General features: G+C 37.0%; 2 protein-coding genes across 8 annotated transcripts; one reads left to right on the top strand and one right to left on the bottom strand.

Moving 5' to 3' along the window:
• Positions 1 to 11,059: 11,059 nt before the first annotated feature.
• Positions 11,060 to 34,738, top strand: MPHOSPH8 (M-phase phosphoprotein 8). Its single transcript, XM_056492723.1, has 13 exons — positions 11,060 to 11,323; positions 14,538 to 14,684; positions 15,541 to 16,380; positions 19,259 to 19,355; positions 21,033 to 21,158; positions 21,245 to 21,333; positions 22,450 to 22,590; positions 23,343 to 23,429; positions 25,363 to 25,517; positions 29,249 to 29,403; positions 30,691 to 30,818; positions 31,451 to 31,534; positions 32,423 to 34,738. Exons 1-13 carry the CDS (start codon positions 11,075 to 11,077, stop codon positions 32,465 to 32,467), a joined length of 2,343 nt encoding a protein of 780 aa, XP_056348698.1. The 5' UTR covers positions 11,060 to 11,074; the 3' UTR covers positions 32,468 to 34,738.
• Positions 34,739 to 37,694: 2,956 nt separating this feature from the next.
• PSPC1 (paraspeckle component 1) lies at positions 37,695 to 94,076 on the bottom strand. 7 transcript variants are annotated; one of them, XR_008840620.1, is made up of 10 exons: positions 93,547 to 94,076; positions 91,635 to 91,936; positions 88,990 to 89,085; positions 87,750 to 87,946; positions 83,604 to 83,688; positions 82,597 to 82,705; positions 40,579 to 40,682; positions 39,574 to 39,781; positions 38,136 to 38,247; positions 37,695 to 37,896 (listed from the first exon to the last, which is right to left on the bottom strand). XR_008840620.1 is itself a non-coding variant. In XM_056492735.1 (9 exons), exons 1-9 carry the CDS (start codon positions 93,925 to 93,927, stop codon positions 58,841 to 58,843), a joined length of 1,584 nt encoding a protein of 527 aa, XP_056348710.1. In that variant the 5' UTR covers positions 93,928 to 94,039; the 3' UTR covers positions 58,555 to 58,840. The 7 variants fall into 7 exon arrangements, 2 of the variants coding, with proteins under 2 accessions (XP_056348710.1, XP_056348721.1); XR_008840619.1 differs by having other exon boundaries at positions 37,695 to 37,900; XR_008840615.1 differs by lacking the exons at positions 37,695 to 37,896; positions 38,136 to 38,247; positions 39,574 to 39,781 and adding exons at positions 43,586 to 43,837; positions 62,164 to 62,333; positions 66,410 to 66,467 and having other exon boundaries at positions 40,595 to 40,682.
• Positions 94,077 to 127,684: the final 33,608 nt, after the last annotated feature.

The raw sequence follows: 127,684 nt of genomic DNA on the forward strand, positions 1-127,684 counted from the left end.
GTACTTCAGCAAATCCACAGAATCATAGAATTGTTTAGGCTGGAGGAGACCTTTGAGCTCATTATGTCCAATCATCCTAACGCTGCAAGTCTACTGCTAAACCATGTCCCTAAGTGTCACATCTGCATGTCTTCTAAATACTTCCAGGGATGGTGACATGGTGACTCACCCACTTCCCATGCAGTCTGTTCCAATCCTTGCTTCAGACACTTTTATCTCAAATTTTGCTTTTGAGTCATAACACTGAAACCATGCTGTAGTTCCCTAGGGCAGATGACTTCTTTATTTTATAGCAATTTACACCATTCTTAGGATCCCTTTCATGAGATAAATCAAGTAATGTAAGAAGGTACTCACAGAAGGCAGTGGTTTCAACCTTCAGTCAGCCGTTCTCTTGTAATGGAAAAATAGTTTTAATTATAGTCCTTGTTACATTATCAGGTGACATGTAATTAATGCACAGCTACTGCTGAAGGCCTTTGGATATCACAGCTGTTATTAAGAGCAACTGCCTATCCACCCTTTTGTTAAACCTATGGCTCATTTAATCCTGCTTTCCCACATACCTCTCTTTTACTTTGCTATCTAAACATTGAAGAGGATAATCTTCATTCATGTAGTTTGAGTTCTTATGACCTAACAAACAACTATGACTTAAGAACAAGAAGAAATTCACTGTTTGAGGCAAGAATTTTGTTCATCTCTGTTATAACCAAAGGCAAAATTATGTCAAATTGTAAGAGCTTTGCCAGTAGAATGTTCCCCAATTCTGGAATGACTTTACTTAAATCTTACTACATGAAACTCACTTTTGATGCTCTTCCTCAATTTCTATATGGCAGAAAAGTATTCCTTTCACTTTTAGATGTGGAAATAATACATTTTTATATGACTTCTGGTGAGTAAGGAGGACATTAGCAATATTGTATAAATGTGCTAAGAAACTGTAATGACTACATTGCATAAATCAGCAAAGACACGAGGAAACGCTATTTGTGGTAAATGCTTTTTATGACAAGAAATTGTTTGGATATTTAGATTCCTGACATATTTCAGGTAGGTGAAATTTGATAAATATTTGGTAAATAATGTTCAATCATTGATAACCCTAACCCTAACCCTAACCCTAACCCTCCTCCTGGGGGGCGGGGCCTCTCCCCCTGTGGGGCGGGGCTGCTGATTAGGGTCCCTATATAGTATATATAAAAAGTAGAAAAAACTATATGTCTGGTGCAGCAGTAGAAAATTTCAGGCTCCCAGGGAGTAAATTTTTTTATTTGAATGTTTAAAAGTTTTTTAAATTTTTAAAATTTACTCCCCGGGAACCTGAAAGTTTCTACAGCTAGAAAAAAAAAAAAGCTAGAAAGGAAAAGAAAGTTTGAAAGAGAAAGAAACAGGAGAGAGAGAGAGAAAGAAAGGGAAATAGAGAAAGAGAGACAGAGAAAGAAAGAGTTAGAGAGCAAGAAATAGGGGAAATACAGTGAGAGGGAAGTAGAGTTAGAGGTAAACAGAGGGGGAGAGAAAGAAATAGAGGGAAAGAGAGTTAGAGGAACAGAGGGGGAGAGAGAGGGAAATAGAGAAACAGAGGGAGAGAGAAAGAGAGGGAAATAGAGGAAGAGAGGGAGAGAAAGAAATAGAGCAACAGAGAGGGAGAGAAAGAAATAGAGAAACAGAGGGGGAGAGAAAGAAATAGAGAAACAGAGAGAGAAATAAATAGAGGGAAATAGAGAAAGAGGGAGAGAGAAAGAGAGGGAAATAGAGTTACAGGAACTGAGGGAGGGAGAAAGAAATAGAGTTAGAGAAACAGAGAGAGAGGAATAAATAGAGAGAAATAGAGTTATAGAAATAGAGGGAGAGAGAAAGAAAGAGAGGGAAATAGAGAGTTAGAGAGAAACAGGGAAATAGAAACAGAATAAGAAAGAGAGAAGGAGACAAACAACATAAAGGGAGAGGGAAATAGAGAGTTAGAGAGAAAAAGAAAATAATTAGTATTTAGTTAAATAAAAATAAAAAAAAAAGGCGGGGGGACAATTCAATCTCTAAATGGAGGCAACTCCTGATACTGAGTAGAAACAGTTTTTATTCTTAGAGATCTATAGTCAAGCAAATACCTAAAACTCTTTAGTCAGTGAAAGGTTTGGCTCTATTTTTAAGTCTGTTTTCTGCCTATGTGTAATCAAGTGACTATTGGTCGAGAACCTTTCTGCAGTAGCATACACATTCTGTCCTTGGTAAAAGATTTCCTTGGCTGAACTGTAAACCATGAGGAATACCTGGGATGATAAAAGGTTTCTGGAAATGTATTCATGTTTGGGGTTTGACAAGCTAAGTTAGCTATTACAAGTAAAATATCAGTCACTTCAGAAGAAGTTGCTATTCTAACCTGAAAACAAGCTAATAAAAGTTAGCCAAGCAGGCACTCTTGGTCATGCTGGAGCTGTGGCTTCACCAACTCTGTCATGTGTCTCTGCACAAGAATCTGTATTCAAGGGGGATTTCAGTGCCAAAGCAGCCCCATAAAAGCATATACTTGTACACATTTTTGTACTATTGTAGACATACTGCAGTGGTGACTTCTTTTGTAGGCAATAGCTTGACATCTCCAGCTCTGCCATTGTTCATTTAACCTTTAGAAGGCCACGTTTTCCTCTTCTTCTAGAAGAGATTTGATTAATGATCTAGAGATTAAAATTCTATAGCTCCTTATGTATTTCTGGAGATGTCTATTTGTCGAGTACTGATGAATATTATGCCTTCATTTCTACAGTATAAATAGAAGTTCTAATTGTGCCATGTTGATTGACATTTTATAGTGAAAAGCAGTATTACACTGAAAGTGTTGATGTTTTAAACACAATTTAAATATTGCACAAAAAAATACTCATTTCAGGTAGTGATGTTACAGCCTTACACCAATTAAAACAGTAAATCAGTTGAAGCTAAGTATATCTTCCCTTTGGACAATAAAGCTGCTGTTTATGGATTTGAAGCTTTTATCAATGGAAAACTCATCACTGGAGAGATAAAATATTGTTGTACTTTGCCTTTGGTGTAGTTCCTTCAGTCTCAAGATCTGAAACCACTTAATTAGTAATGAAGATGTACAATGCTAATCTTAGTTTCTCTCATGTCTTTTGTTGTCACCACTTAGCAGTATTTCAATGTAGTAATATAATTTAAGAGAATATTGGCTAAGTTTTCTCTCTATGGAGATTAAATCACTTATTTTGGAAAAATCTTTCATAGGTTAAAGAAAAGAGTGGTGAATCAACAGAATAGGTAATATCAAAAATCTAGCAGTCAGAGTGATGGAGCTTAGCAAATGGACCAAGATGCATCAGTATGTTGAATGTCATGGCTTAGTGCCCACCAGAAAATTTACAATTGCCCAGTTACAGACTCCTTGCTAAGTCATGTCTTTGTTGGGAAACTTCTTTTTACTAGAACTTACTTAGATCATCATTTAGATCATACATTTGATACCATGAATCAGGTTTTGCCAGACATGAAGGAATTATGAAAAGTTTGACATTTCATATTATTATTATTTCATTATCAATTCAATGCTTCATCAAAAACAAATAGTAGTTTCTGTTTTAGCTTTTAGTTTCAGTGTCTCTAAATGCTAATTAAATTATTGTTTTGGAAAACATGGTCTTTGATGAGGTCATTAAATCTTGTTTCTGGTTTTTGTTTTGGGGTTTTCTTAGGATATTTTTGTAATAAGCATTGGAAATTAATCTTTATGTTTTACAATTGTGATCTAATCACCTATGTCACTGCACTGAGTTTTCAGAATGGCTGTAGCTCCTTTTATGTGCCAGCTTCTTTGTCACCATGGCAACAGGACAAAGCATTGAATGCAAACATGCAGGTTTGTTAAAACAGCATCTTGTTAAGAAAAGATCTTAAAATAACATCTTGTTAAGAAGCAAAAGTTCCATGCCTGGAGGAATGTAGTTACACAAGAGACTTAAATAAGCTTATGATTGTTTTCCTTTTAATTTCTCCTCTTTTGTTACAGGATAATTGTTTCTAATCATTCTTGTCACAAAGCAACTAAGCCTTAAACGTGGCTTGCTGTGATTGGTAGAATGCCTTGTAACTATCTCTGAGGATGTATTTGCTCCTGTAGGACTTGGAAAGTTGACTTGCATTGATACATCTCCTTTTTGAGTTATCTGCTGTGTCTGTGCTGCTGTTTCTCCTTTGGCCTGCACATATTGACCTCTGTCTGCAAAATGGGAGTGATTCTACAACATCATGTGGTGTCTTGGGTCTTTTTTGTATCTCGATGGTATTATTAGACCCATCAAACTGCTTTTCTAATGGTATTGCAGGAGTAAACTAAGAAGCAAGATCTGGAAACAAAAAGACATGCAGTTTTACTAGTGAGGTTTGGAACAGTTAGCCAGGGAAAATTATGAACTCACCTTCTCTGAAATCCAGCCTGGCTGGCTGTTATAAAGCTTTGCTATAGAAAATAAATGTAATGTGTTATAGAGGAGATCGTGCTAAATGACCTCTTGATCCTACCCTGAACCTTTCAAGCTATGAATACCCATCATGAATAAATGTGGTTATTCTTTGGGTAGCCTAGGAACAAAAATTTGTCTAACAAGTTTGGTGTTCCCCACTTTTGTCTAAAGAGTTAAAAAGGACAGAAAACATAGCTCCTTCTTATGGATATGTTATGGCATGCAGATTAAACATCAACTTCCCTGGAGTGCCCTTCATGGTCTTTTTCTTTTCTCTTTATTTAATGGATTTTCCATGGATATGGGTATTGAGATAATACCATCTAATATTAAACACATACATAGCTGTACAGATAAAGGTAAATGAATTTCACTGTAGCCATGGTTCTGCCTTGACCATTGTGTTGTGTATTTAAAATGGAAGTTTATCCTAGAAAACACTTGTGTCTCATCTCTTTGGCTTTACTGTTCATTCTGCAAGCTGCTTAGTTCTCTGTTCTTCTCAGCTGAAAATTTCTGTTGTGCTTGAAGCTTTCTTGTTTGTCTTCTTATGTAAAAATGCAGTGGGGGAAGCGAATGATATTTTAAAGAACATAAAATGTAAATAGAAACTGTACCTTGTAGACTTTCCTATAACCTCTTTGGGACTAGACCTTGGTACTACCTCTATTAAATCTACTGTTGTCATTCAATATTCACTATATTGTTATTAAATAAATATTTAAGCACTTTTTTCCCTCTTCCAGAAAACAAACTGCCAGTCTGTAATTAAATTAGTTAATGAGGCTTTGTTCTAAATATCTAGATTTCTCAGGTATACCTACCTCAAAAGTGGGTAGAAAAGCATCCCAACAAAATGAGAGACATAATGCATAACTTGTACTGTTCATGCTGTAATAATGAATATGCTGAAACTTCATAGACAGCTTAGTTTTGATGAGTATTTCACACTGAAAGGGAATGCATTTTGATGCATTTTCTTAAGCTCAGCATTCTCCAGAAATTAATTTTCTTGTCAGTCACACAGAATCTTTTGGAGTTTTTTATCCTTTTCCTCATACAAGTAAAACGTTTCGACACAGTGTCCAGTCATTTCTGTTAAATCACAGTTTTTTCCCAACTGTGGTGCTGCTGTTTATATTTCCTAGAAATGTGACTACAGTGTTTGATACAGATGTTGCATTTGGAGCAGTGGATGTGAACAAACAAGTCACAGCTGAGGCTGGAACTAAGTGGCATCTATGAGTCATGTAATTGCTACACTAATTAAATATAAACAAATTATTCAACCATTACATTTTTAGGACTGTATTTACAATTTACACACAAATATTTATAGAATCTGTCAGTATTTTATTCTAAGGCATCTGGCCTTCCTAGATTTTACATTCTGCTGTAGATGTTGCTGCTGCAGTGATTTTACTCAAAGGTATTTGAATCTTTTTCACTAAAAAGTGAAAAAGACAGCTGTCACTATGGCACTTCTAGCACTCTGAAGCACCCACAAAGAGCATCCAGGTATGGCTGTGTCACAGAAAAGCTCATTATCACCACTGGAAAATGTTAGTAAAAGGTTAGGTAGGAAAGCAAAGATCAATTCAACCCCTCTTACTTTTACTACAGAAACTACTTGCCTGGGAAATACACTTAAAACTCAAGAGATTATCTTACAATATGTGATTCCAGGTTACTATTTTCCCACACATTTTATGAAGTCCCTGGCACTTTTAATTATTTTCAGCTTCTTTTTATGATTTTTTTCCTTACATAAGATAAAATGCTGCAGAGGTAAAATGCAAAGTCTTCATATGACTAATCTGTCCATCCACTGTTGAAATTGATCAAAATAGATAAGATGACAGATAATGTTTTCTTTCCAACAATGATATCTTTTCTTATTCTTCCTTTTCATCAGTATTGCTTAGTTTAAATGTATTAGTTTTGGGATTTCTTTCTGATGACTGCAATAATACAGCAACTCTCTCAAGGAAAGGAGAAAGAAAGTGATTCCTATTTATGCAAACCTTTCCTTCCCTAGTCGAAACACTTCCACTTCTTCAGGCATTTCATTGTTCCATTTTTGAAAACCTTTGTTTTTTATAGCATCACTGTCCTTACCAGGGAAAGTATGCACTTATGGTCTACATATTCTTTTTAATTCTAGTACTTCTTACAAACTGATGGTGGCAGTGATGACTAAAAGATTATACTTGTCTTTTTTTTTTTTTTTTTTAAAGATTTAGAATCAGTACTGTTTGCAGAAGAGTAAATTGGGTAAGAACATGAAATCACAAAATTCCTTTTTCAGTTTTTCATGTGATACCTGGGATATAGGGTAAAGGACAGGGAATTTTCACTTTTGAGGCATTAGAAGTAAATGACACATATATTTGTCAAAACTCTAAAATATGGCTGTATTCTGCTCTTATTCCAAAATAAGAATAATGAAGATGTTTGGGTACACTTGTAATGAAATAATATTTGTCCACTGCCCTGATGACTTTGCTTCTCCCTCTGTAAGCTTACCTGCTTCTGTTTCAACCAGAGTTTGAAACAGCATTTGAAGAGCAGCTGTCCAAAGAAATTATTATTTTAATATATTGCTCAACTTCTATGGCAGGCTTAGCTCTACACCAAGGAAAGCTAATTGCTTTACATGTTTTGGATTTTTTTTTTAAGAGAAAGAATAAATACAGTCAAATTTTGCACAGATGACTTCCTCTATTTCCTTTTTACCCAAGAGCCAGCTGTGATTTTCTTGTCATGGCTTAGTTTTATGCACATCATTATTATCAAGCCAGCAGAACACACTGAACCATGACCAGGAATATGTGGCAGTTTGTAATACTTCTGATATTCCAATCATGAATCTTAAGCATAATCTTAAGCAACAATCTCATATTGTTGCTCCATGTTTAATATTTTAATGATCTTAAAATCACTCTTTACAGATTTCACAGGATTTTCTTTATTTTCAATGAACATCATACATGATTTGGGATCACTGAAGGGGTTTACTACAGTAAGTAAATCACTTTGGTTGTATTCTAAAGAATGCTTTTTGTATGGAATGTTTAGCATTGCAAAACTCCAACATGCAACTTTTCATCTTTTTTTCTTTTTTTCCTTTAGGCCAGCTTTTAAGATTTTTCAGTAATTTAATCTATTGTCTAATAACAAGCACAGTCACATCTGAATATTATTCCCCCCAAATATATCTTTTGGAGTCTCATACTTCTCATTGCTTGCTCATAGTAGAAATTCCTTCCTTCCTTCCTTCTGGAAATCTGTAATTTGTAAGTGAAGGCTGCACTTGGACCAAAGAACATTCAGTGAAAGGGAAAATGCTTTTGCCACCAAAGGATCAGATGTAGACTGCTTGGGGCAGGAGGTTTTGGTTAGTGCTGTATTTCGTCAGTGCCAGAAGTAGACTAGAACCCAAGCAAACAAACTGCAAAATTCCCAACAACCCATTACCAAGTTTAAGTGTGAAACCCAGGAGCATGTTTGACAAACCACAAATGTGAATTCTCCCCCTAGTAGTGATTGCATGGTGAAACAATTAACTGGCACTAGGCAAATGCTGGCTTAAAGGCCTTTGCAGAAAGTACTGTTTTTGTTGTGAAGAAATAATAATGTTGCTTCCCTTTTCTTTTTCCTTGGTTCCAAATGGAAAAGAAAAGCTACTGCCATTGGTTGCTACTGGTCTTGTGCTACAGGTCATCCAATGCACAAAGGAACTGAAAGGGATAGTTTTCAAAACACTAATGGAATTGGAAGATTCATATAATTGAAGATGCACATTAAAAAATATATATAAATCTTCTTGACATACAAAGAGTAATATCATTACTGAGATAAAATGGCTATATTAAAGCATATTATAACCAATATATAATAGATTCCTTGTGCCAAAAGGGGAAGATCTACACACTTCATACTTTCCTGGACATGTAGGAAAAAGAATACAGAAAACAGTCAGGAGTGTCCTGAAAATCTTCCTTCCTCCTTTGAGGAATTATATTACTCATTCTGCAACAGATTGAATTTTATACATGCTGGATCATCATACTATAGGAAAATTTGTCTTTAAAGTAATTATCATTAGAAGAAATTTTTTTTTTCTGCTCCTTTGGTGGACTTACAAGATTTTATTATTTTATACTATTATATTTTCTACTCACAGTGGTGTTCATTGGGCTTTTGTGTTGATGAAGAAAGCAATAGAGTTGGTAAGAAAATAATTTCCATCTATTTGCTATTAAGTTGAACTTGGGAAAGACTGGGATTCTGCTACCAAAAAAATATTGGGTATCAAGTTTATCTAACATGAATTACCTTTCTGCATAAAATATTTAATGACATAAGGTAATAACAGAGTTAGCTTTCCTTGCAGTTTTACATACAATATTTAAGTTGAGGACGTTCACAGTCTTTAAGGTATGGAAACAAAGGGTCTTACAGTTAGCAAGTATTGTTTTTACATATATGTCATCTTTTACTTACCTGTAACTGTTTAAAATACCTTAATATTTAATTTTGATGCTAATTTCTGGTTTGCTGCACATTGTAAAATACCTTTATAATGTCTTTGTTTTGATTTCTGCTAAAATCTCACGTACTTCAATGGCACAGTAAAAAAAGCATAATGTAGCAATTCAGTTAAGTATGGCAGGAGATGTTTTGGCAGATACAAGAATGTGATTAACAAGGAACTAATAAATATCTTTATAACAAATCAGTGTTCTTAATTAGGTGGTTTTGTAATCCTACAGCATGCCTCAAAATACAAAGAGCAGAATAGATGTTTTTCTACTGCACTGTTTTTCTTACTGATCATAGGTTAATATGTGAATACATAGGTCAGTTTTGTCAGGAGGAAAGAATTCTCTTTTTTTCCTGCTGTTACTCTGTATTCTGATTTTATGATGATGAAAAACAAAGGAATTAATTTTATTTTATACCAGACCAAACACTGTAACCTAATAACAAAACCAGACTAACATTTATTTTAATTTAATGGGCTTTTCACAGGTGTTTAATGAACTACACTACATCTTCTAAATTAAGAAGCTGCACAGAACAACACTTTGGTACTTTGTGATCTGATGAAATGTAGTTGGAGACAGCACAACAGCTTGCACTGAGGGATCAAGTGGGTATGGGCCATACTCCACTCTTGCTTGTCCATCCTTTGAAAATATTCAGAAGCAGGAGATTCAAGAGTACCATAGGTAAAGCCTTATATTGCCCTTGCAAATGGAGAATGCTCCCTAGCAGTTACACAGAACTAAGAGGTTGCTAAGGAAAACTGTGGAACCTTTTTCATAGAGGTTTTCCCGAGAATTTAAGCAAACGTGCTCAGGGTCCACTTGATCGTGTAGAGGACATTGCCTGGAGGGATATCCCAATGTCCTTCTGTTTCTAAGGTGCCCTGAGTCCTTGTTCTCAAGATGGAAGAGACTGACTGTTTTTCAGTAAAAATACAAAGGAAATATTTGTACTACACCATGAGAAGAGTTAGGATATGGGTTTCTTAAGAGCTAAAAAGACTCTTGAATATAGACAATTATAAACTAGCTTCCAAATCTGCTGTTCAGTCTTTGCACGGCTAATTGCCCCGTTACTAGAGTTACCTTAGAAAGCAAGTGCTGGCAATAATAGGAATTTTTTTTTTCTTCATTCTGTCTGTCACTCTTGCAGCAATACATCCCACGTGGGTATGTGTGTGTGTAAGATACATATTCAAGCTAGAATCGAGTTTTGGTTCAGTGATGTGTGTTCCCTGAGGATCTGTAACACTCTGGCTCTAGCTAAAGGCAGAGGAATAAGCAAATAGGGCGTGGTTTATTTGCTTTTTCTTACAAGACTTTTCTTCCTCCTACATGTTACATAAAAAAAGCTACACTTGCCAAGTATGTTAACATCCAAAATACTATGAAATTAAAAGCAGTTCTTTTCCCTTAGTAAGAAACCCTATCAATGCCACAGCAGGACCTTGTCCTGAGACATCCGTGTACTTCTTGTGCATTTCTCCAAAACCTCATCCAGCTGAGGGCAAAGAATCCAACAAGTCGAAGTGAAGGATGCTGCATTTGGACTGGGGCAATCCCAAGCATGAATACAGACTGGAAGAAGAACTCTTTGAGAGCAGCCCTGCAGCCGTGGCTGCCCCATCCCTGGAAGTGTCCAAGGCCAGGTCGGACGGGCTCTGAGCACGCCGCTCCCGTGGGAGCTCTGGGAGCCCGCGGGAGCCCTATCCATGGCCGGGGCTGTCCTATCCATGGGGCTGAATCGTTCTCTATCCAAGGGCGGAATTGCTCCCTATCCGTGGCCGGGGCTGTCCTATCCATGGGGCTGAATCGTTCCCTATCCAAGGGCGGAATTGCTCCCTATCCGTGGGCGGGGCTGCCCCGGGACGGTCCCTGCGGTCCCTCACGAGCCCCGCCCAGCGGCGGCCGCGCGGAGGGCTCGCGGCCCGTGCGTCACGGGCTGCGTGCGCGGCCATTGGCTGTGGCGGGCGCCGCCCCGCCCCCCGCGCCCCGCCGCCGTGTCGCAGCCGCGGTGCGCCCTTGGCGTTTGAAACTCGGCCCAAGATGGCGGCGGCGGCCGGGAGCGGCGCCGAGGCGGCGGCGGCGGCGGCGGCGGCGGCCAGGCTGGAGGGGCCGGAGGGACGGGAGGAGACGGTGGCGGCGGCCGATGAGGAGGACGGGGAGGAAGACGGCGGCGGGGCGGGCAAAGCGGCGGGTGCTGCGGCTGGCGGCGGCGAGAGCGAGGAGGACGAGGAGGAGGACGGGGCGGACGTGTTCGAGGTGGAGAAGATCCTTGACGTGAAGACCGAGGGGGTGAGTGCGAGGGTCTCTTACATTGGGCGAGGAGCACGTGAAAAGAGTAATCCCGTTACAATTGCGACGTAAACCAGGCTGTGCGCAGCGGTGCAAGGAGGCTTTTTGTCCTTTGGTCCAGATTCAATCTCGTCAGCCAAAGATAAGTCTTTACTAAGTTGTTAGGTTTTTGTCTGCATTGTTAAATTGGTCTTGGTTCTTAGGGTGAAGTGCGGTACTCAATTGATGTGAATTGTTTTAGTGCAGAGATGGGCAGGGTTGAATATAACTGAGAGCTTAGAGGTGTTTTCAGGGTATGTTGCCAGGGTATGTTGCTCATGTTCACAAACTAAACGGGGGAAGAACTCCTAAAATAAGAGAGATTTGTCCTAATTAAAAGAATAAACTGTAGTGATCTTGCACTGTTTAAACTGAAATACCAGACCTTGAAAGCAACCTAGCCTGATTGAAGCTCTTGAAAAATTTTCCTAAACCTCAAATAGGAAAAATAATTAACACGGGGATTTTTTACGATTTTGTGCCTGGAAGGTTTTTATTTTAAATAATTTATGTTTTTTATTTTAAGCTTCAGGCAGGTACTTGACATTATACATGTCACTTCCATGTAAAAGACAGTCTTGAAACCCTTAGGCTGAACCCTTCAGATCTGCATTTTCTCCGATATTTGTGATGTTACTAATTGCACCTTAGCTGAAATATGTTGATGTCTTATGATTATGTTATGCTTTCAGGGTAATACCGTATTTATGTATATGTATGAAATGTTGAAACATAAGTCAGGCTTGAAAACAAGAGGATTCCTTTTTTTTTTTTCCTTTTTCCTTCCCACCCACCCCTAAGTGATGGGACCTGAAATCGATAGGTTTGGTAGGTTTAGGCAGTGGCAGCAGGATGAGAGACAGCACTGCTGGGTGGGCATTGGGCTGGGGAGTTAGACCTGTGGATAGATAAAAAAATAAAATATTAATGTGTTCTACATAAGAGAACAAGCAGTGAAAGTTTGGAAATGCAGTCTCTCAGTGTATCTATAAAACCTTTTGTACTGCACCTCAGGTACACTAAAACAACAGGCTGTGATGCAAATTGTGAAGTTCCCCAGTGGAAGTGGGAACTTCTGTCTCTTCTGTTTAATGACATAGTGGGTACCTCTTTCCATACAAGTTGTTTCTAGTTCATCACTAGTTATGACCAAAGCTAGAGCAGTATAAAAATGCTCTTTTCTAAGTGGTAACAGAGGGGGGGAAACTATTGAGTGAAAGAGTGTTGATAGGTTGGTGTAAAACTGTCTCTCTTAAGTGTAAGAATCAATCTTCTGCCTTCACTTAAGCTGAATTTTGTATCACTCTCCTAAGCTGCATTTTTAACTCTCCATGTATGGGATGTAGTCGTTTAACAGCCAAATGGTTTTCTGTTTGCATTAGACTTTATTTTATGCAGCTTTCTCAATTAATGAAAAAAGGACTTGCAGCTTATTTGGTGCCTGAGTTACAAGGATGTACCTAACTCTGCAGCTAGCTGAAGTCCTGCACCTGAAAGGGAATAAATGTCCCACCAGGCAGGTGGAAGTCCAGCTGGCTAGGATGCAGATTTGCAGGAAATGAGCTGGGAGTCCCCACAGGCAAGTAAGGTGAACATGAATCAGCAGTTCTTGCAGCAAAGAAGGCCAGCAGCATCCAAGAGTGTAGCCAGAAGGTCAGGAGATGCTTCATTCTTTCATTTCAGGCTGCTGAGAAGCATGCTGAGTATTGTGTGAAGTTCTGAGCTCCCCAGGACAGAAGAGACAGGTACATACCAGAGAGAAGGGTAATGAAAACAGTTAGGATGCTGAGAACTGGATTTGCTTTGCCATAAAAAGAAAAGAATCAGGCGAGATGAAAGTAATATCTGTATCTAACAGAGGATTTAGAGAGGACAGAATGAGATCTCCCTTGGGGGTGCGCAGGGAAAGGATGACACAGACAGTGGACACAAGCTGGAAGACAGGGAAACCTTCATAGACACACTGACTGGGCAGATATCTGAGCAGCCTGATGTAGGCAGTCCTGCTTTTAGAGGGAATTTTACTTGTTAGTTTGGGAGATCTCATAACCTCACACACTCTGTGACTAATGAGAAAGGTACTGGTTGCTTATTTTGTAAGTAACTCCAATAGAAGAAAGAGAAGAGAGGAATATGATTTTGAAAACTTAATTCCTAAATCAAGAGAGATGGGTTAAGCTAAATTTTAAGAGAAATGTTAAACTAAGGTGTTTGAATATGGGCTATTTATATATTTGGATGTCTGTGAAGCAGAATACAGAAGACTGTAAATAGAGTTGGTCAGATGGTTGCTGAAGTTCAGTGGCATGTATATACACTTGGTGAAAGGTTAATTATGCTCAGGCAAAAATTTATGCATAGACATTTAACAGTAAGTGCCAGATGGCAATTCTTCTTAAGTTTTCTTTCTCCAGGCTTGGTTAGCACTGTAAGGTCTTTCATAGCATTATCAGTCCGTGTTTGAAAGCAAGAGGTACTATTTTGCCTCTCCCAAGGTGCTTTCCTTAGTACATTTGCTAAAAAATAAATTTTTTAATGGTAAAGAACTTTGTAATTTAGTAGAAAAATCTAGATAGAGACTACAAGGTGCAGTTTTATCCCTTGGTGAAGTTCAATACTGTTGAAACAGTTGGTCTCAGTTTTTTGTATGTAATCTACCAAAATCTTTGTAACTAACTCCACTGAGATGCATGCGCTCAGATTTTTGTCTCTGTTTAACTATTCTCATTGTTGGGGTTTTTTTCCTAATTCTTGGTATTTCAGTTTATCAAAAATAGAATTGATCACAAATTTAGCATAAATTATAAATTCCATTGTGAAACTTGGTCAATGGTATTAATTCATTGGAAGTCTTAAGGGTTTATATCAAGTTAATCAGCAAAGAGAAAACAATCAAGCTTGAAATTTTTATGGAAGAAATATTACAACTTTTGAAAAGATAGTTTCATAAGTGTCAGAAAACCCATTTTGATAAACTGACTGGGAAATTATGATGTGTAGCTGTGGTTCTGTACAAATGTTATATACTGCAGGTATTTTGGATAAAACTATTCCAACTACAGAAATACTGATTTTTATATACACAAAATTGGATATCCACTGACATCCTCAAGAGCTGACTAGCTTATGCAATGCTCTGCCATATTGTATTAAATGTTGTGGGTTTTTCTTACAGGGTAAAACTCTCTATAAAGTCCGGTGGAAAGGATACACCTCTGATGATGATACCTGGGAACCTGAGGCTCACTTGGAAGACTGCAAAGAAGTGCTTCTTGAATTCAGAAAAAATAATAAGCCTAAACCTGTTAAAAAAGACATACAGGTGTGTTTCAGCTTTCAGTATCTTACACTAGAGATATAATCCCTATCTACACTCTACTAATGAGAGGAAGGGAGAAGGGAAGGCATTTGAAATGTGGAATTAAGGGGACTTATGGAATCTCATTTAAAACTGCTTTGTTTCTTGTGAAACAATATTGTTGCTGTTCTGTGATAGGGATTTTTTTGTTGACAAGTTTGCTTGTAGACTGAATCTATCTAAACTTTAGTTCCATTTCTAATGGGACTGTTTGACAATAGACATAACCCATTTTCCTACCCACATGCATATTGGCTTGTCACTGAAGCTGGGCACTCTGTTCCAATAACCCTCCTGCTTTCTGTAGGAGATCAATGAGTTTTAACATGCAATTGTGAAGTTTGGTAAGAGAGGAATACAGAAAGATTAGATGCCAGAAGGGAGAATATGGCTTTTTCTTTTCTCATTTTTACCACTCAGTTAGTTTGAAAAAGCAGTGTAAGGATATTTTTTTGAAAACTGGTACCCTGCTTCTGGGAAACCTGTAGGTAAATCCTCCAAAATCTGATCAATTATTTTTGGTATAAAATAGCTCAGATTAAGTTCTGTTCTGGAATCTGATTGTTGGATGTAGAATTGGTTTACTTGACTTGTTTGTTAATTGATGCTCATCCAAGCAGTTAGTTGTGTAATTTAGGTATAGAATTGTATTATCACATTTTGCAGTTTGGTAGTGAGGAATGATATTGGCAGGGATCAAAAGATTCAGTGCTTAAAAATTTACTTTTCCCACGCATGACCACTACCATATTTGTATACTTTGTACCAAAGTGATAGTTTATTGGGGAAGGAAAAACTTTGATTTTTCTTTATCTTTTAGAAACCATCTCTAAATGATGATATATTTGAAGCAGAGTCTGACAGTGACTGGCAGAGTGAAACAAAAGATGATGTTTCACCAAAGAAGAAAAAGAAGAAGTCAAAAGAGGGAGAGGATAAAAGTCCAGATGACCCAAAGAAGAAAAAGTCTAAGTCTGCAAAAGTCAAGGAAAAACCCAGAACAGAATGCGAAAATTCCTCAGATACTTTGTTTTTTGATTCAAAGCCAAAAAAAAGGACTTTAGAAACTAAGGAAGATTCAAAGGATCCAAAGAAGCAAAGGAAAGAAGATACTAAAGAAATCAAGAAAAAGAAGGGAGAAGTTAAAGATTTAAAAATAAAATCTAAAGAAGATTCTAAAGAAAATAAAAAATTACAGGAGAAGCATGGTGATGTTCAGTTTGACTCAGAATCATGCACTGTAGATGATTCAATTTATCAAGGAACCGATAATGAAAATTCAAACATAAATTCTGAAAATAAAGATGAGAAACAAAAGGCAGTAAGTGGAGAAGAGAGATTGGAACAAGAAGTTAATGAAAAAGGTGCCACTACTGATAGATACCTTGATGGATCAGCAAGTAATGAAGATGATAGTATTGATACTAGGGCTAAAAGAAGGAAGAAGAAAATTCAGAAAGCAGAAGACTGTAGAGAAGAAGATGGAAAAGCAGAAATTCAGGATACTCATTTAGAGAAGAAGAGCATGCACAAAAAGCAAACAGGTCAAGAAAAAGTACGGGGAGAGTTGGAGGTGTCACCTGTTCCTTCACCAGTGCAGAGGGGTTTGAAATTGAACACTGATGAGAGGGTGTGCAAGCCCACTGATTCCCCTGGGGAGGTAAGCACAGATAGGGTGAGGGCTGGGGGTAAAATCAGTCATCTTTGAGGTACAGATACCTCACACCATGACTGTTCACGGTGGCAAAGAGAAAAGTACAGATTGGAAAGGTACTGAGCTGCATGGACTTTAACACCCACTGCACAGTGTATAAGAGAGACTGGGAAATTTCTGGAGTCTGAACACTCTAAAGGGGGAAATGCTCCAGGGGAGGAGATCATACTTAAATGTGAAAGGATAAATTTGTCCCATTTACTGTGTCTTCTTAGAATGAAATTTCCAGTTCTTGCAAGGCATGCTGTTGTTTTTAGCTTTGTTTGTGCCCACCTTCAAGAGTTGCCTCATTTGACTTTTTTCCACTTGTGTAGTGAGACAGAGCAGCATTGAGCAACACTTGCTCTCTCAGACACTAGCCATTCCATTAGGCCTTACATGTAGTGACACCTGCCTGAGAACTGGAATGCTGAAATCACTTCTAAAGCCCAGATCTCCCAGATAATTGTATAGCAGGCTTGTCTTGTTTGAATGCCTGGAGTGCTTACAGCAAATGCTTAGTTTCTTATCATGGTTTCATATTAAATAGAAATAGAAATGCTGTACCTGTTGTAAGAAAAGAGCTAAGCAAATACCAGGAAATTTATTTTTTCTTATTTTAATACAGTAGTGTTTTAAGAAAAGCAGTGTTATAAAATCAAAAGAAAAAATTTATGACAAAAATAAATGGTTTTTGTAATGTTTCTGGGAATATAATTTTTTTCAGCTGCTTCAGCCTGTTCTAATACAGTTTGCAGTTCATAAAACATTGGCTTGCTCAGAGCAGCCATGTTCTGATTTAACAGGATTGCAGCCAAAACACCTTGATACTTACTTGACTATATCCCACTTCTGAGACCATAATTCTATGGTAGAAAGTTTCTTCTGCAGGTTCAGCAGTGGTCCTGTGCTTGTGATTGTTTTGTGTATGGAGTAGGTCACCTTAAGTTATTATGGGGATAGAGAATGACATGGCGTAATCTCAGAGTAGAGCTACACAGAAGAGTGTTTTTGTAGGATCTTAGTGGTGAAAGCTCTGGAAAACAAGGAATTACTCTGAGGCATAGGCTAGTTTCAGAAGGTTATTTAATTAGTTGAGGTGATATGGTCCTTTATTACCCCAATATTTGAGGCTATAGTGTTTGTGACAGAGAGAGACAAGAATAGGGGAAAATCTTTGGAATTCTGTTCTATTTACCAGTAGTATAAAAATCCTGTCACCTTGACCATGAATGAATCAGCAGCAGAGGAAAGTGGATCTGCTTGTGTCTCTTCAGTCAGCATTCTCAGTTAGTTGTCTCTATGCTTTTCTTGTGCTCCATGGAAGGTTATGCTCCAGGAAAGGTACCAGGAGAGTATGGAAGGTGCTCTGCTACTGTGCTTCTTCTGAGTGTAGAAGGTTTAAACAGTGTTTTCTGTAACTGATTTGTTATACTCTGGAGCAGATGTGGACTTGCTTGAGTGGGTTTGGTGGAGAGTTCTGCAGGAGATTTTTGTTCACTAAATTGTCAGCCCAAGCAGATGTTACCTTTCAAAGAAAGTCATCATGTATATTTCAGGTATATGTAACTCTGCTTATAGAGCACCAGTCATGTCAATTTCTAACACAGTATTTTCTGTTTGGGGTCAGTTTGCATGCTGAACCATTCCTTCCATTTCATTTGCCTCCAGAAATAAACATGTGTGTTGTGCATCTGATCAGCACTAGAAATCTGGATTAGAAATCTGGATTACAGATTTTAACAGCTCCATTGTAGCAAATATCTGGAAGTGCCTTTAGTAAGTTATTTCCTCTTAAATGCTGAGCATCTGGCAGGATTAACAGCTGCCTGTGTTAGCATTAGTCAGTGATCAAAAGCTGAGGTTTGTGGAGGGAAGGGAGGTGGTGCGGAAAGCAGTTAAATGTCTCTGCTCTGCTAATACATAATGATACACCAAATTAATCTGGTTTAATTAGGGTTGTCAGATGGTAGCCTATATATAAATCTTTGTGAGGACTTCTTTTGGGACAGTTTTTCAGAAAGACCATGCTACTCCCTGTGCCAGGTTAGTGTCAGAGACTGATACAAAGCTATGCCAAGGAGCCTTGTCCCACCTGCTCTGCAGTGAATTTGCTGAGTGGAGAGAGAAGATTACAGGAGGAGAAAGGCAAACTTTGGTAGAGACAGCTGAATTCCATTTTGGCAAATTTGATTATATATCTACATCTACAGTAAGTTTTTTTCTGAGATATTAATCTGGTAAGCTCAGACTTCTGCAGGGATATCATGAGTTTGGGTGGATTTTGCTGAGTGTCTGTTTTCACAAATAACTGTTGCCATAACGTTCTGTCTGTGTAAATTGGAAAGCTTGGAACCTTTTGTGTCCAAAACTGTCAAGTTTTCTCAGATGAGGTTCAAGTCAATGTTATCATAATGCTTTGAATACAGTGCTACAAAGTTGTTAAATACTCTGAAATAAGTACATTCTGTTCAGATTCAGTATTTGGAGCAAACGAAATGTTCATAATTTTGAATTTCCTTCAAAATGCTGGTTTGTCATATCTGCAGCTCTTCTATAAAGCAATTTGAATGGCTGGGATGCTGTAAAAATATGAATTGAGGTTACTGTTTTCAGGAAATAATACCTCTACTGTTAGGGAAGAAGCCTTCACAGACTTAACTCCTGACTCACCTTTTAATTTTTAGGAATTAATTATTTGAATTCTTAGGAATGTCTACAAGTCTGTTGCATACAGGTTTCAGTAGTATTAATTGTAAATACAGTTTATTGATGAAGTGGTGAAAGAAGTTTATTTTCCTTTTTTTCTCTACCACTGAAATTTGACTTTTGTTTTCAATTTCAGGAAAAAGAAGTAAAAAAACTTGAAATTAAAGAAAAATCTCAAAAAAAAGAGCCTGAAAAAGAAGAAAAAAACAGGAAAGAGCAGAAAGTCCTAAAAAGTAAGTGCTAACTTCTTGAAACAGAGAAGGGAATGACCCTTCAGGGCATTCTCTTCTTATTTTTCTACAAGGGCAGATGTTGTGTAGTTTTGTAACACATACACACTAGAAATAAGAAATCCTGGTTTTGTTTTTAGGAAGCAGAAATTTTCTGTTTAATAGCTTTGCTAATACATGCTTCATGAGAGTGTTAATATATGCTTCATGTATGAAGCATGGAAGTATGTAGAACATTTTTGTAGACGTGTTAAGATTTTGTCCTTTTAAGTTTAATACTGAAAACTGTGCTTCTCTGGCATGTAATAGTAATATTTTTTTTTTCCTAGGAGGAATTCATCCAACTATTGGCTATTTTCAGAAGTGCTCTGACCATATTATGCATGTATATGCTTTTTATATTTAGAAAAACTAGTAGGGGTTCCCATCAGACAAACATCTTGCCTCCTGCTTTAGCCACAGAGATAAGTTATATTATACAACCCTGGATGATGAGATACACAGTGAAAAATGTCTAGGTTCTACTTCTATTCCTAATAGTATAATGGATTATTGGTGTTACTGCTCTTGATCTCAGAACAATTCTGGATTACTTTTTTCAGGATCAGCTCCTTCACTAGAGAATCATCTTTTTTTGAAAGTGGCATAGATGCTTACAGTGCTTAAGAAAAGTAGTAAGAAGCAGAATGGTTAATGATTGTTTCTGTGCAGAACTTATCCTTTCTCTGGTCGTCATATATACTGAACCATATTTTAGAAACAGTAATTTGTGCATAATTCTAAACTTCATTTTTTAAAAGGAAGATGGCACCATGTAGAAGCAGTCAGAACTCAGACTTATCAGGGGAGGTGGAGGTGGACTCTCCCTGACTTTTGTCCTATGTTAAGATTGCTCCTGTGTCCAATACTTACAGAAAGAGAACAGATCTCTTCTAAATGGATGCTGGTCATTTACCTAAATTTTTTTATGTAATAGTCTTTAGTGGCTCAAGTAGTCACTCTTGGTAACTGTCTTTAATATTCTAGGCTTTAAGGTCATCAAAAGTTCATTTGAGTTGTTTAATGTAGTTTCAGAACAAAAAAAAAAGTGAATATTATGAGAATAACTGCAAGAGAGAAGACTCTTTGCTAAAATATAAATTCATAGAACAGTTAAAAGAGCAAGGTGTACAAGGAAAGGAGAAATTTAAGAGATGAAACAAACACATGGACTTGCGTTGCTGCAGAAGGTGATTAAGTACTGGATGTGTGTCAGATGGACAACAGTGGTAGTTGAGATTTTCTCCATTCCTGCTTTCATCTCTAGTGCTCCAGTTCTTGTCTCTGCAGGGGCTGAAATGAAGTTTTCTTTTGATACTCACTGATACCTTTTCAGTGTTTCCAATGCTTTTGCTACTACAGTGATGGATGTTCACCTTCCCATAATCACTTCAGCCTTATTTATTACAGCAAATTAACAGTTTCTTTCAAGTAAAAGCATTTTATGTTTGTTTGTAATGTAGCCTTTGCTGCTGAGAACCATTCCATGCTGACTGCCAGTGTTTATTTGCATGAAAAGTAGCAATAGTCATTTGCTAAGCTGCTGATCATTGAAGCAAGGACAAACATTTATTGGCTTGAAAAATTACAATTTTTTACTTATTTTACTTTTTTTTTTCTTCCACAAAATTAAAAACATAGATGGCAAGCAGCAAGTCCTGAGTTTGGGTATGGACATGCAGTTAGAGTGGCTGACACTAGAAGAATTCCAGAAGCATCTTGATGGAGAAGATGAGAATCATGTATCAAAAGAGCCAATATCAAGTAGTGAGTATTTTCTCGGAAGAATGGGTATTTCTCAGCTAACATTTCAAGGGGAAGTATCCTATAACAGCACTGAATTTATTTTCTAGGTCTCCTGAGAGATGCTGTTAAAAGTGGAGACTACATGACAGTGAAAATGGCACTTTCTTCAAATGAGGATTATAATTTGGATCAAGAGGTAATTTTTGTGCAGTAGAAGTATTGGAAGACAGTAGGAGGGAAGAAAACAAATTTTGATTTGTTTGAAAAGCTTTCCCCTCTTGTGTTGTAGCAGATTTTCATCTCACCTAGGTAAAAAATCACCAGGTGTCAAAAAAGAGTACAGACTTGGAAGTTTCAGTATTTGTTATCCATTTCTTCCAAGAAAAAATGAAGTTTGATAGAACCATCCCAGTAGCTTTCCAGCCAGCTTGTCCAGTGTATTTAGCTGACTAAATGGGGAACTTTGCATGCTATTAGGAATGATAACCATCAGTTCAAGTGGCTGAACCGTGCAAAACATTGTACATGGGAAGCAAAACCTGAAAGTTGTTTGACATACTGGGACCACTTAATTTCGTAATTAGTTTTCTGCCAGTTTGTCATCAGCTGTGTTCTTATTGGGGATCTGTTTTTCAGTTGGACAGTACTGTAAGTTCCATTTTTGTGTCTTAAAATTTTCACTGGCAATCTTGTGTAGTTGTATTATGCAGCATTTTGAGAACTCCACATTATGCTAAGACTTCTGAGATGTCGTAGGGAAGATGTGAAATTAGCAGATGTTCTGTGAGTTGTAAGGTCTGGTGAAAAATGCAGGTATAAGTGAGGAGAGCAAGTGGTCACAAAGTGTCTTTGTACTTGCACTCTGATAAAATCAAAAAGCAGTGTTATGGGAGCAGCTGACTTGAACCATGGAGGTTTTTCTCCAGGGGTGCTGATTTCTATTTCCCACAGTCTTGCTGTCGTCTCACTCTCAAATACCTTACAGCCTTTCTCGTAGTTCATTCTGGTTTTCCTGCTTCTTCTTCTGGTCCTCAGAATGTTACGGATTTTGCAGATTATGGAGCAGAGTGTGAGACCTGTTGACCAGAGAAGTGGGAGGTGATAGTTTGCTGGTATCTGGCAGCCATGTGTGTGTGAATTCTTCTGCCAGGGAGGGAAATCTTTGTGAAACATGTTGATGCACTTGAAATTTTTGTCTTGCAGCTTTGATTAATCTTGAAGTATGTATATATATATATATATATATATATATATATATTTTTTTTTTTTTTTTTTTTTTTTTTTTTTTTAATGGCCATGATTCTTGTTCCAGGATGCAAGTGGAATGACCCTGGTAATGCTTGCTGCTGCTGGAGGGCACGACGACCTTCTGCGGGTGCTGATCAGGAAAGGAGCTAAAGTTAATGGCAGACAGAAAAATGGGACAACTGCATTGATACATGCAGCTGAAAAGGTTGGCTTGATTATTGTATTTGTGGCTCTGGGCTCTTTTACTTATGTTTAAAGGTGGTACACAATTTTTTACCTTTGGATGATGCCTAAAAAGTAGTTAGAAAGGTGCAGCAGGATGATTAGTAATAATTTCAGCAGCTGTGGTTATTGTAGTATAAATAAGTTCTAATCACAAACCTGCCCTTAACAGAGAATATCTTAGGCAGAAAAGTGGAGGCAGAGGGTGTCTCTGAATTTCTTGTCTGAGAGTTGAAGTTCTTGTGCTAGAATTGCTTGTTATGATGTCTGGATACACAGGATCCAGATTGGATACACTTAGAGAATCTCTGATTAAACAGGATTTGGTATTTTAGACTAAGACCAGCTAAAGCAGTAAGTTAGAGCAAGTCAGGGTTTCATGAGTGCACTCTTCTGTTCAGGTTGGTCCATGTGCTTTCCCACCTACAGTAGATAGAAAGCCAGAAGGGAGCCTCATTCCAGGTTGGTGACAGTGCAAATACACTGCTTCCTTCCTGGGATGTTTATTATTGCAGGATTTTGAAAAAAAGTAAGAATTGTAAATAAATTAGGGTTATCCATTTGCCTGAGTCTGAACTGCTCTTCATTAGCCATAGGAGAGAACAATGTTAATTATGCCATGACTCATGTTTTCAATTCTATGGATATTAAGTAAATGCAATTTTATATTCTGAAGCAAAACCAGAATATTTTTTACATACTTGTGTTATGGGTTTGGTTTGGTTTTTTCCCCAGAATTTTCTAACAACAGTAGCTATTCTTCTGGAAGCTGGAGCACATGTAAACATGCAGCAGAGCAGTGGTGAGACTGCCTTAATGAAGGTAAATTCTGTGTTTGTCCTTACATGGTTTAATAGGAATACTTTTGTCAAACCAGTAAAACATAAAAATGTATTTGTAGAATTCGTTTCAGGATCACATCCCATATTTGAAATAAAAATATCATTCATAGTTACTCTAAGCAGAGTTTAATCCGTTTCTTTAATGTACTGTAACATCTAAACAAGAAACACAGATGTCTTCAGCATGTAGTACTAAATGTGGCTCATCATCCTCTTCTGTTGTTTGAACTCAAAGAAATGCAGATGTCATCTTCCAGCTGAGATAATCAGATTGACAGCAGGAAGAGAAAAATTCCAGAAAGGAAAATCTTTCACTTGGGTGTTGCTGTGATTGACACTTGTTTTATTGCAGACCAGAAATGAAATAGCTGATTTACAGTCTGATTCTCAGTGCCTGTTCTGTACCATTACTCCCCCAGTCACAAAGGAAATCTTGATTTTTTTTATTTTTTTTTTTTAATTCTGTTGTAATGGGAAAATTCTAATCCTCTTAAAACAGTATGTGCTTTTAATATTTTTTTCTTTATGTGGATGAATTTCACCAATGTTCCCCTTTGGATAAAGTTGCTGTGCTATTCATGTGTAGGCTGTTTGTGTAATTCATTTGCTGAAGAGGTTACAGAAGCTCTCCTGCCCAGACAATGTGGTATTGTTTCTGTTCTGCCCTCTATGAGGCTTAACAAGTGGGGATTTCAAATTTTCTCTGAAAACAACAACTCACTTGTAGTTTCCTCAGCCACTTCAATCCAGAATCTCTTCATAATTTGGTTACTTTCATGAACCTCAGTCTTGACCTTCTTTGTTTTTAAAGTTTTTATTAGTCTTTGATGCACAGCTATACAAACCAATTAGCAGCCTACAGTGACTTATTCCTGGTGTTTGTTTTGTGATGCAGATACAAAGAATAGAATCTTTATTTCCAGTAACTTACTGGGACAAGCTTAGCCCTCTGTGGATAAACCTAGTGATGTGTTGTTTATCAAGTCACTGTTGTTTAACCTTATGAGTTTAATCATACTTTTCTTAGGAGAGAAGAAAAATCTTAGAACTCAATTCCTTTCTGTCATGTGGTGTGAGATTTTTCTGGGTTTTTTGGTTTGAGGAAGGCAGGTGGGTTATTCTATTTACGGAAGATGATGGATTAAAGGCACAGATCAAAATTCAGGGATAAATTTCAGAACCTGTCTTCTGAAAGGTCTTAAAAAGATAAAAATGTTGTATCTCTTGTGCCTTTTCCTAATTTATCTGAGTGAAGTGTTTGAAAACAAGGGACCAAGAGCACATTTGCTTTCTTCAAAGTAAAACTTGTTTTAGATTTTCGTGTGCTTTTGTTAAGTCTCTGGTTGATGTGCCCTGAAATTCTTTCTGTAAGTAGCAGTGAACAGCCTGGAATATTAACGCAGAGGATAACTGGCTTTTTGACATAGCTAATTCTGGCAATTTACTGCATACCCAAAGTACCATTTTAAACAGATGCATAGAAAAACAGGCCCTTGGAAATGTTACTTTTATAATTTCTAAATAGTTTACAGAAACATATTTCTATGAGGTAAACAATTGTTAGAAAATTTACAGTTACTGACCTCCAGCAGATCAGATGTTTTCACATAACTTTTGGAATTTGCTTTATCTATTTTTTTTTTCTAATTATGACTTCTTGGTAATGCTGACTGTTGGTGCTTCTGTAGGATTGCATCTGTAATATTGCCTGGATAAAGATAAAATACTTTATGGAGTGTGTTCCTGAGTTTCAAGCTGTGTTATCATTCACAGAGGAAATAGTTGAAGTTCTGAATTGTAAATAATTTTGGATTTTAATTCACTTCTGCAGTTCTGCTTACTCTCATGTTATGCTCTGTTCTAATGGGTTTGTCATTGTTTTCTGTCCTTCCATCTTCTCCCTTCCCACCCAGGCTTGTAAAAGAGGGAATTCTGATATAGTGCGGCTCATGATTGAAAGCGGAGCCGACTGCAACATTTTGTCCAAGCATCAGAACAGCGCCATGCATTTTGCTAAGCAGTCCAATAATGTACTGGTGTATGAGCAGCTCAGGAGCCACTTGGACATGTGAGTAAACTGTATGGAAGTGGTTCTGCTGAGGTTTGTAATGCTGTGTGACAGTGGTCAACAAAGAGACAGGACCCCCACGTGCATAACAAAGAGACAAGACCTCGTTTGATGCAAGCATGAAACCCAGTTTACTGATTTCACACATATATATACAGCTTTTCAACTCTAGGTAAAAATAGCACAGTCACACGATTGGTGTTTCTGAGTAACATTACTTAATCAGAGCTCTGCACAGACCCTCTGCACAGAGCTGTACAGACCAGCATAGGCACGTACAGTCTTGAATGATTTATCTAAAACAAAGCACACCAAGCACAACTTCTGCTTCCCCATTCAGGGTTCTACCTCTGCTTGCAAGGGCTTGTGGCCTACCAAACCTAGTACATCCACTTCAGTCATGAGTTGAGCAGTGTTCTGAGCCCTGCTCTCCAGCTGTATTTCTACACTAGGTGTGTCATAATTCTGGTTTAAATCAAGGAGCATTTCAGGAAAGAAAATAGATCTGATTTTGTCAGAAAGCTAACTAATAAATCATGTGAAATCAAAATTATGTGAGCTAGCAGAATTGGCATACACTTGCTCAAACACTGAGTAAAAGCATGGAAAGGAGGGAAAGGTAATTCCTACAGGAGAAAGATTCCTTTAACTTAAGGTACAGCAATCATGAAAATTTAAAAGTGTATAAGCACTGGACCATTGAATGTAAGCTCTTAGTAGGGCATGACAAATAAAATACCTTGCTAATACATAGGAAAAAAAATCAAACAAAAGAACACCAAGCAGAAACACCATGAAAAGTCTATGCAGTAAGTTGTGATGTTGGATCTTTCAACGTCAGCTATGAGCTGGAAGTACCAGGGATGAAGCTTTCATGCCAGTAGGTGATGGAAATCATCATCATCATCATCATGCAGAATGACTGAAGAGCAGTGCAGTGTGACATCTAAAGTGTTGTCATATGATCATGTACAAATACACTGAGCTAAACTGAGACAAACATACAGAGTAGGAGCAAGCTCCTCAAATATCCATTTGGAGTAATACTGCAGTTAATGTATATGGGAAGAAAATTGTAACCAGCAATCTCTAAACTTGGGGAAAACTCAGAGTGGGTATCAGGGCTTCTGCAGCTGGTGAGATGTTGCCATGAGTGCATAGTCCTGGAAGAACACTGTCTCAGTGCAAGATTTTTTTTCTTGTTTCATGATTATTTAGTCCTAGTGATTTATCCATGTAATTTAAGACAATCCAGGAAGTAGCTTGTAATCCAAACTTACTCTCTTCCAGTGTATAGAAGGCCCTGGCTGTTTTCTGCCTCCTGTGTCTTGTGTTTCCCATCAACTGACTTCTTAAGTCTGTCTTTACAGAGACTGCCTTGTAATGGTCAATGTGTATCAAAAATCACCTGAAGTGACAGGGTAGAGGGAGTGGAATCAGGTTGTTTTTAGTGGTTCCCAGTGACTGGACAAGGGGCAGTGGGCACAAACTGGAACACAGGAGGCTACCTCCGAGCACCAGGAAATACATTTTTCCTGTTGATGGTAAAGCAGCACTGGCACAGGCTGCTTGGAGAGGTTGTCAGGTCCTTGGAAACTTTCTGAAGATATCTGTACATGGTGAGGTTTCTGTCAGCCCACTTGTCAAGCCTGCCAAGGTCTCTTGTGGATGACAGAAATACACCAGAGGCTATCAGTCACTCCTCCCAGTTTTGTCTCATCTGCCAAAGTCCTGAGGGTTTGCTGCACCAACCGTTGGGTCATTAATGATGTTAAACAGGACCAGACCCAGTATTGATGCCAGGGATGCACCAGCAGTGATTGGATTCCTGCTAGATTTTGTGCTACTGATTCTTGCTGAAGTAACATGTTTAGATCCAGTTTCATACCAGGAGGAAAGTATTGATGCCACTGTTTTTAGTGACCTGTAAAGTTTCTCTGAGATATTGTAGGTCACTGTATCAAACTTCTATTCTGAGTAGATGAACACTATAAGGAATGTTTTTCTCTTGTAGAATGCTAAAAGGAAAAGTGCTAAAAGCATAAAAGCTAGTAATTATTTTTCAGAAATTGGAAACCTGTTAAAGTGAGCAGGGGCAGCAAAAGTGAGTGAATGGATTCAGCTGATTCCTGCCTAGGGAAGCAAAAAACTAACTTGTTAGTTTGAAGGCAACAGCAAGCATGCAGATAAGTGATCTCATGTCTTTTGTTCAGTGTAGTGAGACTTTGTCACTCATTATTTGATGCCTGTCCAGTTTGTTTCCTATTTGGCATCTGCCACCTTCAGTTTTGGCTTATCTGAAATAATGAGTTTTGGAAGATGTTGACCGTGTAATTTTGCCAGTAAAGTGGCAGTTGAAATTAAATATTGATGATTGCAAAGTGATGTCAGGGGGTATCACTGCACTGTGTGAACTATGCAGGGAGTAAAACAGCTCTTGCTAATTCAGAAAGATTTTACTCACTGCCTGAAAATACCAGTTCAGTGCCTTTTTCCAGTTAGAAAGGAGGACAGTATAGTAGTAGTGAAGCTGAAAATAAAATGATTAAAAGGTCAAAATACAAAGTCGTGAAACAACAACAGAAAATAACCATGAGACAGGTTCTGCAGGCCATCCTACTAAATGATCTAGTGATAGGTTTGAACTGGAGGAATATTTTTGCACAGCAAAACTGAATCATGGATCTCGTTGCAGAATGCTGTGGTCACAAATATATAGGATTTTAGAAGGGATTAAGTAGAGCTAAGGAGATGTGATTTGGCTGCAGTTTCTAGTTTTGGATGGCTCTTAATCAGATTGCTGGAAAATAGGACAGTGCACCAAAAAAGGACCACTGTTTAATTTCTCAAATTTCATACGGCTTTGTCAAGGCTGCATGGGGCTTGGGGCTTGCTTAGGCATGGCAGTTCTTGTGATTTTCTTCCAGTGAAACATTGGAGATCCTGCAGACGATAGTCTCAATTAGCAGGGTGGGGAAATAGTAACTAAAAAAGATATAAAGCTGCCAGAGGCAGGACCTCTGCTGTGCTAAAGCATTTAAAACCCATTTCTGACATAACAGCTTTCTGAAGAGGCTTACTGAGTAATCTGCCTGCACAGGTGCCAGACACCAGTGGGGAATGTGGTCTCTCTTTGAAGGTTGGGCTGCCACTCCCCCTGCCTCCCTAACTCCCCTAAAAAACAAACAAAACATCCACTTTGCCTGTTTTAGTGGTAGAATGGCTCCTTTTTCACTGTTTTATTGACAGAGGAATAAAATCACTATTCACACTAGGAACTGCATTTTTCCAGTGGTATTGCCAGTAAAATTATACAGGGATGTACTTTTCAATTTCTACTTGCAGGGAGATTGATAATTCAGTCAGCCTTGGAAAGTGGGGATGTCTGTTTACCCAACAGGTATATATTGATGTTTCTGGGGTATCTTTTTGTGTATAAAGCCTTCAAAACTTGTTTACTTTTTTTTAATCTACTGTCGTGCATTTGTATTATTTTATTTTTTGGACCCAGTGGAATTTCATAAACAGATTGCTGATAAAATATTTTATTTACAAAGTATTGGGACCTGTGGTTCATCTATGCATAAATACTAGTGAGGAAGGCATTCACTCCTGAAAATCAGGAATCTAGAAAGGTGATCTGGAATCCTTTTTGTGTGTGTATGTGTGAGCTCTCATCAAGCCTATGTCTGGTAAAATAATTCACAGGCCTGCCTTGTTTGGTCTTTCAGGCTCTCCAGAGTAGCAGAAGATACCATCAGGAATTATTTTGAAACTCGTCTTGCTCTGCTGGAGCCAGTGTTCCCACTTGCGTGTCATTGTCTCTGCGAAGGGCCAGATTTTTCTTTGGATTTTTACTATAAACCTCCACAAAATGTGCCAGAAGGTAGGGAGGGATTTGTTGTGGTGGGGGGTTTATTTGTTTAGAAAAGGTAGAACAATATGTTTAAAGCATGTCCTAAATTATCCTCTATGCAAAATTATTTTTGTATGACTTTGCAGTACATTACATTAAGAATGCTCTGATTATGAAATAAAGGGAGAGCGATTATATTTGTATGTATTTTGGGTAGGGTTTGTATGTATTCTTTAAGGCTTTTTTTAATTGTCACATACAGTGTCAACTAATTTCTGTTCATGGGTTACATTAACTCAGTGACAGGCATTATAGGAAAGGAGTGGTTTACCTTTACCTTAGAATTAACGATTCAGGAAAATCTAGGTTTACTGGATTACTAGAGGAGATCTTGTAGTGGATCCTTTTGTTTCATGGACAGTAGGTCATGTGCTGAAGGCTTGGAATGTAATCCCAGCAGTGTCCTGAGACAAATGTAGTCTAGAAATACTAGGAAAAGGAAGCAGCTGCAGTCAACTTTGTTTTCCCCACAAACCCTTTGAAAAAGCTGGGAATCAAATTCCCAAGGTAAATGGGAATATTTCTTTATTCTTCTAGGAATTCAGATACTATTCTCTGCTGCTTGGCTTAGCTAAGTCATTTTTGATGAGTGTATCAGGGAAATATCTACTAGTAGTGATTTTTATTAAAGTGATAAATCAGCATGACTATTGGAATCCACTTAAACTGAGATTGAAAGTTGGTATGTCTGCTCAGTTTTTTGGTTATTCAGAGTCATTGAATAAGTCTTCCAGTTCTTGATTATAGATATCCTGTCTTATATAATTAAGAGCCTTTATGTAAGTTTATGAATTAAAATGAAGCATTTGTGGGTAGTTCAAATGGTTGCTTATTGAATTTCAATGCATTTCATAAAGATCTATAATTGATTGGGTTCAGTTGTCTGTTCTCTTGACTAGACCTAAGCCACACTAAACTCCATAACTTTTTGGGTGTGCTAAGGATTGCTGTTTCCATTTTGCATTCCTTTTTAATAGCCACTTAAAATTATTTCTGCTGTGAAAATTCCTTAACTTGGTGACCAAACACATTGTTTTCTGGATCCACTGGCTTGGGAAATGGGATTTTTGCATCTTGGTTTGTTGAGATAAATATATGGAGATATATATATATATATATATATATATGTATATGTACACACCATATAATGGTTTTTATTTATATGTATTTGCACATGTCTTCAAAGGTCTAGTGTTCACAGTTGGAGATAATGGATCTCATTTCAAATTCATGTAACCGAATTTCCTTCCCTTTCAGGATCTGGAATTCTTCTCTTTGTTTTCCATGCAAATTTCCTTGGTAAAGAAGTGATTGCTCGGCTCTGTGGAACATGCAGTGTACATGCTGTGGTTTTAAACGACAAATTCCAGCTCCCTGTATTTTTGGTAAATATTTCCATGTAACTGATTGACTGTAAAACTGCTTCACAAAGTCTTTATAGAGCAGCCTGGGAAATCTGAGTGCCATAATTTGATTTTACAGTATTGTGATGAAGTATACTTTTTATCATGATGAGGTTTTTCTAAAATGAAATTTTATTTTCTTTGGATTTGGAGAGAACTATTCAGTTTGCATGTCCTATATTCCATAAAAATTTAGGACTTAGAAGTCAGGGGCATAGTGCTGAACAACCTGATTTTAGGTGGCCCTGCTTGAGCAGGGGGTTGGGTTAGATGCCCTGGAGAGGTCTTCTTCAGCCTCCAAGCTTCTGTGATTCTGGGACTGAGGCTTCTCCTCTAATTGACCAATCCTCTCACATTTTCAACCCAAGTAAGTTCTTAAATATTTTCTTAACAACTTATCTCAAAGTTCTAATAATGAATTTCTGGGATTTTTTTAAAGTCTATTAAATGCATCACTCTGCACAGTTTTGAATTCTTGGTGGCTGCATAAAAGGTTCATACACAATGTTCTTTCAAAAAAAAAGCATAGTGAAAATGTGTTTTGTTAGTCCTCTTAGATAGCTCTTTCAGCTGCAGCCTACCATTAACTTTGTACATTTTCTTTTTCCTTATAGGATAGTCACTTTATTTATTCCTTCAACCCTACTGCAGGCCTTAACAAGCTTTTCATACGGTTGGCAGAATCTCCTGCTGCTAAGGTACAAAATGTTCTCAAAATTGAATGTGTGTGTTCTTTTGTTGTACAGTAACTCTAGTCTGAATACATCTGTATGTTACAAATGTAAAACTAAGGATTTTCCTCTGTCTCCTCATCTCAGTTTTCATCAGTTATAGTTACATCATGTGACATTGCCAGAACGTGGAAACATTGCCAAGGGTTAGTTCTGTTACAATAAAATGTATTTATGTTGCAGTCAGAATAATTCATACACTAGGATAAACTAACGTTCCAGCTAAACATCTTCTCCATCTGTATTGTGAATTTGATGACTGAAGGATACATGGAGTGGCCACCTTTTTTCTTTGCATACAGATGTTTTTGCTTGTATGTTGGAAATACTTGCTTGGGTATGCACTCTGCTTTTAAATAGTCTGTTGCATTTTACAGGTGCTTTGGGCAATATTCCCCACTACTGTTCTGGTAGCATCTATTTTATCCTAGAAAGACACACCAGATCTTTATTTTTATCTAACATATTTTTATCTTATATATTTTCTAGATCTTTAAAAGGTGCACTGAAGTTACACTCTTAAATGTTTTATAGCACTTTCTTTTAATTTTTTTTTTAAGTGGAAAAAAGTGTATTCAGATAGAAGTATCTGTTTGTCTGGTTCAGATTTAAGGTTAACTTGTTCAAACACCATCTGATACTGCAGTATTCTACTGGAGTCCTTTAACAAGCCATCTATATTTCAGTAGGCTGCTATAACCTGATTTTATTAAGGACTTTGTAATTCCTCTTTTTTCCTTTCTTAGTCAGTAGCAATTGTGTGCCTTTTCTTGTGCCATCCCTACATTAGGAGCATTTAACACATTTATCACCTGTGGCCCAAGTTAATATGGAAACCTTTGTTTGCGTTTACAGATAAAGCTGCTCATAGGAGCTTACAGAGTGCAGCAGCTGCCGTGACCTCTGGGCGTGCTGAGTGGACTGACACTTTTTTGGATATACTTCCGATTCCTCTGCTCAGAGACTGACAAAGCAGTTTGGAACTTTTTGGCACCACACTCTGAAGACTCAGTTCCCAGCTCGCTGCTTCTCGTTGGCAGTCACAGGAAGTGTGTGTTGGAGAGCAGCTGAGTACGCTGAACTGGTGGGACAGGGTTGTCAGCTTTTTTAACTTTGTACAGATGTAGATGTAAGTATTTGTGCCAATACATATAATTCTGTTTTTCTTTAACATGTGGAGTCCAGACTGCATATTTCAGCTTTTCCACAATGTGGAATGGTGCATATAAGAACTATTTAAGGTAATTACATGAAATGTCTTTTTTAAAGATCTTCTTTATTTGTAAACTAAAGTTTTGTACTTACTCTGACATTTCTATGTGAAATGCAGAACTGTCATATTATTCGAGCCATAGGCAGAAATTACACTTTAAAATGACTGCATTAGATTTAAGTTGCTGAGGTTCTGGTTTAAAACTGCTCCTGTTCCTGTGTCTCAGTGATAGACCAGTTACACTTAGAGTGATTCTCTTTGAACTAGAGATTTCAATTTGCAGGCATGAACAAAGACATTGAACAGGCTCAATTCACAGAAGGGTGGCAGTCAGGTTCCCAGTTATACCACTGGTTAAACCTGCTTTGGTATTAGAGAAGCAACTGGTAGTTTTACAAACATCTTAATTTTTGAGATCTTAGGTGACATGTGGAAAAACAACCACGAGGTGAAAATAGCAAATCAGAAAACTTGTAGCTACCTTCAGTGTCCAGGCAGTGCTTTTTGTAGATAAGAAAATAGAGAATTTCAGATGTCCTCTGCCTGATAGATGACAGAACATGTGTTGTCCTTTACTTCAGAAATTCAATTCCTCAGTGCAAAAAGCTGCTATCTTTTTTCAATTATTATTATTATTATTATTTTATTTAAATGACCCGTTTTATCAGATGACAGCAATTTTGTAATTGTCTTGTGCTGTAAAATATAAATGTAATACTTCTGCATGGAGTATAGAATACTTTTCTTTGTAAATTAACCAACATCTTGAAAGGTAGGAAAAACCAAACCAGATCGTGCCTTTGCTGTTCTAGTTGTTATGTGTAGTTTACATGCCACTATGTGCCTATATTATTAGCAGAACTATTGTGCATAAATTCTTGATGATTTTGACTGCTCACCATCAAAGTGGTGCAGCTGTATGAAGTATCCTTTTAAGAACTGTGACTTTTTAATATGAAGTTCAATTAACCGGTTTTTAATTTTTGGTTCTTGAAATTTCAGTCTTTCATATTTGAGATTCCAAGTGAGTAATAAAGAACACCAATTTCGTGGAACGTCACACTAAGCTATATAAAACTAGAACAGCAGCATGACTTACAAATACTCATTTCTGTTTTGATTTAGAATAGTTATTTGTGTTTCTGCACAGTATTGATAAAATCTGAACAAATCTGGGTTTTGAACAGACTCGATACCTCCACCTCTCTGAAATGTGTTAGATACCTCACTTTTTTAAGTGTGAACATCTGAGATGCATGAAAAGCACTGGCTGAGAATCAGGTACGTCACTGCCAGCACTTGGGACTTTGTGTAGCTGAGATTTTAGTCACTGCATAACCCTGGATGATGCATAAGGAAAGGAGACACTTGTGTTTCCTTATGCTGGAGTGCCAGGTTTCATTTATGTGGCTGCAGTTACTCCGGCACAGGACGTGTGGCAGCACAGTGCGTGTAGGACAAGCTCTCTGCAGCACCTGCCAGTGTGAAATGCTGGAGCTGCTCCAGGCAGGGATAAAAGGTGTTTTGAACAAATGTCCAAATGATAGAGATGCTATTTAGAAACTGTTGTACAGTCTAACCTAAAAATGTCTAGTAATGCTCCAAGAGTTGATACAGCAAGTAGTTTGTCAAAGGCTGTTGATTAAGCAGGTTTTGTTAATCTTGAGGCAATTGGGAGAGAGGGAGAAGTTCTACAGAACATGGGAATGAAATCTGGATTTCATGATGCTTTCAATAGCGATGGATATTTTGCAGCCATCTTTCTCTTTTAGTTGGCAATATAAATTCAGAATCCCTGTTGAGGATGCGTAAGAAGTGTATGAAAATATGTTTGAAGCTGGGTTTTGTCCATTTTTATTGTATGGTTTTTATCCAATTGCTGAAAAAGGTTTTGGTGGATAAAGGGTGAAGAGAAAGTAGCTACAATAAAAAACTATTCTTTAGGCACTGTGGAGAAATACTTGTCAAGTACTTGCTCAGTTTCTTTTTGCTGCCACCAGCAAGGGCTGCAGTGGTTGCAAATGGTTCTGAAGGCTCAGGGTCCTTACCTTCACTGCTCCAGCACCAGTCCCGCTGTTCCTGGCTTCTTTCACAGGTGCTGAAGGGTGGTAGGTGATGCAGCTGACCTGTCACAGGTCTTCTGTGCTTTCTACACCCATCAGCAAAAACAAGATGGTTTTGATCAGTCTGAATGTTAAAAAGCTGTTCCAATATGGGGAAAAGGCAGCACAGCGTTCTGCTGCCATCTTAGCCAGCCAGGATTGCTCCAAGTACACAAGCGCTGTCCCAAAGTGTTCTGCTTGTCTGTCCCTGCTGTAGTTCTATTACCACCATGTGCCTTTCCATACGGTAGTGGAAAACAGCCACTGTAACACGTCTTTCCTGAGGTCAGTCTGTTGAAGCGGTGGCTGCCCAGGATCATGGAGCAGTGAGAACACTGCAGGATGCATTCCTGTAGCTGTGTGTTTAGTTTTGCTGGAATCAATAATGGAGTCTTGTCTTTTAACAAGGCAAGAGAACTAAAAAGGTCATGTGTTTCTAAGCTACTATGGGCATGCACTGCAAGCCCATCACTGAATCCTGCCACGTTAGAATTCCTGGTTTTCTGTGACTCATGTAAACAATGAAATTTTTTTTCACCCTCTGAATGTGTCTTAAAATGTTTGAGTGAGGGACAAAGGCAAGTTTGGAAAAATCTACCTGAAAAAGATACCACACGCTACAAATTTGAGCAGAACTGAGGCAGCAGGAAAAACTAAACTGTAAAAGGGTTTCTCAAATCTCAGATACTTCAAGTATAGCAGCCAGCAGGAAGGGACCAGGTAGGAGCTGGTTCTTTTTGATTTCAAGTCACCTGTTTTTCCACAGCAGTTTCACCTGTCATGCATGGTAGCTACAAATGAATATTTTTTCAAAAATGTCTGTAATACACATCTGAAGGATAAGGAACTCCTCTGATCAGTTACTAGTGGCACTGGTGCAGTTATTGTAGAGGGGTCAGACCTTCCATTGTCTCCCTCCTCTGCTATGCCTGTTGCTCTTAAAGGAAGGCACAGCTCTGCTGCTGAGACAGCCCAAACCATGTGTATGGGAGCTGAAGATACTATCACATACCCAGGGAGATGAGAGCCTGCTACCAAAACTGGATTAATTGCAACTGTGTGGGCATGAGTCACCAGAGCTTGAGGGGGCAGGATTACCCATGAGGTGACATCTCAAGCTATAGCAGACTCCCACTTCATGATGAGAAGGCTTGCGCCCTGGAGCTGTTACTTGTATGGGCTTTCCCTGGCTAAGAACAGGGAGATGATTTTGGGAAGAAAGCCCTGTTTGGTCTGTTACAGCAGCTGTATTGTCTTACACTGACTACAATCCACCAGTGGGTGAGAGGGAAAGTGTCCTGGCCTCTCCCACCTGTAAAGGCTGTGCTGACAGTTTTTCTCAAAAAGGCTTTTACAAAGTTGGGTGAGACAACCCATATGAAAAAGCTTGCACAGGAGATTCAAAGGCTTTGGGAGTTTCTTCATCTTTCTACATCTGTCAGTTCTGTCAGCATCAGAATAGTTCTTTCTGTGAATAACAGGGTTAAGATCCTTAAAATCAAAAGTGAAGCCCCAGACCAGGTCCCTGCATCCACCCTTCCTCAAACCAAATTACCAGGAAGCCCCCAATGGTTCCACAATGCAGGGAGTCCAGGTAAGTACAGCCACACAGTTCTGCCTGGCACTGTTTTTATCAGTGGTATGGTGCAACACTTCCATGTGCTGGAACAATGATACATGACTGCCACCATACTGTGCACCACTACCGTGAGCCTGGCTCCATCTTCTCTACACGGTTCTCTTACACAGCCAGATTAACAGGAGCTCTTAACCACCCCCAGCTCCTGTCCTCCAGCTGGAAGGAACCCTGCTGCCTGGCCCTATGGCCCCTGTGCTTCAGCCTTCTGATTGCCCAGTGACTTCCATGGGACATGTCCCCACATCTTCTCATCTTCAAGAGCTCAGAACTGGGCACAGTGTTTCAGCAGCAGGCTCAGAAGTACGAACAGAGAGAATGCTCTTTTGGCCCCTGCTCAGCCATGATCTTCCAATGGAGCCCAGCATGTGGATGGACACCTTCATCATCACTTGGCCCTCAGGGCCCAGATCAGCCTCCACAACGCTGCTTCACCACCAGTCTGTGCCCAGGATCTACAACTGCATCAGCTTTGTTCAGTTCCCACTGCAGGGCTTAACTGCATGAAGTTCCTGTCAAGTCTTCAATTCTTCTCCACTGCCTTGCTGATTTCAGGAAATAGAAAATAAACATCCTGTTACTCACTTAATTTGAAGTAGTTTTGCAATAGCTATAGAAATTGAAAAAAACCCTGGTGATATGTTATAGGCCAATGTTCAAATCACATCCCATAAAATTAATTTTCCAGTCTTCATTCATGGTTTTTCATCTTTTTATTGGGCTACATTAAGACAGCAGGCAGTTGTAGCATAACTTCTTACTCAACAGTACAGAGAGCTTACTGCAGCTGTAATCTCCCCTATGATTAACATTTCCTTCCAGTTGTTTCCAGCTGTCACTGGCTCATACCATTTTTCTCTAGGTAGTTAATATTTTTGTGTTCTTCTAAACAGAATCCACATTATCACTTTTCTTTAAACCCTTCCACTTTCATTTTTTTTGTCATATATTGTAGGGCTTGAAAATATTTTCATACTTTAAAAAACCCTTTTTAAAGTCCAACAGCAATCATTTGAACCAAGGAGCAGTCATTTAATATATCATTTACTCTTACTATTCTTGTAGAATGTACAAACTTTAATCCTTTTACTGACCCTCATTTCCCTTAACACTGCTGTTTCTAGAAAGAAATCTACTTTGAGTAAAGTCTAGATGAAAAGAGCATCAATACTTCAGTTACACATCAGAGTAGGCCAACATCAGCTTTACTGTGAAATGCTGGACTGGCACCACCTTCTGTGCCAGAGGCTGAAGACAGTAACATCACAAAAGCTGTAACTTGTCTCCTCTTGTAGGAAGAGGTCTTGGACCTCACATGCGGATGTATTCACATTCTTCTAACAGCCCTTTTCCCTCGGGTAGGTCTCACAGGTCCAGCCTGGCTACAAGCAGAGAATATGATCAGTCCATCTTTCTCCTACCTTCAGCCAGGTGTGACAGATTTAGTTACTATTTTATTAGTTAACAGTATTATTTGTGTGCCCAAGAGCACAGAGAGATACAAAGAAAAAACCATACACATATTAAGCACAAAAATAGTACTAACAAACTGAAAACAGAGTACAAAATGTACCATTACAGGAGTTCTAACAGGTGACAATACAATTATATTCTCACCAGGATGGTCTTTGCAAGTTCAAGGTGCAGAACAGCATTTTGTACATCATCACAATGTAACAGCCATCTTCAGTTCTGAGGTTGGGCAGCCACAAGCAGCTTCCATTTAAACCTAATGCATTCAATGGAGAGGAACATTTCCAAGAAGTAAGCCTAATTCAGGCTGAGGAATTACAAGAGACACTTCAGTGATAACTTCCTTGCAAGTGTGATTTTGTCATCAAAGCACTTAAGAAGACTCTAATGACAAATAACAGAACAACACATCAGCAAATACAGTTGGATAAAGAGCTGAGAAATGCCAGCAATTTTTCAGACAGCCCTCCTCCCCAAGGTTACCCGGAGCTCCCTCTGCTCAGGAAGTCCAGGAGCAGCAGCCTGGCACAACACTTAACACAATTTCATTATGCCACTACGCTTTGTCAGCCAGGTTCATACTGCAGTCTGAGGTCCACACACAAGTGAGGAATGGGGAAAAGAGGAAGAAAGGTTTTTATTACTTCACTGAGACAAGTTGTTCTTTAGTCAGTAAAAGGAACACTTGTATCTCCAAGGAACCTTGACCATCCTTTTTTCCCTTCACAGGAAGGAAGTTGTAAGCTGACAGAAAAATTCTGAGATGCCTGGGAAACCTGCCAAACACTGAGGTTCCCAACTGGCTCTCATGGCACAGCAGCACTCTCATATGTAGTGACAAGCAAGACTGAATTCCAATGGATACCTGGTCAACACAAAATATCCTCTGGATAAAAAAAAAAAAAATTGAATCAAACTCTGAAAAAATTAGGCATTTTCTGTCTTGCTACTACTTTTCTAATGAAGAGCTTTAGCTGCATGTCTTTTTTAGATTTTGTGAGTAAATGCTTATAGCTTGCTTATTTCCATAGTCTGGTTAATATTACAAATTATTGTGTAATAATTTTTTATACTGTGATTTTACTACAGCTAGGAAATAATGGGATTCCTTAGTAAAGGGGAGAAGCAAAACCACAAAACAAGGTGTGCAACAACTTTCCCGCCTCTTCAGTGCCCCTTCCAGTACCAAGAACATGACAGGGTCCAGGTTAGGGAACACAAACTGGACAAGTCACACGTGCTGAGCCTGATGGATGCTCTCATGAGTGCTTGTAAGGCCACTCTCCATTGCTGAGAGTGTGGCAACTGGGAGAGGTGTGCAAAGGACATGGGGAAAGCAGAAGTCACTCTGGTCTTCAATGGCAGGAAAGAGGACCCGGGGAACTACAGGCCCTGGGAACGTGGTGGACCAACTACTCCAGAAAACCACTTCCAGACCACGAAGGGCAAGAAGGTAAGTGGCAGCACTCAGCATGGATTTACAAAGAGGTCATTTGCAAATTCTTAAGGATGCCAACAGGAGAGCTGCTCTGGTGAGGTGACCAGTTCAGTGGACACGGGCAGAGCAGTGGATATTGCCTACCTTGGCCTAGGAAATCTTTTGACAGCCTGGAGGCCAGATGGCTGGAAAGCCCCTTTGCAGGTAAGGACATAGTGGCCCTGGTGAACACCAAGTCCAAGAACCTCTCTGAGCGAAGATTGCAACCTGGCTCTAAAGGCAGCCAATGGCATTGTGCTTTACAAAGAAAGTTGCCAGCACATGGAGAGAGATGGTCATCTGGTCTGAACCCCTGCAATGGACATGGACACCTTTTACATATGATTACAAAACAGATAAATTGTTCTGGTCCTTTATATAGCCAGTTCTCTTATTTACTGTTAACCACAGAGACAGCTCTCAGTCCTTTTGCTAAGCCAAACAAACACAGGAGAATTAACACAAGTTTCTCTTGCTTTACCAGTAGAACTTGCATATCTTGGTCAAATCCCACCAGTGTTTAAATTTACTTTTTACTTTATAAAAATAACTGGTATCTTGCAATTTTGGAACTATCAGAACTACTGAACTTAGCTGCATAGAACTCACTTTAAAACCTTGCTGTCAGCCCCAGTGAGATGATGCCCACAGTCAGGGTAGATGGCACTACATACCTGTCTGCATGCAAATTAAACTGTGCCCCAGGCTTCCCAGGCTGCATGGACACCACCTTCCAGACCAGAGCTCTCTGATTAATGTCAAACTGTTCAGAATTAGTAACTACTGTATTGGTTGTACAAACAGGATTCTGAGTGCAATGTATCAGTAACATCCAGCAGCTCAGACATGGCATCATATTAATGTGGCACTACGGGGTTTGGATTGCTGGCCAGAGCTTGATCTGACTGCTAGAGGCTGTGTACATATGCTTCAAGTCCTTTAAAAACATAACACGTGGCAGGAATTATACCAGGAATTATATTATCTGAAATCATTAGTTGAAGTTAGTTGAAGTGTAGAAGCACAAAAACATCAAATCACAAATCTGAACCAAAAGTGGGGTACTGATTTCAGTAACTGCTAGATAAAGCCATATACCTTAATACGTACCTTGTACTAAAGCCTGCTTTAGGATTCCCTTTTGTCTGCACAAGACAGCAGAAGGATTCTGCACAAGCCAGTCTTCATTTGCATTTTAAGATTTTAATAGTAACCTAAAAAATAAAGAGACTGTAAATAACTGACATTTCAAGCAAAAGGGAAAACACCTTATTATGAAGTAATAAAACATAAAAAAACTTCCCATTACCAGAAAAAAAATCCATTTATTCTCTACCCATTCTTACCACTTAGTTGTTTCTCCAAAGATTTTATTTAAATTTTTAGTACCTCTGCAGTTAAACAACAGCTGTTCCAAGAACATTAGCAAGTTCCCAGATTTTCATATTTCTGCTCGGAGTAGATTAACTGCAGTTCTGCTCCAAAGAGCCCCAAGTCATTTATCTCTGGAGGTTTTCGAAAACATATGTACTTCATGGGACAGAAGACATTCTACATGTTGTCTTCTAGGCCTGCCAAGGCACAAGTGGAGCAAGTGGCATTTCATCCTTTTAATATTAGTGCCACTAAAATGATCAGGATCCCTGCACACACCACTGAGTCATCAGTGACACTTGAGAACTAATAGCTCTCACTGCAGTCTTTCTCTTTCTGCAGCATGTTGTACAGACACTATTAATTAGGGGAAAAGTTACCTATCAAAATAATATAAACTGAGCTGGAGTAAAATGTCCCACTCTGTAATAACATTTCACAACAGAACTGCATACAAGTATCATTAAAATACAGTTTAATACTACAAGCATTAGAAATTAATGCAAAAGTTTAAGACTTCCATGATTTTACAACTTCTGCAATAGATCTACTTGTATTTGCAGTAACTGCAGTTGGAAGAACAGCTAGTATATATTATTCCTACTACGTTTACTAATCAGTCATTAAATTATTGTCATTCTATTAAAAATGCCTAAATAGAAGTGTTAATAAAGGTATCCATCTTGCACAATGTGTGTCTTCTCACAGAGTACACATGTGAAACAACTGTCCAAAGTGTTTAAAATTTAACAGCTCTACACCCTAGCCATTCGGGCTTCAAAACAGTTGAAAACACATTCCCTCCTCCCTGAATTAAAATCACCTCTTCTCCACAAATGCCTCTGACTTGAAATAAGATGTGAGCACTGTGATGTTTGATAGGCTTGGCATAATCCCTTAGTCAGGCACTTAGATGCATTGCAGAGCCTGAGAGCCCTAATGAAATATCTATGGAGAAGACTGCCTGGAAATGTCCTGATTACAACAGCACGAAGGGGTGAAGAACTCCCCATACTCTCAAGTAAGGGCTTGTTAAAACAATTTGCCAACATCTTGAGGTCCTGTTTATCATAAAATTTAACACACCCTGCAAATATTTATTACAGAAACAATTCTTTTGGAAAGTGACATGCAGGCTGCACCTTTCAGGCTACCTTCACTTTAGGAACAGTCCCAAAAAGCAACTCAAAAAGTGACATACGTGTAAATTACAACACAACCACAAACATTTATTTACCTTATCAGACACAGCTGAAAACAGGCTGAGACTCATAGCTCACAATAAATACCGTTTTAAAGTTGGCATGATTTAATGTCAAAGTCCTATTAAATTCTCCCATTTGGTTCCTTTTTATCGCCCCTCCCACCCCATGGTGAAGCTTGCTATCAGATTTCAAAAGTTCAGTTATCTATTCTGTACCAGAAATTCAGCAAGATAGACACTTTCTTCCTAAAACAAAAATGATAAGAGCACAGCCCACTAACCCTTCCTAACCAGAGCTATAACTTCACAAGTGTTGATACCACAATAATTTAGCAAGTCAAATGCAGTTATAGCTGTAGTGATGAACTGTCAAGTTATATGCAGCTGGCTGGAACTGTCATCTGAACAAGTGTTAGTGTCCTGAGACATGGTAAAATTAATGTAGCTATTGATCGGTATGTACTCATTTAACAGGAGGGCTAAAATTAAAAACTGCGCACCTTTCAGTCTGTGTTTTAATATTAAAAAACACCAATAATTAGATTCTCCCTTTTTTCCCTCATTAAGAAAGCTAAAGCATCAGGGCCTAACACAGTCTCTCCAGTTTCTGTAACTCACAGTGTATATTACTTTCTCTTTCTCGGCCACCCAGATTTACTGAAGAGAAAGCAGTGAGCTATATCCTTGGCAACCAAGAGATATTAGTGACAAAGTTGTAGCCAAATAAATATGGTATATTTTTAATGACGGGCTCTAAAACCTCACAGTAAGACTGCTGGGAGTGTTAAAATGTGTACGATTTTTACTAGGAATGTGCCTCTGCAATATTTGTTCATGATTCTCTTCTAAGATCATTCCAACCTCTCTACAGTATATATAAACTCTACTGTTCATGTTAGCAGTAATTACTTTGTTAGAGCTGAATGTATTCAACCAGCCAGTGATGAAAAAAGTGATTTCTGAGAGTGTGCTGGAACACAACAGAAAGTTGTTTTCAAAGTAAGAGACTGAAATTTCATTCATATGATAACGCTTTTCATTAAATTAAAACTCAAAGTGGGAATGGTGCCAAGCAAAATTAATCTGAAATTATCTGAAAGGCTAACAGCATGATAAACATGTGTGTTCTGGACAGGAGGCATCACACACAAACTGAGTGATACTGTGCATTATTGTGCCATTATGAAGGAAGATTGAAAACCAGCCCTAAGTGCACCTATCTCAAGTAACACATACTCAGCATGGCAGGATCTCTCCAGCAGAGACCAACTGTGCAGGACAGGCTCCAGGCTGCCAGCACCAATTCAGAGCAGGAACAGCTGTGACACTACAACACCAAAGGACTATTCACATTTACCTTGCACACAGATGCACGGCAGCTTCACCAGCCTTGACTGACAGAACAGGTTTTGTGGTTTGGTTGAGGGTTTTTTTGTTTTGTTTTGTTTTAAATAGGATAATAGGATTTTTGGTGGCTACTGTGACAAACAGCTTCCCCCCTAAGTCTCCCCTTTATTTTTGATCTATTTTAAAAATTACCTAGCAACACACAGCAGCACAGGTAAATTTTGACTTCCACTGAAGTGACCATATGGCATTTTGCACCAGCAGGCATAGGTATGATTTTTAGAGTAGCAGAACCACTATCCAAGCACACAGAAAGAAGAACTCCAATGCCGAGCTGTTCTCAGGAAAACAGACAATCCCTTGTGGCCACTTATTTGGGGTTTCCAAAGGGAACCCGAGATGATCCGCAGAGCTGTGTTCATGTTAGCATTTGTTCAGGCTTACCTATCAAAAGGTAACAGATAACAATGTTGGCTGCTGACATACTAACAGAAGATACAGTGCTAGACATTCTTAAATGGTCAAGCAATCTTATCCTCCCCATTCTTCTCTTAGTTTTAACTTTAGTGTGGCCAACCCTCCTCATCTTAATTATGATTAGTCCCTGCTGAGGACAATAAATCATCAGAGACTAAATAAATTTTTCCCAATCTTGTGTTTGTCTAATTCTCTTAATATACTTGCAGAGAAGTAGAAGCAAGCAAGCATTTAAGAGAAAAAATATTACCAAATTAGGGCTCAAAAGAAGAATTAAGTTCCTAGAAACAAAAGGAAAAATACTACTTAAGCTAAGCCAATGAGGCATTCAATTTCCTTTGCAAGATTATTGAAAATATTTTGCATCCGTTTTACAATTTTCAAGTTACAAAGTGTAGGGTACCTAAAGTTAGCATCTTACACAGAATGAGGAATGCGAATGCAGTAATATTCCTCTTCTGGGATCAGATTTCAAAAAGGAAAAAATGGTGCCAGTTACTAGTGGCCAGGAAATGAACCAATGCCACTGACAATATGTGATCAAGGGACATTTGTTTCTATTTTGCTTGGATTGCAAATCTTTACCATATAGAAATTACATTATTTCTTCAGTATTTAGGGAATGATGAGCACATCTGAAAATATTTAAACAGAAGATACAAAAGTTTTCACCTGTACAGCTTCAGTAAGGTCTGAATTCAAAGACACTAAAATTTGCAAGCACCGTAAAATTAATAAAAATTCTTCATTTGCAAGTCATTACATTCCTAAATGCAAGACACAAAGTGGGGTTTACATATATATATATACACACACACATTATATTTTTTACAAAATTTTGTGAACTGTGAGGCAGTAGTCCAAGTCATTAAGATAATTCTGTATGAAACAGCCACTAAATCCTGTATTTTTTAACAGAGCCCCTTCCCCTATATGACACTCCCATTTCAAGTTGAGGAACCTGCAGCACCAGAATAACTGGCTCCTCAATGATTTTAATAATTAACCATTTTACAAATGTTGTCATTAAAGCAGCAAAAATGTCTTTCAGTGTTCAGATTTTTACTTCAATGACTGTGCTAATGCTAAACAACTTAGAAAAATGTCCAAGTAATGGTGTCATTTTCTCCATTCAGAACTCACAGGATATGTTACACAGATGTGAAGTTCTGTGATACTTCAGAATGAACAGCTAAAAAGTTTAAAAAAAAAAAGAAATAATAATGTCTAGATGTGACTTCACAAAGAAAACTTAAGAAACCTGACAGATGAAAAGTATCTGAAAATGCTGCACTTGGCACTGGAAGCTACAGTTAAAAGTTCATGAGATAGTTCTGCCAGGTTCTGGAAACTCTGAGCTCACCTATCACAGAAACAGATGTAGAGAAGTCTGCTGTAAACAAGATATCATTAAACCAGCACAGCTAGCACAGAGTTAAATAGGATCAGTACAGCTCTACTATTTTAACAGAAGTCAGGATACTGTTGGCCTACACACAATGTGAACAAACTTACACTTACGTAAGGAGTTAAGAGAACCACTAAGATTTCAGGATGTTTAAACAGGCATATTTCTATTAAGACTCATTTTCTATTTCAAAATAATTTTAAATTGTTTTAAAGTAGCAAAAATGCGCATATGCAAAGCCTAAGAGACAGTTTTATCTTAGTTTTAAGACTACAGAAAATCAGCATAAGTTTTGTATTATAGAAAAATTCTTACATAAAGTAGTGATGACCTCACTAGTTTGAAGATATTTCCAAAACCTAAAGAGGAATCTAGTTTCACACAAAACTTCCTATACTGTGCATAATCCAATTTTCTCTAATTAAAAAAAAAAAACAACAAAAAAAAAAAAACACCCCACCAAACAGTATTCCTAAGGAATTGTGAAACTCACTAATACACAGCTTTTGAAGTGCAATTCTGCTTTACAGAACTTCACACAGTGCTCCCCATTCCCTCCTGTAAGGTTCCTTACCTGTCATTTTTCCAGCAGGTGCCAAGTTAGGCCAGTGTCCTAACCTCCTCTTCCAAAATAATGACAGCAGAACTGATTATCTTTGTGGGGCTAAAATCTCTGAAGCCGTTAGACTGTGCTGGGGGAAGGGCAGGGCAAGATGTGGTCACACAGTCTTTATTAACAACAACTTGTTCACTCCGAGAGTTTTCATCTTTGACATGCTCCATTTGAAAATGTGAAATTTAACAACACTACCCAGCACATACATCTACATTGAAATGAAACCTACAATGGAAGGATTCAAATACCTAAGCATGTAATAGGGTTTAACTGTTAATTCATTCATATAAAGTTTAATAAATTCAAAGTTTTGCTTAGATGACAGAATCATGGATATGTTAATGTCTGAAGGGACCTCTAGAGATCATCTGGTCCAACTCCTCAGCTCAGGCAGGGCCACGTAGAGTCAGTGCCCAGGATCACATCCAGATGACTTGTGGCATCTCCATGAATGGAGACTCCATAACCTCTTTGGGCTGCTGTGCCAGTGCTTGGTCACCCCTCATAGTAAATATGTTTCCTGATGCTCAGAACTAACCCCCTGTGTTTCTGGGGGTACCTGTTGCCTCTGGTCCTCTGAAAAGATTTGTGATTCTTTGTGCAATTAAGTAATTTCCTTCCTGTATTTTACCAGGTGACAACTGCCATCTCAAATTACTGTGTAACAGACGCAGAATACCAACTTCTGGCTTCCACCATAATAAAACCATATTTGGTAGAAAACAGAAAATCTTACATTAGAGTTGAAATACACAGGAAATGGAATCTGTATTTCAAGACAAAGATAACAAACAGCATTAATAAACTGCAGGGTATCCTGCAAGTGTTCTACCCCATATTGGTACACTGACATAGACTTACCTGTTTTGAAAAAACCCACAAAGGAAGGCTGAATAAAAGAACCATTTCTCTATTTGCTACTCTTGTACTGACTGGCAAGCTGGGAATCAAACTTGGCTTTTTGTTCTTTCCTTGCACAAAGAGACATTTTGCTGATGCTGCACTATCAGGATTTACTTCAGTTTTATGGTACCACAGAATGCTGTAAATTCTATGTACAGCATTTCTTATTTTAGTAGAAGTCACTACTACCTGCAAGATATTCTTCCTACCCAAAGCGAAATAGCTAAGTTAATATCGAACATTTGAAAAAATAGATTTAAGCTCAGCTGTCATACATAGACCAAAGCAAACACCCACTAACATGTGGCAAAGAGGACTGAAAAACACTGTGTTAGAAACAAATTCAAGTCTGAATAACAGATCAGGCACCTTAGTGAGCATTCAGAATACTGTTAACCATTCCACCATATACCCCCCATAATGACACTCCAGTTGGTTACCATTTTCTTCACTTGAGAGCAAAGTACAGGCCTCAGTGATGACACTCGTTTGCACAGGACTAGGTCAAGAACACATTGTGAGAAGTGGGGAACTCCCTTTTGCTATCATCTTATATACAAAGGCAGTAATTTGGCATCATATCCAAAACTAAATATTTGTGATCAGAGACTGATGGTTAGTACTGTTTTTCATCATGGCTCACTAAGATTTCAAGATGCAAGCTCGCACTATAATTCTCACATTAAAAATACTAATTTACAAACAAGCTATCAAAATTATCTCGGGTGCCAAATTTGTCAACATCAACACATTAATTACACACACAGACTAAAACATAAAAGCTGTTACTTCAGTTACCTGTTTGTGACTTTTGATGTACTCAAGTAAAAACATCCATTCTAAAACACTAGAAACACTACTTGCAATGTCTTGAAAAAGAAACTCCACTTAAGCAAGCAGCAGCTTCTCCAAAGATGTCTGCATTTCAAACTGAAGTTCTGCATCCTGACAGCATCCATTTCTTTGAACAATTAACAGAACATATACTCGTTATCAGATTCTTTTTACAGACCACCTTCAGAGCTTTTTGCTCTCCTATTCTGCTCAATCTTGTTCTGGTCTTCTCCTAACTTTACTCCCATCTTATTTAACAACTTATTTTGGTCAGCTTACTTTCATTGTGGACTCTGCAAAATCTTGCATCTGATCAGCACCTGACTGATGGGTATGTTCTGACAGGGTATATTTATGCATAAAGTTTGAAGGACTCCAATTTACATCAAGCTGTGAAAGCCAAAATAAATGCAGAGGTCTGAACAGTTTGAAGATGAACCTCAGAAAACAAAGGTAGAACAAAATCCAAGTATCTTTATTACAAACTTAGAGAATTAGAACCGTCCAAAAGATTAATTTTCTGTAACATGCCTGGAATTATTAAAGGAATTTGTCTCACTGACAGTACAAATGTAACTAGTTTGTATTTTCTGTACTTTCCTAAGTCTCTACTCAAACTTGCTCAGATCAATATCTCATTGATAATACAACATTTATTAATGAAAAGTAGTATTTGGAAGTGCACTGTAATGACTGAACAGGTATGAACTAAAATGACTGCAGCTGATAGGAGCAAATGCTGATTTATGATGGCACCACTCTAAACCCACAACTGGCTGTCACTACCTAAGAGAATTCACTAAGCAGAAAAGATGCTGAAGAGACTTTGAAAAGTGTCTGTGCAGCCATAAATGAACTTCATTCACTGAGGCACATGAAGCAACTGCTGAAACAATCAAAGGCACTACTATATTTCAAGTCCTGGGAAGGCTGTGACAATCATGCAGATGTACACATACCAACCCAGCAGACAAACATTAAAGATGCTGACTCTTCAGCCACTCAGATTTATCACTGTGGCAAGATAACTATGTTCTTCATAAACTTAAATCCTGATAATCCTATTCTTGCTTTGTCACAATCAAGGCAAAGATGACATTTACCTGCCATAAGAGCAGGACCAGATTTGTGCAGCACCTTTTTCTAAGCAGGAGCTCCCTTAAACTCATGACAGAAGCTCTCTACGGGAAGCACCGGTACTAAAGTTATACATATTTGAACTTCAGTCCTTCAGCAGGAAATTTTATCCTGTATATTAAGTAGGCTTTCCCTGCATGTTATTAATTTGACCTCTGTTACTTTTAAGCTATGTAGTCAAAAAGTAAAAAAACACAAGAAAATACACTTAACTCCCCAATAACATTACTCTTCTCATCTTAATAAAACGCAGGCCTTCAGAATTACTTTTTCCATTAAAGCATGTATTTTATTTGAATGTTTACACTGAACTAGGTTATTTTATAGCAGAGCTCTGAAACAACATTTAAGAATTTTAGATGAAGTTTTTTAAGTCATGTTTGGGGGTCTTTAATTCTGTGGTAGCTCCCAAATTCTCAACAGCTGCAAAGTGAAAGATAAGATCAAGCCACATTTTCCTGGTTTTCCACAATAGTATCTCCCCCATCTGTAAATCCATGAAGAGCACTTATCTACTTTTACTTTTCTGTATTAGTATTCACACACATAAGTGAGTTCAGAAAGGGTAACTATCTGTTAAGTTCTCATGTACTCTTTCACTTAATTATAGCATAATTACACAAAAGAGAAAGTATGAAATTACTTTAATCCAGAACAGAACTTCTTTTGTCCCCCTTAGAAAGGACATAAATCCTTGTTAAAGGCACAACAGGTTAAGAATACATATATGATATATACTAACAAAACACATATGAAGAAGTACGTAACAACTTGTCAAATCATAGAAAGAACTGGTTTTTACTGTGCATCTGACATATTTCCCTTACTTTAAATCATTTCTGTCAAGTTTAGTGTTAGAACCCCCAAATAAAGTTTCATACAGCTCATGTCTTCCACATCATCAGGAAAACGTAAAGCCTTTTACAATAAAAGAAAATCTAGAGTACAGAAAAGGAAACAAAATCCTAGAAGGAATGGATTAGGATAACAGGAGCAGGCCAGCAACAAATATCCTATCTGAATGATTTGGCTCAATTCTACAGTCACTTTACATCTTCACATCACTTCTAAAGCTTGGCAGAAGTTTGCACAATTTCCAATAGAATTGTAGTGTAAGGTTAGAGTAAAGACACCCAGGTCCTCAGTGTCAAGCCAGTAAAAGATTTAGAGCTCAAGACCTCTAGTAAAATAGTTTTCCAACATTCTTTAAAAATACACCATTTGGCTTCCTTCACACTAGACAATTTCAAATATACAAGACAGATTTAAAAATCCCAGTAAATTTTTAAGCAATCATATAAAGTAGATTCTACAATACAAGTTTTCCCACACAAGATCTCAAGAACCAAGCAACATACAATAGTCAATACTTCACCCTCCCCCATATATCTAGATGAAGACTTTCAAACCTGTGAGGATTTCTTTGATTACCACAGCAATAAAGCAGAAATGCCAGTGCAGCATAAAGGTTCTGGGCACTGAGTTTTAAAACATCATTATGCTCAATATGTATCAGCTTTTATCCAACCAGGCTTAAAGGTATAACAACATATCATCAGTAACTATCAACACTTGAATTACCCTATTTCTGATAGGATTTATGCTACATGCCATGACGTCCAGTAAAGAATATGTGCCTAAACTAACCAATTCTATTTTTACAATGGAGCAGCGAACTAATACTGGATGAAATACGATAAATTATATTTCTTTTTAAATCTTTGTAATAAATGAGCCCAATGTAAGGAGTAAAATACGCATGCCGAGAAACATAATGCAACTGAAAACGAGTCTGATTTCTCCACAAATCTGTGCTTTCTCCACCCCCACCCCATCCTAAGGGGATTGGCTAATTTAGTACTTAGAAACTATGAAACTCAAATTATTTTTTTTATGTTTAATACAGCTTGTGGAGTTAAGAGTACTATTCAGAGCAAACACCAAGACATTTGTGTTTAATTTACTGTCTCGTAAACAACACTTAGGATTAAAACCAGACAGAAATTAAATGTTTTCTGTCATTATTCAAGGTTTTTAACCTTGAATAATGATTCTTACGTGTGCTGTAAGCAGGAAGAAGTCTAGAATAATCATGCAGAAAGTATACCAAGTGATTTCATTCTCCTGAGTCAACTATCATTTTAGAAACAGTAAGAAGAATCCAGGACTTCCATTTACTTTCCTAATAAACACTTTTTCATTACTTGTTACTTTTTCCCATATAAAATAGAAAGAAGTGTATTTTGCTAAGAGCATGCAGAGTAAACAGAAGACAGAAAACAAGTTAAAAACCCTCCTAAACAAGTTACATAATACTAAACAAATACTCTGGTACCCCCCATCTACAGACAGTTGCATTCATCAGTGTGAGCAATAAATGAAACAACTGTGATGCAAGAATGATGTCAAACATGCATTAAGTGGTACTACAAAAGCTACACAAAGTATAACATGGCAATAATAAACTGACACATATCCCAAAATAATTTTAGAAGTACAGCCATCCCTGCTGCCAAGTTGACAATTTTCACTTTTAAACCATCAATTCAATAGATGACAATTCTTTCATACACTTTCTTTTAAAACTCTGAACATTCACTTTTAAATTGCAGTAATTGCACTCTTCACACACTAAGGCAAAAACTTTATTTGTATGATTCGACACAGCTCTGGTCCTGAAAATGCCAGATGTGGAACTGCTACTGGTACAACACTGGAAGTTCTAGAAACACAATGCTCCAGACTGAAACAAATTGGAGATGAACTACTGGTTCACTATTACAGGTGTCTTCTGGGAAAAGCTTTTAATTTGAAGTTGATTAAAACTGGGGCTGTGGCTTACCTTTCACATGCTCTCTCCCTCAAAAGCGGAACATAATACATGGAACAACACAGCACTATCGTGTCAAAGAATGAAGAATATTAGCATTTTAAAAGACAGTATTTCCCATCTTTGTAATGGCAGTTTATATATTTTCTTCCAAGAAGTACATGTGCATAGTCTTGCATCTTTTTAAAGCAACTGTATATATCATCTCTACTGGAGAAATCACGAAGAACACTATTTTCCATTTTTTTACTGGCTTGCATATAACCTTCTTGGTAACTGCAGAAAGTGAACAGACAGATCAAGCTCACATAAAATTTGGTTCAACATTTCAGTGTATATTTTTGTCTTCACTGCTTGAAACACTCACACTCTCAGACCAACTATCACCAAGAATGTAAACCATAACCCCGTTATTCAGACATCTAAAGGCCTCAACACACTTCTTACCCATTTGTTCTAGGCTATGTATTTCTTCCAAACTCACTTAATGAGAATGTTTATTAAACTATGTTCTTTGTCTGCAGCATAAATTACCCTATGTATGCACAGGTATGAAGAGTCTTGCTCTACTGCCCCTCCTTGCTCTTCTTTCTCTCCAAACTGAAATGAGCAGAATCAATAATTTTCACTGGGTCTCCTTTACCCAGGTCTCCTGCTCACTGCTCACAGAGGAAGCAGGACCAAGCAGCAAGGAGGGCAAAAGGCTGTTCGTATCTACAGCAAGGCATGCACTGGATTATTTTAAATATGCAGACAAATATTTCAAATTCCCATTAGCATACAAATATTTAAAACATTTGTAAGCAGCCTGGAAGATCAATTCAGCTGGCAGTTCAAATACTGCATTCTACAGAACTGCAATAGCTGCTTTATGCAGTGGTTTTTTGTGCAATTTTACACTATATGAAAATACTTTAAACTTAGTAACAATAAATAAATTTAGTAGAATAAATCCTTTTACATCAAATTATGAACAGTAATGGAACTTTTTTTTTTTTTTTTTTTAAATGACCAGAACCATCAAGAGCTAACAGATGTAAAAAGAATTACAGTAAACCCTTGTGTTTTTTACATCTTTTTAGATTTATTTTCTCTTCCACCTTGCTTATATGTAGTTATTTAAAGTGGGGGAAACATGTTTTGCATGTGGTTGGGTTGTACACTGAGGTATTTAGGGTTTGGGCATTTCTTTGGGAGATGTGTTTTGTAGGGGATTTTTTCTTTCTAGCATTAACTGATAATAAAATTAGTTTCCCTGTCACATAAAAAAAAATTGATTACAGCAAAGGCAAAAAAATTAATGAAAATACCTTAATCCCATCCCATCATTACTAATTGATATGTACTACTTCATTTTCCTTTACCATGGTCTTCTGTTTGGTGCTTCTGCATCTATGATGAACTCATGTTTAAGACTAGATTCTCACTGGTTTGATGAGAGGCTAACAACCTTAAAAATAACTGTTACATACTTACATGGTGTGTGTACGCTGTATACAATTGCTGTATCCAGCCACAAAATCAAGTCCTACACAACAACTTCATAAAAACAACACAGAAGAGATATATCCAACTGCAGTGATCCCACCCTACAACCCAAGAATATAAAAAATTTTTAGAACATTAATTCATTTTAGATTTTCTGCTATTTCTTGGCCATCTGCACAAAACTAAATTCAGTTTAAAAATCCAAGACATGAATGTAACTGGTATTTCCACCCCTTCTATTAAAAATTAGTTTCTTTTTGGTTTTCATGTACAAGACTTTAAAGTTATTTTTGTAAAACTGCTGTAGATATAAAATTAAACCACACTTTTCTCACTTTTATTATGTTACTTTATTCCCTCTCTCCCATTTTTTGTTCAATTTACATACAGGACCCTCCAGGACTTATTCCTGTTGAAGGATCTAGGCAGTTTTTACTTAAAATCAAGAACAGTATCTTTATTCTCACTGCATTTCTTTCAAGTCAAGCACTTAACATCCTGCATACAATTAGCATTTAAATTCAATCAAATTATACAGCTGTGCTCTACAGAAATTGAGATATAAAAGCACACTAGTAAATCCAGGAATAATGGAAGCTCTAGACAAATAATTTACCCAAACAAATGAAAAAACTTTATCCACATGTGTATGTAGTAACACAGTCCAGTTCCTTTTGAATTTCATACCTCTTATTATGAGCATTTTATTCTCCACTCAAGGGATCACATACAAATTACTTGAGTTTTTACCCACATTTACAAAGTTGGGGTTTTTTCTCTCAATGTGATTTGCGTGTATAATAATCATTACATTAGAGCAGAGGGGTATTTTAATAGTTTTACCTGTAAGTATGCTGTGCTTATCTCTGAATGGTTTTCCAAATAGCTCCTTCCATTAGGAAAAATGGGCTGCTGTTCCAAACAGAAGAAATTTCTTGCACTGCTTTTAAAAGTCAGTCTGAGGTCATTAATAAGGATGTCTCCAATTTCAAATATATTTACTTTCAGATATATCTTAAGGAAGTTCATGATGGAAAAGACCTATTAAATCTATCCCACCGAAAATGAACACATTGAGGGTTTGTTTCCATGCATTTAAAACCATAAAAAGTACTGTTTTCATTAAAAATTCATTTCCGTTTATTTATTCTACAAGTAACATTTTAGACAATTTTATAACTAGCTACAATATTTCACGGATTACTGTAAAAACACACCTGAAATGCCTACAGTTATGGTTTTTAAAATACTTTATGGGAAAACGCCCAAAACTATTAACAAAATATGCTTAACTGGTGAGATTGCTAAAACTACTTCACAGTATATCTGGAAAGGTAACAAAAGATAACATAAAAACAATCCCATGGGAAAAAATATATCTAACATTAGGTATTCCAAGTTTTTAGTCAATCCCCTTATTGCTAGTAAGTTCTTACATTTCAGTAAGTGAATTTTTAAAAAACAAATGCTTTCAGTTACTACAGTTCAACATTTGCCACCAAACTAGCACTGAATAGCCAATTATCTAAAGCAGTAATGTCCAACCTCTGCATTTCCCATTGGCCATACTCACTCCCTCCTTACAACTCCCGAATCAGGAAAGTTTGGACTGATATTCCCTCATGCTTGGAGTGAGCTAGCAGCCCAAAGAAAGCACCAAACTCCAAAATGATCATCTTAGTAGCAGCAGAGTGCCCATATCAATAATTTGAGGGCTCCTGAGAAGACAATCAAATTGCATTGGACATATGAGCTCTCTGAAGTCGCCCATTCTTGGCCACAAGCACAAGCTAACAAAGACGTTGCATGCATAAAACTACCCATGGATATGCAACACTTCAAGTCTCAGGAATGGGATTTAGAACCCCTTCACATTTGTGGTCCAATATAAGCTGACTCTAGTTGCTACTTTGTATTCCATGCTATTTTAGTAGTTCGTTTACACTTTAGTTTGACTTGTGAAAGGAAAAATCATGATCCAACTTGTTATAAAAAAATAGATAAATTAGGAATTATGCAAAATAATTTGTTTCTGCAACATATTGAAGCAAAACGATCTTCATGCCACCAGAGCACACCAGTTAATTGCTGAACATCTCACCTCCAAGCATATTTTCTCTCTTCAAAAGGCCTACACAGGGTTTTGGTTTTCACTTAAGAATGTGCCTTTAGATTGGTTATTTCAAGATTTTTGTGCCCGCCAAGTTATCTCAAAGTAGATTGCAACTATTTAGCAATATGTAGTTCATAAATGCCACAGTGTTTGTGTTTAGCACTTTTCAAAGAATTTGTAATTACAAGTAATTCTATCTCTGATAAAATGTGGCAGCATACTTTAGATCAGAATGCTATGTATATTACATATTACGCTTAAAATTACATTAATGCAGTATTTAGTTCATACTGTCTTCTTGCCATCTATTTTACATTTAGTTCTAGTAAGAATCTCCAGGTTAGTATATTTTTATGTACAATTGCATAAAAAAACGTGGACAATAAATAATAACTGTATGTCAGGACTTTTCTTTCTAGATAATCCACAGTAGTTCATGATTTTCTTAGGAAATAAATACAGCAAAGTATATTAGGATCACCACAAAGTTTCCCAAGATATGTTTTATCTAATGAGCACATTAGATAAACAGGTCAGAACAGTGTTTAACTTAAACAGAATAGTAAAGCCTTGTTATCTTTAAATTGTAACTCACAGGAAAATCAGGCAGTTCAGGAATATGAAACTTCAGGAATAATGTAATAGCTCAGTAAGTACGCTACAAAAGTAAGTGCACTGCAGTTGATAGATTCACATATTTTCCAAGCCTATCTGTTTTAGCATAGCATACAGCAGTCAGGACTTCTCTGTGCTTTCCAGTTAACAGTGCAAATGTAGTTAAAATCTTGAGTACATGTGTATACAGAAAAAATGATAAACTGATCAACCAGATGAGGAACAATAAAAATTAATCACTTTAGCAGAAGTGAGGAACCTTCATGCAAAAACACTGCTTGGCCACATCTGAACACTTTTAGGAAAGAATTTGGGACCATTCCTTTTTTAACAAAATTAGGTGTTTATTGTATAGCTAGGATCAGTTACTGCCATATTTGGCAAAATGAGAAGCACTGCCTTTAGACATGAGTCAGGCAGCCCAAAGAAAACTTAACAGCTGAACTTATCATTGTGTCATCAGCTACAAAAGGCATTCTTCATTAACTCTTTACAGTCTGCCAAAAAATACATTTCATTATTTATTTGTTAGGACTTGGTTCACAGACATTTAAAAACAGGTTAAATTGTTTTCTGAAGTAAAAGGACAGCTGGCAAATCCACTGCTGCTATGCAGCAGAGCCATCAATCCAAGTCAGAAGTTTACAGGAAGGGCAGGTCACAACTGTGGAATGACAATCACTGATGTTAAATAAAATCTACAAAAACTTTCAAATACATGCATACCTCCACTAGCTACCAAAACCACAGTGCAACAAACATGCACTTAAAATAGTGTGCAACTGGCATGGGAAGTATGAACCACTTTTGCAGATTCTTCTGAAACTTACTCAGATATTACAAGACAGAGGGTTTATACAGCTAAACCAATATACAGGAGCTAGCTAAAAGGCCTGAAAAGGCCTTTTCCTTTGAAGAAAATGAACCAATCTCTTGAATCTAGTTTAATTTGTATTTAAAACATGTTCCCTGCACAGCTTCACAGTTGAGAACTACCAATTCACACCAGTACTTTCTCAATCCCCTAAAAAAAGTCATGTACAGAAAAAGAAAAGAAGTAAAAGAAAAGAAAAAAAGTAATCTTATATTTAGACACCTTACTAGAAACCAATGAAAACTGCATTTTCATCTGAATAAAGGGCCCTAGAGCAGAGAGCTTAAGTAGTTGCCATATGCAAACACTAGTTTACAGCAGTGAAAAAACAGTAACTTTCCCAAATCTTGAGGTTCAGGACCACTGTGCCAAGTAAAACCATTTGCAGTTTGGTTGAGGTTTATTTTAAGAATGAGTGCTATAATGTGATACATATACCATGGGGAAAGAGTAACTCATATTGTATTACAAAGCGCGCCATGTATCAAGTAATGCAAAAAAGACACTCTAAAGGAAAATGCTTAGCAGGTACCATGTCACGAGTGACAACCTACACACTTAGTTACACTAAGTGTATGAAAACACTACACTACACATACACTACTGTATGAAAACAGTACCTTAAGCCATATAACACTGGCAATTTAAGTAACAGCATATTTCCAAAATGCCAGCAATGATGCAATTTTCTTTTAAACCATTTGCTCAAAATTCAATCCACCAAGCCAATCACAGCTAGATTAACAAGTAACACACAAAAGCCCTCTCAGCGGCTTGCATCCCATGCTGAGTTATGTATATACCATTTGGATGTTATTGGGGCACCAGGTTATTTCAAATCAGTTTTTAACCAATTTAGTATCCCAATTCATGTAGGTAAAATTCTGAAAATGTGAATGAACCGATAAAAAAGAACACTACTAGTTTACAACTATTTTGCACAGAAAAGAAGAGTAGTAGTAACCAAAAAATATCCCTACTTATTTGCCATTATAAGAATAGAACCAATAGGTCTTTTCCATCATCTTCCAAGACTGACAAAGCAGAATCGTAATAAGCTTCCTAATAGCTTTACTATCAATTTTATCTTAAAACTCAATCAGCAAATCTACCCTGAGTTGTGCTGTAAATGGGCATTTTCCAAATTCCTTGTTCTGTAAAACATTTCAGAAGAATACTCATGTGCAATCCTTCTAAATGCTTATTACTCAACTATAAGTGAACACTTATTTTCACTGGAAAACATGTATTTGCTTCCTAATCAAACAGTTACTCACTGATAAGACATGTTTTTATTCAAACCAACCACAGGGGGGAAATGTATACTTATCAATAATAATGTGCAAACACAGCAGAAAGCTTTCCACCAGCGTGCAGAAATGTCTCCTTCCTTGCAATGGAAGATACTTTAACCATCAGCAGAACATACAGATGTCACAAGCAATTTTCTTCTCTATAGTTTAGGTAAATTCACTCACAGTTATGAATAAAGCATACATAGAGATACCTTTCCAAAGGGGTTTTTTTTCCCTCCCCAAGTTAAATTTTCTAATAGATTGTCTGACAGATAACCTCTGTTGGTAAGACTACTAAGTTTGCAATGGTGGATTGAGATGCAAGGACACAGTATCTTTGAGAACACTTTGTATAAAATTTTATGATCTTTGAAAGTAAAAAAAAAAAAGCAGGTGTGTTTTAAGTTTTTCAGAGTATGTACTGCACCATGCAGTCTAGCTAAACACTCACTATTAAGAATGGAACTTTCTTGACACATAAAAGAAACTACGCAAAAATGAAAAATATGCCACTTATAATTAAGCATAAAATTATTCTTACTCAGCATTAGTAATAACATTCCCAAAATCCTTTCCAGTGATTTTTGTTTTATTGTAATCAGATAACTGCACGTTTTACAGCATAGTCACACGTATTTTGCTAGAGTCACAAACACATTGCCTTACATAATGATCCGCATCATTTCTGCTCTATACTACAAAGCCTATGACTGAATACAAAAAAAGTTTTACAAAAGAAACTGTTTTAAAGACTACAATAACAATAGAACCGTTTCCAGATAACAGCTAAAATTATAAAGGCATATCACTGTATAATTCTACTGGAATTTCTAAAACAGTAAGGAATGAATTAAGATTTAGTATCTGCGACGCTTGTTAGGTCCTTCAAAGTTGCCCCCTGGGTTTCCTCTACCAAAGCCACCAGGTCCACCACTCACGGCACCTACACCACTCATTGGCGGCTGAGGAGTTTCAGAGCCCGTTCTACTAACCAGAGGTGAACCCATCTGGGATGGGCCTCCTTGAGGGAATCTCTCATTATGCTAATGCAAGTCCATTTGGAACATGCCAAATGTGAGTTACAACAAAAATCACAAGTGATGTTGTCATGGAGTTCAGCAGATAGTCCAGCAGAATCAGGATCACACATAGAAGGAAGAAAGGAGCAATTCAATTAGTTATTATGGAAAAAGAGCTGGAAATTAAAGAGTGCTAATGTTATGCTCCAACTTTGTAAAGTAAATTAAAAATTAAAAACAATACTTAAGACCGACTGATGCTGAATGTAACTTATCCTTACAAGTATATCTGAAGCAACACATTCTCTATGAAACAGAGGAGATAGCGAACAGTTTTATGTCTGAGCCCTACTATGCCTTAGATACCAACTACAATGCTTCTCCCTTAAACAAATTAGAGACACATTGTCAAACTAGGAGGGAAGGAAATCAGCTTTTGTATTTCTAGGCACTGCATATTTATTCTTTTAATAGCCTTAAGACTTCTAGGCACTGCATATTTATTTTTTTAATAGCCTTAAGACTTCTATACCCACATATTTATGGATATTTCAAGTCCATGCGACCTGGAGTTAGCCTTTTGTATTGGAACTTAAGAGATCTTTAGTTAAGACTTCTAAAATTCTGTATTAGTGACATAATGCATAATTTTGGACTACTCCCAGTTTATTAAAAAACTCCGTATGTAACTAAGGCTCACTCTGAAACATCAGTGTGAGATAATCCAATTAATATTCCATATTTACTTTCCTCAGCTCTATGCTTAATATTAATAAAGGTATATATCCTTACAGAGATTTATGTGCTTAATTTCTAAGCAAAAAAACATCCATATGAACACTTACAGTTCAGTATTTATGAAAGTGTTTAAAAACACACATGGAGAAATTACTCAACATAAACCATTAAAAGCATAGATACATAGTACAGTCAGATGTAGAAATAATTCATCATTCACCAGTTAAGGACAGTTACGCTTTCAGAAGAAATTTATTCTGTACAGAGATCTACATCAACTCCCCAGGTATTCAGAGTCCAATAAGGATATTTAAGACCAGCACTTTATTTATATGCCTGAATCAGGAAAGAATTCTTCTGAAAGCCTAAGTCCAGTAACAGTAGTAGAGCTCAGCAGTTCTGGAGCCCGCTAATTCATATATATATGTATACATAACTAAAACCCCAGCATTTTATCTATACAGATAAAAGTACATGCAACCTAGATCATGGCTGTATATATATATGCATCATTTCAAGTGCAACATTGCATATGAGAAATGTTACTTCAAGAGCTGCATAAAGATCTGCTACTGAATTAAAGCATCTTTGAATCTGTAGCACTGGGTAAAAACTGTTTTAAAATTATCTTAATGCATGCCAGCTTGTTAGCAATGGATATGAATTTCAACAAGTAACTTGTCACATACTCCTGACCCCTTTTAACATTTGAATTTTGGACAAAAAGTCAAGTCCTCTTTCCAATAAGGACTCCTCTTTCCAGCTAACAAGAAAACTGCTGTAATTAGCTACCTACATTAGTAAGTGCGGAAAACTACTTTTAAAATGTTCTGTTCAAAGACAACCCAGGTTTCAAAAGACTGCAGTGAAACAAAAGGGAAACTGCAACAACTTCAAGACTTCAGACAAACGTCCAATTAAAAACATTAAATCTGTATTTCTGGTCTATAAAGAATACTCTTCATTTCCCTCAGTGGAAAATAACTGTAACAGTGTTTTAGTAGATAGCCCTCCAAGTGTCTTTCTAGCAACAGCAATAATATGATAATGCTATGCCTTTCTGTAGGGGCCTGACCCCTCAAGTTAAAAACCTTCAAAGACCAAAATGAAGGGAAAACTAAATTCTAATTAATTGCGTCCTTCAGAAGCATGCATAAGAAAATGGAAGGAAAAATAATTTTTTTAAACATGCACTTTGAAGTGTCAGCATATTTCCTACATTTCCATACCTGGAATGACTTTTTGTAGAAAAACAACAGCTTAAGTTAGATATCGTGATTTATGATACCATGTTCTTTTCCAGACACTTCTTCTTCAGTGTCTATATACTCACAAGGGAAAGTTCTCAAGGTGACCAGTAACACAGTGGTCTCCAGCAAAAGCATTTCCAAATCCAGTATTTTATGAATAGCATCTTCCCCACTTTGTGAGAAATGACACAACTGATAAAATAAGCTGGCTCCTATGATGTGAAGATCCTCTACTTTTTATGTAGTAAAGACCAGACCCAAAATATATTTTGTGCAAATCAAAATCTCATTTTCATCATGAAACACAGGATTTTGTTCTTACTTCATTATACAGATTGCTCAATCACAGACAGATACTGTTGAAAAGGTATATCTAAAATAACATAGCTACAAAATCCTGCTGTGTTCCTATAAAACTGTTAATACTATATGTTCCTTTATATCACACCACCACTAATCCAGATATCCAGAAACGGAACAGCACTGAAAAAATATATAAAAATCAGATTCCAAATTATAGTTGTTTCTCTACAGAAGACATTACAGCTAGGAAAAGTAACTGGCTATGAGAACAAAGCAAGAATGGCTAGTGCTTTAACTGCATCTCAATGGCCTATATGCTTTCGATTAAAAATCCCAGACATATAAAAAACATTCTCTATTACCCATGGCAACTTGGCAATATTATTTTTGTTGTATTGATGTAACAGTTATCAATAGCTCTTGGCTACTGATTTTCTAAGTGGCATAATTACTGTCAATCTCATGCGCTTAACAGTGTTAGAAAAGAAATACAAAGAACACTAAAGTTGCTTTAAAAAATTAAATAGTTTACACAAAGATATCTTCACACTTTGCACCTTCCAACATTTAACTGTTCATCAAAAACCCCAACAAGCCAATTCACAGAATTTAATTTTACTAAAGAAAAGAACAGCAATAGTCTAAATTTACAGATTTTCATTCCTAAGGGAAGTAGGATTTTCACAGTAATATAAAAAAAAGTATTTCTCTTTCAGGTGGTAAATTCCTTGCATGAAAAGGTTTTATCAATTACTTATTACAGATCCGAAACATGGAAACATTCTTACTCAGCGTGAAAATACCTTTGGTAAGAAAAATGGCCATGAGACATGACAGCTATTCAAAGGAATTAAATTTGTGATACATTACCACTGTTCCATTATCTGGCATCATTGGTGTTCCCATATTTGCAGCTCCTTCTGGTCCCATGGAAGGACCAGGACCCATTGCAGGGCCAGGTAAAGTTCCTCTGTTGTTCATATTCATACCCATCATTGGAGGAGGGCCTTGGTTACCAGCAGGTGCTGGGCTAAACGCATCTATGCAAAACAATCTATACTTAGAGCTGTCCTATCTTAGTTTTACAAGAACAAACAAACAATTTACAATATTTAAAAAGCCAAATGTACAAGACTTCAAATACTTGAAAGAAAAATTCTTTGAGACTGTACATTTATCTCAATCATCTGCTTTTAAACAGATTTTAAATAATCTCTATTATTGTGCGTTTCATAATTTGCCTCATGTATTTGAAAATCCCAACCTTTACAGCTAAATATAGCTGTACAGTTTCTCTGCAAGAACTAAAGTGTTCATATTGCATCTATATGGAGTATGCACACCACAAATCAGCAAAAATTTCAAGTGATTTTACAGATATTGGCAGCTATATGGCAATTTGGCTCTTTAGGGATTTTAACAGATGAAATGGACGTTTGCAAGTAGCCTTCTACCAGTAGTATGTTAATTGATACAGTGTATGGTAGATTAGCCAAAGGTCTAAAAGCAATAACAGAGATGGTACTCAACTTCACAATAAATTATTTGTAATACAGAATAAATAAAATCTCACACTTATCTGTAATTTCTTATGCTATAAGTACCAGAAAACTAAGTGGTTTTGTTAGAACTTGAAATGACACAACAATCTCCTCCAGAAGTCTGAATCAAAGAGGCAGAAGAAGAAAATCTTGAAAACATATTCTGAGGAGACCACTTAGGAAGCATCACTCTGCCAGTACTCACTAACATACTGAACACATATGTAAAAATGCCTTTGCAGTATTTTTGCATGTTGCTGTAAGAAAAAAGTTTGATTATCTACCTCACACCTTACTATTATGAAATATCAACTTCAAGGCTGGTGGTGATGCATTCTTTCCATTCCACACAATCTGTCCTTTTCAGCCCAAAGTATGCACCCAAAATTTGATAATGGAAGAAAGCATACCTCTGGAATTTAAGTACACTTTAAGTATACACTTTCATAATATAAAGAAATCTGACACGTTGCTAGACTAATAAGCCTGCTGTTTTTATTTTAAAAATAAACCTTCTCACTTCTTGCTATAACTGCAGGTTTTTAGTAATAAATATATAAATATATATCATTCCAAGGAGGCCACTTTGCACAGACACAGTACCGTGACTAGCAGCAGGCACGCACAATTAAATCTTGATTACTTGCCTTGACAGCACCGTGCCACAGCAGCCAGTGAACCCACGGCATTCAAGACATTGCTGCTAAAATTGAAGACCTGGATTTGATCATATACATTAGGCCAACCACAAACTCCTCAGCAAAAACAATGCATGCTACACAATAGCACATGAGAAGTGCTAAATAAGTTTACTACAAGTGACAGAAATCCTGTACTTTGGAAAAGCAGAAGCCTTGGAGCTTAGTAATGAATAACTCCCAGACTTCTCCCTGTAACACTAAGTCAAAACAAATGTACACTCAGTTTGGATGTTTCTTACCTATCCATACACACCCTCAGTTCATGTAGCAGGTAGAAGACTAGGCTACAATTCAAGAAAATTACAGTAGCATATGCTCTAAAATGGTTTTTTACTGTCACCCATTCAATTAGATATAGAAGGAAAGGAAATCTAAACAGCCAATGTAAGGAGAAACCTTTATTCTCAGAGCCTAGAGGCACTTTGCAGGACTATCATGATGGTAGCAGCACTCAGAGCATGCAGTAGTGCCATTAACTAAATGCTAAATTACTTGCAATTGGTTTCCTTATCAGCCTAATTAAACTGAGCCAGGTGGCCACCCACAGGTACTGTCACTTATCTATCAAGAGCCACTAAGTTCTCATGCTCTGTATCACACAAATGCACCCAGGGTGGCAGACAGTAACTTACACTATCAAACCTCTAGAATACTGATCCTGTTTCAGGCAGTCAGATCTGACAGGAGCAGAACTACAGAGTATAATGCAAGGAGAGAGTGGGGCCCTGCATACTTTCAGTAAGAGGCCACTACAGTGTACTAGCTGTAAATCAGAGGTCCTTCAAAATCCTATTTCCAAAGCAGACCCTAAGAGCTCGATTGTTGTTTCTTTTTGGTGTAACACTTATATGAGGAGTTAATTTACAGGAGCATGCTCAGCAATAGATGGAAAGCAGTCCTTAGTGTTCATGCCAAAATGCAGACACTAAAAAAAAAGTCCTTTTCTGCAAAAGGAAGGGCTGAAAAAATCCACTCTAAATGTCTGAAATGCACCTAACAAGAAATAAGTCTTCATCAATGAAGCAACTGTTCCCCAAAAAAGCCCCTTTTTTCCATATTTAAGTTTATAATCTGCACTTAGCACTACAGATCTGACTAAATGCTCTGATGAGGTATACATATTCTCTCAGAACTTGTCACAGAAAGCTGTAAAAATTAGCAGTTCTGCACAAGTCAGCCAAACACTTATTAAATCTGTCACAAGATATTCTGCTTTCTAAGAAAATTATCATACAGGTATTTCAGTTATTGGAGATATTCCATCTCCCTCTGTCCCACATTATAAAAAAATCACAAATGGCACAGGTAAAGGACAGTTAAAAATAAAGTTACAATTCCAACAGAAATACGAAGAAAGGATGGTACTGTCAACAACTAAATATCTGCTATTTAAAGGTCTACTGTAAGGTTTTGGGGTCAACTATTTTGGTTGGACCAATGGAGTTAATACGCTGGAGAAAAAACCAAAATTTCTATTTAATGAGTGAACTTAAAATCCATCCTCTGCAGAAACAAACATTACACTCATTTGCTGTGGATAATTTTAAACAGCAGTTCAGTGTTACTATAACCTTTTTTAAAATGATACAATTTATTTCTGAAAGTATTGAGTTTAAAATCAAGTCACAACTTAAAACTGAGAAAGTAACACCAACATTACTGTAAAGAAATGCAGCAAATACACACTTTAAATCTGCATGTAAAAAGTGCATCTTCTGGATCTGGAAAACTGGCACAGAATCAATATTCACAAAGTCTTCTAATTAAATGAAATTTTCAAGCATGATGCAATCATATGCAAAAGTACAAATAGAAAATTTAAAAATTAAGCCTCAATTTATGCTTCAGTTTAATATTTGTAGATAATTTCACAATGTGTTTCTTCAGAATTCTTTATAAATAACTTTTATCATCCCTTGAAGCACAAGCCTCTTTCTATTTTTCAGCTACAAATGTGTCTCAATAAATGCAAGGAAATAGTGAATAATGTGTTTTAAAATCTGAAGCAGATTTATTACTCTATAAATTCACATTATTCAAAAGGACAAGAGAAATGTTTACTAAGTTTGGTATGGACTTCCAATTTTAAAATATATGGAAAAATAGTTTTATTACTTTTAATTACCACCTTAATTTATTTTTAATTACCATTAGGAAGCTTCTAATAGTTTAATAGTTTAATAGTTCATACAGTTTAGTTAGATTTGGTGATTTTGAAGAAATATTTTAAATTTCAGTCTTGTTTAAAAGCAGATATTCTGGATAAGAAAGATTCCAAACTGCTTCAGTCTGCATATATGGAGCAAGCACTAATTATTTTACTTTTCTAGGTTACACAGTAACAGTTTTAAGCAGTGAGAGTATTTTAAGTTGCAAGAGCTAATTGAGAATATTTGTAAATAAGAGACTTGGAGGAAACTGGTAGAACACCAAGCACATTATTCTTTATCACACCAAGTACATCAAGAAGAACTTGCCAATTTTAACCTCTACATCATTTCACTACATGCACTTGCAGTCACAATTTCTTTGAATAGGCAGTCTCTCCAAAATAATGCCAAATATTTTTTTGAACATAAAATTCCTCTTTTGTATCAAATAACTCCCAGAGCATCATTTTTCCCTGATTTTTGTTTCTCAACTTGAACATCATCTTTTTGCCATGCATAGTCAAAGCAATAAAACAGAGATGCACCGGGATATGGGGGAAAAGCTGCTTGAATACAAGATATATGTTGGGTTTTTTTATTTCCTAATATGGCTTACTCCTTTTTCACCAGTTGTCACTAATTACTAGTGCTTGAGTAACATGTACAGTCCCAAAGAAAAAAAAAAAAATTACATTACAGAAGCCTTTTTCCTTCAGATCCCTACCTCCCATGTTTATTGCTCCACGAGGACCCATATCACCCATTCTCATTTCCTGTTCTCTCTGAAAGTAAACATAGTTTTCATGGTCAACCTATCATTCTTACAACTTAAAACATTCCCATTTACTCCATGAAAATAAAAATGTTAAAGTTTCAAAAGTTTCCATTGATTAAAAACAGTGCAAATAATGAAGTTAATTATACCCCTGGATTTTATAGTATCAAAGCGATGAATAAGTTCAATATAACAATGCTGTACATTTTAGCATATTAAAGAATAAATATCCAAAGTTTCATTTATCAGATGTAGCAGTCTCAAGCTCCCAAACAGTTATGTGATCAACTGCAAATGAATCCACCTTCATACAGTGTTTTTAATTAATAAATATGTTTCTATTTTCCCTGTAAACAAGCAGGTCTTACAGTACTTGCCTAAAGGCCGTTGTTCAATAATACCATGACTCGAAAATACTTGTGTTGACTGGAAACCAAGCCTGATGTATTATATTATGGTATATAAATTCAACCTACCAATTCATCATTGTTCAAATAGTTTTGACTTTACATGGTGGTGGTATATTTGTTTAATGAATTATACTTTGCTACCAATGTTAGTTCAGATACTGACCATCCTTTTAAAACCAACATAAAACTGTAGTATCACCAGCAACTGTAACATGCATTTACACTAAACAGATAAATAATACATCAAATTGATCCAGACTCAATTGATGTTCAGCCACCCAACAGCAAAAGTTTTCTGGTATTACTAAACATGAACCCTAGCCTACTGTGAAACAATATTCAAAGGATAGTACCCAGAGTGGCAAAAAAATCATCACTGATGGGAAAAATATACTCTATCAGAGACAATTCCAAGGGATTTCAGGATTACTGTTTTCATAAAAAAATTAAATAGAAACAAATTCACAGTCCAAAACCTAATGAAATTTATAAAAAAATTATCCTTAATTTTCTACAGGAAATATTAACAAGGAATATTAACAAGTATTCCGCTCTTGAGTAAACAAACGTTCTGAGAATCAGAAAATTCAAAAAAATTTACCTCATTCTGAAAAACCACTCCACTTATGATTTAAGAGCCTAAGTTCAGATGCGTTTTGAAAACAAATCCACATACTAGCAACTAAGTCAATCTATAAGCAATTTTTACATGGAAATATTAATAAATCAAAATATGTTCATAATATTTGTACAGGTTCACAAAAGTCTGGTTTAGTCAATCATATTTGGGATGCCAAACTTGAGTCTTCTATCTTCAGCCACTTGAAGCAGCAGACACCACTATTTGACAGAACGGAACCAATAGTTTTGTAAAAATATCCTGCTATAGGAAATTGCCATGAGATAGATAATAAAGAGCTCTCAGGTCAACAACTTTGTTTGCAGTAACTCATTAACCTAGAAAAAGTACTTAACATAAGAATAGTACACACTGTTTTCAAAAGAATATAGCTTAATGTAGAGCAGAAAAATGAGGTCTGATAACTAAAAGACACAAGCAGGTTTTGAAGTCCAGCTAAAAAAGGCCATTGACGGAACACTAAGGAGGATCTCTTCTTCTGACCCTACAGTTCATGTTAAAAATTTGTTAAAGAGCATGCAGCTACTTTGACAGACCTTTCACAGTAACACCAATTGACATTTTAAGTAAAATCAGCAGCCCCATGGGGATCAACCATACCCATAAACTGACATGAGTTAGTCACAAATCAGCATACAACTGTGTTGATTATTAGTCTGCTTGTACACCTCAGTCTTGACATCAGAAAGCAGAAGGCATAGTGGTGTATCCTCCCTACTACCGGTCCCTAGCCCAAAAGTATTGGGAAACACCACGGCTATCAGTTTACACTAGTAAGATTTTGTGAACACATGCATGCCTACAGGCTTGAGTGAAAATCAGACATGTCATGAACAATTATGAGAAACTTTTTCATTAAAAGCACAAACCTTACTTGATTCATCTCAGGTTCTCTATGAAACTGCAAGTTGGTTGGTATTTGCTTTTTTAATGCGACAAGTGCCATAGGGCAAGGCTAAGTACAATACTGGCTATATAAGGATGTCAAGTACAGAACTGTAAAGCTGCAGTAGTTACTAGATCTTAACTTGTTTTCTTTGTAAAGGACAGAAGTATATGCAAGCTCTGATGCAGACTTTATTTAAAAAACACACTACCCTTCCTCTTAGCAATCAACCTGCAATTGAAATTGCAGTTAACTGAAGTACAGCAAAAGATGGGTAGAACCTACTATTGTTTAGTCTAGTTTAACTTTTGTAAAAAAAAACCCATGAAGTAATTATTTGCCTTTTTTTTAGCCTTAGTGTTGAATTATTACAGTATAAAAATCATTTCAGGTATAGAATCAAGATCCATAAATATGCCTTAAGGTCTCTGCTGCTTATTTATCAACACATTCACAAGACTAAGATGCTGCTGCTGCTGCTTACAGTTGTTCCTACTGTTGTATGTTCAAAACATATGTTACCTCAGCTTTTCAGCACAGGAAAATTCTTCTGTACTTGTAACACAGAATTAGCAACTTTACACCTCCTGTCAGAGAAAATACTCAATTTCGACTGTTAACCAGCAGTACATATCATTAATGTCATTAGATGATTGATGCATTCAAAAATTCTATTGAGAGGAATCCTGCACAGTAACAAAAATTCAGTCCTGTCACACACAAATCAGGTCCTAGACAGCTCTTTACTATGTGAGCATAAACATGTTACTACAGGTAAGTTAGTTCAACTAGCCCATGGGTTTTGCCCGAAATATAACAGAAAGGAATAACAACAGGCAGTTTGACACAACAGCTGAACCAGTGCTCATTGGTAATTCCAGCCCACCTGAGAAGATCATTTTCAGATACTGAAGCCTTTTGCAGAGTTTAAAAATTATAGTTTTACCTCCTCAGAGCTTCTTTTCCTCACTATATGACTTCTCATTCTTCTGTGCAGTAGCAGCCCGCTTCAGCCCCGTTCCCAAAGTCACCCATAACTACCCACAACAAGGAGTTAAAACTGAGCAACACAAGAACAGGGCTAAACTCTTAAGAGAAATAAGTGGGGTGATTAAGAACCTCTGAAGTCACCCGTACCTGGGAAAACAATCTTGACAGGAAGTGAACAAGAAAAATGGATGATATGGTTTTACAAGGGGGAAAAGAAAGCCATAAGACAAAGAATGTGCAGGAAAATGTAAGTGAAACTTTGTTAAGATAAGGAAAAAAATGATCAAAAAGACAAAGTCAGAAAACAAAAAATGTCCTATTGTAAAAGCACTGTTTACACAATTCAAACCTTTCCAAATCATTTGTTGCTAGGATTCTTGTAAAATACTTCAGAACTCACTAAATGCAGACAACCTGCAAAAAGGTCCAGTTCATCTGAGTGATCTTTTAGAAAAACTGCTATGATGGCAACTAAAGGATTATACTTACTAATTACTATAGACAGAAGCATTAAAAATTATAATTCTCACAACACAAACTAATTTTTATATCAAATGTAAAAAGTAGACCTACACCAAAATATTGAATACACTCACTCAGTTTTCAAAATATGTATATTACATTTAATGTAGTATGGATTCTCCCCTTTTTACCAAGTACATGTAGCTAGTTTTCCAAAGTATTTGAGGTGTATCATGCTATGTTCCTACACCTCGTATCACCACCGATACTGCAGTCTAAATATACAGAGAATGGCCAAGATGATTCTTCTGAGTTTGTTAAATATATTATACTATTTTTAAATAACCACGAAACTAAATGTTTTAAAAACACCTAAGAATTGATACAGGTCACACTGCAAGTAAAAATAAAAAGTCATAAACTTGACTTTTTTAACTAACAAGCTACTTTTTTCCTTAAAAATAGGCCTTGTAATTGCAACAGCCCAGCGAAAATTAATCTTGTTTCCAAGTGATGCAATATTCATGGTAACAAAGCTGTCAAAAATTATGGTATGAACAAAATATGGCATGGAAAATTTTAGAACAGCAAAAAAGCAAAGTAGCTCAGAAATGTTATGATGACAGACCATAGTGTTTTCAGTGGTTTGTGGCCAGAAGAACATGCAACTATTTACTCACCTTTCATAGTATAGAAACCACAATAATGCTAAGATGTCACATCCAAAAAATGCCTTAGCAAGAAAAGAATGCTTTCCCCATAAGTTTGATAATTAATAGTTTAATTGGCACTTTATCTAGGTTGTGTGTGCAGAGCAAAATGTAATTAACAGTGCTATTGGATTCTCACTTGTTTTTATTAACATGAAAGCTGATTTTTATTCTCTAACAGACTACATATTTGTCAAAACAGGTATGACATTTCTGTACCTCCTACTAGAACTCATTACCCCCTTCTAGTATGGTTTATTTCTTTAAGTTCCTTCTAGAAGTTAAGCAGTAGTAAGAAGTTAAAGTAATAAAAGGCTTCTCTTCCATCCACCCCTCTTGTCACCCTTCCGTCTACTGTTTATTCCTCGATTAGGACCTCTATGTAAGACCCAAAAGTTACAATATCCCCACACAGTTCATATACAATAGTACTAAGTACTTTTAAATGAAAAATATTGATCTTTCAAAATCCAAGATTTGTATGTGTTACTGAGCACTGAAGTCTAAATTCAGAGCTGATCCCTACTCTGAGCCTGGCATCATACTAGATGATTCCAGAAATGTCTTCCTGTCTAAACTACTCAAAACTCTATGAACTGAGTGATAGCACTCACCCAAGAGTCTAGAAAAATATAAACTCTTTTACTTCACACAAACCTACCCAAATAGATAATAACTATAGTGAATGTAGCTATAAAACATATAGCATGCAGTAAACTATAGAGTCCTTTTTCAAATAGGAATCCTAATGAAAAGAATTTCCGTTACATTTAACAGCTGTCACCAGGACTCAACCTTTGAAAAAATATAGTAAAAAGGCTGAAAGAGATAAAAGCAATTTACTGTTGCTTATTCAAGTAATGAATAAAGCTGATGGAGACAACTCAGTAAGTTCCAACATTAAAAACCCTAAATATTAAAAAAGTATCACATTCATAAAATCAGGAATAAAGAGTGCATGAAATACTATCAGATACACACATGCCAGGAAATATTTAAAATTGGAAAACCACTCCAAAGGGTAGTAAAAATTGCAATAATAGAAAAAAAATTATTACTAGTCAAGCATGTTTCTTAGGCATTCCTGTCATTTCAGTAAGACTGCAAAGAAGTATCAATTTTATTTGAAGAGGGAAATTTCTTTTAAAACTAAGAGCAAAAGTATAGGGATATATTTGTGAAAAATCTCATTGCACTACATCTTTGTTCTCTGCTTTTAGTTCTGCAAACAGTCTTCAGCTTCTGTGGGGCTGCATTTTCCTTCTACATCAGTTGCTAAGGATAGTCCTCAGCAGCTAAAGCCCACAGAGAAAAAACACCCAATTAAACAAATGTAATTAAAACTACTCAGAAGTATTTACTACGGTAAATTGAAGTTATTCCTTAAAAATACTTTTTACAGTAAACGGTTAAATAGCTGTGAACCTCCCAGAATGTTTAGGTTTTGTCATTCTCTTACAGCTGAATGCAAAACCCAATCTGAACAAAAGTTAGCTTCCTTTCAATACATCAATCCTCACATGACGTTTAAGTCAGGTCTAAACTGACTGTTCTGGAAAAGAAAGCAGTTTAATTGCATCAAATCTGAAAAAAAAACCTCTAGGGGATACATCACTAACCAGCAACATTTAATAATCCAAAAGATTAAAGAAAAGGTTTATCTAAAAGGTTAAGGGCAATATTATTTAATACACATGCAAGTAACAGCTTTGTTTTACACAAGAACTCATACTTTCAGAATGCATTACAGGTCAAAATTCAAATTATAATCTAACTTAATAACAAATAAAAGAAATAGTCTAAAAGAAACCAAGATATACCACAGAACTTATGCTGCTGTTATAGAACTTGGTTCCATATAGCAATTTGTATCTTTTCAGCTGCCTTATTTTGTCTTGTAGTTACTTGCTCCTTCACGGAATTTTAATATTGCATTTAAGACAATGCATTAATATAATTTTTGTGCTTTTCTCCCATCTCTATCATTTTCATTTGTTAAAATACAGTAAAACATTATATATACAATACCTATAAAACTGACAAAAAAAGTATTTAATTGTCTTATAACCTGAGGTAAAAGTTATTAATCATCCAAAAAAGAAATAATGTACACAGAAGGCAAAATGAGGCCCTAAACAAACTGCATACATGTACAGTAGCTAGGAACAGAATCAAAATATTTTAATTCCATGCCTCCAATCATCATTACATCATCTGTTCAGATAAAGAAAAATCCTACCATATCCCTTCACTGTATATGAAGCACTCTGAGGATGGAACTGCAAAGAAGGATACTTTTTCCAAATGTCTTTGCTATTGATGACTTGAGAAAAAACAAGTACAGAAGTATTCTGGTAAATTTTCCCTTTGATTTAACAACTAAGACAACAAAAAAGGTAAAAATCTACTTTCCAAATATTTTAAGCTAAAATTCAGAAGTTATTCTTCATGAGGCAAAGGTGCTTAGAGAAGGTAACCACTTTCAACAGATTTGAAAATCCTTTGAAAAATGTGATCCCATTATATCAATTCCCCTAATAGCAACTTTCTAAATTCTGCCAATTAATCTGGTTCTGCTGGAGTCAGGAGCCACCTTAAATCCATGGAACCAAAATATAAAAAAGCATTTCTCCCATTTCTGTTAGCTTCCTTTTTTCAGTAACAGTTAAAAAATTAAAAATACAGATTAAATACAGATCAATGGCTGAACATAATAAAATATATTTTCAAAGGCACTTTACTGTTTACTTACCCACAAAAGTACTTTCTAGAAGAAATATACAGCATATCACCAAGTTCAGGACTAAGACATGTAACAGTTACCATACATTCACAATCTATTCACATCTTCACAAGCATATTAGAGAATTTCATGCAGCATCTTAGAATTATTCTTGTTTTATATGAGCTGAAGGAATGTCATAAGAGTGGATAAGAGTCAAAACAGACAACCTGGCAGGCTGCAAATGATTTAAAATGCACTCCACTATTTACCATGGTGGGGGTAGACTTGTTCCAGCTTAACTGGTAACAAAGACTGGACTAACTGCACCGCCATGCAGAAATACACTAAAATACTCAACTGAAAATCAGGTGTCATAGAACAATGCTGCATTTTAGATTCACCAAATCAATACACTTTCCATGTACAAACCTCAAATCTACACAAATATTAGAAAGAGTGAACACTGGATGGAGTCAAAAAAAGTTTTCCCCAAATCAAGATTCAAGGATAAGAATGAAAGTCATCAATGTTTACTTAGAAGAGAAATTAATCTGCCAAGATTTGTCATGGAATGTTTATGTGATAATCTACTTCTTAGTTGAAGTGTCAACTATAAGACTGCAAAATCAACTTAAAAGCACCACTAGTTACAGCCATAGTGCACTAAATATGACTCTTTGCCAGACTTCTTTATTAACAATTTCTCTTCACCCAGTAAATATTATATATGCCAAATAAACTATAACATAAAAACCAGTCCAATTGTAGTTGCTATCTCATAATTAATTTGAGTTACCAAGTAAATAGAATATGCAAGTATTTGTCAAAAGGAAGCTGAAAGCTGAAGTCTTTCAGTGCTACCAAGAGGTCCTTGTAGGAGAAACTTTTAGCACCCCTATAGTGTTTTTTATAGATGTTATGGATGCTGCTTACAACCAGAATAGTTCAATGTTTAAGATTTCCCCAATTAACATGGCCTCTCCACACATACAGCACACTAAAACATAAGAAAATACAGAGAAGCACCAGCAGAACTTTCTGTAGGAAGCCAAGCTCCACAGTTATTTTACATAACTTGTAGGCCATTTCCTGTAAAACTGGAGAAACATGAGGCAGAGGTGGATGAGGAAGATCCTTGTCATTTTAACAAAGTTCTGACTGATGAAGATAATACATTCTACCAGGCAATTCTAGTATTCCCTTCAAAAGTTTAAGAAACTGGTCATCTGAACAAATCCAAACAGGATTGAGAAACATTGCTTTCTACTTACTAAATACCCTATCCCAAGTCCACACACCCTTAAACTACAGTGTCTAGTTTCATCAAAAATATCCAACAAAAACTACTATTTATTTATGTACAATGGACCCAGAGGTCAGAATTATGTTAGGGACTCAGTTGGAACCATGCAATCAAAAAGGACAAACATAAATAGCTAGTTCTTACCTAAACTCAGAAGTTCCCCTATATTTAAAACAAATGTTTAATAATTCAGAAATGGGGGGGAAGCAAACAGGAAGACTCCATAAGTTAATAATATTTTGAAAGTATAAAACCTAGAAGCATGTAGGAAGATAAATAAATCCTGAAGAACTAATTTTAACATCATATTGTCTTTTTCTTAGAACAGACAACTATCAGCTATCCTGTCACAAACAGATAACCTAAACTGCATTTGGAACCTGTAATAAGAACTTTATGTCATTTACAGAACGAAAGTAATACAAACACTCCTTCATCCTACACAATTCTAAGCCTCAACTAATGAGCCATTAGCCTGTATTTCACTGTAGAAAATCATAACAGTGACAAATGTTTCAGTAGACTTGTGACAGGACATGGGGTGATAGTTTTAAACTAATAGTGGGTAGACTTCAACTAGGTGAAAGGAAGAAATTTTTTCAATGAAATACTGGAACAACTTGCCCAGACAGGTGGTGGATGCCCCAGTCCTAGAATCATTAAGGACTGGATGGAGCTCTGAGCAACCTAAAGTAGCTTAACACGCCCCTGCTCATTGCAGGAGGCAATGAACTAGATGGCCTTTAATGGCATCTTCCAAACCAAACCATGCTATGATTTTAAGATTATGTTCACAGAAATCTCTTAGAGTAGCAAACATTAAATATATTTAATTGACTCTTTAAGCTTTAGTTTCTACTGAACTCCCCATCTGAAAAGTTAGAAAACAGCTCTACTGAAACTCATCCTCTTACCAAAACCTACTATTTATTAAAAGTGCTAATTAATTGGAAATTAATACCAATTTCTGAACAATTAATGTGTACTTCATGGAACACAGAAGTATCAGATTTAAACTCCATTTTCCTTATGGAAGTTTTAATAACCCAAAACAAGCACTACCTCCAGTAATAAGACAAAACTACTTTGACAAGGAGGCTTGTGAAATATTAATGAGAAAAATAATAAAAATTTTCATTTTAAAAGTAGCAGCCTGGTATCAATAGACAGAACACAGCACTAAGTTAATTTCTATTTGTTTCTATTTCTATCAGCTTACTGCACTATTAACATTTTCTGCTCTGTGAGAGCTACTGAAGGAAAAATGTTAGAGGGCTAAGCAAAAGGTCACATTAAAAAAAAAAATGCTTGGAAGGCACTGCTTGAGAGACAGAAGCCAGGTCACTAAGCTTCACTCACACTATGCAACAGACCTATTAACAGGTTTCCTCACATCTAAAAATACTGTTTCTTCAGAAATCTCACTTATTGTTTCTTGGGTGTTTTATGCTTTCTTTAAACACAGATCCCTTGAGCAAAGACAAACTGTTCTAAGCAGAGGAATTTATTTTGGTTGCAAGTCTCAGTGCCACCAAGCAAGATCTCAGGATACAGAGAAGTGGATGAGTCCAAAATAGGTACCAAGCAGACAACTGAAACTGAAAGTTAGTTTCTTCTTAGTGTGGGTAAATGTGTGTACAAACTCCAAGTCAAACTTAACTCCAGTAGCTGAGGAAGAAAAAAATGAAAATTATTATGGCAAATAATTTTATCTTCTTCAAATATATATGGCATCTATCAAACACATTAATAAAGCATTTTTTAAGTTATATAAATCATTTCTTGCTTGTGAGAGTATGAAAAACCGAAGAACTCTATTTGAGTAACTCAAGTTGATTAAGAAGACTTTACTTAAATTGTGACTAGCAATAATTTTCAGAAATAATAGTAAAATATAGAATATAGACGTATTAAATCTGCTCTTGAATAGATTTCATTTTCATCTGCAAAATCCATGAAACAGCAAAAGTTAAGTATGCAAATGTAGTATTCTATAAACAAGCACAGATGCATTTGAGGTCTTTCTGTCAATAATTGAACAAAAATGGAATCTGCTACAGCTGAGGCCTCATGAAACACCACAACTGACAAAGACTAATGTCATTTTGCCATTACGTAAGCAGCATCTGTTAAGTGTTATTTTAGCTTCTTGATCATCAGTGTTACTAAGAGAAAGTAAGGTTATAAACAAAACCAGATAATCTAAAGAATATAGACAGAAAATTCTCTATCAATTACTGTAGAAAAGAACAAATCTGGGAAAGCTTAAAAGCAGTACCATGACACCTAAACTCATTCTGGAGATTTATGCACATTTGACAGCACATTAAAGTATAAAAATTACTTGTGAATAGTCACTTGTTCTATCTGTAAAACATACATCTTAGTATTTTCCAAAGCACTTTGTGCAAATATTAGAAGATGACTGAAACAGAGCAAAATATTAGTCTTCTAAATATAACATGAAAATATCACATTGCCTAAATACTCTCAGTTCACACATACAGAAATATAGTTAAAAATGAAATATATTATTGTAACAATTACTTGTTCTGTTACTCAAAATTACTTTAAGTACCATGGTTGACATACATAAAAACATGACCCAGAAAATCAATTATGAACCATCCTAAAATGGTATGAGATACTTACAACAGAAAGATCTTATTCCACAAACACCTTCATTTAATGTATATAAGCACATAATATGTTACAAAAAGTACCTGAATATTTGCATTGATTTTCAAGCCTTGTCTTTTTATACTAAAAGCAGCTATGACAGTTATATAGTCTTTTCTACCTGACAACATAAAGGCAGAAAACAATTTATTTAGTTGCTGAAAATAATATAATAATAGAATATTTTTTAAGGTTTATTAAGAATGTATTACTCTTGCCCAAAGCAACAAATTTAGTACCTGGAACACCAATGAACGGAAGAAATGCATGATTTAAGAATCTGTCTACTGATGTTTATCACTTTTAAAAAAATTTAAATAATTTAGTGCTACTGCCAGAACTAGGACTGCCCACAAAAACTGGATATCTGTAGAATGCTCACTCAAAGGTCTATCCTATGTTGATTTATGCATAAGAAGAAACTTGATCACTGAAGTAAAACCACTACCAAGAAAAGCAGGAATATTTTGTCAGGTTGGTGTTTTAGTTCTACATTTAATGATTTGTCTTCTTCCAAGCTAGTTTTACCTTAAAAAGTCTTTAAGGTGTCACACATCAACTATGTATGCTGGATTGCAGTAAGAATACAATTCATTTCACCCAACCATGCTCTACAAAAGAGCTTTTATAAAGCAGCAAGAAACTGAGATTTTATTTATACAAACTCACAAAACTCCACCACTATTAGCTTCATTAAGTATATGAGGCTATCAGGATAAAATAACCAACATTTATTGTCAGAAAACTTACCAAATTTGAAAAGATTCTTAGAAATGTTTCATTGATTTATTATTGGGCATCTGCCTTAGTTTAGTTTTGAGTTAGGTAGGAAGCAATTCACCATTCAGTGAAAATTCCAACTGCTTACATTACTGGAGCTTTAGAGTTATGAGAATAATACTATGAGAAAATGGGATCAAAATACCGTTCCATTCACTTAAACAGGCAAGAAGTGCAAAAATCTAGTCCTGAATTACTGAAGTTCAAGGAAATATAACTGATAGTCTTGTTTCAAACATGTCTAATGCTTAACTTGTAAACAAACATAGAATGGACATGAGGGACAAGATATGCCTCAGTAGGGCTCCAAACACTAAGAAATTAAAAACTGAATTTATAAACTGCTCCAAAGGACGAAACTCCTAGAACAAAAACTATGTTGCTGTGGCATTCTTGAAGCTATAAACTTCATTGCTGTTCTGCAATGTGCTTTTTTACTTTCTTGCTCTCATCTGTCTTACAGCTTTAGATCCAAGTCCACTACAATCCCTGCTGTTTAGCAGCTGACGCTGCTTTAGTGGCTGACGCTTTATGCTGATAATTACTCAACATACTTCAGAGCAGTGCATCAGAAAGAAAAACTAAAGGAAAACAAAACAACATGTAGAAATAATACTTGAAATGTCTATGAGATTAAAAAGAAAAGGATTTAATATACAAAGTCTTACCTAAAAAAACTGCAAGCAATCACAAATTGAAACTGTTTCATTCTCAAGAGACAGTCCCTTACACATTCAAAAAAAGCTTTTTCTTGGAGGCAAGTGGGCAAGGATGTCCAAAAATCTCAATTCCCTCTTTATCAGTAAGAAGAGCTGTAAGTTTTAGGCCAGTATTACAGCTATTGTTTCACTAAGTGTAATACCCATGAAACACTATTTCACAGTGATACTACAGAAGTAAATTTATGCACACAAAACTAGGACTACAACTCCTTCATATTTTGGACACACAGAAACTATTTTAATACACCAAATCCGAACCTCTAAGTTGGTGACACAAATAAAAGGAGGTTTTGGAGCTGGAATTATTTTGTAAAACAGCTCTGAGATATAACAACGTAAATCCAAGCAAGCCTCCCATAACTGGATAATAACTATTGCATGTTTGACTAATTAATGCATTACTGCACTCAGAAGTATTTTCTTTTTAAAAAGTATTTGTGCTGTTGCAAAATAAATCACCATCACCAAGTTCCTCTTTCAGCCAGAAGAATGCATACAAAATAAAAATTAGAAAATACTACTGGAAAACTAGTTTCCCAATTAAGCTTCAGAATGCATATAAATTATTGAGCTATAATAGCACATTTCAACTGACTTTTAGAAAGGAAGGGAAAAACCCTAGCCAATATGAAAGTGTTTATTAATAATTTATCTAGTAGAGATGACACAACTAGAATAATAAATTGTTTAGGCATCATCAAGCTGCCCATTAGATTAATAATCAATGCAGTCAATTTTCTAATGTCCATCATCACCAGCAACAAGAATGCTTCAGGGAAAGAAATCCTCTCACAGAAAATATTTTTATCATCTGTAAAAAAATCAAGAAACTGCCAGCTGCATTAAACTTGATTACAAGATGTTTTTCAAAAATAGCTGTATTTTTAAAATATCCAAGTTTAATGAGTTAGGGAAAAGACACAGATAGAAACTTTCAACAGGAAAGCCTAATACTGCAGCCTTACATGAGAGGGTCCAATTCTGGTTGCCATTGCACTTGTCATTGCACTTACCATTTATCTTCCTGTTTTAGACTGACCAGTAAAAAGTGATACGATATAACTGAAGGAAGCTTACTTTTCAAAGCTTTTAAGAAATAAAAACAAGGATTAGAAACAATTGTTATTGTCCTTCTAAATACAGTGGTGTCAGAAGACTTTAATATTTTGTAAGTATAATGCTTCAAGAGTTTATCAAGACTTCCTATGGTAAAAAACTATCCAACAGGATTTAAAAAATGCAATTATCACCAAGAGTCAGCTTTTAACCTCTGAAAATAACTTTCTCAGTACACATACAGTGATAATCTGAGAGTAGAAGTAAGTGCAAGATGGAATCTGTTCACAGTAAACAAGTATAAGTAAGAACAAATAAAAACAAATTAGTTGTATAAGAAATTCTAAGTTGAAATCAGATTTCATGTGTCATTTTGCAATCTCCAGAAAAGGTTTATCGTTTTTCTCTGCTGCAAAATGCAAGGGCTTTTTCAATTCCCATTTACACTACATAACTACAGTTATCTAAAAACATTTTATAACAAGCATCTAAAAAATGATAGGCATGCTTAGTCACACAGCTACCCTGATTAGAAACTGTTGCTAAAGAAAGTAAACACATCACTTGCCATTTTGTTTCAATTTTTCCATTTTTAAAATTTAAAGAGCATTAGAAGTAAAACCTAAGTCAGTGTACAACCAGAATACTAAAGACTAAAATACATTTTTTCATGTGTTATATGCCACTTCAATTTCATATGATGTTTAAAAAACAACATCTGTACTCTACAGTCCTTTATATGTAAGTTAAAACACCTTTGGAAGGGCTGTTACTGCAAAACTACGTCTACATATTCTTGCAGTGTATTAATTAGGTCCAGATGAACACAATTTCAGTAGTGCATGAGAGTGGGAAACCTACACTCTTCCAAAGCAGTCTTCCATCTTTTACCATTCCCTTCCAAAAATTTGATGCATAAAAGCCATAAAAATTACGCATAGTGATTGAAGTGCTTTCCATTTGAAGCACTCTTTTTCCTGTCCTATCCTACATTTTTGCCAAGTCCAGCATACCAACTTTAACAGTTTCTATTTGTAAAGGGCTTGGAATTTAAAAATATATATAAGCAACAAGGATGGACAAATTGTGGTAAGCAATTTAAGCACAGAGACTAAATACTATTATCTCAAGGCAGATGTAAGAATAAACCAGTAAAGGCTGTGGTGGCCAACATTATCTCATTTTCCCCACCCCAAGCTAGAGAATACAGGCCACAATCTCCTAAGAGCAATGGAATCAGAGGGAGCTACCCCCATCCCAGGGCTGTGGGTTGGCTCCCCAGCTTCCAAGTAGCTTATAGGGTCAGAAAGTCAGGTAACCCCAAAAGACACTACATTAAGATCTTACACTGATATGAAATTTCACATTTGGCACTGCAGAAGTCATCAGCAAGTACTATTTCTAAATTACATCAGACGACTGTTACATGCTATTTCCCCAATCATGTTTAATAATATTTGGAACACACTAAAGGACAGTTTAAGTTCAGAATTCTTGGTCTTCATTACCCTGAAAAAAAGACATGCTGAAAGCACTTTTCTTTTAGAGTGAGAACATATGGAAATAAATTACCATCTGCTTTTGGATGCGAGTACCTCAAAATACAGTGAGCAAAAACAAATTATACCTGTTAGTAAAATCAAATTAAATGCTTTGCTTCCTCCCCATCTTTATTAAAAATACTAAGGGGCAGGCAAGGGGAAAAATGTCCTGCTGAGAACAGGAAATCATTCATTTTCTAACATCTCTCAGGATGTCTCTGAACATACATAACAAATTCTTCACAAGCCTACAGAAAATTATATTGTCTAGATTGTAAAACAGGTTTTTCTTTCACAGGAAGTAGCTGAGAAACCAGCAGAGCATTTCTGATTGATGTATGAAGTTGCACCTGTGAAGGTGAGCAAAACCTCCTCCTGTAGACTACAGTTGTTTTAATAACGTCAAAGAGCGTTGTGTGAACTGATTGTTAATTATTTCCTTACTGGAATAGCTGTAATAATAAAAGGTATCCTACTTAAGAGAAACTAAAGCATTCACAACACAGTTTGCATTCACTGAACTGGTTGGTAGGAAAAAAGTCATCCCTTCAACCAAAAAATTTAGAAGCTGACTCCTCTGAGATCAGCATTTTGTTAGTCCTGGCATACGAGTCTTCAGAGGCAGAGCATACCTAAATTATATAAATATAAATAATGTACAGATTACAGCAGAGGACAAATTTTCCCCCACCTTTATAATCTTTCCGTTTCCTTTAGTAATGATTTGGATGTTCTCCTCATCTAGTTTTACACAGGGTCAAAAGGGAGAATGATTTTAGGATCCATATGAAACTAACACTGCCCTTTTTGTTTCTGAAAACTTTCCTAGTAAGTTAAGCATAAATCAAAACCAGTAATTCAAACAAGCTCAGCAGCATGAACTGGTTTTTAAATTTAAACCTCCAGGCAGAGTAGGATGGGTGAATCCTATCACCTCCCACTTAGAAAAATTATTGTACTGAAACATTTCAATTCCCAAGTGAAAACAATTAGTATCTGAACACCTTCACTTAACGGATGTGTTACATCACCAGCTTGTAGAAAAAGTAACAGTGATGTCAACATACAAAAGAGTAACTACACTACTGAATATGTAGCAACTCACTCAGGAGAACAATGAAATACTTAAGAGAAAACAGCCAACAAGAAGATGGTAATTCAATAACCAGTATAAAAATAACAGAATGAAAATTCTTTTGCAATTTGGACTTTCACAATAGAATTGTACTTACATTATCCATGAAATTGGGCTTAAATCCTCCCTCCTGCTGTCGTCGTAATTCCTCCTGCTCCCTCTGGCGTAGCATCTCTTCTTCACGACGTCTGTGTTCTTCTTCATGTCTAGGATATTTTTCAAAATTATGTCAGCTTAAGTCTCTTGACCTGCTCAAGCTTCCACTCAGTCTCAGAGGTAAGATCAAGCATATAAACAAAACTAGTCATTAATTAGTTTTTACATAGTATAAGGCACTAATCTACTCAACTAGATGAGGTTGAGTACTTCAAGTTTTGGTTTTTTACTGGAATACTGGAATACTAGTAATTTCAATACCAATACATTTATACCTACTCTTCCAGCTATATACCAGTAAACAGATTAAAATATTCTAGTTTCTAAGAAGCCACTATGGATTAAAATATTTCAACAGTGCCAGAAGACACATTTTTAATTCTGAGAGGTGTTTGTGCTATTCTTTTTATCTGACATTTATTATGATATTTAACACAAAAAGTATAAATCAATATGATGAGACTATGTCTATTTTCTTAAACTTTAGAAGAGGCATTAAAACAATTATTTTCACTTGATATTCTAGTATGTTGAAAATAATTTTTCTTTTAGGATTTGACTAATGCAAATAACTTCCAAAACCCAACGTCAGACTATACAATAGCAATGCTAAGATTCTATATGCAAATCACCTGCCCATAAAATTTAGAAGCACGCTCCTATCTATTACAGCAATGCTTCAGTCACGTTAAAATAAATATAAAACAAAAAATAGACTAAGACATTTCTATGATATTCAGAAATCTCAGAAATTTACAATAAAACTAGCAGAGCTGAAATAAGTGAAAAAAAAATCAAGCAACACTTGAAACCAATCTTCTATATTAGCATATTATCAGAAACATCACACACTATGCTTCTGAGAAGCAAGTTTAGCTAACATATCTAAATTCATGCAGACGTATAGTGGCTGCATGCCACAACTCTGCACAGTAGAAGACAAAATACCTCAATTGTATCTGCTTGCGTTTTTGAAGTTCTTGGTTTCGAAGTTCTTCCAAGCGCCTCAGTTCTTCTTGACGACGCATGAGATCTAACAGGAATAAAAATGTCTTTAAATATAAAAGCTATCAATCAATAATGTGGCAACACAGAAACTGTTATTACTATCAGTGCTAGCATTCAATTTTTTAAACAAAATTTTCAATGCATTTAACTGATTTCTTTCCATAAGACTAAGTCTAGTACTTGAAAAAACACTGGATCCGTGGCTTACAAACACAGAAAAGTATAAAATGGACAAAGCCCTCAGAGCAGGTTACAGAAACAGAAGTTTTAAGTTCTCAAAGAAAAGGGAAAACAACTCTCTTAATTCCTTAAATCACATCCTGATTTTACATCTAGGACAGGGTACTGATTTTCTCACAATGCTGTATACTTCTAAAGTCACACTACTAAGAAAAGCACAATATTTATGGATGTTTATGCTCTCTACTACCTACTGCAGATCCCTACATGGCACATATCAAAAAAAGAAAAGTCGCATGAACTTCAGGTTCATGAAGCCTGAACCTCCATGAAGATCCATCACTTCCATCACTTTAAGTTGCTTGCTGCAACTTAAAAATGACTAGTCTTTTAATCCCACATAAAAAACACATCCATAGCCTCTTAAGAAGCACCTAAAACGGCTGTAAAAAGCAGGGCATAACTCACAGTAAATACTGTTGATGACCAGTCACATTATTGATTTCTGCCTGGAAATGTATGCTTTCTTCAATGAATAGTAATTTCACCGTTTGTTAGAAAGCAGGTTTTTTATTTTTTAATTACGTAGGATATTGGCCACAAGATACTATTTATAGAAACCAAAAGTAACATTTTACCATACTACCCATTACATGCCTTCTTTGCTTTAGTTCAACTGTTCTGCACATTTTCTCTATGCATTTCTTCACTGTACTAATTAAAATCTTTTTAGTTATGCAAATCAATTTCCTCAAACTTGCATCAGCATAAATTATTACAACTTCAAATTTTATTTTAATATCCAGAAACTACAACAGCCAGTACATTCTGCCAAAATATAATGTATTTGTTTTCTTTTTCAACAAAGATGATTATCAGATATTTCTTCTCACAACATCACTGTTGACATTAGAAGTCCTTTTTCAAGCACATTTCACAGGACTGCTTTTCCATTCTCTTCTGAAAAATTAACACATTTCACACTTAAATAGAATAGGACTACATTGAAGATTGACTCAAATCACAAAGTCTGAGAGCTGCTTCTTTCCAGCTGTGCTTGCCATAGAAGGCCTGGCCACTGATACCCTGATCATCGGGCAGTGTCACAAGCACACTTCATTATTTTGCTTTTAAATAACCTTTAGGTTATTTCAGAGTAAAAGTGTACTTTTCTTTTAAAATGAACCTTTAGCTTGCTTCACGATATTACTGAGATCAAAGACTAACCCATTCTGTACACAACACTGTCCACTGTGGGAAAAGATGTTTCCTTTTCAGTTCTTTGTTCTTTCAAATTTATACAGCATTCCCTATTTCTTGTGCACACAGGCACAAGATTTCCTACTTTCTCTCTACCACTATCATTTACTGTCCTTTGATCTTAAGCTGTAGCACTCTACTTTTCTCAGTGTTCTCCTAATTCGTATCCATAGCATAGTTTTTTGCCTTTCCTGAAATTGTTAGTATGTTAAAAGTTCAACTAAGCAAATTATGATTCAGTATAATTTTACAATTGCCAAACCATGGCAGAAAGCCTTACTAGGCCAGGTGAAAACACAGATACAGACATTCAAACTCTGCACCAGAGCCATCCATATTAAAAGACCTGTCATGATGGTATTTTTGACTGACAGGTCCTTTCTCTGCACTAAAGGAATTGCGGGAAAAAAAGAAAACAAAGAGAGAGCATTATTATTAGCCTCTGCACTTTCTTGTGTTTATAAAAGGGCAAGGTCACATTTTACCTTCAACCTTCTACATAGCAGAGAACAGAAGGGGAAGATGTTCTCTCACTTCGGAATTAATCCTACAAGCTGGAGTATCAACTCCACATAGACTTCTAAGCAGTTTTAGCTGCTGATTTTTCAGGTTCTAAAGATGGAAAATAAATGCCAAGCTTCCATAAAATTGATTAAAAAGTTAAACTTCTGGTTAAATTCAGTCACGTTTTCCAGTATTTTCATAATCCATTTAACCATCGTTATGAGAGAATATTTACAAATGTTTGATGCATACCACCAGTACATAAATCAGAAATACCATGCAATTTACTTACACATGGAAACACGTATTCTGCTTTACAAATTACTTCTGACTCAGTCTGTCAAAATATGACACTTAAAAGTGAAAAATTACACATATCAAAAGAATTAAATCTACTTCAAGAATTAATACCACACCACAAAAACCTGAGTACTCAAATCAACATGTTCTAGAGCTCCAGTCCTACCAGCTCTTGTGGAGCAGTTTCAACAACAACCCTCACCTGCTAGACTATATGGACCAGTAAACTCATCCTTCTTGTCTTCGTTTTAACTTCTACACAGCTAAAACATGCAATTTTGTATTTTACTTCATATTTCATAATGACTGGTCAAAATATCTTTAAATTTGACTTCGTGCACCAGGGATACAAAAGTATTAATTCTAGGGTTCTAGTGCCTTAGAAACTTCATCACATCTTTCTACAGAATCCTGTAGAAATGCAATCTCATTAATATAATCAATACTCTTGGCATGGCATGAACTTAGACCACACTGTTCAGAGCAACAAGAGGAAGCTAATCTTTGAAAATAAACAAGTGAAAAACCACCTTATTTTCATGCATTCTGAAGCTGAAGAATGGAAAATATTAAAACAGAAGGAATATTTACTAATCCCTAGAGCTCTGGCAATTAAATGTCAATTAGGAAGAAACTTAACTATCTTAACAAAATTCAAAGTCACCTGGTACCAAAGAGGTACTCTGCTAACCAAACTGTGAAGGGGGGGAAAAACCCTCCTCCTACACTAAAAAACAAACATCTTCTCACTGGCACAGTAGCACCACATGCATTCATGTTTTTTAATGGAAGGAATAATTCTCTTTTTCTTCGCATGAAACTGGCATTTAAGAAATATTCAAAAAGCAGAATATCTTTTCCTTTATGTTGCCCTTAAAAGAAATCCTAATATCCAAAAACATACCAAAGATGTTTTTCCATGTTTTACCATCAAGTGCTTTTCTATCTTAATGAAGAGGCCACTGTCATCTTGTCTCAGATTAACATGTAATTAAGACATGAATTTAAGACAAAGTAATCTCTAGTCTTGCCCTCAAGTAGAGGCAACAGGTGAATAGATTCAAAGGAAATCAAAGAGCATAACTTCTGGGACTAGTTTATTAGCACTGTTAAATATTAACAATTAGATAAGTCAACAGTAGATTTACACAACCTGTGTCTTAAGCACTGAACCATCTTTACAAATCTCAGTCATGCATACACACAAAATTACAATGTGTGTCTAGCTGCCAAGGGAGGGCTGTACTGTGCAGGACTCTTGGATCATATTAACATGCACATTCCTACCTCTAATATTCACCTGTGCTTACAAGGAAATGTAATGCTTCAACAGTTTTTCTTGAAAAATAAACAAAAAAACAGTTGTCATTTCAGGTGCTGCAGCAACTATTTGGCATTTCAAAACAGTTTTCCATGTTATTACACTCTGTATAAGACCTTATGCTTTTTGTGTTATTATATAGCTATGTTGTTATGTTATTGTCTTCTGCATAAGACCTTATGCTCTGTACAAGACCTTGTAAAAACAGCAAGGCTCCACACTGGGAGCACATGTGCCTCTTCAGGAAAAACAAGCTAAGTGAACTTTTTCCTAAAGATAAATTTAGGAAGTGAAGAAAACAGACTTAGACAATCACCTCTTTTATCAGATTCTATTAATTTCTGCAAATCATCAAGGAATATGTGCATAGAGAAGTATTCCTTCCTTTTTCTCAGCTAAATGCAGTTAATTAATTGGTAACCAGCAAAATGCCCAAGTATACAGCTCAATAAGCTACCAAAAAAAAAATATCTGATGAAACAAATTTAGTACTAGTTTAATACTAGATTATCTGGTTTTACCTTGCCTCATCAGCATTAGCTGATGCTCATGTCTAGCTGCTTCCATTTCTGCCTCAAGTTTCTCTTTGGCTTCTCTAATGTTCCTGTCAACCTGTTCACGCTGCTGCTTTTCCATCTCATCAAGAGCCTTCCACCGTGAAGCATACTCAAACTCAAATGTTCCAGGCTGAGCAAAGCGTGGTGGCTGTTCTCTTTCCCTAATAAAAATTTTGCAGTAAAAATGTACAGAAGGACACATTTAGATCAACAGCTTTAACAGCCAGAGAATGTAGAAACAATCACTTCAAGTGTAGATCTCACCTTTTATCAACCTGTCAGATGACTACATTCTAAACCAGACAAGGCTTAAATCAGACATTAAGACAAGTAAAAAAAACAATTTTCCAAAACTTGCCCAAATAAAGATTCAATTTATTTAATTTTAAGACAAAAATTTGTATTGACGTCAGTACAAAATGCTAAGCTGCAACACTAAATTAACAGTGCTCAGCCTTCTAAATCAAGCAGTCAAATTACTAAACCAGTTATTTAAAGCGTTAATTAACTAAACCAGTTAATTCAGTTATTTAAATAAATATCAATGCTTACTAGACAGAATATTAGCCAGAATCTGTAACCATTAAAATGAGCCCACATTTCTAACACTAATATTGTATCTAACAGTGACAAATTTTTAAGAAGTGGTGCTCTACAGCCTTACCAAAATAAACATATTATATTCACGCAACATGAGTGGCAATTACAATATTAAAAATTAGTACTTTTAGATTAGGGGACTTTTATCTCATGACTGAAATTCACTTTCTCATGTCATACTCAAAGTTTTACTTGAACTGTGGAAGCTCCAAAGATTTACATGCCAGGGAGGCTGCTAACAGTTATGGGGCTATTCAGAGATCATAAAGATCTGTGGGTACTCAAAATCTCTGTGATTAGACCACACCCCTAATCCATAAAAGACTATAGTTTGCTGGCAACAAGCTCCTACTGACTGCAGCATAGGCCAAGAATCTCTCTACTACAGTAAATGCACAGAATGTTAAACCAACGAGCCAAACCTGAATTTTAATGATTAGGAAATTTGGGAAGGCCCTGTTTAATCCACTGACATAAAACAGCAGAACATACAAAAGCACTACTTCCTGCTACACAAACTCAAAAGTAAAAATGAGTGTATATTTACAAAGATAACTAAGTACATAAATCATGTTTCATAAAAAAAAGACTAATCACAACTTACTTGTGGTACTGTTGTGTTTTTTGCATTAGCTTCTCAGGGAGTCCATCCTCATCATCAAATTGCTCCATTGGTTCTACAACAACTGGTCGAGGTGTTCTGGAAAACATTTTCAATTTAATAACTGAATCATTAATGAAGCAGTTACAACTTATTTTAGCATTTTGAAGAAACACTCCAGAAAGCTAACATGTAATTCCTGTGTCTTGTCTTAAATCACAGAATTCCAATTAATCCAAATTTTAAGAACATCCTTCGGAAAATAATTGTTTCTATACCTAAATCCAGCTATTCTGCCTAGAAACCACAACTTACTTGACACGGTTCTGTTTCCTTTTTTCAAACACCAAAACCATCTAGCAGTAACAACAAAATATTTAGGAAGGAACTACCTTTATTTTTATCACTGAGGCACCACAGAGGCCATGATTGTACTGAGAAAGCAACAAACCCAAAATAGAGCAGCACAACCTATTCATTTCTATTGACTTCTACAACTTAGCTTTGTAAGTTACTCTACAATTGAAAACAGCTTGATAATTCACCATTAATATTACAGTGATAACTAAAAAATATTTCTCTTCAAATTATTTAAAATCCATTATTTGAATCCAATAGCTCACAAATCAGAATCCTAATTTCTCTCTGGAAACAGCTTCCTTCATATGTAGTAACCAGCATGAGCCAATACTACCTAAGAGCAGTGTAAGAACTCTGAGTTGTGTAAAAACTCTTTGCATTAGTCTTGGGAGCAGAACTTGCAAAACACAGAGCAGTAGAGACATGATTTTCAAAACACCAGCATGCATTTATTGTGTTCCATGCCTTTTATTTTACTGCAGACCTTCCCCTACTTCTCCAGTCCCTCCTTAGGAAAACAAAACAAAGCCAACAAACAAACAAAAACAGCAACCAACCAAAACCAAAGCAAACAACCAAAGACTCCCCAATATATTTTACTCTGGGCATCAAGTTCAGATTAAAAAGATGAAACCCAGAATCACAGGGCACAGCTCAGCAACTGCTTTTTCTGATGCCATCTGCATGGCAATTGCTAACAGTTCTGCTACTAAAATGCAACTGAACTGTGGTGCTAACAAGTTATGAAGCAAAACAACAATGCTAAAGCGCTAAGGTTTTGAATGTCTAGTTTTGATACATTTAAACGGGAACTGAAAGATGTTCTGATCAGACAAGGAGTTTTCACTTAAAAAGGTAAAACTTTAGACTCTAAAGCAAAACATCAAAGTAGATGGCAGCAGATTCATACCAATTACCTTTGCAGCAGTGCATTAGGGAACATGTCACCTAAGCCAGAAAACGATCAACTGCCTTTTACTTGCTCAGGCCATGGTTAGATGGTCATTTCAATTCAACTGATCTATCCAGCTGGTAAAACAAGAATAACCCTCTCCTCATATCCCAGCTTCTTTTTCCCTGGCACATCTCTCATGCCAATAATAGCACTAATGTAACACTGAACTACATTACTTCCCTTGTTTGGCTCACTAGGCTTCCATTCAATTACTAATGCCAAGAAAACCCAGGGAATAAGAACAAATTGCTGGCACCTCCTGAAAACAGTAAAGATGTATTCAGATTAAATTTACTATGTAACCATCAAATCAGTTCAATAGCACACAAGATTGAGTTCCAGACCTCTTAGTCTCCTGGCAACATTTTCTCCTACCTTATTCTCTGCTGGACCTCACATTAGCAAAGATTTTCTTGTGCTTGAACAGACTACAACGGACCCACATAAAAACGAGGGTTTTTCTGGTTTTTTAGCAAGCACAAGCAGCTTATGGAAGTTCTCAAGCACATAAAAGAACAGCACAGCCAGGGCAGGAAAAGAACTCCAAGCCCATTTCAATGGCATAGAAAGTTTTTATGTTGTGAAACCACAGCCTTATTTTCCCAATGAGAATCAGAAAAACAAAAAATAATCATAAATGTGTATCATTTCATGCAGTTTTAAGAAAGCATTTGAAAATGTCACTTGTGACTGTGTATAGTACAGCAATTAACAACCCTCTTTGGCAAATACAGAAATATGAGATGCAAGACCAGTGCAGCTATTTGCAAGCTTGCTTGCCCTTGAAATAGATTGTTTTCCAAACATCACCAGTATAAACCTCTTCAGAATCTCAGTCTTCATTTTAAAACAGCGAGAAAATCCTGCCCTTACAAGCCACAGATAATTTCCGAGACATAAACGCTTTCTCTAGTCTACAGAACATCAGCAGTGTCATGCACTGTTTTGTTAAGAAACACAGGAATATTATTTTGTCACCTTATTACTGGGATCAGGAAGAGTGCAATCTATGAAAATAAAGTCTCAACAGAAAATGCCTTATTATATAAAGAAGAAAAAGTAATATTGCAAATGAACAACAAAAAAACCAGAATTTTACTCTCAGACTCTCATATGGCAATAAGAAACCATATAAATAGTAAGCAGAGAAAGATGTTTTTCTTTAAAAATAAAATCAAGAGTATTTGTAATATTCATGCAAAATACTTTAATTTCTAACCTCATGGCTTTCAGAATTGAAAACAAAGTAAGAACTAGGGAATGCCATGAATGCAATTTTTGCTCACTTCAGGAAGATATACATACAAATTCAAACAAAACCCTGTGAACTTACGTTGTAAGCAAGAATGCCCCATCACTGCATCTTTCTAGAGCTTTCCGTGCTGGAGGTTTTGCTGCAAACTCTACAAAACCTTTGCCTGTAGCTCTGCCGCGATCATCTACTACAACAACCGCTCTTTCCACTGGCCCGAATTGAGAGAATGCTTGTTCCAGCAGCTCATTGGAAACCACAGGCGACAGATTCTTCACAGTTAAGGCAGCTCCATGGGTAGCAAATCGAATTCGAAGTGGTCTGCTCTTCAAAATAGTACCATCAAGTTCTGCCTTTGCTATTTCAGCCAGGGTCCTAGATTCCTTTACAAAGATACAAAATATTTTATATATTTTATTTTCAAATAGAACAGATACCACCTTTGTGTGGTCTCCCCCCAAAAGTAGCAAAGTTGTTTTCTTTCACTTGAGCATATTGGCACCATGATCATTCAACTTTTTTCTCCCCAGTCAAAAAAACAACCAGACCAACAGAAACAAAAAACCCAAGAAATAAACCAACAAAGTCTCTGAAAAAAAAAAATGCATTCATTACCCCCTATGGTTTATTCTAAGAAACAACACAGGCACAATTTTTTTTGTTGCACATGAGAGGACATAAATTCTCACTATCATGGTGCTGCTCTATAAAGGTTTTGAGTAGAGCTGAAAACTTGACGTTTTTCACGTTTACCTACTCAAATGTTTATATCCTGCTCCCCGCAGCAGGAAATGGTATTCAACCATTACACTACAGGATCCAAGGTGTTTTGGGTTGGGTTTTTGTCTTGCTTTTAAATAAGTGAAAATATAGCACTTGTTCTCAATGGATATCCAATTCGAATTTCATCCAAAAATGATGAAATTACCTTCTTTGCTCATATTTTCATTCGTCTCACATTAATGGGCTTTCTGCACCTACATCCATGAGACAGAGTAAATCAACAACTGCCTTTTTTCTCACTTCAAAAACCTTCACCAAGTTTGATACTTGCAATCCGCGACATTTAAGAAATTCTTTATATTTTTCTTCACAGTTCAACTGGCTAGGCAAGCTGTTAAAAATATACATATATTCCCTAAATACGACGGAAAAGGGAAGCTCACATGAAAACTCTATCTAATCTCTATTACACACAAAAATGAGTAACAAGATATAAATATATCTTGTTTCCTCCATAAAATTGCTATTTCAGGCCGGGAAATTGTCAGGGTAAAAGATGCATGGCAGAATGCCACAAGTATTTTAAGATGACAATCAAAAAGAAAAAAAAAAAAAAACCTCACCAGTAAAATATGTGGAAAAATCCTAACTAAACACCTAAAGCACTCTAAAGCTATTCCCAGAATGATACAAATCTGTGCATTTTAAACACAGCAATCGTGAAAACTAATCCCGTACACTAAACTACCATTTAATTACAGCATCATAAACTTCTCGGATGATTCCTTTTTTTGCATGCTTAACCGGAGCATATTTAATCAAATACTGTATTTGATTACCAATCAAATCAAATACCCTTAAAAATCTAGTCTTATCTGGGCACAAGTAATTTAAACAACCCGCGGTCCGCAACCTTTTCGATTCCGTGATTTCTCTCTGTGTTCACGATGTGCGAGCAGCTGCACTTCGAAACAATCCTGTCCATTCTTTAAAATTAACTGTATTAAGTGCCATAGGGTGAGGCGGGGACCGAAACGCCAAGGGCTCGGAGAATACTCTGAATGCAGGGGTCTGGCTTGGATCTGTAGAGGCGAACAGGGGAGGGGGAAGAAGAGGCGGGGGAACCAGCGCTAGCAGCGAGGAGGAAGAAAATGAGAGGCAGATGCTGCCTTTTTTTACACCCTCCGAAAAAGAGGGGAAGGGGCGGAGGATAAGGGTCCGAAGCCTCCCGCTTTCCGAGCCAGCCCCAGGGACCCGCACGGATCCTCACCAGGCGGATGAAGCCGAAGCCACGGTCCCGATTGATGAAGACCTCGCTGGGCTCCCCGTAGCGCTCGAACAGGCGCTTGAAATCCTCCTCGGTGATATCAGTAGGCAGATTCCCCACGAACAGCCGGCATCGCTGCGTGTAGCTCTTCTCGCCAGGTTTGAGAAAGCTCTTGATATCAATGGTGAACCCAACCTCCTGCTCCTCATCTCCGCCACCTTCTTTGCTCGGCGCCAGAGCCATGGCCGCCGTCGCCTCACTCTCCGCTTCTAGGCCGCGCAATCCTTTCAGGTTGCCGCCGCCGCCACCCCCCACCATGCCCAGCGGCGCCGCTGGGGAGCTGTTTTCGATCCGCACTTGTTTCAAGTTCCTATTCGCGGCCATGTCCGCTCCTTCCTCGCGGGCTCTCCCTCGGGGAGCGCGGAACCCAATGCTCGCCTGCCGCCGCCTCCGACCCTCAGCCAGTTCAAAATGGCGCCGCCGCCAACCCCGGCGCGTTGTGCCGTCCCTGCGGAAAGCCCCGCCCCGGCCCCCTCCCCTCACTGCCGCTCCCGCTCCCCTCAGCTCCCCGGCCGAACCAGCCCCGGGCCCCCCGAGAGCCGTCCTTCCCAGCCCAGACACAGATGCGCGGCTCCGCTGCCGCCTTGTGTTACAGCAGTGGTCTCCTCAGCCGGACCCCGCGCAAAGGAGCCCCTCGCTGGGGTCTCTCCCGAGGGAAAGGCAGCGGGTGGGATGCCCTGGGGCGTGTCTGGTCGCTGCGGGAGAGGGAGGCAGGCGTGACACCACGGAGGAGACGCTAAGGAGGCAGGGACAGCCGAGGGAGTCACAGAACCACAGAATCAATCGGGTCGGACGACACCTCTTGCGATCGTCGAGTCCAACCCGTGGCTGACACTGCCGTGTCTATCAGAGCATGGCACTGAGTGCCACGTCCAGTCTTTCCTTAAACATCTCCAGGAGAAGCAATTCCACCAGCTGCCCATTCCAATGTCTAGCTACCCTTTCTGTGAAGAGATATTTCCTGATGTCCAACATAAACCTGCCCTGATGCAGATCGAGGCTATATCCTCTTGTTCTATCACCTGGCAGAAGAGGCCGATCCCCCCCCGGCTACCCCTCCTGTCAGGCAGCTGCAGAGTGATGGGTCCCCCCTGAGCCTCCTTTTCTCCAGGCTAAACACCCCCAGCTACCTCAGCTGCTCCTCACAGCACTTGTGCTCCAGAGCCTTCCCCAGCTCCGTGTCCCTTCTCTGGACACGCTCCAGCCCCTCAATGTCTTTCTTGCAGTGAGGGGCCCAGAACTGAGCACAGGATTGGAGCTGTGGCCTCAGCAGTGCCCAGTGCAGGGGGACGGTCACTGCCCTGCTCCTGCTGCCACAGCACTGCTGCTCCAGGCCAGGAAGGGCTCTCCAGGCACTGCTGTGCAGCATGGGAGGACCTGCAGACAGACAGGGCACAAAAACCATTCACTGAGGCAGATGTGGGAGATAAATCTGAGTGAAGGGAGGCCTTGTTACACTGCTTCCAGGACAACGTCTTACAGAGCAACAGCTTTCATTAGAAAGGGGACGACTTTCTTCTGAGCAGTGCGAAGTCAAAGGTTTCCTTCCTCAGGCACGCCTTCTTGTAGCCAAGACGATGGATCTCCTGCAGTACCAGACTGTGGTTTGCTCTCCTGCAGATTCACAGCTGCTTGGTTTGGTTTGTGTGCCTCAATCAGTAGTACAACCAGTGCATGGTTTCTCAGAATTATTTGTTTCATTAATTCAACTCTAGCACTGAGAAAGTCCAGACCATCTTATGAGGTCAGTAGTTACTTCAGCTAGTGTGTGGCATATATTGTTCTTTTGAAAAAGCAATATCAAGCATGACATTCAAGAACAAGTTAATTCTAAAACAGGCATGAGTGTGTTGATTGGGGGTTACTTTGTCTGTGTTAAGTTCTTCTGTCTTGTACCACTTGAGGTACAACAAAGATCTGTTCCTTTCTTCCTGTTGCTGAGCTTGTTCAAGGACCTTGAGAAGACCCAGCTTTATCACTCCACCTCTTTCTGAAGCAGACTAGTGAGTGTAGGGCATCAAGATAAATGCCGATTTCAACCTCTGAAATTCAGAAAATACAGATGATAGGGGAAGGATATCTACTCATAGAAAAGGCAGGAAGTCAGGCAGCATAGGAACATGATGGAGGCATTAAAGTGTGGGATCCCTGAAGCAGTATGGGATCCCTAAAGCCTAATCCTCTTGACTGTCCAAAGAACAATGCTCTGAAGTATATTTAGAATTCAATAAATATTAAGACACAGATGTTTAAAAAAAGGAACAAACTTACACCAAACCAGTAACTTTCTAAAATGAGTAAGCATGAAAAAGGAGTGAAATGTTAGAAATGGTGTGACTATACATTGTAGATGTGTATAGTCACATCAGTAGATGGGAAAAAGGAGATGCAAGGTACTCTGGCTGTTTTTACTGATGTGTTGTCATAAAATTGTCATGGTTTTCAAATAGAGATTTCCAAATCAGGTTAGTAGTAAAAGCTGCAACTATTTAAATTGCAACCACAATTTCCTGTGTACCATAAAAATGTCACCAGGAAGAAGAAGGAGTGTTTACAAATTCCATACTGTTCTTACTTTTCCTTAACTAAGCAACATCTCAATAAAAAAGAATTATAGTTTAGTAAAATAGAGCAACAGAATTCCACCTTCCAGAAACAAGGAAATATGTCTGAAATATATATATATATACTTAATGTGCTCATGGATCCATATATTATCTTAATTAGTTAGATTCACAGTCCAACCATAATGCTTGCATTGTTTTAGCTTTTTTGAGAAGAAGCTATTTACACATGCCACATAGTCAAACATTTAAAGGCAACATGACAAAGAACCTGATTTTGCTGTTCAGTCACTTCCTCACCTTTATTTACACATCACTTCACAATAATTTACTCATTCATCAGATGAGTCCCAGACAGTTTATCTCCTTAAGTGCCCAAAGTCTCAATGGCTTGGTGACCTACACCTTGCCACTGACACCAGTTAACCAATACATATTTTGAAAAGAGAAAAAAGGGTCCATTAGAGTTTTTGTCTCAGTGTTTTCCTTCTGGTATAAACATCCACTGAAATCTTTATGGCTTATAAAAATCAAATTCATATCTTTCAAAGAGATATCCTAGGGTGTTCCAGCTGCTCTCCATTAGTTTAGTATTGTTATATTTAATATTTTGAATGTAGTTGAACTACATGAAAGTGATTTCAGAAGACTGGGGGAGAAACAGTTATAATCACATGGTAATTTACATTCATTCTGTCATTCTTGAGGAGTTTTATGGAAGCCTGAATTTATTCAACTTGGCATTCAAAAGTCACAACAGACAGCCCTGATTTTGACTAAAAAAATTTAGTTTGACTTGGAATTCATTTAAAGTCCTTAAAACAGTCATGACTTCTTCATTTCATGAAAGGATATAAAATCTTGAGATTTCAATGAAAATAATTTTGTGAAGTTTCATTTCTTTGCACTTCCTTTCTTTCCATCCCATTGCTTTCACTTTTTCTCCATTGTTTTCACTTAATTTCAGAATTCTCCTTTTATTTTTTTAATTTCATTTCCTGTCACTATATTTCCTTTCCTGACTTTTCATTTTTCTTCATTCCTTGATTTCTCATTTAATTTCTTTTCATGAAATGAAAATCCTTCATTTCATGAAAGGAAATGGAATCTCAAGATTTCAAGCAGTACCATTTAAAGAAGTTTTGGCTCATTTCACTGCACTTCATTTCATTGTATTCCATTTATTTGCTTTCATATCATTTCAGAATTTTCTATTTTTCACACAAAACTTTTAACAAGCCTGGGGCTGCAGCTGAGGTGCCCATCCCCATGCATGGCCCTAAGCTGAAAGGTGTAGAGGCAAAAACATTGAGGCTCTGCCATGATCCTGCAATTGTTTTCACTTTATTTAGGAATTATGTGGTTTTACAATTTTATTTCATGTCATTAAGTTTCCTTTCCTATCTTTAGATTTTATTTCATTTCTGTCTTTACATGTGCTGCCAGACTCTCTTTTCTTAATCATGTATTGTTTTGAATTATATCACAGATGGTTTTGTATTTAATTTTACTAACATAAATACAGTATTCTGCATATGCATGAGTTCTATAGTACAATCACTATTGCCCTATTGACCTATTGAGAAGAATATATATTGGTCAAAAAAAAGGAAACAGAATTGTGAAAATCAACAGTATTTTTCATTTTGTCTGCTACAGAGATAGGTTATGTTTAGTGTATGCTGAAGTGATCATGCTATCAAGAGATTTGGCTGTATTTTCAAAGCACACACCATCCAGCCATGTGCCATATGAGACAGTCAGAAGGAACTGTCCTAGCCTTTAATTTTCTGTATCATAGCATTACTCTCCTACCAAAGATCAGCATCCTGCTGAATATCAGGAATGCATCAGACCTCTAAAAGGAAGCCATGGAAGCTTTTTATGCTGCAAACTTTAAAATGCTACACATCCTGGTCTGCAAATAAAAATCTGACACTATTTGTAGTTACCTTTGCACAACTTCAATGTGACTCAGATGCCATCACTCCAGAGATGACAGCTGTGATAGTGCTGAAATGACTTCTCAAAAGACAGGTGTGGCTTAGTGCTCAACACTCATCACTGGACTCCCTGGCTTATTTCCTTTTACTTCCTAAAATCTGCAATGAGGATAGCAGTTAGGATCACAGTTAGGATCAGTACTTATAATTCAAGCTGCAGTGGTAGGTCATGACAGAATGTATCAGGGAGCACTAGAACTGAGGGGCTAATTAGGGCATGGAAGAGGATGCTCCATTCGAGAGGAGAAGAGAAACAAGGGAAAACACAAAATTCTGCACTGAAAAAGTAGAGAATGAGATAGGCAGATTGATGGCCTGGGACTGAGATCCTATTCAGGATTGCCAGGCCAGGGAACTGAGGCAAACCTCTCTGCATGACCTGGTGCAGGTGGGAGCTTCATCTCTTGCCATTAAGACAGTGTTTGCCTTTGGTATTGCTCACAGCAATATCTGGGCAAATTAACTTTAGGCAGGTATTGGTCTCCACTACTTAGCTTCTCTTACCAAATCCAGTTGGCTAAGAATATTAAAAACTGTAATAGCTGTGCCAGCAAGCCTGATGGGGTAAACATAAGGGAGTGGAGGAAGAGGGGCTCAGTGCAATCTGAAACAGAGATGCATGCTTTGTGATTGCCTGGGGATGACCTCATGTCGCCACTAACGGAGAATGAGGAGAGGTTACGGGATCATGTCACTGCAGTGCCATCTGGTGAAAAATACTGGAATTATCACTTTAATAGAATAATTCAAGTGGAATTAAATATGACAAACCTACAATAATAGCATCTCTCTGGCCCCAGATGGACAGCAGGACTGGGATTTTCTATTTTTAAACTTGGTGGGAAAGCTGCCTTTTTCTGTTTTCTTAACAGTAGCAGAATTCAGCAACTTTCTTTTGTTGTTTTTACATGGATTGAAATGTGCATGAATCACAGTTATAAAATATGCACAACCTAACTTAAGATGATTAGTAGCCACCTAAATTCATACCATACTAATATATATTTAATGTGAATGAAGACCTGTATTTTGAAATTATCCATGTTTGAATAGTCAGTATTATTCTTTGAAACAACATTGGTCTCAAGAAAACAAGGACTGAAAATACATGTGTCTTTGAAGGTACTTGTCAGATGGACATATGGGTTCAACAAGCATTACCTGAGTTTTCCAAAGCTACTTTCTCCTCTAATATAATCAATGCATTCAATGCATTCCTTCTTGAATATTTTTCAGCATATTGTCTTTACCTTTTCTGTAGAAGAGTGACAATAAAGTCCTAAGGCAAGCAGGAAGTTAGAGACTTAAGGAAGCATTTCCCAAATATATTCAGCCCTTAATTTCTATCTAAACAATCATTTGGTATCCTGTCAGCACATCAGGCAATAAAGCTTCACTTGGGAATTCAGTAGAATATAGTAGATGGCCAATGGTTGGGGGGTTTGTTCTCTTTTATTCCAAATCATCTCTTTTACAATTTGTAGCAAAATACATTTCTTGCATTTGATTATGTGTATCCTCTGCAATTAAGCTAATGTATTCTGTAAATTTTCTTGCATGATTCTTATTTGTTCACTATTTTTTTCTTTTGGTTTTCATTTCAAATTGGAACATAAGGCTATTTCACTGTGAAGTGACTTACTCTTCCACAGTGCCATTGGGTCTGAAAATGTTCTGTAATCTGAACAGTGACTGTGGTCTGAGAAGGTATGAGACATTTCTCTGTGGTCTTTATTTTTGCTTTCCAGTTACAGGATTGAATTTTGTATTTGTCAAGGGAAGAAATTTAAACTGAATTAGGAATGTATTAACTCAATTTTCAGAAGTTTATCTAATGCTTTTACCTAAATCTCTTTGATTTCACTTATATCTGTCAATCACTCTTACAGCTAGAGAAGAAATAGTAATTACAGTCTTTGAGCATTTTTACAGGTCAAAATATTTTACCATCCTGAAAACTCAATAACTTGAAAATTTTACCTAACTAAAAATGAGGAAATAATGAAAAAATGAATTGGAATTGACACTTTTTTTGAAAAGCTAACTTTGTCTTTTTTCTTTTTTTTTTAAGGTGGAATGTGGTTTGTCTGTAGTGTATCACACAGGAATTCAGGAACTCCCATATTATTATATGTTATATATTATTATATTAGAGAAATCCCAAGGCCTGTCTTATTAATCTTACTATTTTTGACAGGTAGCTGATGGCAAGTGTGCAAGGGAAAAGTGTTGACCTGTCTAGGAAGTGCATGTAGGAAGCAAATGTACAATTTTGCTGTTTTTTAAAAAAATCAACAAAAAAAATGCAAGATATATAATCTCTAAATTGATAAATTAAAATTTGAAACCAGAAAATTAAGTCTCATTTCATGTTATGTAACAAGGCATTAAGCTGTTTTTAACTTGCTAATTGTTGCTGTTCAGTATTTGTTAATTCAGGTACATGTGTAAAATTATACCACACATAGATCCAATTTTAAGCATTTTTACTTTTTTTTTTTCCTCCAAAACTCTGGGAATCTAGTTTTTGTGAGTGTGGCCATGCCCAGCAGCACCACTTACACTGCTCTGTAGAGTCTCTGCTCCATTCTTTGACGTGACATTTTTTACTGTCCCTTTCTTGTTTCTTACTGCAGGGTTTTTCTGACTCTTTTACTCTGCTGCTTATACAGCCACATATAAAGGGGATGGGGGAACTAACCCAGCTGAAAGAATAAAGGGAGAGGGAGAAGAGGAGCAAGTGAAAGGTTGTTAAAGCAAGCACTGGTCGTTAATAAATGTGGTATTACCCTTCCAGCCTCATCTCAAACAGCACCTGATGTAGGATACCTGTTACCTGAGGGGAGGAAGGAAGCATTCCCTAAAGTCCTAACTCCTTCCACGTCTGGAATTTGGAGGTGTCCACCTTCAGGAGCGTGACAAAGAGTCTGTAAAAAACCTCACCTAAGGCACTTGAGGAGCTCCTGCTATAGCTTGAAATTTTTCTATGCCTATGCCAGCCATCTTTCAGGTAAGTGTTGCCAGCTGTCCGGTGCACTGTTCATTGAAGTGGACTTCAGCTCTGGAGTAAATGTGACCTGAGCACATATTCCTTGCTCCCAGCTCATCTTTGGATTAAGGTAAAGTTGCCTTGTCAAGGAAATAGCTCAGCTACCAAGCAGGTAGTTGATGAATGTAACTCACTGAATCATGGCAGTAAAATTAACAATAAAATTTGAGCAAAAACTTTAAATAGAGACACACTTTTTTTCCCAAAGTTGTAGTTCAAAGTTGTGCGGTATGGTCCATTTTATCTCTTTTCAGACCAGAATAAAGAAGGCCACAGGCACTCCAGTTAATCTCTCATGCAAGATCTAATCCCAAAGTAAATGCAAGGGCAGTTTAGCTCATTCAGCAAACAAATACAGTGAACTGCTGTACATGCCTGAAGGTCAGGCAGCCTTGCAGTGATAGTGTGATCTCAGAGAAAATCTCCTGCACTTAAAAACAGCTCTCCTGCAGCCAGTCAGCTTTTATTCCTGTTGGAATCCCTTTTAAGCCTAGTAGCAGGAAACTGCTCCCTTCAGTGCTTCCCTGCACCAGTGACTGATTAGCTACAGGCTGGAATAAGTTGCTCCCACAGGTGCTGGTGGTGCTTCTCACACTGTGTGACAGTTCTGCAAGTCACTGGTTAAATCTGTAGCATAGCAAGATTCCTTTGTTGCCCAGCAATAAAGAATTCTGTTAGAAATTGTACTCTCCCATAGAGAAATTTAAGACAACAGCACATCTTATCTGGTTCTAGCTGAGACACATATATGAGATCCTTTTTGCTTTGGGTTGTGGTTTGTTTGGGGTTTTTTCCTGGTATTTTTTTTTCATAATATTAAGGACTGTAAAGGGAATTAAAGAAGGGTTTCTGTTTGAATATCAGACCAAAGGCAGATATTTGATGAGAACACATTTAACACATCATTCTGAGATGCAGCACAGTTTATTTAAGTCAGTATTTTCCAAAATAGTAGACAAAAGCTAGAGGCTAAAATCCCAAGATTGCTAGTGTATTATCATACACAGTTTTTCTATGGCAGAAATGTGAGCAGGACAAATCCCCAAAGCAAGTGATGTTCATTAGATGTTCCAATTCTGAGAAAAATTGGGACACTGTGGTCAATTTTTTTTTTATACGGCAAAGGACCAAATGTACTGATTGTAGGAACATGACTAGAAAGAAAGAAAAGAAGAGCCCAACCCAACCTTAAAGCCAGATATTCATACATAACTCTGCAAATCTGCTCACTTGATCACCTGGTGCTCACAGAGGCATCCTGCATGCAACCTACTTTTCCAAGTACAATGTACAAAGCAGACCACAAGCAATCCCAGCAGCCTACAGTGTTTGCACAGTAGGACCCTTGTGCCTGAGCCTAGCTAGGCTAGGGATGAATGCCTCTGTTAGTATATATGGGAAATGGCATGACATTTGAAAAATCTGCAGTGATGCAGAAGCACCTGGAACCCAGGGTCCTGGAATGTCCTAAGTCCTGTGTATAGTTCCTCTGGACATAGTCAAACCTGAAACTATAAGATCACAAAAAGTCACTAATTCAGCTTTTTGCAGATGAACTTACTTGGTGGGTACTCAGCGGAGAACTGCAGCTGGAACACTTGAGATACCTTTTCTCAAACTAGCCCAATTATGATACAGTATGCTGAGTGTGACAATGAGGACAGCATCCTCAGACACGTGGATGACACATCAGGTTTCAGTGAAGCCCTAAAATAGAGAGGCCAGTTTGATGGGAAGAGAGAACAGACTGGCCAGGGTCCAAGTGTGAAGGGATCTCTGAGCTATCTCTGAGATTGTGTGTAGAAATTAGGCCTGGTGAGAGAAGTTTGCTTATAATATCTCAATAACCTGATTGATTTTGCCTGAGCTCTCTGTGTCAAAAAATTTATTCTTTCTCAGTATTTATCATGGCTCAAAAAAAAAAAAAAAAAAAAAAAAAAAAAAAAAAAAAAAGAAATAATCACCTCCTTGTGTTTATTCTTACTTTTGCTTTCTTATTTAACCAAGTGGGATCTTTATACATTATGGTTGTGAGCTAGGTCACCTAAACTTGGCTGGTGGCCACACTTAGGCAAGGTACTACCATGCATTGCAGTGGAATGCAAATGGTTTTGTACAGGAAAGAATTGGAGCACAGGTGAAATTGGATCAAAAGTTGAGACCTGAAATGCTGTTAATCAATTTTGAACCATCAAGGTGTATTGTTTCAGGGACTAAACTGATTAGCTTTGATTAGCTTTGGTTCGATAACCAGCTGACTGACTAGAGAACAGATTCCCTGTTTTCAATTAAAAATAGAAAAAGAACGATGAAGATTATGTTTAAATTAAGAGAAGATAATGCAAAGGAGATTTTCTGCTATAGTAAGAGGAAACGACCTGATATTCAGGACAGACACACAATTAAGCATTTGGTGAGTACAGCCATCTCTTTATTACACTGAAGAATAGCAACCTTTCCAAGCTGCATTGTCATATGGGCAATATGAGGAAGCTACAGATATAGGTCAATAACAGGAACAAAAAGGAAAATAACTGGAGAATGGTGAAATCCAGTCCAAGACAAATCATCCCATCAAGAAACCCATCAAGACAAATAAGGCCAAGTCTAGAGCACAGATGATAGAAAACCAAATGCAACATAATCTACCCTTACATGGAAGGAAAGAAGAAAGAAGATGCATGAGCAATGTGAGGAACCAGGATGTGCCAACCTGCAGAGCAAGTGCACTGGCAGGATGATTCAACATTCAACAGTAAATTCAACAGCATGGCAACATCACCATCACTACTTCATGCTTCTGTGGTTTGTGGGAGATGCCTGAGACAGCGTGCATGGATGATGGGGAGATGGCTGGTCAAAATACCAAAATACACTGAGGACTGAAGCTATTATCTCTGGCATAGGTTGTACTAGTATCCTCCACACCATTCACCTCAGTGAATGTTCCCATAAAAGACAGAAAGATGAAGAGTATTAGAAGGAAAAAATGTTTCAAGCAGCACAAAAATTGGCTGTATTCAAGCTGGGAGAAGGAGCTAGGTTATAAAAACAGAAAGCGATCTAGTGATCTAGCTGCACTTGGAGTAAGTGGCCGGGTTGAAGTGGAAATTCCTTTCATGTTGTTATGTATATACAATCCTCTAATTTACTCTCCATCCCTATACCCTCAATACCATTGCATCTCTCTTATCCTAATCTCTCATCTTTTAGCCAATAAGCTACCATAGGTTGCCATTAAAAGTACTTATTTAGCACCAATTGTCAAACTCCTTGCTTAATTACTTTATTTTCTGCTCTAACTGGAGGCTTAGCAGAGGCAATACATAAAGTCACCTGTGAGCAACCTAACGAATAAATTGATCCCTTCCACAATGCCAGCATTTCCTGTTCTTTCTGAGAGTGTAGGCTGATCTGTTTTGTTCTGCCATTTTCCAGGTCCTTGCTGTTTTTCCTGATGAACTGAGCTCACTGCCCTGCCACAGGAGAAGGCCCAGCCCACCCAAGGGTCACAAAACTGTCAAAATAGAGGCCTGGGGGCAACAGTAGCTTCATTCCCTTTGAGAACTATAGGAATTTGATGTTATTTTTAAAGAGAGTGCTGGTGCATTGTGGCTTTGTCCTCTGCAGAGGGCATGTCTTCACTTCTGGGAGTAATGGGAAATGGTCATTGATGGAGCACAGCCCCATATATGATGCTGGAAGAATGCAGTGCTAGAGGTCCCAGTGGTTTTCAGCAGTACATGAGTCTGAATGATCCACCTCGTTTCCATATGATGACAAAAGTTAGGAGTCTAAGGCTACACACGGTATAAGTAACTCTCAACACAATCAGTTTTAACTTGTCGGCTAAGTAATTGATTTAAACAATCCTGTAACTGATTTGTACTCAAGAAGAGAGCATTTAAATACTCAGAAGTATATTATCTTTTTTATATGTATAGTGAAGAGGTTCAGTCTACACTGATCCATCTGTTCACACCTGGAAATGTCAGAGCTGAGAATGGTTTCCCAAGACAGAATTCCTTCTGCCAACAGGACTGAGCATCATTTACCTTAGTGGCCACTTGGCCAGGGTTTCTCCAGGTGTATTTACTCTTATATAAAACACTTATCCAATGGGCAACACATTTGAAAGACAACAATATCATCTTACTTTTTCAATTTATTCTTTCCTATGGGTCCACATTCACCATATCTTCAACAGAGGTGGTGTGGTCATCTCTGCCTGTCCTTGTTGCCTTATGATACCTGGTATCTCAATAGCTGTATGTTGCTCTGAAAAATTGGCAGTGGACATGGCACATAATACTGGCTAGAAATTGATATTGTTCAGTAAGACAGCAGTTGCCAGAATGTAGGCTGAAAAATGCTGGGTTTAATTTAAAACTTTATTGCCAGATTTCACATTTTATACTTAGTAAAAATCTGTTGCTTGCCAAGTGAACTTTCAGAAGACCATACTATGCAAAATGGGTGAAAAATACACATAAATCTGTGAACATAGACTGCAGTCCATCCGGAGGGTGTGAATGTTTAACCTAGAGAAGAGTTGTCTGTGAGAAGCACTGTATTTATTATTATAAAATATTCTTTGTGTATTTCAGAATCACTCCAGGGAAGCCTATCCCAGCATCCTCAGATGCAAATAATTTTGAGAGTGTGATAAAAGTTTTGGTTAATCAAGAATTAAAATATATATATTCCATATACTGGTATGAATCTGCCTCTTCTTCCAACATATGTTTGAGGATCTGAGGAATAAGTAGTACAGAGAGGAAAACTGAGCACATTGTAGAAGTGTGGAAAAAGCTTACATTATACAAAGAAATGCAGTAAGGCCTCAAAGGCAACTCTTTCTCAAAACTTGTGGAAAGCAATAGAAACTTGCTCTCTGGGGTAGTTTAAATGAATAGGTGAATGACATAGAGAACAAGCTTGAATGAAGTCTCAGTGAAAAAATGCCTTCAAAGATTACAGAGGCCTTCTTGATCCACAAAATTTTTTGATGTAGAATGACAGGAGTTACAAAAGTGAAAAGTAAATTATAATTACAAAAAATTAGAGAAGTAAAAAGTGGTTTGCATATCATCACTACACAGTCAGCTAGTTGTGCTGCACAGTGAAATAATGATGAAGGAAGAACATTCATCAGCCTGTTTTTATTTGGAGACTGGAGCTGCTGTTAATGTTACTATAGCATTTGTTTTGTATGGAACTTGCCACAAAACTATCTGTCTACCTACAAAGACACCTTGGTAAATGTACCTAGTATCCGAACTACCGGGTGTTTCAGACAATGCATTTTTTTAAGTTACACATGTCTTCTTAGTTACACAATTACTAATCTATTTCTACTCACCTTCCAGATACTGACTGAGAGTAACTGTAAAGTAAAAAGTAACTGTGGCTACTTACTTGACTGTTAAGTGGCAAAATATTGCATCTTCATTTACTCAGCCAAAGCTGGGGCATGTCTCCTAATATTGTGATTATTTCACTAGAATACATTGTTTTTTACTGTAATTAAATATGCAATCTAATTGGTTCAATCTTACCTATAGAAACTGTACTGCTACTGTTGTATATCTTTCATCAAAAGTTAAGCTTTCATCAAAATTCCCTTTATTTTGTATTTTAGTTAATTTGTTTGACTCAAAGATTTTGGGTGGACTAGTTCTGAATTCCGGAAGATGGAGACAAAATCCTAATGTTGTGCAGCACTGACATATGGTTCAAAATTTCTTCAACACAAAATATTCAAGTTATATAGCCACAATAGTGTGATAGCCAAATACCTTGTAGTACCTAGATCCACTGGTTCAGAAGGATCTATTTGTATCTTACCTTCTACCCTTAAAAGTCCTGGGAAAAATAGTGAAAGGGATGTTTTACCTAAACAGAGCTTTAATGAAGTAATACTATACGTAATTATAACAAGTGCAATAAGCATACTGGTCATTCATTGGAGTATTTCCCTTGACCAGGAGAAGCCTCAGACCTGGTTCCAAATTTGTACATAGTGGATTACCTTTCAGTTCAGATTTAATATAGATCAAACATGAACAAAGCACTTCATTTCCATCACACTACCATAGCACTTAATACAGACTCTTTTATAATGGCTGTAGTTTTTCATGCTGTCTATAGGAGGCCAAAGTATGCTTGATCCAGCAAGAAGTCAAAAGTAGCTTGAAAACACCTGATCCAATATCAAATCCCCTAGGACAGAGTCCACCTTCATGTTTTTTACACACACTTGAAGTTTTGGAGTAGGTTTGTGTGAGCTCAGGACCTTGCATCACCTGGTTTCAATGTTTGTGATCCAATACTTTGATCCTCAAAGTGGAGAATCACAGCAAGGTACCACAAGAATGACAAGGGTGTCTTAATGCCAGAGATGGATCACCTCCTGTCTAGGGAGACTGGGGAGAAGAGAGCAAGTTTGTCTGAAGATAATTAAAGATTAATTACCTTGATAAAAATTACTCTCCTGAGAGGAACCTGACATGCTAATATCAGATTGCCTCCAGGAAGTGAAACAGCTGAAGCACGTGCAGAAATGCAGTGGTCAAGGTAACCAATGAACAAGTTTTGTGCAACTTTTTCTTTGCTGCAAACTCTCCAAAGAGAAGTGCTAACTTCAGGACACCTAGCACCTCTTTCTGTGCAGAATGTCTTTAAAGGTCAGAAGTTAAGTCTGGGCCTCTGAGTCCATTGACAATCAAACAGAGGAAGCATGTCTTCAGAAATCACCTACTGATTTACTTTGCATGTTTTGGTTTGGCTTGGTTTTCATTAAAGCACCTGAGTAACAATTCCAGCTGCACTATATAAAGACTGAGAAAGAGAAAAGAAACCAGAATGGTTCTGAGCTAGTGCACTGTGAAAATTATTTAAATAGGAACAGTTTCAAATAAATTTGCCTTCTCATAATAGAATGTGGTACATGGAAAGTTATGATGTAATTTTATGGTGCAAGAGAAGTTTTTGGTATGCGGTAACTGTACACTTGCAGTAGAGCTCCTCAAAAACTGTCAGTTTTCTAATGGAAATTTAAATTAGCATCTTCTATCCATATTTATTTTTCTAAATGCATAGTTTGATTTTTGGCAACAGTAATTAAGAGCTGCCAGTAAGTTCATTAGGAACTATCAGATGTCACATTTGAAAATCAGTTGATTATTCAGTATCTATCTTAGAATCTCATTCTTAGCCTAACAACATGATAGAAAATCCACCTGATCTGAATAAAGCATTTCAGAGTTTTTCTGGGATAATGAGAGCTAACTTTTTATCTAGGGTAGGAGTAAAGCATAGATATTATATCCTAGTGTTTGCTATATTCCTCCTGCAAAAATATTCTTTAAAAAAGCCTCGGATTTGTACTTAAAAAGCAAATTTCCAGTCACGTGGTTCTGAAGGAAATACTGCAACCATAAATTAGGTGTGACTGACTGAGGGTGTGTAATCTCTAAGCCGAAACAAGAAACGTGAGCTGTGAGCGGAAACAACCACTTAGTGAAAAAACTATGTGAACAAAAGAATTCACAAATGACTTCTTCCAGACTAAGGCACATGAATAGCTTGGCTATGGAGGAGTACTATCTATGCATACCTCTTCCTGCTCCTGCTTCTGCTCTGAAGGGAGATAGGGATTCCTGTAGTCACTTCATTGTTCCCGAGTGGAGTCATCCCCGGGGGCCTGTTTGGGAGTAGATAACAGAGGGTGCTCAGGCACGTGTGGTTCTTGGGCATGACCTCTTGGGGCCAGCAGTGAGATTTCAATGATCCTTGTGTATCCCTTCCAACTCAGGATATTCGATGATTCTATGATATTGTTCTTGCCATGATAGTGGAGAAGGCAGCTCCTGCCACAACTACTCTAGCAGAGAACACCCAGCAAAGCTGGAATACCCTGTCATGATATACCTGAGTCCACAGACTGCTTCAAGGGCTAGGAGATGGTGCCTCACAAATTTATGGATGGTGCACTGGGATTAGTCAGACAGGTCTTTTAAACTGAAAACTTGCTGACCCCCTCTATAGCATGAGAAGGATTAGGGAATCCTCTGAGTCTTGTCAGGATAAAAATTTACAGGATGATGAGGATATCTTGAAATAAACAGAACCCCTGACAGTTCATCTTTAGTATAAGAAGTTGTGAATCTTCAGTCTTCAGCTGATTTTTAGAAGATGAACACTCCCTTTTTTCACTTCTCTACTTTAATACAACTGTGTCTAAAGACCTTTAAATCCCAATACATTATTCAAATTATCATAAAAATTGGAGTAACAGATTGTATTATTTTTCAGGGAACTAGAATGTTGTACAACTTGTTGCTAAATTACATAGATAATAGAATAAGCAAAGCCTTATCTTTGTTTAAGATATGAGCTGCAGATGATAGAGGAACATCTTATGCTGAAGACCTCTGGACAAAGAATAAAGGAAATATGTATCACAGACCAGCAAACCAAAAGTTGTAACTAATTGTGCTCATGTAGAAAAGTGGTTAAGAGCAGCTATTTGATAATAATGTAGATTATTAACTACATTTGTTATTTGTTGGTAAAAGAACACAATGGGACTGTCCAGTCTGTGAAAAATTTTTGATGTAGCAGGAGAAAGCACCTTCAAGGTATCTTCTACAAGATGCTTTTAACCAACTGAGGAACTGGCTGGAAATATGAAGTTAGGAGAACACCTGGAAAGAAGGGAATATAAAATAGGAATTCCAGATTTTTGGGAAGTAAAAGCAATCAGAAATTGGGGGCAAGATACCGGTTCCTCAGTAATGTATGTACACAAATGTGAATTGTTTCGCTGTGTAGGAAAGATAGTAAATGTACAAAGAGACCAATCTGGTTAAACCATGAGTTCTTAAACAACAAGGAAACACAGAGAAAGTGCAATATAGGTCAAATTACCAAGGAAGAAATAATAATACATAGTGTAAGTATAAAGGTACAAAAATCAGAGAGGCCAAGACCCACAAAAAATATTTAAATACATTAGCGATGCCATGCTGAGAAAATATTAGCACACTGACCAATACGCAAGAAAGTCATTAACAGATCTGATAGTTTAATGCCCTTTTTTTTTTTTTTTTGCATTAGCTTCTACCATCAAGGTCAGTTGGAATCAGATGGTAGCACAAGACCCATAGCTAAATGACTAAGTAATCAGCCAAGAATAAGCACAAGCAGACTAGAAAATGCTTTGAATTGTGAACTCTCAAACTATCTGAACCTAATAAATCTCTGTCTAGGATATGGGTGAAGTAGTTAGTAGCTAGCTCTGACAAATTCTAAAAAGTATCAAGAGATTAGAAAAGGAAAAACCTTTAAAAAGGGGAAAGATAAATCAGGAAATTATAAACCAATTAGTCTTTTCCTGTAAAAATGCTGGAACAAATGACTTGTAAGAATCAGAAAGAACAAAAGTTAGAGTCAGCATAAAAAAAATCATAGCAAGCCAGTTCAATTATTTTCTGTGTCAGATTATTTGGTTTTACAGATGAAGAACTGGTTGATGTTTTATATACTGACTTAAGTAAAGGGTTTGATATTCCTGAATGTGAGACCCTAATAAATAAACTGGAGAAAGACGACCTGGATGAAACTAGTGTAATGCAAAACTGTACTAATAGAGTTTGCATCGACTGTTTGTACAGCATATTAACTGGAGTCCTGCAAGGCCAGGGTTCAGTGTTCTTTCCTATTTCAAAAGATATCTGAATTAAACTTCAACTTTGCACAGAAATGGGAGGAATTTTAGCTGTGATTAGTATTCAAAAAAGTAAATCAGAGAAATCATCTGAAGGGGAAAAAAAAAGGGAAAAGATGGTATCTCCAGGCAAAAATAATCAAATATAGGATGGAGAACAATTAAGTGCTCAGCTGACCGTTCTGCAAAGAAGGATGTGAGACTGCTGGTGTATTGCCAACATACAATGCTGTTACAAACAGCCCAGCAATAGTGGAGTGGATGCACAGTAATACAGTCTACTTGACACAGGAAATAGACACGCATTACATAGCTCTGAGGACTCATCTAATGCAATGCCATGTTCAACTGACATGGCAACCATGGCTCTGAAAAAGGTCATGTATCAACTAGCAAGAGTCCAGAGAAAACCAAAATAATACCTAGAGTTGCAGAAAGTAAAGAGTGAAAGAAATTAGGAATATAGTCTGTTTATATGTGTTCTGAAAAAGCAAGAAATATTCAAATTGGATGTTAGAAAAAACTTCTGAATATTGAAGGTGTTGAAGTGTTGGAATAAAACTCGAGGCTGTAGAGGTTGTTTTAAACCAAGCTAACTAAAGTTTTAAAGAGCAGGCTGGGAATGATAAAGATAGAATTCGTTTTGCATTGGGCCAAAGCAGTGGGCTACATGACCTTGAGAGGCCTCTTTCAGTCTTAACATTCCATGTCTTCTTCACAACCTAATTAGTTCTATGAGATTTCAGCTTAGTGTAGCAGAGGATGGATCACTCTCTCTCCTAATTACTCCACCTTCCAAATGCTTCCAAAATATCCTTTTTTTTCCTTTTTTTTTTCTTTTTTTTTTTTTTTTTGGCAACATGAAAGCTCTGATGTTTTTAGTTGTAACTATTCAGTCATAATATTTATTTTCAGTATCCATCTGTACATTAAGGATTAGAACATCCTGGTGAGACCTTAAATTAAGTCCTACAAAGGGTAGTGCCAGAGTGCCTTTCTACAGACAGAAGATTATTGTGTTGGTAACTAGCTCGAGCTAGCTAGCTTAATACCATGCAGGAATGGAGCACAGATTGCTTTCTCAAATGGCTGAATGAATCATTTCACTAATCCATTCATGGCAGGAGGGTAAGAGGCTGATGTGTCACTTTGATACCATTTCCTCAAAAAGCAGCTGGAACTATTCATATGTGAACTGAGCCATTGTAATTTATTGTCTGTTCAGGGAATTCTTATTTGTGAACATTTTACAGTTCATTGCATAGAATACCTAAAGATTATTTCAGATCCTTTGCACCTAAATATACAGCACAGTAGTTGAAATGGAATTAATTATCAGTTCTGTGATAAGTATCTGAAAAGTGTCAGAAATTTTGTCTGATGTTCTAAACAGAGTTGGTATGGCCCACTGTCACATGCTGACCCCTTCTGATCACTCAGTGTGCACAGACTGCTGCAGAGTAATTAGCCACTCCTAAAGGAGACAGACAGTTTCTTCTGCACTTATTGCTGATGTCATTCTCCTTGCGTTTATAATTTCTATTTGCAGAAGACACTACATTACCTCTGTAATGACTGTCATTTTTACAACTCACAGTAGTAAGTTTACCAGGAATAACTGTAGTGGTACTTCACACTATCTTTAGTACATTCTAAACTGTAATTTTAAGCAAATAAAGATGGAGTAAGTTGTTCACTTAAGCAAGTCCTTTTTCTCAATTTATATTGAGAAAATTAACATCATAGCCTGCACTATAGCACTATCACACTTTTGATTTCATGTTGTATCTTTTTGTTTCCACAGGATTCCGTTTGTGCCATGTACAACAGATGAGCCAATTTTAGTTGTTGTGTATCTTGATAATCTCACCTGCCATCACTGATACAAATGTGAGAAGTCCCCTACTCTGCTGGTCATTACTTTTTATCTCTTTATCATCAAGTCTTTGAAAACATTTGTTTCTCTAATGGGACACTTGCCATTTCAGGTATCCCTTTTTTCAATTACAAAGAAGTGTAGAAAGTCCGTGTTGAACCCCTCCCAGCTTCCCACCCAGTCTCAAGATTCGCACCCCTGCTGCTTGTACACTCTTTCTGTTACATGGTGGAAAAAAGAGCTCATCTGGATGCAGCTATCACTCAACAAAGGAGCTGTCTCCAACACTGAAAATTAAAATTTGTAGATGTTACCTTTGGAAAGTTGCTTTGCATACTCATACCGGTGACACTTTTTCAGTTCTCAAAACATCTTATCAATGTAAACATGGTTGTGTTTTACACAGCTAAAAGTTTAAAATATAAAGCGTTCAATATCATCCTATAATATTTTAAAATACTACTTTTCTTGTCTCTAGAGGAGGATGGCAAGTTAGATGCAAAGATGTACTATGATATTAAAGGATCATTTCAGATTATAAAAATGTATTGACAACCGAAAACTTTGGTCTGTGGAGACCAACTCACTTCTTCTCTACTCTAACGTTTCATTTGAATGTAACTGCCCCTGTGTTAGGTAATGGAGCTGCTCTAATTGTCAAAATGTCTAAAACCAGCTTTTCATTATGGAATTACCCTTTTAAGTGGTATTCACAGAATCACAAAATAGGTAAGGTTGAAAGGGACCGCAGTGGGTCATATGGTGCGACCTCTGTGCTCAAGCAGGGCCATCCTAGAGCACATAGCACAGGATTATTCTGGAATACTTGCAGTGAGGGAGACTCCACAGCCGCTCTGGGAAATCTGTTCCAGGGTTTTGGTAAGGGTAAAAAAGTTCTTCCTCATAATTAAGTGGAAATATTTGCACAAGTCCACAGTAGAATTTCTACTTTGTTTGGCTTTAAACTCTCTACTCTGTTCCCTCTAAAACCATCATCAGCTGAAAAATACATTGCGGGGCTGAGAGGTGCTGTCGCTCGTTTGTGCCACTGAGAAATCCAAGTAGCATAGATGTGTTAAGGCTCACATCCTGTCGTGTCAGATTGCTCTGGGGGTTACTTTCTGGGCTAACAGCTCCGTAGCTGATCATATCAAGTCCTGACAAGTGGACAATTTAGAAGCTGTTCTTAGAGCTTTGTCTCTGTTTTTGCAGGAGATCCACCCCATACATTTAATGAGCACTGTCATTATTTGCTGCTCTTTGCATTTAAGTTGTAATTGTGTATGCTCCTGGCTCTTGCTCTTGAGCACTTACTGATATTCTTGAGATCTGCTTTCTGCTCCTATATTGTTTCCCTGCCACTCCCTTAGTGGCATTTGTTTTTGACCAATTCACACCAGCCCTCTCCATGCACTAGAACTTTCTTTGGTTCTTTTTAGCTTTCTCAGTGGACACTTGACTGACTATTTAATGTGCTAAATTCTTTGACAGTTCTGTCTTCCGGGGTTCAGTGTCTTCTTAAAATGAAAACCTGTAGGTTTTGCAGTGGCCTGCTTGCTTGTTGAGAAATAGTAGGTGGAAATATTTTCAGCTATTAATTATATATGATTTTAGGTATCTTAATTTCTGCTTTCAGTATCCATTGACTTTGACTAGACTCATCTTGGAATAAAGCTTGTCAACAGTTCGTAAGGAAAGGACATTGAGTATTTTATGGAAAGAAGGTTAATCTCAGGACAGTATTATTAACCTTGCATATAAAATGAGTACTGTCCAAGCACTTAATTTTTATGTTTCTTTCTCTATAATGCAAAATACACTGGATTAACAATATTCCATTCCTGCAGTTAAAAATCCTGAGCTATGCAGAAAATTTTGTAGTGATTTTTTCTAAAAGGTTAGCTAATTCCCTTTTTTCTCTGGAGTATTTTTGTAAATTATGAACATGGCTGAATATTTCAAAATCACTTATTATCAAATAGTACATAATTCCTTCATTTTACAGCAAAGAAAAGTAATCATGGTTCCCTGGGCTAATGCCAAACATACAAGAAAACTGCTACCTCAGCTGGTATATAACTGGGAATATTCAGTACATCAGCTTCTAAGAACTGAAAAGTGAAAACCAGGAAAATGCTGTAGTTTCTCTCTAATTTTTTTTTTTTTTACATTAATCATATTTAGCCTAAAATTTAAGTCATCAATTTATGAGAAACACCTGCTTTAGAGTTTTTACAACTGAGGGAATTGGGAGGAGTAGGAATTCTGTGAAGCTTCTGAACCTACCTCTGAATCATTGAAAGAAAGAAAATTAACTCACTTTAAAATTCCATCCCATACACCAAGAAATGTTTATTACAAAAATGTGAACCTTACAATAAACAAATAAAGGTTTTGACATTCATTTGTATTATACAAATTCCTGTTTACCTCTCTGCTTCTATTTCTAATAAAATAGTTCAATTTTAATTCTGAAAGCATCACATTAGATTTATATGTTTACTGTGATTATGATATTCACAGCAGTGACAGACTTCATACAGAACTGCAGTGAATTCTTAATGCACTCATTAATCCCCACAAAAATGTCTGAATCAGATTATTTTGTCTAGGAAATATTGACAACAATGTGATTATTAATTTAAAATATCTATCTGAACTTGCATCCAGGTAGCTATAGAAAATTAAGCCCCTTGCTGTTTGTTGTTGGAGGAAAATTAGAATTAAGAAATGCAATGCAATTCAGCATAAATAACTGGTCAACTGTTTTTAACTGCTCTTTGTAAATAAACCAAAAGTTTTTTCCTGCTATCTTTCTCTTAGAATTTAATTATGTTTGAAAAGCTTTCCAAAATTAGTAATTGCTACAAACAACAAAACCAGCAAGACAAAGCTGCTTAGAGGAAAATACAATACCTCTGTTTAGTCAGTGGATTTCCCAACAACTTTGGGTGTTGATTTGTTTCCTCCAGAAGAAAAACTGGTAATACAGTCAGTTCTTTCTTGACACAATCCCACTTATTTCCAAAGAAATAAAATGGTACATATTCTGAGGACTATACAAAAAAAATTATTTTTTCTTTTATAGCAGAAGAACAAGAAAGTGAAATTTGAATTTTTCTACTGTTCTTTGGTATGCATTCAACTTATGACAACCCCATCTAAATAAACTAACACGATACTCACCAGTCTTCCTCTGAAGAACTGGTTAGATTACACGTATTTTAAGTGTCACAGGACATTTTTCCATTTGTCTTCTTAATTTCTAATTCTAGCTAAACTACCTGGGACCTATTATTGAAAACAAGGATACTTACTGACAGAAGGCCAAGAAGGGCTGTTGTCTCTCCTCTGCTGATTGATTCTAGAATAGACCTTTGGGTGCCTCAACAACATAGAACGAAGGACTTTCTCAGAATTATTTCCCATGTGAGTTATAGTACAACCTCTAGGGAAAAAAAAAATTATTAAAACATTTGTAGCGATGAAGAATTAATACCAAGGCTTGATAAGTAGTTCCAGTGCAACATTTGCCTTTCTTTCTTACTTATTTTTTTTTGGTTCTATCTGACCTCCGCATATAGGCAAGGAGCAAGGTGATCTGGTTCTACCAAACATAGGTTTCCCACGGGAGAAATGTTAAGTAAAGTTAGGATTGATACAAAGGTATGAGCTTCTTAGTACAATGGTGTCTGTCACTGCAGGTTGGCTTAATGACATCCAAAAGTTAGTAAACCAACTACCCTAAACTTTCAGGGGTCACTTCAGTATTAGTCCACAACTTTGGTAAGTACAGTTGTAATATAACTTCCCTTCAACCTCTTAATATGTTATTCTTTATACATTTAAGGATTATAATGGTCCTCTTGCCTACAAGACTGTGCTGAAGAATCATATTTCACTGTTACCCAGTTAGCACTGGCCAGAACAGAGCACCTGGGACTCTAAAGATGGTAAAATTTCTTCCCAGCTGATGAGTTTGCATGTAGAAATACTAAAATGTCTATTTGTTCCTTGCATTCTCTTACTAAATGATTGTATAATTTTATGAGAGTGACATGTGCTTACACATTAACAGCATTAAAAAAGTGGCTTACAGCCAAACCAAGGAAGACCTCCAATTGCATTTTATAAATGTCTTACTGGATTACATGTGCTGCTCCTCTATACAGTGGAAAGTGGCTTCTCATCTTTTGTGCTTGGGTCCTCACAAAAGTTAAAGCAAGGGTTTCTGTAAATTATGCCATCATAAATTTTGCTGCTATTATCAGTAGCTCATTAGGTACAGTGCAACAAAACTCTGAAACTAATTCCTTTCCCATTCTCAGATTGTAATAAATACATGATTATACATTATTTTTTGCTCTCTGACTCCCGAGTCATCTCCTGATGAATGGCTCTTCATAATGGGAATTTTCCCACTAATTATCTCCAGCCATTTTACATTGTGTGTATTGAAGAGTGTCTTTGAAGAGCAGTTTCCAGCCTAGGATCTTTCATCATAGGTGTGTTTACAGTTTTACTTGTTCCATATTTTTACACTATTCTACCACTGTAATTAGAGAGTGAGTCTCATACTTAATTTTTTCAATCAGTAAAATGTATCTGTTGACACTCTTCCATTACATTAAAGATCTCTGCACTGCAGAGTTAAAATCAGTGACATTTGGCATTGTTATAAAGGGATTTATCAGAAACAATATTTTAAGTTCAGATAAAACTTTCTCCTGTAGGTTACGTGGTTTTAAGCTTCCTCTTTTTTGTGCTACATCACAGTTCTACCTCCTAAAAGACTGAGGGGAGACCTTCTTGTGGCATGAACCTCCTCTCTCTGGTGACCAATGACAGAAATGAAGGGAACAGCATGAAGCTGTGTTTGGGGAGTTTGAGTTGGACATTAGGAAAAGGAGAGGGTGTTTGGGCACTGGAACAGGCTCCCCAGGGAAGCGGTCACTGCACCAAGATTGACAGAGTTCAAGAATTGTTTGAGCAATGCTCCCAGGCACATGGTGTGATTCCTGGGGTTGTCCTGTGCAGAATTATTGCAGTAAGTATTAGAAATTTGGCAGAAAATAAACCCCCTTGCATTCCAACTAGTCCTTAGGGATCAGAGAGGCTTGGTGTGGCTGAGCTTAATTTCTGATTTATGACCAATTAGGCACTAAAGTCTGGTTGCATTCAGTAAGAACATTCGCAAATCACAGACTCAGGGATAATGTAGTTTACCAATTCAACACGACAAGTCTGGTCACATCAAATAAGAACTTTCACAATCACAGCTTCATTAATAGTGTAGTTTACTGAACTAAAAGGTTATAGATTCTTGTTAGATTGCTGATAAATGCATTAGATCTACAAAATATAAGTGCATAGCTCTGTGTACAAATGTTCCCAGGTAAGCTCCAATGCAGTTACAAATCTTACCACAGAGTTGTCCCTGCTTTGTGGAGAGGACCTGTCTGTAGGGTGGGGTTGTATTCTTGTCCTTCCATAGTGGAGGATTTCAAGTATTAATTTTATACTTCTTGGACAAATGGATGAATGACTGCAGTTAAAAATCATTGGCTGCCTGTTGCTGCCATCATAGATGTGGGGTAGGGGGACACTGTTTTCTTATTTTCATATTGGTGTGGTTTCTAATACATAAACAAGGGTTTAATGAGGGTCTTTGGTTACCTTCATTGAACTAAACTACCTATCTTGTGGCTGAAAAACAGACAGCACAAGCGTGTGGTGCTTCAGTGTGCTCCTCCCCACGGCTGAGGCAGTGGTGGTGGCATCTGACCCCTGCCAAGGCTTTACTCCCATCATTGTCTCCCTCAGAGAAACTCTGGGGAGTTTCTCCTCAGAGGAACCGATCTAAACCAAGGCTTGTTGTGCACAGTGAAGGGGCAGTGAGGCTGAGGGCTGGCACAGAGATGTGGGTGCTCTTCTGCCCTTCACTGAGACAGCATTGGGCTGTGGGGTCTCTGCTTCAGCCCAGGCACCATTCAGTTGTTAAGCCTTGCTCAAGCCCAGGTGCAAGATGGCCTAGCGTGTGGTTTTGCTGAATCAACCTCATCAATTCTCCACTGTCTCATAGCATCTCTCTATTTTGACATAACCAGCCAGTCCATTTTCAACAATGGCCAGGAGCTGGACTCAGTGACTTGTGGGTCACTTCTAACTCAAGATATTCTATTATTCTATTCTATGATTCTGCAATTCCTTGTCTAGAAATTAATTGGTATCTAATTTAGTAGAAAAACAAGCCACTTACTTCAGTGGATAAACTGTTCTCCAGCAGAACAGTGACTTTGGGCTGAGTAGGTTGTTTTGATAATATGGTTAAGGTTAGGCATCTTGAAATCTCAAATCTTTAAAAGCCATGGGGCAGAGCTCATAGAAATCCACAAAAATGTCCTTTTTGTTCCAAAAGAAACCTTGAAACCAATGTATTCAACAACTATGATCCACGGCAATATATGCAACCTATTGTTTCCTACCTCTCTCCCTCTTAATTTGTATTCTATTCTATATTGACCTACATTTGCAAAAGTGATAAGATGGAGGCTGAGAGAATATTTTGGAAGTATCACTGTACTGCTGTCTTCTGCTGCTCTCTAGATATCCACCACTGGCCACTGTTAGAAATGGGATCTTGGGCTAAATAAATGTTTGGTTTGATTGCTTTTATGTTTTTATGTTCCTGGAAGTTTGAAAATTCTCTGTTTGCACAAGTTAGCTTGTGATTGATAAATTCTTGATTACATACATACTGATATCCTCCAGTCTGAGGTCCAAACTGTCATTATTCCTGAACAGCTTGCTACAATGCCAAGAACTGAGAGCAGGGAAGCAGTGCTGGAATACATAAATGTGAGAAGATATGCTCAAAGGGACTGAATGATTACTAAGTTAAGGAAAGAATGAGAGCTGGAATAATGTTTCAACAAAATAGGGGATTAGGATATAAGCCTCAAATGTGCCAGGATGTGCATCTTCAAACTGGAAGTTAAGACATGAGAAAATGGAAGACTGAGACATAGGCTGCAGTACAAAAGAAAATAGTAGTGCAAAAGAAAAGGGATGGTTCTTTTGGTTCTTATGGCTCTTTTGCACACAGCTCAGGATCCAGGATTCTGGAGTTAGCTGGAAAAGAGACAGCCTAACATTTTAGCTTTTGTCTCCCAAATGATCAAGCTACACAGAATTCACAGATTATATTTTTCTCTCGCTTTCATTTGCTATTGGCTTATGTCACCAGAATTTGTTCTATAAACTTGATAGTTTTAAACTTTCTGGATGAGCCCCAAGGATATAAATTTGGTTTAACAAGACAGAATTTCTGATGGTTGTTTTCCTGGATTAGTTAACTCCTAAAAGCAATTTGGGAAGTTTTAAGAATAAAGATGTTAAAACATTGAAAAAATAGAGAGGACTCAAATTCAGGTCACTTGTGAAAACTTAATTCAAACTCCTGGAAGATAGAGTCTCTTATCTGTGAGATCACATTCTGTTTGAACCAAAGGTCATTCCTTACTTATTTCAGTACACAAGGTATCCAGCATTCAGAGTAAGAAGACAACATGAAGTAGCCTGCTGATTGCATGACTCTTTGTATTTACCTTTTCTAGTACAAAAGCCATACAGTAAAGTGACTGAGGCACCTGGTTTCATGAAGAAAAAGAATTTTTTTGGACAGAATAATATCTCCTGAGCAACTGGATTATCTCCTTGTCTTGTTTCAATGGATCCTGTGTGAGGCTGAATCTCATTTAATCCAGTTTTGGGACAGATGATGAGAAATTATTTTCCATTTTCTGGGCACCCAGCCCCAAGATGTGAAGACTTCTCAACTGCAAAGTTGATGTCAGATGTGATTGCCAAATAAAGTGTAGAAAAAAATGCTATATCCTTGACAAACCATCCAAAACAGGCAGCCAAATAACACATTTTTTTGACATTAATGCTATGTCTCTGTGTATAAAATGGGGATAGATGCATTAATGTTTGTGAAGCTGGGATATGCTAGTGATAGATGTCAAAGGAACTACGGAATCATAGAATATCCTGAATTGGACCCCATGAGGGTCATAAAAGTCAACTCCTGACTGCACACAGGACAACTTAAAAGTTAAATCATATGTGTGAGAGTATTGTTCGAACTCTTCTTGAACACCTACAGGCTTGGGGCCATTAGCACTTCCTTGGAGAGCTTGTTCCAGTGCTTGACCACCTTCTCAATGAAGAACTTTTTACTATCTAATCTGAATTTATAGCAATGGAGCTTGAAGGTGGGATCACAGGATGGGGATTTTTGAGTCTGAATTGCCATAAGCTGACAAAGTGAGACAAGGAGCTGCCTGTTGAGCTGAACATAGGCAGTGGGACACATGGATAGGAGAGTGCAGCTCCAGAGAGCAGAGAGTAGGGAAGGCAATTCTTTAAAGACATGTCACAAATTCATTGTGATTTTCACAGCTGGCCTTTTAGATCTGAAATTGCATGGGGACTTAGGGAATGTTGCACTTCCTGACCTGTAGGCAATAGGCTTTGCAAAGTTTTTATTGCTTTTGTTATTTTTTCATGTATAACACACTTACTTATGATGAGCAAGGATGGTTTATAACTAAATTAAGAAAAGTTTGTAAAAGAAATTATGGTTTTAGAGTAAGAGCAAGAGATTGAAGGGAAGTAACCTTAAGAAACACTAGAAAGCTAAAAGGAAATTATGGACCTTTGAAAGATCACAACAAAAAAAGGACCACAACAGATTCAGCTCTAGGGGTGACGGTGCACTAGTGAGGGGTCGGAAATTGAGGATAAAGCACTGTTAATACAAACAAAGACAAATATTGTTTATGTGAAGAAGAGGCTGCACCATGATAACAGAGCAAGAATATTGGTTTTCAGGCCCTAAGTCAAAGTCCAAGACTGTAGTCTTTCTAAAGGAAGAAATGGTTGGGTCAGGCAAGAGTCTTATGAGAGTGTCATCACAAAATCTTCTCTTTGTGGGAAGTAGGGCTGGAGGCTTCCCTTTTGTAAGGCTCTGTGCAGGACATATTCTGAGAAGGGACTCTGCTATTTAGAATGTTCACCTATCCACCCTACAGTTTAACAAAGCCATTGTGGGAAGGTGCTCTAGTAAATGCCCTGACTGAGTTTTGCCCTAATTTTTCCAAATGGCCTTTTAGAATATAAAAGAGCAGTGCATTAATCCATCCTGATGGTCCTGTTGACTATGGCGCAGTCTACATCCAACAGGAAAGGACAAGTTGAATAAAAAGGCGACTTTGTTCATTTCTGGAACAGGCTCAAACACTAAATGAAACCGTAGAAAAATGGCTTTGCTTTGAAAATGAAAAAGTTCACCAAAAAATTATGGTTTTTTCCAGTTTTGTCTATGAAACACATGTCAAAATATTGCCAAACTATCATCACAGTGATTTGCAGTAAGAGAATCTTACTACGACTTTTAATAATTTAATTTTTAAATTAAATTTAGTACAAGAAATATATTAAAGAATGTTTTAAAAACTGACCAAATTTAAGCATTATGAAAGAAAATTCACTTGACAAATTTATGTTTTTCAAGTTTGGTTTTTTTCTCTCAGACAGTGCTAATAACCAATTAAAAATGACATTGTGGATCTTACCGAGATAAAGCAGAAGCCACATCATCAGCCAAAAACTACTCATTCCTTTATATACATGTAGCACCACTTCAATTTCTGCAGGCTGGTAGTGCTGTTTCAAAAACAGGATACACATTATTCTCCTGTGCTTCCCACTGCACCCCCTTATCAGGCACTATCACTCATCTGATTGCACATGAAGAAAGATCAACGTGTTGGTCCAACTGAAGATTGGCCAATTTTTAGCTGCAAGAATGCTCATGTCACCATAGAAATGTGACATGAATTTATAGCTAGTCACTGAGAAGAGGACAGGACAGCTACTTTTGGCAGCAGCTTTATCATGCAGCATCTTGGCTGTGGTGAAACCATGGAGCCTGATCTTACTAAAGTCCTTCAGTATGAGAAATATCAGGATTAAAAAAAAAGGAATATCATTTAATGGAAAGAAACAAAGGTGAAGGTACAGAGAAGCTCTTTTGTTCTGCACTGTTCTGACACACCCCACAGGAAGAGATCTTCAACCTCATAAATAGAAAGATCTTGTTTAGGAAACTAGAAAAGGTTTAACCTACCAAATCCAGTACTTGATTAATACTTGTGATCAAATAGTTTTCGAGATCCACAAGTGAAAATCTAGAAATAGGATAAAGAAAGAATATGGAATTTTCCTTGTATATAGGAATACGTACACTGATGCTGCTCCAAAGATAGGTTATGGTAAGATGAGAAGCTAGGTTCATGCAACAACTCCCTCCTGCTGAAATGGAGTCATTCTCTCCTTCTTCAGGCTGCACACTCTTCTGTGCTGTCTTTGTGGGGGCTTTGGTTCCTGGCTGACACGTAAGTCTCTTCAACTCACTAAGGAGGCAAAAAGATATTCACCTTTTTTTTTTTCCCTTAATTGATTTAGTAGGCTGGAGAACAAATGTCATTAATGGTGGCAGGGCCCCAAAAATAGCTGAATGTCATAGCTGACAGCTTTTCTCAGCAAAATGTCACTAAACCAACATGAAATCATGCTATTTTAGACTTGGACTTACAGTTTGAGGACAGGACAGTATAGAAAAATTGGTTGTAGAAAATTATCCTAGAAGTTGATGTTGTGTAAATTCTATTGAAAGACAAAAGCATGTCTGTATGTAAACCCCTTGATTTCATAAGGCAAATTTTGGTAAACTATGACCTATTGAATCAACTCAACTGAATGGAGGAGCTCAGAAGTTCAAAATTATAATTATTTGCCCTTTCTTAAAGGTGCAGGTGCTAAGACAGTTCATTACAAGGATTATTAAATACAGTTAGTTTTTTGGGAAAGAGGGACTGAGTAGCAGAAGAGTTTTACTACACCTTGAGAATCACAGAGATAAGGTGATACTTTCCAGAGCAGAATGAAGGAAATGGCAGCACGTAGTATCAAACAGGAGAGTATCAAAATGAATAATGTCTTCTAGTAGATTTCATTGGGAGTTATTCTTGGGATTGATCTTATTGTTTGGCAAATAAGAGAAAATTAGTTTACTGCAGTGGCTGGTTTCACAAAACTAGGCAGCATCATCAACAGAGCTGCAGTGGGATGTCATATGGAAAAACAATGAATGAACTTGATGATTGAACTAATGGAAACAAAACAAACTGCTGTAATACAAAATGCAAGGTCATGCACTTGGAGACTAACAAAAACTTTGCTGTTAATGGAGAACTTTCCCAGTAACTGAGTGGTAGAAAAGAACATAAGTAGCAGTAGAATAGATGGTGGTTATCTAATGTACTTATGCAAAAAGGCAACTACACACCGAAGACTGTAATATTTCATGGAGATATGGAAATATTGATCACTGTACAATGTAGTAATTTAGCCTAAAATTTTATTATGGGAATTTGAACTCACATTCAGACAGATGAGGTCAGACTGGGATGAGAAGCAATAAAGCCTGACTGACCAGTGACTGAAGATCTGTTGAGCAAGAAGAGACTAAAAAATCTCTATTTAGTCTAGCAAAAGAAAGGCTCAGAGGGAATAGGATGGCTGACTATAAATATATCAGGGCTAAACATCAGGGAGGAAGAAGAGCTATTTAAGCCAAAGGATGAATATTGGCACAAAAACAAATGGATTATTTAATAAATTTAGTCTGAAAATTAGAAGTAGGTTTATAAGCACCAAAACAATGAAGTTCTGGAACAGATTTGCAACAGAAGTAGGGGGTAAACATATCAGGCTACCATTAAGAAGGGGCTTGAGAAGTTTTTGCAAGGGATTATATGACACAGTTTCCTCTAATAGCAAGATAGTGGACACTCAGTGACCTAGGAAATCTTTTCCAGTTTTAAGATCCTACCTTCTGTTTTGTAATACCATTTCTCTATTAAGACAAGAGATTTATACAACTAAAACCCTCAAATGTTTAAAATATAATAAAAATTACTTTGCAAGTAAAGATTACATGGATTATTGTAAACTCTCTTAAAATTAATTAAAAAGAGCAACTGATAAGTTTTACATTCTTATTTCTTTCAGTGTGGTATTGTCTTCTATGGGGAAGCTGTCCAGATATGAACATAATTTCTTATTCACTGTTCCAAAACTTAAAATGGGATATGGCATAAGGGTCATTTGAAGGCATATTATATTATGCAATGAATGATAATCTTATAGGATAGGTTATATTGTCTCCTTATTTAACCTTTATAAAGATCACTTTTGGTTAAATAAACTGCAAATTAAACAGTTGAATGCAAATCTACTTATAGATACATAGTGATTTATTTATAAATATTACAAAATGTATATATAGTTCAACAACCATAATGAACACCACAGGTAATGTTCTGTGCAAAGCATTTTTTTTTTTTGTAATTTAAAAAAATTCTATGTTCTGTTATGTAGAGTACAAACACACAGATATGATATCATGGAATCATAGACTGATTTGGGTTGGAAGGGGACCTTGAAGACCATCTGGTTCCAACCCCTGTAGTACAGGCAGGGACAGCTTCCACTAGACCAGGTTGCTCAAAGCCCCATTGAACCTGGTCTTGAACATGGTCTAGAGATGGGGCAGCTGCAGCTTCCCTCAGCAACCTGTTTCAGAGCCTCACCACCCTCATAATGAAGAGCTTTTTCCTAAGTATCTTTTTGTTAACAGCTTTAGTCTACAAAGAATAGCTGCTATGTCTGATGAAACTCAAGAACCAGAACACCGACAGAGGAAGCATTAGATAATAAAACCAAAATGATGAAGTTGTTACTGATCATAAGTGTTTTAAGATTCTGCTTTCTTTTGGTTTGTTTGATTTGGTGTTTTTAATTTATTGTCCATCCACTACTATTTCTTGAAGTTGTGTTGGGCAAACACTAGTAGACCTAGACGAGAATTCCATTATGTCATGACTATGAGAACAGATGTTCCATCAGCCTATAGTTTGTTCACATCTTTCTTCTTTGTGATGGCCAAGAGGGACTCAGGATAAGTAGATAAAGAAGTGAGATTAAGGACAGAAAAGAAAGAGAAATACTGGAAAAAATGGTAGAGGAAAAAAGAAAAATTTGTTCTAAGCCTGGAACAAATGCCATCTTTTTTTATCATAGATAAATAATGTTGACAGCAGGAGGTAGCTTTTAACTATCTTCATCCTGTTCTTACAATACAATATGCATCACTTGAAGGTTGGCTTGGTAAGGGCTTTAAAGATTTCTTCTGAAACACAAACTTTTCAAAATACTCCTTCTCAGTTCAAATACAGTTGACTGATTTTTGAGAAAATATTCCTCCATGACAGAAAGAAGGATGACACTCTTCTTATAAGCTGAAGAACAAACTGTTGGCTCAGCTTTGTTGAATTTATCTACTCCCAGTCAATACATTTTCTAGTAAGGTTACTGATATCAGGTCTGTCCATGAAAGCAGTGGTATGGAGCCTATAAATACATATGCTTCAGTTCTCTAGTGCTCATGAAGGGATTTTGCTGCCTAGCATTTGAGCCAATGCTCTTTCAAACCATAAAAATAATGACTCTATATGAATTATTCTTAAAAGTAATCTGAATTATACATGGTCCTATAGAGGAATAGGAATTTACCTGAACTTTTTGTCCTTTTTCCTGATGTCAGTTGAAAAAATATATCATTATTTTTGGCAAAATTTCAACATACAAATTTAAAATTAAGGTTTCATGTATATAGGGAGACAACAGTTCTCTGGAATTATAAACTTTTATATATAAAGCACATTTTATAAAGTTCCAAAAGTGCAAACAAAACCAATAAATTTTGTTTGAGCTGTATAATCTAAAACATTAATGAATATGTTCTATTGCTACATAATAGTCCTAGATAACACCATTAGGTAATGTCTCTTGCTAGGGCAGTGGTAAGATGAAAAGTATTCTCCAGCTACTTTTTTAATGACTAAGAGTGATAGGTTTATCTTAATGTGTTCTTAATTAGAAAAACATTTGTTTTCTTCCATCACTTAAGTCCTCTTGAATTTCCTTCTGAACTCCATGGAAACTTAAATGCTTATGGATAAGCAGTGTTGTAGAACAAAAGACACCTTCCTGAGACATATGACTAGGAACGTTGGCAAATATGTAATATGGAGGACAACTTAAAATGGCTTTGAGTTTTACCAACCTAGAAGACGTTCCAGGCTAGTGATGAAGATGCTCAAGAGCCAGTTGACTTGATGGAGTGAATCGGATTCAATGTTGAATTTTCAACAGCTTTCTGGTTACATAATTAGTTTGATAGTGTGATATTGCAGATAAAATATATATTAATTTATAGGGCAAGTTTGAGACCTTCAAAATGGGTGATGATACATCTCATGGCACTTTCCTCCTTGGCAGTGCTTGTATTAGAGCTGTTTTGCCATCAGCTCACATTTTTTTTGTGGGCATGAGCAAGCTGCTGCCAGCCCTGAGGGAAGTCTGTCCCTCCACACCAAGCAGCCCTTCCAAGCTTCATCTGATGAGCACTATGTCTTGAAAAAAAAGCCTCAAAACCCAACAAAACCAAACCCATATTAATTCCACTCAACAACATACAGTAATAGTGCCGGATAAGCTTTGGCTTGAGTTGTTGACTGGAGCCTGTGTCTCCGGGCGCCATCATTAGGAAGAAACTAGATGTATTATTGTGACAATGCACGATAGAAAATTTCTCGTCTCTCCTACAGATGAAAATTATTAGCCAAACAACACATCAAAGGTGGTGGAGAGAGGAGACATCCCTCCAAA

This window comes from Oenanthe melanoleuca, chromosome 1 (genome assembly GCF_029582105.1).
Source record: "Oenanthe melanoleuca isolate GR-GAL-2019-014 chromosome 1, OMel1.0, whole genome shotgun sequence".
Lineage (NCBI taxonomy): Eukaryota > Metazoa > Chordata > Aves > Passeriformes > Muscicapidae > Oenanthe > Oenanthe melanoleuca.

Coding starts and splice junctions, on each gene's coding strand:
- PSPC1 (XM_056492735.1), bottom strand. CDS start 93,927: ATGGCCGCGAATAGGAACTTGAAACAAGTGCGGATCGAAAACAGCTCC. Junction 89,086..91,634: donor GGGGCATTCTTGCTTACAAC/GTAAGTTCACAG, acceptor AATGTTTTCCAG/AACACCTCGACCAGTTGTTG. Junction 83,689..87,749: donor GCTAATGCTGATGAGGCAAG/GTAAAACCAGAT, acceptor TATTCCTGTTAG/ATCTCATGCGTCGTCAAGAA.
- MPHOSPH8 (XM_056492723.1), top strand. CDS start 11,075: ATGGCGGCGGCGGCCGGGAGCGGCGCCGAGGCGGCGGCGGCGGCGGCG. Junction 19,356..21,032: donor AGAGCAGAAAGTCCTAAAAA/GTAAGTGCTAAC, acceptor TTAAAAACATAG/ATGGCAAGCAGCAAGTCCTG. Junction 21,159..21,244: donor AAAAGAGCCAATATCAAGTA/GTGAGTATTTTC, acceptor TTTATTTTCTAG/GTCTCCTGAGAGATGCTGTT.